The sequence below is a fragment of the Hoplias malabaricus genome, chromosome X2, assembly GCF_029633855.1.
Source record: "Hoplias malabaricus isolate fHopMal1 chromosome X2, fHopMal1.hap1, whole genome shotgun sequence".
Classification (NCBI taxonomy): domain Eukaryota; kingdom Metazoa; phylum Chordata; class Actinopteri; order Characiformes; family Erythrinidae; genus Hoplias; species Hoplias malabaricus.
This window is the reverse complement of record NC_089819.1, coordinates 36,185,722-36,313,685: the sequence shown is the minus strand read 5'-3', so window position 1 is coordinate 36,313,685 and position 127,964 is coordinate 36,185,722. Positions and strand designations below refer to the sequence as shown.

General features: G+C 38.1%; 2 protein-coding genes across 5 annotated transcripts; both read right to left on the bottom strand.

Moving 5' to 3' along the window:
- Nucleotides 1-33,668: 33,668 nt before the first annotated feature.
- Nucleotides 33,669-92,938, bottom strand: LOC136676603 (venom factor-like). 3 transcript variants are annotated; one of them, XM_066653710.1, is made up of 45 exons: nt 92,838-92,938; nt 92,618-92,641; nt 92,473-92,493; nt 92,056-92,085; nt 88,788-88,817; nt 87,153-87,345; nt 85,522-85,687; nt 82,968-83,038; nt 82,114-82,205; nt 79,624-79,706; nt 79,115-79,202; nt 77,962-78,064; nt 77,626-77,740; nt 75,718-75,833; nt 74,668-74,811; nt 73,964-74,179; nt 72,534-72,734; nt 71,408-71,572; nt 68,283-68,412; nt 67,272-67,340; nt 66,007-66,333; nt 64,483-64,717; nt 59,165-59,250; nt 57,641-57,780; nt 56,626-56,835; nt 56,415-56,478; nt 55,732-55,818; nt 54,716-54,919; nt 54,256-54,331; nt 52,955-53,114; nt 49,208-49,318; nt 48,149-48,293; nt 46,796-46,959; nt 46,456-46,611; nt 46,111-46,170; nt 43,965-44,055; nt 40,228-40,279; nt 40,065-40,152; nt 39,217-39,306; nt 38,079-38,184; nt 37,084-37,173; nt 36,649-36,732; nt 36,219-36,299; nt 34,767-34,914; nt 33,669-34,400 (listed from the first exon to the last, which is right to left on the bottom strand). In XM_066653710.1, exons 1-45 carry the CDS (start codon nt 92,906-92,908, stop codon nt 34,256-34,258), a joined length of 5,328 nt encoding a protein of 1,775 aa, XP_066509807.1. In that variant the 5' UTR covers nt 92,909-92,938; the 3' UTR covers nt 33,669-34,255. The 3 variants fall into 3 exon arrangements, with proteins under 3 accessions (XP_066509807.1, XP_066509805.1, XP_066509806.1); XM_066653708.1 differs by having other exon boundaries at nt 33,670-34,400; nt 64,483-64,786; XM_066653709.1 differs by lacking the exon at nt 88,788-88,817 and having other exon boundaries at nt 33,670-34,400; nt 64,483-64,786.
- Nucleotides 92,939-96,665: 3,727 nt separating this feature from the next.
- Nucleotides 96,666-105,302, bottom strand: LOC136676609 (probable splicing factor YJU2B). Of its 2 annotated transcripts, none has more exons than XM_066653717.1 (10): nt 105,171-105,302; nt 104,333-104,388; nt 104,187-104,240; nt 102,981-103,063; nt 102,432-102,487; nt 101,499-101,559; nt 100,873-101,015; nt 100,379-100,551; nt 97,724-97,862; nt 96,666-97,534 (listed from the first exon to the last, which is right to left on the bottom strand). In XM_066653717.1, exons 2-10 carry the CDS (start codon nt 104,333-104,335, stop codon nt 97,029-97,031), a joined length of 1,218 nt encoding a protein of 405 aa, XP_066509814.1. In that variant the 5' UTR covers nt 104,336-104,388; nt 105,171-105,302; the 3' UTR covers nt 96,666-97,028. The 2 variants fall into 2 exon arrangements, with proteins under 2 accessions (XP_066509814.1, XP_066509815.1); XM_066653718.1 differs by lacking the exon at nt 105,171-105,302 and adding an exon at nt 104,567-104,585.
- Nucleotides 105,303-127,964: the final 22,662 nt, after the last annotated feature.

Below are 127,964 nucleotides of genomic sequence, written 5' to 3'. Positions count from 1 at the left end.
GAACAGGGGACTGGACATGAGACCGGACAGAGGGTTTACGTGGTGACTGGACAGGGCTAACAGGGGACTGGACAGGACAAGGCAGGGGAACAGGTACCAAGACGTTTACAGGAATGGACATGAACACCGTGACAGGGACAGGAATCGAAACTAACGCAAACGAGGGTACAGGGACAAGCACAGAGACAGGAATCACGACAGGGACAGACAGCGGAACTAAAACAACATGGGGGTGCCCAGGGCTGGCAAATGTCTGTGGAAATGTCTGAGGGACCAGCCTGGGCACAGTTCTGGGGATCGGCCCCGAAGTCCTTGGGGCCGTCCCATAGACACGACCTTGAGCGGCCGTAGCCCCAGTCACGGGGGCAGAAACGGCCGTAGAAGCCGCCTTCTCTGGGGCTGGAGCGGCCGTGGAAACCTTGTTCAAGAGGACAGGAGCGGCCGTGGAAGCCGCGTTCACGAGAACAGGAGCGGCCGTGGAAGCCGCGTTCACGAGGACAGGAGCCTCTGGAGGCGCCGCGTTCACGAAGACAAGAGCGGCTGGAGGCGCCGCGTTCACGAAGACAGGAGCGGCTGGAGGCGCCGCGTTCACGAAGACAGGAGCGGCTGGAGGCGCCGCGTTCACGAAGACAGGAGCGGCTGGAGGCGCCGCTTTCACGAGGAGAGGAGCGGCTGTGGAAGCCGCGTTCACAGAGACCTCCAGACGCGCCATGAGGCTTGTAAGCTTCTCTTGGAGGTCAGGAGGGAGTGCAGAGAGGTGCTTGGGAGCTGAGACCCTTGCGACGACGTCTCTGGAAACAGGAGGCCCTGCAGCAACGCCGTCCACGGAGGCAGGGGACCCTGCAGCGACGCCATCCAAGGAGGCAGGGGACCCTGCAGCGACACCGTCCACGGAGGCAGGGGCTTGTGCTGCTCGCCGGGCTTGTGCTGGAGCTGTAGAGGGTTTAGGGGGCTTCATGGGCGCACTCATGAGATCCCCTAGAGGTGCGCCCTTGTTAGCCTCACCTCCGTAGCTCTGAGGTTGGAGGCTAACAGCCCCTACCCTTAACACCCCCCCAAAAATTTCCCCGGACCTGAGGGGGTAATCCACCAGCGAGGGGGAGACTCCAGCACGCCTCCTCCAGCGGCTCCTACGATTCCCGCTGGAGCAATCCGTCGATTCACGAATCGAGTCCTCTGTTAGGGGGGAAGGAACCGTGCCGGGCATGAGCTGGAGCCGTCAACTCCATTCCGAGGCCGCTTTTAAAGCCTCCTCCACGGGATCTTTGGGGCCTGTGTGAAATGGAGTCCGGCGAATTGCACACCTCTTAAAAGGGTAGTCCGTGCTAGCTGGGTCCTTTTTTGGGTCGTTCATTCTGTTAGGGGCGGAGGGGTGCGAACTGACGGAGGGCGGACGCAAACGCTAAGAACACAGACTTTATTTAACAAGACTTAATGAAACAAACACAACACGACTGGGGCATGAAACGAGCAAGGGAAACGAGCAAGAGAAACGAGCAAGACTACAAAGAATACAAAGAACAAAGCGAACATTACGAAGAACATCTAACATAGCAAACGAAACTAGGAACACGAAGAACAACACGGCTTGAACATGGCACACGAAACAAGGAACAATGAACGACTACAGGAAGTGAGGGAAGGGGACTTAAATAACACAACAAACAAGAAACACCTGAAACGGATAACAAGGGAAAAGACGAGGAGGCGGAACAAAGGCAGGGCATGAACATAAACAAAACAAAGCCATGTGCTGAGAACAGGAAAACAGACGAGACGAGGGCGTGACATATAGTTGTGGAATGTAATTCACTTATACAGAACAGAATTAAGTCAAGATCAAATGGGAGGATGAGTGTTTTCCTATCCATCTACAAAGTTTGAACAGTGCAGTTTCTGCAGTGCTGAATCTGATAACAACAACAGAGGCTCTTTTCTCCCTATTAGAGCTCAGTAAACAATTTTGATGATTTTTAACGTCTATTTGTAAGGTAAACATACAACCTAGTCTTAATTTATGTAGAAAATAGAACCAATACCTGAGATTGAAGATGTGAGGTATTTAAAAGGCATTTAAAGCAAATGTTGGACACACTAAATACTGAACAATTTACATTTACATTTTGTTGTTGGGGTTTCTATAAAGGTGCATGTGTGTGGTTGTGGGTGTGCATGCCTGTCTCTGGAGGTAAGTGAGGGTTGTCATTTCCTTCAGGCAAACAGCAGAGGCCTAATATGGCCATGTTTAATGAAGCAGTGCACTGCACTGGGCTCTATTTGAGCTAGTGCCAAATAACACGCCATTACTATCATAACACAAGTCTCCCCACACTGTGCAGGCAGAGGTGGAGATAAAAAAGAAGAAAACAGAGCCATGACTCAAATAAACTGGTGATAAAACCTTTGTTTTCCTTTCAAAATAATAAATAGTTTGGAAAAGAAACATTTATTTTCTGTATAACCATTTGATTAAGATGGAAACAAAGTCATTCAGCAAACATTTATTGGCCGACTGACTACTTCGGAGATGACTATTCTTTTAAGAAGGAGAAATCTCTCTACATGCACACACTCACACACATATGCATACATGCTGTATTGCAATCACCCCATGAGGACTGATCTCAGCAAACTGTCTCATTTTGAGGGAAGTTTGAGGGAATTCAATTGTTTGGACAGCCTGAGATCTTGTTTGGACAAATAACCATCTTATCACAACAAACTAAAACTAGACATTTAATTATGTTTTTGTGATCATACAAGTCTGGTGGCCAGGGGGTCCATCATTTTTAATGGAATAATTTTGCAATAAAACAAATGTCCATACTCTCTCACCCCAAATGTGAGCCAGGACATGGGTTTTTCCCACAGTTTAACTGGAGCTTCGAATTTAAAGTAGCTAGATAGGAATTAGCATATGCTGCATGCCAGAGGCAATTGCTCTAAGACTGCAAGGGAAGCTCAGCTTTTGTTCAGAATCAGCTTCTTATCACTGGTAAAGACGCGGCTTTCCTCTCAATCATTCCCTTCACGGTGCTTTAAACAGTTGCGAAGCAGCGAAGTGCAGCAAAACGAGACGAGTGATTGGATAAATGCTGGGCTTTGTCCCGCCCATCGGACGCTCAGCGTCTCTGGGGATCTATGGGGCAGTGGGCTGGCCTCGGCTGGCCCGGACGCTGAGCTTCTGCATGCTGATTGGATGATCTGTCTGAGGCTGAATCCCTTTTTGATTGACAGCGAAATGAGCGAATCAGCGATCCTTTGGTGTAAAGCTCCGTGGGAGCATTACATTTTCATTCTGTTCTGAGTTGAACCGGAGAATTTCTAAGTTCTCTTGGCGGCATTTTCTTTGTTAAAAACGACTAGCGACAAATCGAGCTTCTCTTTCTGGTGGTTTTTTTTGTAGCTGCTTGTGTTTGGAGACTGACTTCTATCACTCTTTCTGACTTCTATCGCAGTTTCTGTCCAGCGGGTGCCGCTGAGCCCCTCCACCGTCACAAAGCACTCACAGACGGACACACTTCACATGGGCCAAGGCCGTTTAAGCAGCCTAGCTCTGGTGGCCATTGAGAGGACACTAGTAAAGTCCCTGGAAAAGACTCCTTGTTGGTACGACAGGGTCACAGATTATTTTCTTGAAAAGGAATGGAGGGTAGAATTTACGTATAAATAAACCAACACATTTTATGATGTAGGCCGAAATTGAGCTTCCACTCCTTGAAAGACCAGCATCCGCCACTGCTGCATGCATAATTCATCACAGATTTGTATTAAACTGGCTCATACCCAGAGATGTTCCTAATTGAGCATGCAATGGAAATCTTATGTAACATACTGGTGGCTGTGGTATTGACCACTGTACTTCACCAACCATTTAACCAATAAGGACACATGCTTCACACAATAACAGCTACATTTGTTATAAATATCAAATATTGTGTTAACACACTCAAAAAAAAGAAGACAGGTAGGCAAAGACTTGTTTCCCACTGTGTTTCCTTATAACTACTACATTTTTTTTATAGTCTGAGAACCAAGGATACTTGGGGTTTTAATACAAGGGGGCTTTCACAAAACCTAGTGAGCAGTCTACATAGAGAGCAGTTTATAACATAGTGTGCATGCTCCTGACATGTAGGCTGCCCTAATTCTTAAATACCTTAATTATGTTGCCAATTGAGATATCTTGATTTGAATTTTAAGGCAGCATCAAACCAATCCTTATCCGCTAAGGCAATCCCATGATGCAACACAAGCACCATCTATTTCTTCTACAGGAGGAGCAGAATTCATTGTGCTGACATTGTGTGACATTGGCGACTCTAGCAGTTAAGTAAGCACCGGTTGTGTGAAGTGGGCAGGAACAAGCTGTAATGCAATTGCTCTTTAACTAGAGTGTATTAATAATCTCCCTCATGAGGAGAGACGTCCATTAGAATGCTGCCTACTTCAACAGTTGCCGACTTAGGCAGCTCACTAGGATTTGGGACAGACCCAAGATTTCAGCTGCTCAATAGTCCATAGTCGTCATTGTCAGTTTCATTACTTCATGATGCACCGTTTAAGCTGAAGACAGGCCAGTCAACCACACACTCTCATGACTATAGTCTTGCAGAAATTTTACCAATATCCCACCTTTTTTGGATATAGTTTTTATTTTTTTTTTTTGCATTTTTTTTCTGGAATGCACAGCTTGGGTAGAGATAGATAGACCACACATTCAGAGAGAGAGAGAGAGAGAGAGAGAGAGAGAGAGATTGTGTTAGCAATGCAAATATGAGATACCAGGGTGTGTGAGAGATAGTGTGATGACTGGTGTATGTGTTGGGGTCATGGGGACATGCCCAATCCTCGACAAAGCATTTGATAAAGATATTTCCCATTCATCTTCCTCCATGGACAATAATTCCAACCTCTCTCTCACTCTCTCTCGTTGACCCCTCTGAACTGAACAGCTTTAAAGCCTCCCTTGGCCACTGACCAAAGCCATTGTGCTTCACCGGCCCTTGGGTCTCAGCCAAGCAAATCCTTATCCCAGATTATATTCTGACATGGTTAAAAATGGCACAGTTTTCTCGTAGGTACGGAGATCACATCTCAAACACCATCTGCTCTGGGCTTGCTGTATGTGTGTGTGTGTGTGAGTGAGAGAGAGAGAGAGAGAGAGAGAGAGAGAGAGAGAGAGAGAGAGAGAGAGAGAGAGAAGGAGAGAGAGAGAGAGAGAGAAAGAGAGAGAGAGAGAGAGAGAGAGAGAGAAGGAAATTTATCACATCACAGACGATACACCTGTACTTCAGTAATGTGACAGAGGATCCAAGCTGTGTCTTCAATGGGGTCAACTGGCTTTTTGCATTTAATGAGATGCAACACACACACACACATACACACACACACACACACACACACACACACACACACACACACACACATTTATCTTTCTATCTATCCATCAACAAATCTATTCACCAATAAGTTAATCAATTTTTAATGTCAATTAATCTCTCTGTCTTGCTAACAACCTTCTGTCATTTATTCAGTCCTTTCCTTCTATCAATGAATCCTTCTCTCCATCCACTTTCCCACTGCCCATCAATTATTCCATCATTTATTCACCTATCCATCTAACCTTTCATCAATCCATTCATCTACTTGTTCTACTATCCTTCAGTTAATACATCTGCCTTCATTTGTATAATTTGTGCTGTAGTTCGAATGTTAGATCCTCTTTTGTAAGTCGCTTTGGATAAAAGCGTCTGCCAAATGTATAAATGTAAATGTAATGTAAATGTAAATATATCTGTTTATCCTCTGTCCCTCCATTTATGCCTCCATTGATAGATTTCAATGTCTTCCACAAACTGTGCATCAACAAATGAACTATGGGCCTCTGGAGCTATGAGGGAGGGATTTCTAATGAAATCCAGTCAGTTTACAATTTTCCATATTGGCATGGGTCATTTGGTCTCTGTAAATACTTGCACATACAGAGTCATTCCCTCATTTCTATATACTGTCGCACAGTCATTTCCCGTGGACCAGAGCCAGTGGTTGACCTAATGATCTGTCCCATGCTCTTTTGTCTAAAGCTGATGTCTGACTCATGACAGAGCTATTTCACCCCTCACAAAACTGGGCCCTTCAGGCCTCTCAATTAAAGCTCTAATCTAGCCTTTTTGAACAGAAACAAATATGTAAGAAGGGAACTGATTCTAATCCGTTCAATTTTAACTATATGTACAACCAAGGAACATCAGAGGTAAGATGCCCCTGCTCCGAGTGTGTGTTCACTGCCACAGATGGGTTAAATGCAAAAGACATATTTCATTTTACATTGTACAATGACAAATAATTGGACATTAATCTATATTCCCTGACTAAAGGTACTGAATATCTACCATTGAGGGTACCACAACAGTGACAGTTTTTCTGAGAGCGTATGGGTGAAACCCATTTCACCCCTTAGCCCTACTCCTCCATTTTGCCTAGAGTGAGGTATGTCTCAATACTTGTTGGAAAATATATGTATGGCAGAGGTGTGGGGCTAGAAAATGTGTATTTTTCAGTGGCACATTTATAAAACAAATGCAGACATTTGTGTCTTTCTTTGGGAGTTAGTGTCACCATTGTACCAGTTTATGAATGCCTTTCGAATCAGTGGCAAGATGGCGGCACAAGCGACTAAAGCCACAAATATCAATATTTCCTCCTTTAAATACTGTGATAACCACTGTATTATCTCTCTTTAATGTAGTTTCAATGCATTATGTCCTTTTACTTAATAACAAGCATAAAACATTGCTAGTAGTGTACCAGTGTCTTAGTTAGCTAGAACATTTCCAGTTCCACCTTAAATGCTGAAGCAATTACATTCTAGTGCCTGTGGCTACTGCAGCATTTAAGGATGAACTGGAAGTTTTAAAAAAGAAATCTGCAGATTAAGCAGCTGAATTCAGCTTCATATCACAGAGAGTTAGGAGTGGGTGATTATATATGATGGTGGAATGATTTTGACACCGCGATCCTGAAATGAACAAGCGGAAAAGAAGATGAGATGAGAATGATTTTGAAGGAATATCATGAGCTAAATGTAACTATAGTAAAGACCAGAATCTCAGATTTTGCTGCAGACAGACATCAAAGCACTGCATGTTCTGTTTTGGCAGGTTCTGATGATGTATCAGGCTCTTTAAGAGTTGTTCCCTATTGTAGGGTAAGATTTTAACCACTACACATTGTAACTCAGTTCCAAGAAATGGGATTCACCACCCCCATCTTCTTCTGTGGCATCAATTGTGGTTGGTGTAGTCTAGTGGGTAATATGGATAATCTCAACCTAGTAGATGGCCCATGACATTTGGCCCAAGTCTGACCCATATAACACAACACAGCTAGTGCTGTAACTCAGCTGTAAGTGCCTAAAGTGAGACAGATTTGGCCCAAAAGTTTCTGCTATCTGGAATACCTTGGATAAGACTCCTAATGCTACAATATGATTACAAATTATATACCTAGATAAGATATTCTGCCAAGTTCTATAAATATCAACTTAGGTTAATGTTTGATGTAGTAAAAATTATTCTTTTACATCTGTGGGGTAGTCTTCTACTTTTGATTATTTTTATCAGCTGTCTTGTGTTTTAATTCTGTTTATTGAATTTATATTTCTAGTCATAAAGTCTGATCTGGCTATAACACATTTGAACCAAAACTCCAAACACCATAGACACCAAGTTAATTAAAAAAGTACACTCCTATTTTAACCCTTTGAACCACATGTAGTTTCACATGGCTGAAGACAGATTTGTATTTTTATTGTATTTCCATTCCAGATTAAATGTTAAAGTTACAGTTACATGCAAGGAGTCCATGCAAGGCTGTAATGGAAATATTATTTAAGGGGGACTAGCAAATTTGGAAAAGATTGATTTTTTTTCATCATAGTCTTAAACAGGCTGAAACAGTATAAAGCCCAGGTATTAATTGGGAGTTTGTCCCCACTTTGCAGCAGTAACTGCCTCTACTCTTTAAGGAGGATTTTGCACTAGATATTTGCACTTGTATATGTACATAAACACACATACACACATATACATACATACACATACGTACATATAGACAATATAAAATGACGAAAGAAACTTTCAGTTAGTGTTAAAGCAGGTGCAAAAATCAATACATATCTCCTTAATTCATTCATTAATTCATTGTCTGAAACCACTTATGCCGCTCAGGGTGGCGGTGGGTCCAGAGCCTACCCAGAATCACTGGGAGCAAGTTGGGAACACACCCTTGAGGTGGCACCCGTCCTTAATGCGATTCTTAAAATTAGAAATTGAGATTAGAACATTTCTGTGATGATTTTATATCACTGAGCTACAAGAATATTAATGGAGTGAGGTATTGATGTCGAATCATAGTTCTGAATTATAAACATCGCACCAGCTCATCACATAAATTTTGGATGGAGCTCCTTAGAAAACACACAAATCTTTTGGCCATACATTGTAGGACAATTAAATAAATTGGTGAGGGCAATTTTGCTGGCTTATTGCTCCAGTCAGTCACCTGGAATATTAAGGATGCCCCAGTTTTGTGTTCAGAAATTTCCCCTATAAGGATTTGATAACTTTAAAACTGGACATGGAGTGTGCTGGTGGGACAAAAACTTTATTTTTATGGTGAAAAAATGATTTTCTTGAACCTATGCTTTGAAACAGGGACATGGTGGTCAGATAACAGTGTGTGCATATTTTTAATCTGATTACGATTCAATTATCATTATTTTGGAAATAATAAATACACCAAAAAATGATCCAATGCATCACTAAATATAAAATGATTAAGTTCAGTTGGACTTAATTTAGATTTGGAAACACTTTCACTTAGATTTTAGAAACATTTTCAAATAATACACTGAATACACAAACACAGTTACAATAAACATTTAAAAAATGCATCTAAAGTGTTATTTTGAGATGTATTTTTTATAATAGCCTGGCAGCTGGTTTGAGACCACGAAAATCGTTGTTTTAGTGAGGAATCGATATTAATGGATTATAACAGATTTTATATTAATAAAGCTAAATCAACTTAGATGCTCTTTACACCCCTGGTGTCTGTGCACAATTGTGCTGGTAATCAAGCCTGTAAGCTGTGTGTGAGTGTGGTACTCAACACAGGTGCCAGCTGTGACAGGAAATGGAAACGCTCGCTGTGTCTATATATAGGTTGTATAGAGTCTGTTCAACAGTGCCACAGGGTACCATAATGGTGTTCCTCTCTGCTTTCCTGTATATGTGTGTGTGTGTGTGTGTGTGTGTGTGTGTGTGTATGAATAAGCCTGAAAACTGCTGCCATTTTCAAATCAATCACAACTAAGCATATGAATTTAATGTCAGCTGAGATATTCATTATATTTTCCCTGTGGCACTAACTCTCCAAATTATTAGAAATACCTACTTTCACTCTCTCTGGGCAGTTAAGATGGCCCTACATTTCTCTATCACTCAGTGTGAGTCTGTTAGATGACATAACAGATCTGAACAATTAGTGTTCTCGTCTAAGCACATTGAACTGTTTAACGCCAGCAATTTACAGGTGAGGAAAAAATCTTTATTAAGTTTCGATGGAGGTCAGATTAAAAATATATTATTTCAAGTCATTTTGGAGCATTGCTATTGGTCCATTCATGCAATTTTCACACAATGTGAAGCACAATTATTGTGTTCAAATGATGAAATGAACTAAAAATCCACAAAAATGGGGATACATGTTTTTCAATGGACAGTGACAATGGACACTGTGTGATTAGAGTGGGGTGGTGGTGGTGGGGGGGGGGGGGGGGGGGGGGCTTAGCAATTATTAAACCATACTTATATAGTAAAGTATTAAATATAGTAAAGTTCTTCAAATATGAATAATATTTTTTATAAATTAGCTATAATATAAAGAGAGAATTCAGCTATTTTAAGGGTCTCTCAGTTGTGGAAATTGATATTCAGTGCACAAACATCTTCAAAGAATTCTGTTGGCAGTGGAATGAAACACTCAGCTGTTGCCTAAAGGTGCAGTTCAGGATTTTAGTCAATAGGCACTTTTTAATAAAATTCTAGACTTTAACGAAAGTGCTACAAAACTAAGTAAATCATTACAAAAGAGTTTACTCTGTAAAAGACAGAGCTTTTGAACCTAAACAAATGAGAGAACAGCGTTTTCTCACAATCATAGATGTTGCCCTCACCAATTTATTTAAGCAGTAAGTTCTGGAACACTAGAATTATGTTCTGTGGAGTGATGGAACATCATCTAACAAGGTATTCAATGAAAAAGTTTACAGCACAATGAAAAGATATTCTTAGCATTAAACTACTGCAGCAAAATTGAAACCTGGAAATTATTTAAAGGAATTTATATCTCTAAGTTGTAACAAAAAGCTTTGTCCATCATGGAGATTGCCACATCTACAAATTCTGGAGACAATGACATTCAAAGGCTCTTTTAAAGGGAGAATAGTTTAGTTTAATTTGCAAAGCACTCACGAGCTAGTTTCAGGACAGGGCCATTGTCTCTCTGTCATATCGCTTAGCCACAGGGTCATAGTGTCTTAGAAAGTGTGAGGCAGTGTGTGTAGGAATGAGACTGGGTTGATATAAGCCTCTTAGAAAGTGTGTATATGTGTCTTGGAATATTTCACCTTTTTGGAACCAAAACTTGTTCACAATCTCAAATGTGGGGACTTGCCTTTTTGTGTGGCACCTTAGCAGGTCTCCACAATGTAAATCATTACATTTAAGGTGAAGACATGCTTCAAGGTTGGGTTAATGTTAGGGTTAGGTTTAGAGTGGCTAGTAGTTCTTATGGAATAGTTAATTGTAATTCTCCACAAAAAGGAGAATATTTATAGTTATTTGTAATTCCACACAGTTCACAGATACAAGATTGTCTGTGTGTGTGTGTGTGTGTGTGTGTGTGTGTGTGTGTGTGTGTGTGTGTGCGCATTGTTCCTGAGTAAGTTTGAGGAGTGTGTGTGGTGGCCCAGATACACTCAGATGACTCAGATGACATCATGCCTGGTGTACAGAAAACCCCTCATTACTCCAGTGAATCACTTTGCTAGCTCAAAAACATGACACGGTGGCTCCCAGTAACACTACCCACCCTACCACCCACACCCCCACCCACACACACACACACACACACATACACACACACACACACACACAAAATGACCTCTTACTGACCCCTAGCAGACATACACACATGGATACACCTGCACAGGTGGACATAAAGCTCTCATTTTATGTTCACTCCAGTGGAAAGTCAATAATGGATCAAAAGATGACATTGGCCTTTACATGCTGGATAAAACACACACACACACACACACACACACACACACACACACACAGAGAGAGAGAGAGAGAGAGAGAGAGAGAGAGAGAGAGAGAGAGAGAGAGAGAGAGAGAGAGAGAGAGCTTGTGTATAGCATGTCTCTGCAGGTGTTGAGGGCTTTAAAGTATTAACCAGATGAGATGCACAAAGAAAAGGCCATGGGAGCGATTGAGTGTGTCTTCATTATCGCAAATCTCATTTGCTAAATAAAAAAAAAAAACCAATTAGATTCTTTTAAACATTTTGGCAAATCACAACCTCTTTGAAACTATAAGCTTGTCAAAATAAATAAACAAAATAAATAAATAAAATAAATAGACAAGAGTATTATGGAATATGGGCATACGATTCAAAAACTGTAAAGGACATGCAGTATGTGAGACCTATGGACTGTGTAGACAAGACCTATATAGGTACCTAAATCTCTGCAACTATTGTGCAGAGGAGATAAATGGTGCTGATTCCAGGCAAGTAATCCATTATTATTCAACTATTCACTGAAATGTGTAATTCTGGAAAGATTATTAAAGGTCTTAAGTAAGATATGTTATTGCATCATGTCAGTGAATAAGGATTCAACAGATTATGTGAAACAACGATGGGAAAAAGATTTTGACACTGAAATAACTGAGGATATGTGGCTGAAAGCCTGGGAAAATGCAATCGTCCACTACCAACTCTTTGTCCTGGAGAGATTTTTGCTTAAAATTATAGCAGCAGAATCATTGTGACCTGTAATATGGAGAATGGAGCTTCTTTCTTTGCAGTACAGAAACTGCGCTATGTAACATTTGGAGGAGAGTAGGAATGTTAATCTCCCTCCCTCCCCGTTCCCACTGATTTCAGTACAGTGCTGAAAAATGAATTGCACTAAGGGGAGCCTCAGGAACAAAATAATAATTATTATTTTTACCTTACCTAGTGTTCCTTTAAACATGATGCTTAAAAACTTTTTTTTTTATAAAATTCAGAAGACGTTTCTTCACTATTTGCTTACTCTACTCTCTGTTTGCATACTCGAAACCGGTCTAATGTGTTTTTACAAAGCCTCAGTAGGCTATGGATTCATCTCTTACTCTCTTCGCTCATGACAAAGCAAATGCATCTGGACAATGGAGAGAACTTCAAACGGTGAAAAACACAAACCGAGATGAGGATATTGCTCTATTCCTGCTCCATAGATGGTTAATAGTGATTATTTTTTGCTGTTTTGAATCACTTAAGGTGAAAATGTTTTTACCTTTATAAGTTTTTACCTTTCTAATTTACTTCTACATGAATAGTTCATCCATCCATCCATCCATTATCTGTAACCGCTTATCCAATTCAGAGTCATGGTGGGTCCAGAGCCTACCTGGAATCATTGGGCGCAAGGCAGGAATATACCCTGGAGGGGATGCCAGTCCTTCACAGGGCAACACACACTCACACGTTCACTTACTTGAATAGTTATTATTTTAAAAGTAACAGTACTTAAAATAATACTAAAAATAATTTAATAGAGTTTTTACTTGAGTGTAGCTCTACACATCACAGGAGGGGAGAACATTTCAATAAGAAGTCAATCCCAAATATGCAGCTAAAATAAATGCATAAAATCAACAGGGATGAGGAAATATGAAAAATGGGAAAAGAAGTATGATGATATAACAGAGTGTGTGTATGAGCATATGTTTTTGTGTGTGCAGGTGTATGTGGGTGCTGGCGAGCATAAGGAGAACACCTCCAAATATTTAGTGGAAAAAAAAAATAGGTGAGTTAGTTGAGTGGAAACTGCTTGCACACGCCCACACATATGCCCAGAGAGAAACACACACTCACACATACACACGTTTACATCTTGAAAACAAATACATATATTCCATATAAATCACACCCATAATACATCCTGTATGTACCCTACATCATTTTCAAAGCTGGATCTTTGAAAAGCCAGACCTGGTCTTGCACCAAAAGCTATTTCCATTACATAAACAGCACTTTAATTATTGAGAAACAGAAAAAAATCAAGCTCCACTCTTGCTTCAGACCTTAACAATTCCAGTCTGAAAGAATGTGGAGCTGTCAAGGATTCCTTATTCAGTAAAAAAATAGACATATTAATGTAAACTAATCAAATTAAACAAAGAAGACCCTAGTGTTCTCAGAACAATGGAAGTACCTCATCCAGAGACCAGACCTCAACATGTGTGATTGTGATTATGAGAATGTGATAATTGTGAGAACTGGAAAATGCAATTAACTTTTAAGGATGATCTCAACTGAAGATGTGGAAAATGTGGAAGTTGGAAAGTATCCTGAAAAAAGGCAAAGGGTAAACAGTTAGAAATGTAAAGAAAATTATTTTTTATATTATATTTAGCTCTGGAGGTTTCTGTTTAATTTTCTTTTAAAGAAGACATATTACACCCCTTTTCCATTTCCCTGGTGTCTTAATGAAATGACTATGATATGATGTTTTCAACATACCACAAAGATCAAGCACCACAGCAACTTTTTCCCCCTGTGTAAACAGCCCTTTTCAGAACTGCCAGTTTCAGTGCCAATTCCTGTAAATTATAATGTGTCACACACATCTCACCCCAGCCCTGAGCACACAGCAATGAGAATTGCTGCAAAGAAAGAAACTCTGCTGGGTTCTCTTATTCCTCTGATCTTGTTTTGCCATTTTGGCTTGGTTGGCTTAATGTTGTTAGTAGTGACTGAAAAAAGAAAATAAGAAAGAAAAAAGAACGACACATTTTATCAAATGTTTTCTGATTTTATTTCACAGTTTGTTGGTTGGTGGGCAATCTAGATACCAAAATAAATGTGAGTGTGCTACAAATGTGAGTTGTTCATAAGTTTACTTCTCTAAATATAAACTCCAGTTCCTGAAGAGCTGGGATTCTTTGTTAACTGCAAAAAACAAAAAACAAATCTGTGATGTATTTAATATTTATTTAACTAAAAAAAAGGTTTGGTCAGACAAACCATTGGTAACCTTTCTTTGTATATTTTCAGTATTTTCATTCAAGAAAAGGAATACCTCACTGATGTTTGTTTTTAATCACACTGGCGTAAACATGCCTCTGTTCCGGGTTTTTCTAAATTTGTTGAAAATATATTAATTCAGTAATTTTCTCTAACTTCTTATCCAGTTTAGGGTCTGGAGCCTACCCGTAATCACTGGGCACTAGGCGGGAACACACCCTGGACACCACATAGACAGTAAGAACATACTAAACACCTCGCATACAGTCACGTAAAGCAGAGCTCGAACCCACAACCCCAGGGCACTGGAGCTGTGTGAAATCCACCTGAGAATAAAAGTCGCTGAAATTTCAAAAGTGGAATATTGACCCTGTTTTGCTCAACAGTCCATGGTCACTGTTGTCATTTTTTTTTCATGATGTGCTAAAAAAGAGGCAAATGTGGACTTCAGGTAGACCTATGAAGAACATGCACTCTGTAAGAAGCTACTCCATTGTAGCATGTGCAGAACTTGGTTTGGCTGAAATAACCATGGATTTTCCAAAAGTTGTTGTCATTTTGATGGCAGCATATGTATCTAATATCCCAATATACACTCTCCAAAAAAAAGTTATTGTAAAGGTACAATATTGTCACTAAAGATACAAACAATGTTGTATTAAAGTTACATTACTTTCTCTTCTCCAGAATGAGAGGTGAATTTTTATAAGATATCATTATATGTATTATATGTAAAATAAAAAAAAACGTAGTATAAGTCCTGGAGATTAAGTGGAGCATATTAAATTAACTTTTTTTAAATCTACAATTTAAACATAATACCATACAATTAAATTTCCTAATTAAAGGAACAGAATATGTACCTTTGAAGTTATCAGCACAGTGACTGAGTGTACCCACAGCATGTTTCTGACCATCTGATCTTGGATCCATAGAACCCTCCAGCGTTTCTGCATCGAACTGATTTATAGCTTTCTCCTTACAAAGTACAGTTAAGAAAAGACTGTGCTAAGTACTCCCAAGCCCATATGGTTATATTTTTCACAGTGGCATGATGAATTCTCATGCACTGCCATTTGGGGGCTTAAAGGTCATGCACACTTAACTGTGGTTTCTGATCTTGCGCTACACACACTGGCATATCTCTGACTTTCCTGATTCTTACATAATACTATGTATAGTAGAGGGTAAAAGCCATTCAAACTATGCAATCTTGTGTTGAGAAATTTACATTTTGAACTGTTCTTTGCTTTATATGATCTGATCCCAATGATTCTGGGTAGGCTCCGGACCCACCGCAACCCTGAACTGGATAAGACAATGAAAAAGAAAATAAAGAGCAGTTTTACCCTGTCAGGGTTAGTGTCTGTTTTCCCTCCAAACACGTTGGACAACACACACACAAAGCTGCTTTGTACTTTTGACTTTGCCAATGTCATGCTTATCCATCCATGGCTTATCTTAAGTCATCTTTATCTTAACCAAAATAAAATGAACATATTTTAGATTTCCTTCAAAATTACAAGGCTTCACAGTGTTCAAAGTGTAATGAGAATGAAAGAGGCTCAGAGAGAGAGAGAGAGAGAAATATTCTACTTTCACCACATTGTGACTTGTTTGTTGGGCTTGGTTCTAATCTTCTCTAAGCCTCAGGCATTTGAAAGAAAGAAAAAATACATTTGAAAGAAAATGTCCATATGTGATATGTAGAAAGGTTTGTAGACACTTCTAATCATTCATAAATCTAGCTACTTTAAGGTGCCACAATTTTGGAAACATTTGTATAATCATATTAGAACATAAAATTACACAGGATGCTCTGGAACAGAATAAGAACAAGTGCATAATGCCTCCCTGAAATGGGCTGTGGAGCAGTGGAATTTTATTCTCTGGAGTGATAGAACTCATATGATGAGTTGAACAGCCAGAACTAATCATCCAGAACCAGTATCTTACATCATTAATATTCTTGTCAGGCAATATCATCAAATCCTCACCTATTCAAATATCTAGTGTAAAGAATAGAAGCTGTTACTGCAGCCAACAGGACAAACAACTTATTTATAACCTTCAGAAAAAATGTTGAATAAGCAGGTGTCCACAAAGATCTGGCAATGTAGTGTATCTCTTGCTTTTGTATCTTTTGTCTCTCTCCCTCTGTCCTTCAGAAGGATTCATGACCACATTGTTTTCCACTTCCTCTGCTTGTTTTGACTGGATATTAGGCTTTCAAGGTCTGTCCCTCTCCCTCTGTTTCTCTCTCTCTCTCTCTCTCTCTCTCTCTCTCTCTCTCTCTCATACACACACGTAATGTGTTCGTACGAAACACACTGTGTATGAGTGTATTAACATCCATCCATCCATTATCTGTAGCCGCTTATCCAATTCTAGGGTCGCGGGGGGTCCAGAGCCTACCTGGAATCATTGGGCGCAAGGCGGGAGTACACCCTGGAGGGGACGCCAGTCCTTCACAGGGCAACACAGACACACACACACATTCACACCTACGGACACTTTCGAGTCGCCACTCCACCTGCAACGTGTGTTTTTGGACTGTGGGAGGAAACCGGAGCACCCGGAGGAAACCCACGCGGACACGGGGAGAACACACCAACTCCTCACAGACAGTCACCCGGAGTGGGAATCGAACCCACAACCTCCAGGCCCCTGGAGCTGTGTGACTGCGACACTACCTGCTGCGCCACCGTGCCGCCCCGGGTGTATTAACATTACATTATAATTTTATTATAAAGCTATGTCTCGCTCCATTCGGTATGAAGTATGACGAAAGTATTCCATTGACACTGCTCCCTCCATATATATATATATATAATCAGTGGCGATTGCTCTAAGACTGCAAGGGAAGCTCAGCTTCCCCTAAAATGTAAAAAAATAAGTGATCAAATATATACTGTTGTGTTTACGTGTCATTGAATAAATATGCTCTACAACGCGCTCAACTTTTGTTCTGAATCTGCTTCTTATCACTAGTAAAGACGCGGCTTTCCTCTCAATCATTCCCTTCACAGTGCTTTAAACAGTGCGGACGCTGAGAGTACACAGAGTTTAATAGCGAAGCAGCGAAGTGCAGCGAATCGAGACGCGTGATTGAATAAATGCTGGGCTTTGTCCCTCCCATGGGACGCTCAGCGTCTCTGGGGGTCTATGGGACAGTGGGCTGGCCTCGGCTGGCTCGGACGCTCAGCTTCTGCATGATGATTGGATGATCTCTCTGAGGCTGAATCCCTTTTTGATTGACAGCGAAATGAGCGAATCAGCTAATCAAGTCCCTGGAAAAGACGCCTTGTTGGTACGACAGGGTCACAGATCATTTTCTTAAAAAGGAACGGAGGGTAGAATTTACGTATAAATTAACCGACACATTTTATGATGTAGGCCGAAATTGAGCTTCCCCTCCTTGAAAGACCAGCACCCGCCACTGATATATATATATATATAACGGAGAACGAGAAAAAATGCGAATATGTAACAGAGAGACAGAGAGAGAGAGAGAGAGAGAGAGAGAGAGAGAGAGAGAGAAATACAAGTCCAATTTTCAACGAAACGGCGCCATCTACTGGTGAAATGAATGAGTGCGACCTGAAAGGTACAGTTCGGTGAACAAAGCACGTGTAAATAGCTACCTAGCTTTTTAAAAACACCTTATTGCCTTCACCCACACGAAGATGTTAGATTGTTCAATTTTACCTTTACATCTAAAATGCTACAGGTGCGACACACAGGTTTCAGATGTGTTTTTTAGGCGCTTTGAACCTAACTCCGTCGGCTTTTAAGGTGGAACAGAACATTCAAATATGAAAACAGTTTTAAAATCTATGTGGATTGTTTATATTTTCTGCACAACAGAAGAAATGTATAAAACTCATCAAGACCTTAACATCTACCATAAGCTCAATATAATGTATGCATCATTTTAAGGTGGAAAGGAAATTTTGGACAAGAGCCTTAAAAAACTTGTGGCTGTAGTATTGAGGTATTAGTTGCTCAGTGAGGTGTAGTAGTGAGGTTTTTTTTTTTTTTTTTTTTTTAATCTTGTTTCACTTGACTAAAAGAGTGTTTACTTTGGACACTAACAAAGCCAAACTCCTATATAAAGGCATTTCACCACTTCTCCCCCTAAATTGTAGATGCTGTATTGTGGTCCCAGTATGAATGTATAAGATAGTAAAAAAGCCTAAGCAGCAGTGACTTTCAGTGACATTATTCCAATTTATTCAGAATTAATTAATACATGGTTCCTGTGGGAGATATTCTGCATAATATGAATTTAATCTTCAGGGCAAGCAAACCTTATTGGGTGGCCTACGCCTTTAATGTTAGTCTGGTACAAGCCTAAGTTTTATAGTAACCAATAGCATTGTGTGATTTTGCTCTGTAATAAACTATTGGTGACCCCTGACTACAGAGATTGTTGTAGTCAGGGCACATTAGCTGGTGTAATGGATTTATCATTAATGTACTGCATACATTGCAGTAAACAAAGCAAGACTCTATAAGGGTGGTAAAACTTCAGTTTACTGAAGCACGTGCCTGCACTCTGCTGGTTTCACATTATAACCTGAGGAAAAAGTTGACACACAACAGGGACCTGGAGGTTGTGGGTTCCATTCCCGCTCCGGGTGACTGTCTGTGAGGAGTTGATGTGTTCTCCCCATATCCGTGTGGGTTTCCTCCGGGTGTTCTGGTTTCCTCCCACAGTCCAAAAAGGTGACTCAAAAGTGTCCGTAGGTGTGAGTGTGTGACTGAATGTGTGAGTGTATGTGTTGCCCTGTGAAGGACTGGCGCCCCCTCCAGGGTGTATTCCTGCCTTGCGCCCAATGATTCCAGGCAGGCCCTGGACCCACCGCAACACTGAACTGGATAAGCGCTTACAGATAATGGATGGATGGATGGATGGATGGAAAAAGTTGACCCCCACCCCAGTTGTAACCCTATAATTCACACCCTGATTTTGACAACTGGTTTACACCTTTGTCTTGAGTATTAAAATTACAAGTGCTGGTCATAAAATTAGAATATCATAAAAAACTTTATTTATTTCAATAATTCCGTTCAAAAAAATAAACATGTATATTATACTCATCCATTGCACACAGACTGATATATTTCAAGTGTTTATTTCTTTTAATTTTATGATTATAACTGACAACTATTGAAAACCAAATTCAGTATCTCAGAATATTGTGAAAAGTTTTAATATTGAAGACAACTCGTGCCATACTCTAATCAGCTAATTAACTCAAAACACCTGCAAAGGCCTTTAAATGGTCTCTCAGTCTAGTTATGTAGGCTACACAATCATGGGGAAGACTGCTGACTTGACAGTTGACCATTGACAAAAGATGACCATTGACAACTTGCAGGGCAAGACACAAAAGGTTGCTAAACAGGCTGGCTGTTCATGGAGCTCTGTGTCCAAGCAAATTAACAGAGAAGGGAAGGGAAGTAAAAGATATGGTAGAAAAAAAGTGTACAAGAAATAGGAATAACCCCACCCTGGAGAAGATTGTGAAACAAAACCCATTCAAAAATGTGGGGGAGAGTCACAAAGATTTGGACTGGTAACAAGGCAAATATAGTTAATAAAATAGTGTAATAAAATTCTATTACCTAAAAATATATCTATAAATATGGTCAATCATATATCACACAGCAAAATAAATACATTAATTCTAGTACAATTTAAGATTTGCCATTATCCATATACATTCATAATGTAAACGCAGTAAGTAGACTTTATTTATGTTTAAAATGCATCTCATGCAGATTATGATAAATATTTTGATATGCTAAATATTTTGCTTTAAAAAATAACAATAATATGAATACTGGTTGAAGCTTACCCAATTAATACCCAAGCATGTAGGATAATGGAATGGATCTTGGATGGGACACATTGCCTGTGGTCCCTAGTCAAACAAACACAGAAGAGAGTGTTTTGATATAAACCACTCTGGACCATTTCCAGAATTGACCTGGATAATGTCAACACCTTGGAGGCGTGTAAACCCAGCCCTTTAATCTGTTTAATCACACCACAAGGAACGGGTGTGTGTTCCGAATCGAACTGAGATCTAATCGAATACTGCTACAATGCTGGTACAGACCTTAATCTAGGAGAGAGAGAGAGAGAGAGAGAGAGAGAGAGAGAGAGAGAGAGAAAGAAAGAGAGATAGAGAGAGAGAGATAGAGAGAGTTTCTAACCCTCTGGAGGCCTCAAGCATTCAGAAAATATGCCTTTAATGTACAATCCCATTTTTAAAATGTTGGAAATAAACAATACAAATAAAACAGTGCAATCGTGTGCAAAACATTTATGACAAATGTTGAGACTAAAAACTTTTTCCCCCTGAAAACATGCCCATTTTGAATTTGATTTCAGAAAAATATATATTTTAAAAAAGGTGTGTAGAGAGGCAACAAAAGACTTTTTGTTTTAGCATAGGGTAACTGAGCATCCCAGAGTCTTTAAAAAAAAGGTGGAGAAGGTTTCACCACTTTGTGAAAGAGCATGAATAATGTTTCCCAGTCTGAAATAGCAAAGAACTTGGGTATCTCATCATCTATGGCACAAAATATTATTAAAACTATTGTTCAGGCCCTCAGACAGTACTCAGTTACAAACAAAAGTTAAATCTCAGCCATGCACAAAAAAAAATTATATATAGAAATGCCACAGTTGAGCTCTGGGTCTCATTTAAGAATCACTGATGTGAAGTCTAAAAGTGTCCTGCGGTCCGAATTAAAAATGAAAAGATTTTGGATTAAAAGATTTTGGAAATCATGGATGCTATATCAGTGCACAAAGCCAGCATATGTGATGGTATGGGTGTGTGTAAGTTAACATGTCATGGGTGACTTGCAAATCTGTCAAGGCAACATTTATGCTTAACAATATAAAGAGGTTTTCAAGCAACATGTGCTGCCATTCAGAAGCTACCCAAAACTATAGCAATCACTATACTCAGTTCCTGAATGCTTAAAGTGTATATTACAGAATATCCCAACTTTATTTTTGTAACAGTGATGTTTGACACATTAAATAAGGCATTGTTTGATTCTGGCTGATTGATTTGAATTGCAGTTAAAGGTTTCCTCGGTGACAATGAAAAACAGTGTTAAACTTCATCCATTCATGTAATGTAAAGTGATACATAAAATGCTTGCAGCCTATAGAACTAGTGTCATTCTAGTAGTGTCATGTTTGGTACAGAAACTCTCATACACCTAGGCCAATAGGTGTTAGTGTATTGTTTTATTATGTGGAGAGAAAAAATCACTGGCAAAAGAAAAGATTTAAACTTAAGATGTAACAAATTTAAAATAGCAACATCAAGAAATGGTGGAGGAAATGGAGGTAAGGGCAACACAGCAGTGTTACAACACATTACTGGTATGTTTGTTAAGATTTACATTACCAGGAATAACAGCTCTGAGACACCAGAGTTAGGTTTTAAGTAGTGATGTTTGATACTACCAATTTCTTTCCAATCCAATGTTGAGTAAAATTCATACTAGTATCTGCGATATCGATCCGATACTTTGTGCAAATACACCTAATATGTCTGGTAAATCTAAAAAAAAAGTAGTGTGTTTCAAATCATAGCTTCATATGGAATACAAAACATCAGAGAAATGTATTTATTTTAAACTCTGAAGTATATTGAGGTAGTGGCTCATTATACAGAGTGTTGCTTCTCTTAGGGAATCATCTTCAAACTATATAAAATCACAGGGCAAAACAAATGATGGAGCTTAATCTTATTTAGATTCAATTATGTATGTAGTCTCTCCAAATAGACTACAATAAGGGGATACAAACACTTGCTGTTTTGTAATGCTTCATGACTAAAATCGAAATTTGCAGTAAAATATTTAATTAAATAAATAAATGCCACAATAACTGCTCAGGTTTGTCAATACATACATTTTAAAATATTCATATAACAGATAAATACATCTTTTCTTTCATATATCTTTCAAAGTTCACCATGGCTGTTTTATTGCATTGGCTCTGTATAATTTAATGACACCTAACATACAGGGGTTGGACAATGAAACTGAAACACCTGTCATTTTAATGTGGGAGGTTTCATGGCTAAATTGGACCAGCCTGGTGGACAATCTTGCACCAGTAAGAGCAAAGTGTCAAGGTTCAATTAGCAGGATAAGAGCACAATTTTGCTCAAAATATTGCAATGCAGACAGCATCATGGGTGACATACCAGAGTTCAAAAGAGGACAAATTGTTGGTGCACGTCTTGCTGGCACACCTGTGACCAAGACAGCAAGTCTTCGTGATGTATCAAGGGCCACAGTATCCAGGGTAATGTCAACATACCACCAAGAAGGACGAAAAACATCCAAAAAGATTAACTGTGGACGCAAGAGGAAGCTGTCTGAAAGGGATTTTCGGGTGCTAACACGGATTATATCCAAAAAACATAAAACCATGGCTGCCCGAATCACGGCAGAATTGTGCACCTCAACTCTCCTGTTTCCACCAGAACTGTCCATCAGGAGCTCCACAGGGTCAATATACACGGCTGCTATAGCCAAACCTTTGGTCACTCATGCCAATGCCAAACGTCGGTTTCAATGGTGCAAGGAGCAGAAATCTTGGGCTGTGGACAATGTGAAACATGTATTGTTCTCTGATGAGTCCATCTTTACTGTTTTCCCCACATCCAGGAGAGTTACGGTGTGGAGAAGCCCCAAAGAAGCGTGCCACCCAGACTGTTGCATGCCCAGAGTGAAGCATGGGGGTGGATCAGTGATGGTTTGGGCTGCCATATAATGGCATTCCCTTGGCCCAATACTTGTGCTAGATGGGCGCGTCATTGCCAAGGACTACCGAACCATTCTGGAGGACCATGTGCATCCAATGGTTTAAACATTGTAACATCACGTAGTGACCTGGCCACTATCCTGCAAGAAGAATGGCTTAAAATCCCTCTGACCACTGTGCAGGACTTGTATATGTCATTCCCAAGACGAATTGACGCTGTATTGGCCGCAAAAGGAGTTTCAGTTTCATTGTCCAACCCCTGTATGTAATCCAATTTAAATTATTTAGGAAACCTACCTGAATAAATCTAGGCTTTTTGTGAGATTATCTCAGTGATACACATATTATTACTCCAAACTCATGTAGCTATTTGTTGAAGCATATGTTTATTTCGTTAACTATTTCATAACCGTATTTATTAATTTGAACAATTTCAACAGTGCCGTCTTAAGCTCCACATGTTCTCCCTCTGTACCTGGATAATGCCTGCCTGCAGCACCAAAGGACTCCGCCAGAAACGTATGGAGAGAGATTAGTCTCAGAATATTTTGCAATTTGTAAATACAGTAAATACTGTAAATACAGTTACATTCATAAATACGTGTTTTTGGTTTTCATAGATATACCACAATTTTATGTGAAAATAAATACATTTGTTTAAATTTACATTGCAAATATTTGTAAATTTTATTTGCAAAGTCTTGAATTTAAAATGTATTTGTAAATTGTTAAATCTGCATTTGTGGATCAAGTCACTTACGTGTTTTCTATGACGTGCATTTGTTCATTTCCTTTCGCAGGTTTTTGGATTTCGAGACTTTCCCTTTGCATTTCACCCGATCCAAATACAAATGCAGCCTGATCCACAAATGTGGCCAGCAGGCGAACAAGCCACCGCTAGGTACTTTCCCCATTGTTTTAGGATTGACTTGTTGCTCTCAGGGCCACAGCGGGACTTTGATTCCATTGGCTGTTGCAGCAAATGATAGACAGCTAAATCTGACTGAATCTTTAAATTAAATTTCATGTAATTGAATATGGTTTGCCTGCCCATAGAGTTTTAATTATAGATAACGAACATGGGAATGTTTCTATTATCTGGCATTATAGTTCAACCACAGAAAAATAAATTATATTATATAGTTTATTTTTTAGATTATTATTTTTTTTAATATTGCTCCAGGCACATAAGCTTCATATTGCACAAGCAGGAAAAATGACAACAAAATAACTTAAAAACAAATGACCAAAATGAAATTAAATACAACTCTGATGATGTTACTTTTAATAAATGAGTCCTTTTCATGAACATAGTTATCAGCTCAACTAAAAGTTTATAATTCTACACAACGTTGGTTCCAGACTTGCATTCTTCACGTTCTTCACTTCATAAATTTCATACTCTATAAGGCAGATACAATATGAAGTCCCTGTAGTGTTCTCGTGCAGTGTGCCATAATCTGATTGGTCTAAGAAAGGTTTTTATGTTGCCTTGGTCAGTAGTCTTCACCTCAACCTTTCTTACATGTCCATACTTTCCAGGGAATGTGGCAGTGATTCCTAGTGGTTTGCTTATCCCTGAGCAGAACTATGTCACCGACTTGAAGATTCCAGCGTGGTGTTGTCCACCTTTGTCTGTGTTGCAAGGAAGGCAAATATTCACACCTCCAGCGAGCCCAGAACTGATTTGCAAGAGCTTGAACTTGTCTCCACTGCTTTGTGTACAGGTCCTTGTCCGAGAAATCTCCAGGAGGAGGAGGAACTCCGCTCTTCTGTGTAAGGAGCATTGACGGTGAGAGTATAGAAGGTTTCTCCGGGTCCACTGACACTGGTATTATTGGACGTGCATTCATGATGGCTGTGACTTCTGCCATTAACGTGCAAAGCACATCATGAGTCAAATGAACCTTCTGTTGAAGAAGCATTGCATCAAGAATTTTTCTGGCAATGCCAATCATGCGCTCCCAAGAGCCTCCCATATGAGAGGCATGTGGTGGGTTAAATTTCCAGCTACATCCCTGTTCACTGATGTATCTCTGAACAGTTTGGTTCATACCAAGCTCCTTGCAGGCTCCAACAAAGTTGGTCCCACAATCAGAATGGAGCTGCTTTGCATGGCCTCTGAGTGCAAAGAAGCGTCTAAGAGCATTTATACAGCTAGACGTGTCCAAAGAATCAATGACCTCAATATGCACAGCCCTTGAACTCATACAGCTGAACATGATAGCCCACCGCTTACTCTCTGCTTGTCATGCTCTGGTGCGTCTGGTTGTGACAGACCAGGGCCCAAATACATCAAGTCCTACATATGTAAAGGGAGGGCAGGTTTTGAGGCGCTCAGAGGGAAGATCCGCCATTCGCTGTTCTTCCAACTTTCTGCGTAATTTGCGACAAGTTACACATTTGTGGAGTATTGAATTAATTAAAGTCTTGCCTCCCATGATCCAGAATCCTGCTGCCCTAACAGCTCCTTCTGTTACGTGACGGCCTTGATGTCTCACCTGTTCATGATAATGCTGTGTGAGAAGCAGGGAGATGTGGTTGTCCTTGGGCAGAATTATGGGGTTCTTCTCGACAGCTGCAAGATCAGAGTGTTCCAGCCTGCCTCCAACACAGATAAGATCGTCCTCCAGGACTGGGCTGAGTTTCTGCAAGGGGCTGCCTTTGGGTATTGGTTTGTTGGCTCTTAGCGCTGACAGTTCTTTTTCAAAGGTTAGTTGTTGTGTCGCCTTAAGGATAACATTTCTCGCTTGAACCATCTCGTCTGTAGTACGAGGTGTGTTACAACTGTGCCAGCCTTTGCATTCACTCTTCTGGTTTGAGTGTTTATGAGATCTTGCAACGTGGACAAGTAACGCAACTCCTCTTACCAGGGAAGTAAAGGTGGAGAAGCGTTGGAAACGGCCAATGGTTAGTGTTGGTTCTTTGAGGATGGTGGCACAAGTTTGTATTTGTGGACGAATTTCTGGATCTTCCTCAGGATAAATGAGCTGAAATGTCTCATTTGTTTGCATTTCTTGTCCAGGTGGTTGATACAGGAAGGCTGGCCCGGTGAACCAAGAGGACTGCACCAAGCGGGATGTAGGTAAAGATCTTGACGCATGGTCAGCAGGATTTTCCTCTGTACGTACATAACGCCATTGTGCGGGCTTTGAGGACTGCCGGATACGGCGAACTCTATTGTGCACATACATATAAAATCGTTTGGACTCGTTGCTAATATAGCCAAGAACTACTTTGCTGTCTGTATAAAACGTGATGGCATCCAACTTCAGATCTAGCTCCTCCTGAATGAGGTCCGCCAATTCTACTGCCAAAACTGCAGCGCACAACTCCAGCCTTGGAATGGTAAGTCCACACTGAGGTGTTAACTTGGCCTTGCCCATAACGAATCCTACCTCAATTTGACCATGTTCCTTAATCACCTTCAGGTATGCAACAGCACCGATTGCCTTAGTTGATGCATCGGAGAACACACACAGTTCTGTGTGCACTGCCTGAGTGAATGAGGTTGTTACATACATTCTTGGGACGTGAAGGTGTTTTAGATCTTGAAGAGAATTTCTCCAAGCTTCCCATTTGGTTAACTTGTCCCTCGGGAGAGGTGAGTCCCAATCAGACAGCTCAGAAGTAAGTTCCCGGAGGAGAGCTCTCCCCTCAATAGTGATAGGTGCCAGCAGACCCAATGGGTCAAAAACACTATTGACTGTGGAGAGAATTCCACGACGGGTGAATGGTTTGTTGGTGCTTGACACGGAGTAGGTGAATGTGTCAGTCTTGACTTCCCAAAACAAACCTAAGCTCCGCTGAGCAGGTGCAATTTCTCCATTCAGATCTAGATCCTTGAACGTTGGAGCACAATCCTCAGGCGGGAAGGCCTCCATAACTGCCTGACAGTTTGACATGAACTTATGCAAACGAAGATTTGATTCTGCAAGTGAGGCCTGCGTACGTTGAAGCAGGTCAATTGCTGCAGTCTCTGACGATACAGATATCAAACCATCGTCAACGTAGAAATGCCTTTCGACAAACCTGTCAGTGTCAGCACCATGCTTCTGCCATTCTTCGCAGCCCATAGATGGCCACAGCAGGAGAAGGCCGATTACCAAACACATGGACCTTCATCCTATACTCAATAACTTCCTTAGTGACGTCATTATTCTTGTGCCATAAAAATCGGAGGAAGTTGCGGTGGTCTTCATCCACCAAGAAACAATGAAACATCTGCTGAATGTCGGCCATGATTGCAATCTTCTCTTTCCGAAAACGTAGCAGGACACCAAGGAGTGAGTTATTAAGATCAGGGCTCTTCAGGAGCACATCATTAAGGGAGACACCAAGATATTGAGCACTGGAATCGAAAACTACCCTTATCTGGTTGGGTTTTTGAGGATGGTAAACTCCGAATGTTGGGAGGTACCAGCATTCCTCACCTGCTTTTAGGGGCGGTGCAACCTCAGCATGTCCACTGGCAAATATTTTCTCCATGAATCCTACATACTGATCCTGCACTTCAGGTTTTCTTTTAAGAGTACGTTGGAGGGATGCAAACCGGGTAACCGCCTGTTCTTTATTATTTGGTAAAACCTGGCATGGTACTTTGAATGGTAATGGTGCCACCCAACTATTATTGCTATCTCTGTAAACATCAGTATCCATTATCTCTAAGAAAATGACATCTTCCCATGATGGAGCAGGTTTATTGTCAGCCTCTGTTTGGCTAAATACCGTCTGACCCAGCATTCTCTCAGTTCCTTTGCTAGACCTGTTAAAACTCTGTGGCATCTCCTTGATATGCATAAAGCTCGTACAGGGTTGAAAAATTGAATGACGGCCACTGCCCAACACATTGGTCTTGAACACATTTACAGTTGGTTTGTGTGCGCTGCCCAAACACACCTCTCCTATTACTACCCAGCCCAGGTCAAGCCGTTGAGCAAAAGGCGCATTGGGTGGTCCGTTAACTTGGTGCCTAACCTTATGTACCCTAAGGACATCTCTTCCTAGTAGCAGGAGTATTTCTGCTCCTGGGTCCAGTTCTGGTATAAGTTTGGCTAGGTGACGGAGGTGAGGCTGGTGTAGGACTGCATTTGGTGTTGGGATCTCAGATCTATTATTCAGGATTTCATGGCACTCAATGAGTGGTGGCAGAGAAATGAGAACCTTGCCATCCAATGACTCGATCTGGAATCCATCTGCCTTTCTGCCTGAAACTTCCACCATACCAGAACAAGTTCTGAGATGGTAAGAGAATGGTTTACTCTCCACATTGAATAGCTCAAAAAATTCTGGTTGGGCTAATGAGCGATTGCTCTGGTCATCTAGAATTACATAGGCTTTAATCGCTGTGTCCCTAGAACCCTTGGGGTATAGCCTTGCCAGGCTGATCTTTGAGCATGAGCGATTCCACTGTTCTGTGCCGCAAACTTCTGTGCAGCTTGTTCTAACAACAGCTGTGTTAGAAAATTCTCCCTCCCCGCCATCCTCTTGTGGTGGTGAAGGAGCTCTGATGGATTGAGACGGTGGACCTGGATGCATGGCCGCATCATGATGAGTGCTGTCACACTCCGAACACTTCACGGTGAACCTGCAATCTTTGGCTAGGTGGGAGACTGAAGAACAACATTTGAAACATATACCTTTCTCCTTGAGAAAGGCCTTTCTGTCTTCAAGAGTTTTGTTTCTGAATGTCCTGCATTTTTTGAGAGGGTGTGGTTTATTATGTAATGGACAGTTCCTATTAAGGTCATCATCAGCTAAAGCTACACTGGTTTTGTGCACTGAGACAGGTTGGTTAGCATTGAAATTCTTCACAATGGTTTTAACAGTTTTTATAGATGATGAAGTGATTCCTTCATGAATAAAGCTGGGGTCATTACGCTTCTTTGCTTCATGGCACACAAACTCGCAGAAATACTCAAAGGGGGGGAAGCGACCATGGTTCATTTCTTTGTATGCTGACCCTGAGGACACCCACTTCTCCTGGAACCAGAAAGGAAGTTTTTCTACAATTGGTCCAATTCCGCGGGAAGTGTCCAGATACGACAGGCCAGTAAGGTAACCATCTTCTTTGGCGCCTCATATCTCCATAAGCAAATCTCCCAGTTCACGTAATTTAGAATAATCTTTGGCTGAAATCCTTGGAAAGTTGTCCAACTTCTGAAACAATAACTTTTCAATGATTTCTGGTGCAGCATAGCACTCGCATAGCCTCTCCCTTGCTTTACGTAAAGCTAGATTGGCATTGGTGACATACACTGAACGTATGCGTCTCACATGTTCCCTAGATTCCTTTCCCAGCCATTTAGTCATGAGGTCTAATTCCTGAGTTGCTGTGAGTTGAACTTCGCTAACTGCATTTGTGAACGAGGAATACCACGCACGATAATTTTCAGGCTTATCATCAAAATGGTACAGACCTGAAATGACGAGGTCTCGTCGTGCCAAATACTGTAACACAGGCTCTGCTGGAGGTGGTATGCTGGCCACTGGAATATGCTGTGAAGTATATGACTGGTCGAGTACGTTCATGGTGATATCTGTTCCTCTGATGTCATATTTTGTCTCAACATTAGTTGCATTGTGTACGTTTGATGCAGGTAAATTCATTTCGTCAGCATTTTTGAACTTTAGCTTATTATCCACAGGCTTTAATTGTGCAACATCTCCCCCTTGTGGACGCCATGTTACTAAGCTGTCTTGCGATTTCACATGGAGTGAAGAAGCCTCAGGTAAGGATGTGGAGTGGAAATGATTCTGGAAGTCATTCTGGGATCTTACATATTCACTTGTGCGTTCAATTTTAATCTTTTCTGATTCTGACTTCCCTTCTTCGTCTACAATACACATTGCTTCAGCGTCCTCCAGCACTTGTGCCTGCAACATGGCCACGTCAGCATCTCGCTGCAGTGCCAGCACTTCCAACTCTGTTTCTATCCTTACTGTTTCTAGTTGAGTTTGTGCATCTCTTGTGATTTTCTCTGCTTCTTTAGCAGCCTTTTCGATTTTCAGCTTGGCCTCTTGGTTAGCATATGATGCTCTCACCTTAGCAGCTTCTGCTTTAGCCCTGGCAAGTGCCACACTTGACGAAGATGATGATGTCTTGCCACTCTTAGTACTGGATACAGAGGACTTGCTGCTCGTTGCCATCTTGACCACTTGTAAACATCAAATGCTGCTTTTTCACTGTAGTGTTCTCGTGCAGTGTGCCATAATCTGACTAAACACTAAGTTAAACCAGAGTCAATGAAGACTGAGCCATAGTAAGATTGACCATTTACTGTCACTCTTCCTCATTAACATTCAGGTGAAAACTGTAAAATATAAACAATACAAAATATTGAACGTCTACTCTCTTAATTATACACCACACTATACATAGTTGTAAACATAAAAGCATATATTATTTTCCTGCACCAACAATAGCAGCCAATAGGGCTGTTAGCCTATACACATGCAAATATACTGCTTTTATCCATTTGTTTTAACTTACGGTTCTTAACACTTTTTAACATAGGGTTTTTAACATATGAACATATTTATCACTAGCTGAACTTACAGCATTGCCTCTATGATGTTTCATTTCAAGTGGAACACATCCAGAGCATGAGGTGCACGTCTGACACGTTTATTTTCCCGGCTAATCCCCGCAGTAGAACCGGAAGTGACGTCATCACCAGCCGTGGGAGCCAAATTAAAGTGGTCAAACTAAAAGTTCTTATATGGTTATTATTTTAATATTGTTCTGGTCACTTTTAAACTAAACAACAAATAATCATTAATTTTAATAATGGGCAAAGAAGAAACTAAATAAGTGCCTCAAGGGCAACACAGTCCCATATGAAAGCTGGAACTATCCCCTTTCCATTGGAGCAGTATTATTATGTAAAATGTGGACAACTAAAGAAGAATCTGCTTCAAATATAAAACACAAAAATAAAAAGCAGAAATATGAAAGGGAATGCAAATTAATAATCTGTACAAAAATGAATGTCATCCAAAATATATAAGTCATTTATCAAATCAATGGGCTGGTTCTTGGAATTTTGAACTGACAAAGTACTATTCAGTCAAATGTTTAGATTTAAAATATATATATAATCCTTGATTTTGGGGAAAAACAAATCACATCTACTAAAATATATCTGCGGTTATCTGTGGATACAGCTTGTATGTTCTCATTTACTGTCTGTAGAATATTTTCAGAGAAGTAATTGTTTATAAGTTAGAAATGTATAATCACATTAGATAATTCCATTCACTGATACAAAGTATTCTAAGAGTGAAATACAAATATGAGAGCCTTAAAAATGTCTTTATAGTTGTAGTGGAGTATGGACCGAATAAGAGTTCTTCATAAAAACTCTTTCAATCCAACATTCCACAGGACTGTATATGTGTGCGCAGACCCGTTTTAAAACACACACACAAACTCACTTAAAGCCTGCATCAAAGAACGCCTGGTTATGGCCAGATAACAAACCCATTTTATTATGCTTTTAGGCAAAAAGGAACTTCAAACAAAGTGGGATAACTATGAGTTACAATCCCGTTTTTACGACGAGTGGCGCCTAAATGACGGAACGTTATCTCCTGACCAACTAACAGGTGGCCCCAAAAATTGACCTTGCACTGAATTCCTGGAAAGGACGAACAGCATGGATCAACAGCAATGTCCCAAGTGGACATTGGCGAAACTACGCCTTGCCCGAGGTCGCCTAAACAATAACGAAAATTAATCAAATTCTGATAAATATGTGCACGCGATATGTATGAATGTCACTCTTTGTGTCTCCAGATGAACATCTATCAACCAATGAAGTGATGTGTATTACTGTTTTCAATCATGAAAGAAAGTTCTGTCTCTAACTAAGAAAACGAATTAACATCTTCTAACATAATATTGTAAATGGGACGTAAGCACGACGTACCCAAATTAAATTTTATGTAGATGTTTGATATTAATAATCCAGGACACTCATTGTGATATGTCACTAACATGTATAGGAAATTTCAGTATACACGAATTTCTATCTTATTCTTTCTAGGATCTCTCTCTGATTCCTGCCTTCCCCCTTTCCTCTCTCGGGAAGCCAGTCACGTGAGCCTCGGACCCCGGATCCAATCAAAGGAAGGGCACCTCCCAATAAGGCGTGACCGCGCTACCTTTGAAAAGAGGGTGCCGACTCATTTTCTCTCTCTCGTTTCTCTCTTATGCTTCTCTCTTAACTTCCTATTCTGAAGCTCTTACGCTTCGCTCTTGTTTTCTTACTCTCTTAATTTCCGAATCGCTCTCTTACTTCACGCGCTACCACGCGCTCTATCTTAAGCTATTTCTTTAAGTTACAACCTCTCCAAGCGAGACGTTTGCTCTTCTCCACGCCGACGAACAAAGACTTTTAAAGGACCTCGTTCCGCTACCCAGGAGACGTCTTGAGTTAGCTAGAGTATGAAGTCTTTACTAATACGTCGAGTGATTTGAATACCTTCTTTCATTTTTAATTGTGTTTATGTTTTATCGCTCAATCTAAGTTTAATCTCACAAGTGATCAAAGCAGGTGAAACTTATTCGTGGCCAGAATAAGATATCACCTCTTTAGATTAGTTGAAAGCGGATATATTAGCATTATAAACCGACTTCTGAGGGCACAGTCTCTGGAGATTCGACTGACGAGCTAAACACTCTGAAGAAGCCACCCCACTCAGGGGAGAGACCAGCCAAGCCTGCAATTCTCCGAAAAAGGGAACTCCCGATCGACGTCGCCTGCCTAAGGCCGAGAGTGCCTTACTCAACCTGGAAGGAATCTCCTTCACAAGCGGGCCTATCTTCCACGACTCGGGAAGGACGAGAAACAACCCCTAGAGCACGGAGGTTAAACAGCGGGACTCGACGGCTCGGTGAAAAGCGGCAAAAGAGTAAGCAAGCTAAGATTCATTCACTCTCCAGAAGCTGGTGCCTAATTAAGTCCCTTGATAAATATACACCAAGTAAAACCTCAGTTAGCAATCTATTAGTTATAAGTCCTAGTGCCTAGCTTATCTTTAAAGTCGAATCGGCTTCACCTGCGTTGATGCCATGAGATTTCAAGATTATGCTATGTAAAGTAAATATCCTCCTTCTTTTTGTAAATAAATACCTTCATTATTTGAAATCACAGTGTGTGCAGTCTGTTCATTAAAAGTCTGAAGATCCTGAAGATCTCACTTGGCTAGCTTGGCTATCATTCATTCTCAAACTAATGATTAACGTTTTAATTGCTTAAGCCAATTATAAAACTTTAATTACTATCATTAGTCAAATATCAGTAATCATAAGAGTTTGAATAAGGTCAACGCTACAAACACAATATATAAATATATATCAAATATATATTCATATATTACGGTATATGCATCAACCATAGCATATTATTATTAGTATACTACATAGTAATATTAGAGTTTATTATTTTAGGTTAAATGTCATGCAAAGGAGATAAAAGGAGATGAATGATATATTGGAAGAAAGAACCAAAAGTAGTTTCCTCATCATTTAAACAGCAAAGTGTTAATGGGCTGTATAGTTTGATTATATTTGACTGCCACAACCTAAAATTATTTGCCGTGATAATCAGGAAATCGATGTGGGCTACAGTGAAACAACGTCAGATTCGTTCATTTACTTACTGTAATGTAATGACATTTACTGTATCTTTTAGGCTGATAAGATACAAGATATAGACAAGTTGGACAACCTAAAGGCATACACACAAGGGCAATTCAAAATGCTTTATAGAGTGAAAAGAAATATAATATGAAGTTCAAAGCAAGAGCAAGAATAAAAAAAAAATCAAAAGCATTTAACACTATTAAAATAGCACAATAAAAGAAAATTCATGATTAAAATTATTCAAACAATTACAAATAAAGGGAAAAACTGATGCTTTATTCCGAATATATATTAGAAAACAATTTATGTAAGAGGTGGATGTTTGAACAGCAATAAATGGACAATGTGTATGTGTGCATGTAGACTAATATGTTATGCGTGTGTGTGTGTGCGCGCGCATGTGTGTTTTTGTTTTTGTTTTGTTTTTGTTTTTTTCAGGTCGGGCACCCTTTTTTCAATAATTCATCTGCAAAACTGTCAAGGTCCTGGCATCTCTTGAAAATGGCAGTTTGAGTCAAACACTCAGCTGAAGAAGGCCAGCGCTCCAACCATGTGGTCTTCCCCAGAGTGTATGTGTACCTGCCAAAGGACACACTTTAACATACACTGTATGGCTTAACATTTTTTTAGACACCTGTGCATTAATAGAGAGTTTGCTGCACTTTTTTTTCTACAAGTGCTAGGGGGTGGCTTTATACACCTCTGGTATACTCTTGGTATTGAATATAATGAGTGTACATAACTCATCTGCAGATGCTCGAGAGTGTCTAATTTCTTTTCATGTTAATTACACCAGCAGTGTGTGCTCATTTAGACATCTAAATCCACAGTGGGTGACCTTAAAGCAGCTGAGGTCTCCACAATCATATAGCAGAAACCTTATGAGTCTTTAAAACAGAATTGGGACAATTTTTCTATAATAGATATATTTATATAATGTGTTACCCAGTGTAAGAGCTGCCTTCATGCCATATGTCTGAGGGCGGGCCGATGATGAGATAGTCCTGCCCCTCCTGCAGGTTTAGCCCTGCCTTGCAGCTAGAATGAGAGAGAAACACTCTGGTGTCCTGCAGCTTCAAGCCAACCTCGGAACCTGATAATAATAATAATAAAAATAATCTTTATTATTACTTAAGACATTGTACTAGGTGTACAAATAAATGTTGAAGTGTTTGTGTAACATATTATTGTAATTCAATATTCAGCCTTTCTCCCACTCCTTTGTTTTTTGTTGGTAACTGTTGCATAGTATTAAAAAAATAACAACTGGTATTACAAAAAATAATAATAATAATAAATAAAATATTTTATTATATGTATTTAATACATTACATGCACAATCGCCAACACAAAAACTCCAAACTACTGGACAGTATTACTCACAGCTCTGTATTAACCATGCTCTGCCAGATGGGTCGTACTGCCTCTGAGTATCACAGCACAATCAGCGTTCGGTTTTGTTCTGTTCAGTTCTGCCAACTTTTTGGTGATTTCAAGATGGTGGAATATCTGCCTTGCTCCTGTAATTAACTCACGATAAGGCTCTTCCCCCCCCACCCCTCAAGCTGCAGAGCTTCCAGTTCATTCTCTGGAGGGCTTGCCCCAATGTGCTTTCGTCATACACAATGTGAGGCATATTCCAAATGGCCCCCTTCTCTATTCCCACATTGCTTACTATGTAAGAAAATATGAAGACTGAAGATTAAAAATATATTGAGTGTTATATGAGTAATTATAAACCTGATCTCTTTTCAAAATATTTGTGAGGTAGGTCAAATGACAGTTTGTTTATGACCACAGTTCATTTTTCAGTCATTGTAGCGGCAAAGTAACTTTATTAAAGACCATTATAATGAACTCCTGAATATAGCTATCCATAAATACTCTACGGTATGTAAATAAAGAGATAGTTAAAACAAAGTTTTATGAATCTAGAAGTTATGGGTGGTATTTCTACATGAAGTACAACAGAAATAAAACTCTTCAATGTTGATGACATTGTCAAGTTAGTTTCCTGATTAATTTGTACAATGCAGTGTGCAAGTTGTCTAGATGTCTAAATTTACCCAATGATCAAGCCTTCATCGCAGCAACCATTGAATCCAAAGTCATTTTAAAGTTAAATCCAGAGACAGGCCAGCCGAGTCTTAAACAATTCAATATATAATCTTTACACTGCTGTCCTCTTTATGACTCAAATATGTGTATTGTGTAATAGTAATTATCCTTGGGCAAGACTCCAAACTCTGGATATAATTGTCAGTTGTAAAATGTAAAATGATGGTAACAGTAATGTTGTTGTTCAAAGTAGAATCTTTTTTTTTTCTTTTGTCTTCAATCGTGCAACTTGTGAGATATGTTTGAATTAGATTCCATCAGATATAGACAAACTCTTACCTTCCTTTATGACCTGAGTGATCTCCATCTCATATCTGTCATACTGACTGATGTTCACACTCAGCACCTTGACCTTGAACACTGGAGAAGAAACTTTACTCAGAAACACACTGGATGAGTAAAGATTTTCAGACACATGTTCCTTCAAAATTTCTTTCTGAGATGGAGGGTGTCAGCAAAGGGTTTGGTTCCATTTGCTGCTCTAACAGCATCTACTTTTTATGAAAATTTGGAAAATTACTTGAATGTAAGTGAGGTCAAGTTCTGATGTCAGATGATTAGTTTTGGTACTCCAAATTATCTCAAAGGTGACTAAAGCCGTGTCTACCTTAAAGTACCTTAATTCAGTTAAGGGGTGTCTACAAATTTCTACAAAATATTAACTTAAGTAAGCATAGGTTTAACATATTGTTGTTATTGTAACAGTTACCATGGTAAATTCCACCACATGCGATTTTCCTCCTGTCACTAACAGAGAAGGACTGATCATCTGTCTTCATCACACAGCAGTCACCTGTACAGAGTTAAGAGGTTGTTCTTCAGTAATTTTCTTGTAATTAAAGATGACTTGTCTGATTGCCCTTGCTCATTGGCTCCTGTTCATTTACAAAATAAAAATACGTGTGTAATTCTATTAAAGACAATGAGCATTTCTGTTCTTAAAATGCAATTCTCCGATCTGCATATGCATTAAATCTGTTTTATGTCATCATCTGTAGTCTCTCTCTAACTCGCCCTAAATAAAAATATAAGTAAAAACAAAAAATCTGAGAGAAACTATTTCACAGAAATGAAATCCAGCTATATATTCAGACCTAACTATAGTATGTAATGTGTGTATATCTGTGGATTTGTCTGTTCTTACCCTGAGTACATCTGCAAATGTTGTCCTTGCAGATTTGTCCAAGCTGCTCTTTGTCCTCTGGGGGAGTGTAGAATCTGGTGCAGCTTTTATCTGACCACACCCAAACACAGGTCATATTTTTAAAAATAATTCCTCAGCATGAAAACATTTTACATACAACATATACATGCATATTTAAACTGGCCACTCAATTAGAAACCCAACTACCTCAGCGGACCACTATACCAGCACATAATATAAAAAACTGAGTATAATGACTAAAATCATTGAATAAAATGGCCCTCCTTCTCCCCATAATTCACCAAATTGCTACCTAATTCAGGCATCTCTTAACTGACATCAGAAATGTGGAGGATAGCTCTCCAAGTTTTATCTTCCCAGTTTGGTAGCATTGTATGATTGGGGAGGCCTAGTTAGTGAAGTGAACTGGCAATGACCAAAACAAGGTAAAAGAAAAATGGTATATTAAAGGTTTTACAGGCTATTTTTAGGTCCTACCCTAGAAAGATGTCATAAGTTATTTTAGATATACACTGATCAACCATAACATTATGATCACCTCCTTGTTTCTACACACAAAGTCAGAGACAGTAGCTCATGTGATGCTGCGCAGTTTTTGTTTTGGTCGTCCTCTCATCCTTCATCAGTGGACGCATAATGCCACCCAAAGGACAATTTTGGCTGGTTATCTTGGTTGGTGGGCTGTTTTCAGTCCAGCAGTGACACTCCAGCTGACTGATACTGTCTGATCCACTCATACTAGCAGAGGACACACACTATCACCACCAAAACCACATCAATGTCGCTGCAGAGCTAAGAATAATTCATCACCCTGTAGTCACTCTGTGGTGGTCCTGACCAATGAAGAACAGGGTGAAAAAGGACAAACAATGTATGCAGAGCAACAGGTGGGCCTCAGAAAGTAGGTGTTTCAAATAAAGTGGCCAGTGATTGCATAATCAAAACCAAAAAGTGAAACAGAGCTGTGCCCGTACCTTTGTTGTAATACTGGTAAACAGTAACCGTAGAAGGCTGTAAAAGCCCTACTTTAAACTTCTGCTGCAGTCGGAATGTGATGAGGTCTGTCTCTCTGTGAGACACCTGTATAGATAGACACACATATGGATGCTTATATGATACCTTATCACTTCTAGGCGCACATATGTTGGATCAGAAATCACATCCTCACTCTCATAATGATACAAGATATATTGACACTGTCCAATTAAAAAACATTTATCTCATTTTTTGTGGAATTTTTACCCTGCCCTTCACATTTTATAATAAATGGACCAACAGAAATGCTCCAAAATAATGTGGAATTTTTAATTAATTTAAAATGTTTAAATTGTAATTTTAGAAGGATTTTCTTCTCCTGTAAAGTTATTATTTTGGGAGATACATGTTTTTCATTGGGCAGCACAGTGGCACAGCAGGTAGTGTCAAACCCACAACCACCAGGTCCCTGGAGCTGTGTGACTGCTCCGGGTGACTGTAAGTGAGGAGTTTGTTGTGTTCTCCCTGTGTCCGTGAGGGTTTCCTCTGGGAGCTCCGGTTTCCTTCCACAGTCCAAAAACACACGTTGGTAGGTGAATTGGCGACTCTAAAAGTGTCCGTAGGTGTGAGTGAATGTATGTGATGCCCTGTGAAGAATGTATTCCTGCCTTGCACACAATGATTTCGTGGTAGGCTCTGGACCCACTGCTACCCTGAACTGGATAAGCGGTTAAAAATAATGAATGAATGTTTTTCACTGGACAGCAATGATATATTACTTTAATAGTAAAGCCACAATTAAAACACTTTATCACACTTTCAAAAAATTGAACAGCACATTTTTTAACATGTAACAATATCTACCTATCCTCCGGGTGCTCCGGTTTCCTACCACAGTCCAAAAACAAAAGTGTGAGTGTGCGAGTGAATGTGTGTCTGTGTTGCCCTGTGAAGGACTGGTGCCCCCTCCAGGGTGTATTCTCGCCTGCGCCCAATGATTCCAGGTAGGCTCTGGACCCCCTGCGACCTTGAACTGGATAAGCGGTTACAGATAATGAATGAATGAATGAATGAATATCTACCTATTTTATTATCATGAATATGTTAGTGTATTTTATATTTGGTTTCTTGTATTACCTTGAACAAATGTATAATGAGAGACCCTCTGTCACTCAGATTGTCCACTACCTGGAAGAAGTTGATATAGCGATCAACTGAGTTAGTCATCTGCAAATGAAACATACACATACAAATGCACAGTTAATATATTGATTTGCACAAATTGATCTGAATTCTACATTTCATAATCATAACTGCCCTTAAAAAATATCTCTATATATTTATACACACACAAACAGATCAATCATAACATTATGATTACTTTTTGTTTTTACAATCCCTGTTCTTTCTCTCAGCCCCACTGACCATACAGGTGCAATTTGTAGTTCTACATTTACAGAACACAATCCATCTCTTGTTCTGCAACCTTTGTTAGTCTCCTATCATTCTTCTGTTCTTCAATGGTCAGGACTGTCACAAAACCAACACTGAGCAGGTATTATTTGTGTGCTGCATAATTCTCAGTGCTTCAATGACACTGACGTTGTGATTGGACATTGGTGTGTGTTGTGCTGGTGTAAGTGGATCAGTCACAGCTGAGAGAATGGACGGAGTGTTGAAACAAGTCCAAATCGCATAATGTTTTGGCTGATGTGTGTATGTGTGTGTGTGTATATATATATATATATATATATATATATATATATATATATATATATATATATATATATATATATATATATATATATATATATATATATATATATATATATATATATGTGCACATACTCTTGATCTGGCAACAAAACAGTCAGTGACTAGACTGTAACACAAATATATAAAAATCAAAACATTATTTCCATACACTGTCCATTTCACAGTTTATTACTAAACACAACTAAGGTCAGCTCTTTAAATTCTCTCACCAGCTCCAGGTCAGAGGTTTCTGGTTCAAAGCCAGTAGGCAGACTGATGTCCAAAATAACCATCCGCACCTGACGTGGCCCCAAAGCTCTATTTGGAATTTGGGATATCATGATTATTATTGTACTGTAATGCTCATAAAAATGTAATATGTCAATAACTCACCTCACACTAATGTTAAGATTGAATGATTTCTCTACATCTGGTGGGGGTTTCTCTATATACAAAAAAAAAAATTAAATTCAATCAACACTTTCTTATGGACATCTGCTCCTTTAAGGGTTTAGATCCAATGCTAAAGAACCTTATACCTTATATGTTTCAAGTAACAAATGCAACTAGTTATCAAAGTTGATTTCTTTCTATTTCTTGAAATTTTAACCAAGACTATTCACAATTGTTGGCAGTTTCCTATACAGTATCAAGGTCTCCCAAGTAGAATGATACCTTTGAGACTAGCATGCAAGACTGGGATTTAATATTAAATGAATAACTTCACTGACCATGGGTTGTGAAGAAAATTAGGTCAATTTTTATTTTAAGGTCATTTTTCCTAAAATGAATACTTTACTAGTGTTGAGTCAGGGGGTGACCAAATGAATCTTCGGCCACCTCCCAGGCACCCCCACCAATGCTTTGCCAGCAACATTTTTTGCAGAATCATTTCTGTTGGGATGCAATTTAACAGACAATCCTCAAACAAGTAGTTCTAAGAAGAAACAGATGGTGGCACTGTACTTAATGCCTGTATCAGTAAAGGAGTGAATGATCAGGAAACACTACTAGATCCACAGCAACTTCACATAGAAAAAAATAAGGTATCATTTTCTGTGCCACCCCTGTGTGAGTAATGGTCTCAGTCTGGCCACCCCTATGAAAATTGTCTGGCTCCACCACTGGTTGGATTATGTGCACTGGTTGGATTATGTGCATGTGACTCCTAACTCCCTTGTCACAGAAGCTGCAAGCTGCTGACAGATGGTGTGAAGGGTGTGCATAATGGCCAACCAGAGAAAGGAAGCCAATTTCTACATGTGATTTTTTCATTTTGTGGGACAGTCATACTGACACCTCCAAAAGAACTCTGGTTCTAGAACCAGTTCAAAATGATTTGTGCAATTATTTGCCATTGTACAGCATACAACAAATTGTATATTCCCCATTTAACCCAGCTGTGGCAGTGAACACACACTCTGTGCACTAGAGGCTGTGAACACAACACTATAGCCAGCACCCAGGGAGCAGTTGTGGGTTCAGTGCCTTGCTCAAGGGCATCTCAACTGTGGATTGACGGAGGAGTGCTGTTCCATCAACCCCCACTGCCCCCAATTTTCCTGCCAGTCATGGGTATCGAACCAACCTTGGTTCTGTCAAGTGAACCGGCCCATGTTGCCTGGTTCCAGGTTTGCTGTAGCTAAATTCAGTGGCAAAGCCAGAGATAAATGTATAGAGCCATGTTTATTCATCAACTGTGTAGTGGAGTATGGATCGAATGGAGAAATGAAAAACTCTCTACTCTAATAAGGATTGTGTTTGTAACAGAACCCACATTCCACAGGATTTTGTGTGTGCGTACAAACTCTCATCAAAGACTGAGCAGGACACTTTCCAGCGACACCCTCCCTCATCCCCTTAGGAGGAAAGATAACAAACCCATTTTATGATGCTGTTAGACCAAGAGAAAACCAGAGTTAAAAGGACTCTTTATGGCCGTGGCACCTAAATGACGAAAGGTTTTCTCGTGTGGGATTGACAGATGGTAAAACTGACTGAACTCGGGTTGACCTCCCAGTAACCATCCGCACAGGACGAACAACATGGACCATGTTGGAAAGTGGAAAGTGGACGTTTGCGAAATCACGTCTCGCCTGAGGTCGCCTAGATACATAACGGAAATAATCAAATTCTGATAAATATGTGTACGCGATATGTATGAATGTCACTCTTTGTGTCTTCAGATGAACAACCAATGAAGTGATGTGTATTACTCTTTTCAATCATGAAAGAAAGTTTCTGTCTCTAACTAAGAAAACGAATTAATATCTTCTAACATGATATTGTAGTGGGACGTAATCATAACGTACCCAAGATACTTATATACGTAGATGTTTGATATTAATAATCCAGGACACTCAAATGTGATATGTCACAAACATGTATAAGAAATTTTGGTATACACGAATTTTTCCTCTTCTTCTTTTTTGAATCTCTCTGATACCTCTCTCCCCCCGTTCTCTCTCTCTGAAACGTGAAGCAAGTCACGTGAGCCTCGGACCCCGGATCCAATCAAAGGAAGGACACCTCCCAATAGGGCGTGACCGCGCTACCTTTGAAAAGAGGGTGCCGACTCATTTTCGCTCTGCTGCTCTTCTCCTCTTCTTTTGAATCACTCTCTTGCACTCTTGATTTTCGAACTCTACTTTGCGTGCTCTTACATGCTCTCTCCATCTTACGCTCTCTCTCTAATTTTTAACCTCTCCAAGCGAGACGTTTTTCTCTTCTTTATGCAGATGAACAAAGACTTTAAAGGACCTCGCTCAGCTACCCAGGAGACGTCTTGAGCTAGCTAGAGTGTGAAAGAAAATTTACGAATAACGTCGAGTGACTTGAATACCTTCTTTTCTTTTCTGACCCAGCCTGAAACTTCCACGAAGAACTGCGGGAACTGAGCGGGACGCCATCACTTCCAGGACCTCAAAGAGCCTCTGTACCCGGCGAGTAGTTGAGAATTGACGAAAAAGTAAGCTAAACCTACGCACTTCCAGAGCTGAAAATTGAATTAAGTCTCTTGATAAATTTATACGTTAATTAAATCTCAGTTAGCAACACATTAGTCACAAGCCATATCGCCTAGCTTATCTTCCAATTCGAATTGGCTTCACCTGCGTTGATGACGTGAGATTTTGAGATTATGCTATGTTAAGAAAATATTCTTTTTGTTAATAAATATTTCCATTATTTGAAATCACATTGTGTGGAGTCTTGTTCATTAAAAGTCTGAAGATCCTGAAGAACTCACTTAGCTTGGCCATTATTCATTCTCAAACTAATTAGTAACGTTTTAATTACTTAAGCCAATTATCAAATTTTAATTACTATAATTAGTCAAATATCAGTAATCATAAGAGTTTGAATAAGGTCAACGCTACAAACACAATATATAAATATATATAAAATATATATTTATATATATATCACGGTGTATATACAACATACACTACAACTGTCTACAGCTAGTTCTGATACACGTGTGTAAACGATACCGAGTTCTGAGCCGTGGTACTGAGCCTGTGAACAGTGAGAAAAGAATCCAAGTATCCCAGAAACACACAGATGTGGCATATTCCTGCACAGCATCAAGGAAAATATAGCATGCTGGTAATGACCTGTCCAGCTCCACTACATGAAGGCACTTTACTTCAGGCTCTGTGGTCTTTCTGGAATTTCTTTACCTCAATACGTCCACAGACACCAGCATGGTTCATAATGAAGAACCAACTCTTATTGGTTCTAGCTGGGAATTAACTTTTTTGGTTAAGAAACCAATTTATGTTGGTGGAAATGTGCAAAAGTGTTCCTAAATAGATTCACGAATGGGAACCAAATCAGTTTCTTATTGGTGGCACAGACTTATTAATGGCCTGGGTGTGTCAGATAATCTGAAATAAACCTATTTTATACATGGCTGATGCCTTTCAGTTAACCCACTCTAACTGAAACATAGTGGCCTGGATGTATTAGAGATTATATACTAAACCTTTTTAAATATGGCTGCCCCAAAGTGGTGGAACCCTCTATAAAGATCCTAAATTGGTTTGTTCAAGGACTAAAAGGCTAAATTTATTGCACATTACTGGAAAAAGGAAAGCAGTTTTTTTTGTGAGAAAAAAAAACCCACTCACCGCTGCTCTCACTGATGGACACGTCCAGTTCAAAGCCATTACAGGTGCTCTTCTCATAGACATCAGGCAACTCGTTATATACTGTTACAACCTATGAGGGGGTGAGGAGAAAGAGAATATGAGACAGATAGAGAGGGAGATAAAAAGATTAGAAACAGAGACAATGGTGAACTTCATTGCCAGGCCAAAAAAAAGTTCCAGATTTAAAAAGAGAGAATAAAGTTATCTGTGCAAAAAATATTTAAAAACAAGACCTTCTCTCTGAGATGAGTTGAAGTGAACTGTGGCTCATCATTTAAACAAATGGGCCAAACTCGGCTGTTTTGAATAGGACAGTTTAGACAGAATGTTAATGGTGTGGTGAAACTTGATCCTTTTGGTACTTTGACCATTGTGGTACAGACGTTTTATTAAGACCCCAGGGAACTGTGTTAACTTGTGGAAAATGGGGTATAATATGTGCCTTTTAAATACTCTGTGAAGCCGTACTGTAATAATTGGCAGTAGAATGTGTGTTTAATAGTGAAAATAAGAGCCTGTCCATCTACAAAATGCAACAAAAAGAATTGGGACTAAAAATCTGTATGGTGGTGAGAAAAAAAAAATCCCTTCCTTGCTTCAATTGTCCAGGCTCAGCAAAATCATGTGGCAATAAAATGAAGTTAGCTGAGTACCTGAATGACTAGTTAATCCCTTGAATGTATTTGTTCTTCCTTGATGGAATACACATATTCCAAGTAAACAATGCCAAGATTTTTCAGGGTCAAACTGTGAAAGTATGGTTCTAGGAACATGAGGAATATTTTTCACACAGGAATTGATCACCACAGAATTCTGACCTTATCCCCAGTGAAAGCTATGGGATGGACTGGAGATCCCAAACACCTGTGGCTGAAGGAAACATTTAGGAACACAATTCACTGAATATAATAAAATATAATATAATATGGTCCGAAATATGTGGAGACTTGCTATTTTAATTTCCCACTTTGCTGCTATAACAGCTTCTACTGTTCTGGGAAGGCTTTATAACAGATGTTGAGGCATTTTTGTTTTAAAAATAAAATAAATTAATTACATTAAATAAATTAAAATAAAACTCTAAATTTGGGTTTTATGTGAAATGTTTAGCAAAGTTTAAATAAAAAACGCAAAACATATATATGATAAATCTCTTCTCATAAATTACCAGTAAATCCTCTCAATTTAAGGTGGGTAAAATGGGTAATGATTATGTCAGTATTACCCTGACAAATCACAAGGATACCATAGCCACGCCTCCTCTCTGAGTCAAAGACACTGGTGAGCTAAAGTTTATGAGCCATTAGTAAACAAGTTAGAAAACAAATAGCTATCCAACTATTCACCAAGCTATGGGGAGGAAGTGAAAGGCATAAGGCAGAGCAGAGTAACAGCAGGGAAGGCAGACCCACTCGGTCAGCAGTAGAGTGGAGTGGCAGCAGGGGAAAGCACCGATTTGAAAACACTCTAGAAGGTATCCAGTTCATACAATTATGCTAACATGTATATAATTATATGAATAATCACACGAAACCACACCACAGACACATAAAAGGACATACATAGGTTTATACATGAATGGTTGTATAATGCCAACTCTACAAACCAGTGACATTTAATTGTGTAATGTTATCTTGTGTGAAATGACAACTGCAGTTCAGAGTAAATACCCAGAAAAAAAAACCCAGCAACTGCTCTGTCTCGAGGCTGTGTGTTGCCATGGTGACGTTAACAGCATTCTGTTCTACAATGATAGAGAGCCGTGAGTTACAAACGGTCATTAGTTTATTGGACCACGCCCACACCATTCTCAGAGAGCTCAGAGCATATTTTAGTCATTTTTGAGGAGATATTCATCATATTTTATAGTTAATTAAATAATGCTCAATCCCTTCAAGGAACACAGTTCCACTGCTGTACAGTCCAATATAGGTTTTATACCTATCTAGCCAACGTTTGTCATTGAACATGATGACATCATGTGCAACTGCTCCAAAATGTTCCAATTAATTTTATGATTTTTCAAAAATATTACACAAAATGTGTGTTCCCAATGGGTGCACATTAATGTGCTAATTACACAAATTAAGAGGGCTATCTGCAAATTGTATGACTGTGGGTATACCTCCAATATTCCTTGGCCGGTTCCAGAGGCTACCACCATGAAGTCCTGGTCTAGAGGAACCTGCTCAGTTTAAAACATTATTCATGAAATACTCAAAAAAAGACACAATGACAATAATAAGAAAACCAAAAAACTAAAGAAAATCTGACAATTTTAAGGGAAAAAAACAAAACTGCAATAAATCTGCAGTGTTTGTAGTTTACAGATTTTTTAAAGTAGTATTTGTGAAGTGATTTTATTCCACTATGAATCTGTAGTTTTTTTAATGTGGCCATAGTTATTGTGCAGTAAAATTAATCTACAGCAGAAGCAGATGAGAGTGCAGAATAGTCAGTAGAGAATTACCCGTGATGAGCGAGCAACATGGGCAAGTCTTGGTGTGAAAGCCCAGCGCATGTCAGAACGTCCAGGAACTTGGAGCTCCACCTGAAGATTGAGTGCTGACCTAGGAGGAACTTTAACCAAATACTCCGATAGAGCCTGCAGTACTACAACTGTGGACTAAAAAGCGGAGGGAGAGAGAGAGAGAGAGAGAGAGAGAGAGAGAGAGAGAGAGAGAGAGAGAGAGAGAGAGAGAGAAAGAAAAACAGAGGGAGAGAGAGAGATTTTATTTCCACCACATTGTTCCACCACACTTGTTCGTTGTTTTATCCAGATTAAAGAAATAGTTGTGATATTTTATTACCTGTGTGGACCCAAACCCACCCCCAGGTCTCCGCTGCTCATTCAGCCAGTTGAATGGAGCTGCTGCCTCCACTAGATGGCCCCCTTTCAACAGAGCTAGCAGTGCATAGCCTGTAGACTCCAATGTAACAAAGGAGTTACCCGATTCACGCCAGTGAGTGCGATCTGAAATATACAAGAAAAGAATGAGTGACAAATACTGAGAAGATGAATCCTAATTTTGTTGCTGATGCTAAAAAGTCTGTAGCATGCCACTGAAGTAAAAAAATACAATGACACAAACTGTCCAAAAGGGAATTTTTTTTTACCCCATTGTATTTAAAGGAGACGTTTACTACTGTGATCAAAAAAATTCCTTATAAAATTCAGAAAATGTTTCCTCACCATTTACTAGCTCTCCAGTCTAGAAACAAATTTAATGTGTTTATGAAGCCCCAGTGAAATGTAAGTTTAAGATAGTCAATAATTAATTTCAAATATCATGAATTGGAGTTTCCATTTAACTCAATGGTAAATTTTACGTCATTATTTGTTTTGCTTCATTACATTTTGCTGAAAGACCTGACAGATGACATTCTTCTGGAATACATATTTTCTTCATTTTATATATTGTTTACTAGACATTCTGTATGTCTGCACAGAACAAAAAAGGAAGGTATGTTATGAATATAAAATATTTCAAACTTACTCTACCTTCAAAAACTAGGTACTAATGCACAAAATTGATGAGTTCAGCAAAAATAGCTGTGCTTAAAATGGCCCTTGACACTATTCCCATCACTATAGCTCCTGTGCAAAAATCACTACTCAAAATTCTGAAGGTAGATTTCATGGCAGATCAATTGGTTACCAGCCAAAAGGCATGGGCATACCTGATTGGTTATCACACATTGGGTGCACTGTAGCTCACAATATGGTGCACTATTAAAGGGAGCTGTATTTGGGATGGTAGTAAATGATTTCAGGCATTACATTTTAACACACAAAACAGTGTAATACGGGTATCTACAATGCACCAAGTAACATCGGTTGTATACTATACACTATAGTATATGGTTGTATACTGTATACACTATAGTTCGAATGTACTGAAAATTGTGCACTATGTTTTTGGACACGACTACAAAATGGCAGAACACCAAATTTAGTTCACTAGGTAGTGAATAAGACCATGCACAGAGCATATAATTAAGTCACATGGGGAATCATTAGAGTTTTGGTAGCATAACCTCCTCAAGTACACAACTCAAGAAACAAACCTGTCATATACATGACTTGACTGATTGTCTGCATTTTGAGTAATATGAAAATTCAGTTAAAGTGATTGTTCCGTTAAAGATGCTGTTATGAATACCTGGCGATGCGGCCTGGAGTAGTACACTCTTCATGCAGCCTTGACCACTTACAGCAAGAGCATAGCAGGCTATCGCCACAGAGTAGGGTCGACGCAGCTGACGGAAGCGCTCCTTTAGATAATTACCTGCTCTTCGGAAACTCTCCTGTAAAACATTCACTTTACTTAGAGCACAGGAATAAACTCCTCTCCCATGAATGCTTTTCTTCATTTAAAATGAAAGTGTACGTGCATAGAGACTTATGCAAAATATCGGTTGGTACAGCAAAGTTAATAAAATTGTTAACATGCTTTACAAAGAACACACAATAAATGCTCTTTTGTTGGATAAAATAAAAAAGGGCTATAAAATGTTCCAGTAAACTTGCCGAAATATTTTTGTCATTACTGGCATGTCGTACCAGTGAAAATGTAGGTACAGCATGGTATTTCCCTCACTTCAAGAAAGTGCATAATACCTTTTCCAGTTTCTCGCAATGAAAATTTGACCATGAACATAACCTCAATAATAACATTTCTCCAAATCATTACTGATTATAAATTACTGAATTGTTCAAACACAAGTAAACACAAATCTATATTGATGTTTGATGTTTAGAAAAACGGAGAACGACACATTTCCCTATTTTGAACAATATAAACATCATTAATTTAAGGAAAACAAGTAAGTTTTCCTAACATAAGTTTTCTACAACATAATTAAACTAAATATAACAAAATACAAAAAATGAATATGAACAAGTATAAATTAAAATAACGAGTTTTGTTGGTGTGGTATGGTTTCCTCCACGTGCTCTGTTCTCCTCCCACAGACCAAAATAAAAAAAAAACACACACACAAGTATGTGGATTGGCTACTCAAAAGTGTCCATAGACGTGAGAGTGTGAGTGAATGCATGTGTTTGTGTTGTCTGGATGAGCCACCAGTCAATCACAGGGCAACACCCTAACACATTTACACCTATGCACAATTTTTTATTGTCAATACACATATCAATGTGTTTTTTTTTTTTTTTTTGGATTGGGAGAGGTCCTGTTGTGTGTATATATGTTTGTTACTTGTGGGTTGATTGATCCATCACTGCAGGAAACAGCAGCCTGAGCCTCAGCCAAAGCAATCAACACAAACGCAGTAAGGGTTTCTTTGGACTCAGCCCCCCGAAGACCACCCTGTTAACATGCAGACACACCAGTACAATCAAACACAATGTGCATCCTTAGAAACATCTACCAGTGAACTAGACGTTTCCATGGAGTGACATGCACTATGGAACATACATTTTTCTTTCAGGGATGACAAATATAAATATATATTTAATATATTTCATAAATATATTCTAAAAAATTATATTCAAAATTCTTATTATATTATTTGCTACATTTTGGTTAAATAGACAGATTTCACCTTTAAATGAGCTGTCAATTTGTCCATAAAAATAAATACAGTAATAATAATAACAATGATAATCTTTTATAATGAATGATAAATCTTTTATATTGAATGACTTAAATTGATAAAATGCTATTTTAACGTGTACCCATTGGAGTCACAAGTGGGCAAGTGCACAAATACAGTATAATCTCCATGGAAAACAAGAAATGTTTTTCCCAGTGCTAAATGTGAAATATAGGGGTTAAAACCACTTAGAATGGAAATGCATTGTCTGTAGTGATATATATATATATATATATATATATATATACATATATATATAATGTGTATGTGTGTGTGTGTAATGTATATATGTGGGATTACATTTTTACAACAATTACAACAATTTTTGTGGTACTTAAGTATTCTTGTTGTATAGAGGTGAGTTATTTAATATGGTGGAGTGATTACTATTGGAAGAATGTATTATCGGTTTGCAGAACTGTACTCTATGATACTAGGTTTTTCCAATCAGTGGTAGTGGTAGAGATAGTAGTTGTTTATTTCCATTTCATGAGGATGGTTTTCTTGGCAATGGTTAAAGCTGTTAGAAAGACAGAGGTGTTTTTTTGTTGTTGTATTAATTACTGATGTAACTCCTAGTAAACAATTCAGGAGATAGGGGGATATTTATATTTAAGCATGATGTTAAGATATTGATAATTTCTTGCCAGAAGCTTTTTTGTGTGTTCTGTGGTGTTCTGGGTGCAGTGTGGACAGATTTCAGAATTGATAAATCCCATTTTAAACATCTTTTGCCCTTTGTAGTGTGTTCTGTGGATGACTTTATATTGTATGAGTTGTAGATTAGTGCTTGTGATCATATGGAAGTTATTTTTACATATTTGTGTCCAGTATTCAGCCCTGGCAGTAATAAATAGACCAATTTCGTCTTGTGTAGTTGGAAACCTTATTTTGGGGTGAGGTTTTGATATTAATTTGTGTAGTTTTTTTTAGAGGATACATTGATAAAATCTAAATCTACATCCTGCAATTTTTATGTTTTTCAGTTATTTTTAATTTTGGATGTAATGATTACTCCCAATGCCAGGGTGTTATTGTGGAATGGATGTGTGATGCATTTATCCCTCCATAACTTAAAGTTCAGTGGTTTTCTAGATATGAGTAGATCACGGTTGTTCCAGATGGGGTTATTCATGCTCAGTGAGAGGCTGGAGTTTGTGATTTTATGAAATTTCCACCAAGCTGTCAGAGCTGTTGCTACTGATGGATTTTTTAAAACGGTTATGTTTTTTGAGCATGTGGCTGATAAATGTCTGCTATTTTGATCAATCCATGTGCTGTCTGTCTGATTAGGGTTAAAAAATATTAGTATATGTTGCAACTGAGTTGTAAGGAATTAATTGTAAATGTTTGGGGCTTCTAACCCCCCTTTGTTTTTATATTCTGTAGAGCAGTATATTTTATTCTGGGAGGTTTATTTTTCCAGTAGAATTTGGAGATAGCTGTGTCTAAAACCTGAACCAGTTTGTAAGAGGTTTGACTGGGAGCATTGAAAATAAGTAATTGATTTTGGGCAATATCAACACTTTATTTATGGCTATTCTGACTGTCAGGGGGATGGGAAGATTTACCCAGGGTTGAAGATCTTTACATATAGTTTTCAGAAGGGGGGTAAAATTGATATTGAGTAACTGACAGCTGGGGAGAAATTTTAACACTGAGTTGGAGTGTTATATAGATCTGTGTTTACTTCAAGAACAGTGGATTTGGTCCAATTAATGGTATAATCTGAGATTTTAGAGTAATTTTCAATAGTTTGAATTGTTTCTTTTATTTAAGAAGATGGGTTTTGCAAGAAAAGAAAGATGTCATCTGCATATAAAGTAATTTTATATTGGATGTGTAATGTCTCTATTCCTTTTATTCCCTGCAGCTAACGGTTCTATGAAGATGTCAAAAGACCAAATTCACTCATGAACTGTATTATTGTTTCTGTACATTTCCAATTGCGAGTATTTTTGGATTTTTTAAATTCTGTCTAAGACTGCATTAAAATCACCACCAATAATAATTGGGGAGTCTGAAAGTTTTGGAAAAAGGTGTGGTTGTCAGCATTTGGGACACACACACACACACACACACACATATATATATATATATATATATGCAATGGTTATTGTGTTTTTGTTAATAGTGATATTTATAATAATGTATCTACCTTTTGGGTCAGTGATGATGGTGTTATGTATAAAAGAGATTTTTTGTTTATTAAAATGGCTATATCTCTTTGTTTAGAGTTATAATGAGTGGAAAACACATGGTTAAAATGGGGTGACTTCAGTTTGTATTGGTCTATTTTTGTTAAATGGGTTTCTAGTAAAAGTCCTATATCTGCATTTAATGTTTTGAGGTAGGTTTTTATCTTAAATTTTTTTACATGAGATCCAATACCACAATTGCTTCAAGTAATGAATTTTAGCTGTGACATGTTAAATTGCTCAGAATAATAGAGTGTATTATTATGTATTGTGATGTTAAGTTATATGTGTGTGCGTGTGTGTGTTTGTTTGTTTGTTTGTTTATGTGAACATGTTATTAAATTTAGTTGTTAGTAATGAGTTTGTGATGTGGAACACAAATACTGACAGATATATAGGAAAAAAACAAACAAACAGAAACAGAAAAAAAAGAAAAAATGTAACTGCTAAATAAACAAGGAGAGCAGAGTAATAATAATCGAGCTTAGCTTGAATAATAGAGACAATGTGCTTTTTCTACCAATATTTACCAGTTAAGAGGTGGCGTATATAGGGTAAAGAGTATTATGGTGTGTGTGTGTGTGAGAGAGAGAGAGAGAAAGATCTATTGGATATATAGATAGATAGATAGATAGATAGATAGATAGATAGATAGATAGATAGATAGATAGATAGATAGATAGATAGATAGGTAGAATAGATAAATAGGATAAACAGACAGTTAGACAGACAGATAGACAAGACAGACAGACAGACAGGCATTTAGTGTCAGTCAAGAATTCACTTAGTTAGTCAGTTTTTTTCTTTTTTCTTTAGTATTAGTATAGCCAGTGGGTAACATTTATTTCTCTTTACAACTGTCCATCTACATAGAGTTTATTCACAGATACTACTGTTCTTTATCCAAAATTAATCCAAAATCAGTACCAGACCATGTGTATGAATGAAATCCTCTAAAAGAGAGTAAACCCTTCCTAGAAAAGTAGAGGCAGAACATATGAAACCCATTAAATGTTACCTCTTATATACCTGTTACTGAATTATGAATCACTGCAAACATCAACTGATATGTAGTTAAAGGAAACAAGCACCCTCTTAATAATTTCCATTTCAGAGAAAATGTTAGAGTGTGTTTATGTTTAATTCTCTAACCGTAATGAAGGTGTCAGAGGCAGGGTTGTCCTCTTTAAAGGCTCCAGAATTCAGCTGCTTGTGTTTAAGCAGGTGAATCAATGGCCCACAGATATGCTGCTCATCCACACCAATATAGGGCTTAGCCATGGCAAAAACCTTCACCACAAAGGCGGTGATCCTGAGAAACAGAGGAGGAGAATGAAGGAAACAACATATTAAGTGAAAATATCTTAAGGTGCAATGAGTCATTTTTACAACCAAATAAATAGAAAAATAACCAAATAAATTAAAAAATTTAATTGCTTTGAAGTCAGAGTGAACACGTTTATGCTCCATAGGGGCCCCTAACACAGCTTGGGTGAATGCAGGCCACTAGCTCTTTCACACTGTGAAGAAAAATCATTGAAGAAAATAAATGACTGTTTACTCTTCTCCCATAAAACTGGAAAGTGCTTCATAAAATGTTGCTGTGATATGACTCAGTGGGCCATTGTACAGCAGTGACACTGAAGGGTTTGAAAACTCCAGTAGCACTGCCGTGTCTGATCTACTCTTACCAGCACAACACACAAACACACCACAACCACATCAGTGTCACTGAGGATGATCCACCATACAAATAATTCCTGCGCTATGGTGGTCCTGACCACTAAAAACAAAATGAAAAGGGCTAACAAATATGCAGAGAAACAAATGGAACACAGCGTGTGGAATCAGTGTGCTCCTGTATGTTCTGTGAAGTTGATAAATTGAAAAATTAGTTTAGATACAAAGTAGGTGTACCTAATAATATGGGTGGTTACGTTCATGATCTTTGAAAGATGCTGTCTTACACTGTAAATTTATAGTTTAGTTAAGTTAAAATGGCAGTCTCAAGTAGCGTTAGGAGTCTTGCCCAAGGAATTTCATGGGAATAGCATGTTTTGCCTACCTAAGCAGGGAATAAAAACACCAGTTTTCTAGGTAGAAGAAAGAAAAAACACTTTTTATAAAATTCTGAAGATATTTCCTCACCATTAGCTAGCTCTCCAGTCTGTTCAAATGCTGGAAGCCTTTCTAATGTTTTTACGAAGCCCCGGCTTCAGGAAACAATTAAAAAAAAAACAACCCCAAACAAAACCCCTAATATTATCAATAATAAAATGCACACACTTATGGGTAAGATATATTATTTTAAATATTAATCATAGTTCTGGTGCCTAAGACTAGTCTAGTACTGTAGTTTGAATCTCAAATAACCAAGCAATCCTTTGCAAGATATTCCCAAAACCAACCCCCCAAAAAATCTAATGTGACTAATGTGTAAACTGTGTGAATACCATGTGCTGGTTCCTTCATTTCGGTAGGGTGGGTACGATTCATCATTTTTGCGATAATGAAGCTGCTTCTCATAACCTAGGAGACAGAACGAAACAGAACAAATCAAACCAACTGCTTTTTACCTATCTGTCACTGCCTTTTGCAAAAGTTTTTAAGATGCCTATTCATCCAACATTTCTTCCAAAATAAAAGATAATAATAAAATATTTGCTGAAGTAACTGCTTCTACTCTTCTGGGAAGGCTTACACTAATGTTGGAACATTTCTGTCAGGATTTAACTGAATTCAGCCATTTGAATTCAGGTACTGAGGTTAGATGATGAGTTCTGGCACACCAGCTCATCCCAAAAAAGTATGTAAAGGACCTCCATCATTCCAAACAATGCAGTTCCACTACTCCATAGTTTACAGCCCCTCATCTGATCATTTCCTGTATGTCCACCAAACCATATTTCTCACCTTTCTGAATGTATCCTATAGCTTCCTCTCTGCGTTTTAGTCCAACAAGTTCCCACTGGTCACTGCGGTCCAGATAGTATGTTGCTATAATAGGCAAAGCAACTCTGGCAAGGTTCTGCTCCACACAGCCACCTGGCATCTGGATCAGCGCAGCCAGAGAGTCCTTATTAATGGAATTATCAATACTGTCTGCCAGCACATTACCTAGACACAGAAACATGTGTGTAAAAAACCCAGAAATGACCAAATGTTTATTATGCTTATAAAAAATAAAAATCATTAGGCTTTATGTAACCATGAAATTAAATATATGTAACTTTCTGCCCATCTATCTTCCCAACAAATTTTCATCAATCCATCCATTTACCCATTCAGCTAGATATAAAACAATCCTTTAAACCATGTATACACCCATCAATCAATTGTTAATCTATTCATACATCATCCATATGTCCATCATCGTCCATTAATCTATCCATCCATACAACATTCAATCCATCTGTCAATCCATCCATCCATCCATCCAGACATTTGAAAATGAAGTCGTAAGTGGGAAAAGGCTTTCCCAAATTCTTATGTGTATGTATTGTTTTGTTGTTTTTGTTTTTTCAGATTTTATTAGAGACATCTTGGAAATGTTACTGTGCTTTCTGTTGCAGGTTTCAAGATCTTAATTTCTGTTCTGTTGTATGTGTGATGGGCGGCACGGTGGCACAGCAGGTAGTGTCGCAGTCACACAGCTCCAGGGGCCTGGAGGTTGGGGGTTTGATTCCCGCTCCGGGTAACTGTCTGTGAGGAGTTGGTGTCCATGTTTGTAGGTGGATTGGCAACTCAAAAAGTGTCCGTAGGTGTGAATGTGTGTGTCTGTGTTGCCCTGTGAAGGACTGGCGCCCCCTCCAGGGTGTATTCCTGCCTTGCGCCCAATGATTCCAGGTAGGCTCTGGACCCACTGCGCCCCTGAACTGGATAAGAGGTTACAGATAATGAATGAATGTATGTGTGATGAAAATGATCACCTCTGACGTTGACAAACGTTTCTGGAATTGAGTTAGGAACCACAGAGAGTAGTTTTGCTTTTTCTACGTGAATCTGCTGCTTCCCATCTGAGGACAGAGAGACAGAGACAGAGACAGAGAGACAGACAGACACACACAGAGAGAGAGAGAGAGAGAGAGAGAGAGAGAGAGAGAGAGACAGAGAGAGAGAGAGAGAGAGAGGTTATAACCAGCCTCTTTATCTACAAAACAAAACATTAGGGTGAACTGATCATTGGTATTTCTAAGAGATAAAACATTTCTGCTGGACTACATATGTCCATTTTTTTCAGACACCTCTGGATCATTCAATGTTTCTGAAATCAATCCCTCTTCACTAGACGTTGGAATATTTCTATAAGGATTTGTTGCCATTCTGCCACAAACATTTGTGAGATCAGATAATTATGTTGGATGACTATGTGTAGTTCCAGGGGGCTTTATGCATTTAGCATTGGGCATGATGACCTTTGGGTCATGTTCAGCGGAATATGCATTCTACTGCCAATGTTTTTTTAAGCAGATTTAAATCAGCAGTTGATGCCCCAGAAAGAATTCAAAAGCTGCAAGAGGTGTTTGGAAACTTCTGGACAATGAAGCATCCCACTGACCCAAACTCCACTGATTAGTAGGTGACAACAAATCATGAGAAAACATAATCTCACCATGGCCTTCTCCAAGAGGTCTCAACACATAACTCTTTACATCCATTCTCTGTATCCCCTCCACCTACAACAACACACATAAGATAACAATAACTGAGACCCTCAAATGACCAAATCACCAGTTGTTTTTAATGCATTTTACAAAACAATGCCAAATTTTCTATACACTATTATACCATAAAAAAACAAACATAATTTTTTTTCAGTATACCACCACATGGAGCGTCTTCTTGATGGCATCCTGTCCTGAAAAGAAGCGTGCGGTGGCAGTGATCTGCAGTGGGAATTCTCCTGCTTTCAGAGGAATCACAGTGTAGGGCAGAAGAACAGAGGAACGTGCTCCTACAGAGACCTGTTTCTTATAATCTCCTGTGAATGCCACACTGCACATGTCCTGTGTCTTCTCCAAGATCACAAGTACCTACACACACACACATACAAATACAAAACAAAGTGTCACACCCCCGTTTTTTTTTTAGAACCTCAGTGATACAACCTGATAACAACTGACCAAAAAAGTCCCCTATAAATGAAATGTGTGTAAAATGTAAAAATAATTTGAATGATTTAACATGACTAATCATCTGGATTAAGTGAATATTGTCTATTTTAGCTTATGATCTTTAAATTTCATTTAAATATACTTTTATTTATATGTTTCAAATTAAAATGTTCAGAACTATCTCAGCTCTCTCTGCAGAGACCCCATTTAAACTAGACCACTGTGAAAAGAATTTATAAGGCCTTAAGGCTGAAAAATTGTATTTCAACTTTAGAAACTCTTTATATCTCTCCTGGAAACAATACACAAGTTTTACACAAGTATCCATTTGCCAAGTTCACATAAATGTAGCTATAGATAATGTGCATCTTGTACACCTCAACACGTCTTCATAACTCCAAAAATGCATCACACAATCTTGTTAGTATGAAGGAAATATATTTACACAACTCTACAGAGTCAGGAAACATTTGAAAGTTATTTCTCTGCAATATTATCACAAAGATATTACTAAAACATAGATAAACGTTGTATTTGATGTGCAGCCTGGTTAGCAGACCCCAGGGGATTTAGACTCATTTTGAAATGTGCTAACAGCATAAAGATTGAAATGCATTTCTCAGTACATCTCAATGTTTTATATTTAGGGCTACCTGCCAACAACCTATGGTCATATGTGAGTTATACATTGAAGCCATGAGGTCACACTGTGTGTGGAATTGACCTGTAGATCCTCATTCATGTAGTTGTGCAGCACAGCCTTGACCTCAACATGTTCGTGTCTGGCAACAGTGCGTGGAAGACGCAGATCAATGTAGAATGGTTTCCATACTCGAATGTTAAAAGGCTCTGCCACACAAAAACCTGCAAGAGCACACAGCTTTCTGTGAGTGGCAGAAATCATAGGCAACAGGAGAAGGAAAACTGAAGATTGGGTATATAATAGTTCACACCATGTATAACTTATTTATTTTACATTTTTATTAAAATGTTTACCCAATTTTCTGTCAACATATTGAGCTTTTCTACTGCATGGTATCTACTTGACTCAGATCTTTTTCCTGTTCCATTAGGTAAATTTGGTATGTGATACACGGAACCGCAGACTTATTACATTAATCCCTGTTCACTCACTTGCGCTAACTGGCAGATTGGCCTGAGAGACTTGTCTACACAATGACATGCACAGCCTCAACACAAACTAGCCATCTGTAAAACCTCCAAGCTACAGTAGGGATCACTTATGTTTATAAGCACATTAAATTATGCTGTGGTGTTTTGAAGGATTTTAAATGCTCCTTGGCTTGGTGGTGGATGAAAGAAACCAATGAGAGCCAGACAGAGCAACAAGGAACGGTAAAACTCCACTAATCTCTCTGAACTTGGACATGGAATTTTGTTAAATCCCAAAACCAACCACAGGCAAATACAAAACAAGTAAACAGAAATTAATAGTACCGCTGCTATTGTTGTGGTTTCTAAAGTCCCATTAGAGATTTTTTTTTTTTTACTTCGATGGCTACACCTTGGAGCAGGGGGATTTATAGTGGAAAACCAGATACAGATACAGAGTGAGTAGAGCTGATTACAGCAGGCAGTGAAAAGGCCATTAGTTGCCATAAACTCCAACAGCTAATACACCCCAGGCACACACAATGCCACAAATTTAAATGCCACACATGTATTGTACACAACCTAAACAACATATTTGGTAAATTAGTTAGGGAACATTATTCATGGTTTAAATCCACAGCGTCTAAGGTATACCTGGGTAATTTTTTTTAAATGACTCTAGCAGTAGTTGTATACCATTGTCCAATTAAAAACATGTATCTCCATTTTTTATCAGTTTTTAGTTTACTGCATCATTTGAACACAGCAGCTGTCCACATTGTGTAAACATTTTATTGGTGAACGGAAAAATACAAAAGCTCAATTTTTCCACTGAAATACACTGAAGTTTTTTTCCTTCTCTTGTAAACATTTTCATTGGACAACAACAACAACAACAACAACAACGTGTTAGCCATAACTCATAACTGGAGGAGCTTTGCCATGGCAGATTGTGTGAAAAGGGCTGGAAGTTTAGATAAACTAAATTGGCAGATATAAAAACAATTAAAAGTAAAAATTAAAAGAAAGTAAAAATTAATCTCATCTCTTTACTTAAAATCTGAACACTAGGAACTCGAACCACAAATAACTCAGATAGACAGATGACAGAAAGCTAGACATAAGGAAGGGTTACCTGTATCAGCTGAGGCGCTAATACCCAGAATCCCCCACTGAGTGATGCTGTCTGGGAGAGGGGAATACACCGGTACAGCAACCAAGCTGAACACATTTATTTCAAGTGTTAAAATCAGTTAAAAAAGATTCTTTTAAAGTGTTAAAATCAAGCAAATGTTCACAATATAGAAACCTAATCATCACTTCCCCCAAAATGAAGAAAATCAACAGGGAATTTGTTCCCTTTTGTTGCAGTAAAATCTTACATTCTTCTCAGAAATGTACACTAGATAGTGAAACATTTCAGTGAGGATTTGATGGCATTCTGTCACATTAGTAAACTCAGAAACTGATATTGAATGATCAATTCTGAATCACAAAAGTCACTCCAAATCTCTTGGCAAATCAGTTACATTTGCAATAAGAGGGAATACTCTTTCATATGTTTTTTTAATTATTATTTGTTTATCTACATTTTCCATTTTTCCATCATCCTGTGATGTTTAAGGGTATTTAACTATATACTAAGAAATCAAAAGAAATGTATTTGTCCCATTGCTAACTTTTCATCTTTTGTGAAAACTACTGTCAATCAAAACTAGACATAGACTAAACACTAGAGTATTTACTAAATGCATTTCATGGAATAAAATAAACTGAATTAAAATGTACTGTATTATTATTGAACATTATGTAATAATTTAATAAATTTTAAAAACAATTCAGTAACAAAAAAAAAGATTTAAAATTCATATTTATCATTCAGCAAAATATTAGAAACAGTAAACTGCAAATCAAGGGGCGAATTCAGAGAGTGTATGGTGCGTATATGTGTTAGATGGTAAAGGCTGAACTCTTTTTTGTGTATGGTAAAACTAGGCTCATTCTGACCTAGCAGGGTGTGGTGAATGCATGCAGTAGGCAGGGCTATCTCCAGCAGCCAATTGCTGACTACATCCTGCCACCCCTTCAAACCGGGACCAGTATGTCAAGCCGTTTTAACATTTTTAACATTTAATATGAATTGCAGATATCTGTAATGTAAATCCAGTCACACAATTTAATGTTAAAAAAGCTTGCTTTAGCCTGTGTGCTGCCACGATTGCCAGGTGTGTTAAATTTAACCAATTTTGGGGTTATTTTTCTGTAAAGTCGCTTACAAACATTTGTTGCAAGTTGCTTTTGCCCTGATTTTGGTGTTCTGTGTCCAGTCCCTCTGCTGCAAACCTCTGCTTCTTCCTGCCTCAAGTTAGCTCTACTGAACTGTCAGTCACTCACAGACAAAGCCATACTCCTTAATGACATTAGGTGTCAATTGTGGCTCTTCTGCTTGGTTCAGCGAATTTGATAATGTTATTGATATATCGTCCTCCAAAACTCTCCACCTCTGATTTCCCATCTGAATTTAGCGAATTGCATACCTGCTCCATGTCTCTGTTTGTTCTTGGTGACTTTAACATACACCTGAACTTTGCCTCCTCTTTATCTGTTGACATTTTATCACTGCTCAACTGTATTAGTTTAACGCAACATGTTGATTTTCCAACCCATAATATTGACTATATTCTTGATTTAGTTTGCTCTGCTGGTTGTACTGTTAACAGATTTCTGGTCTCTGCACTGGCATCTCAGATCTTACTTCATCTCACAAACTTATTAATGCTGTTTTCCGAACTCCAAATCACACTCTAAGACTTTACATTCCTTCCGTAACCTTGCTACTGTAGATTTTATGGACTTTGTTTCCTCCTTTTCTATGATCTGTAAATTTACCTCCTTTGATGATGCTGTCTCTCTGTGTAATAATAATGATACTATCTTTGCTATTCTTGACTCTCATGTGCCTCTGAAGACCAGGGGCCTCATTTATAAAGGGTGTGTATACACAAACACGGGTCTGAAACATGCATATGTAATATCTCACATAGAAATTGTGATTAGTAAAGAAATACTTTACGCACCAATGAGCACATATATAAGCAAGGTTTGACACATGAGTGGGCAGCCCGGTGGCGCAGCACACAGCTCCAGGGACCTGGAAGTTGTGGGTTCGAGTCCCGCTCCGGGTGATTGTCTGTGAAGAGTTTGGTGTGTTCTCCCCATGTCTGTGTGGGTTTCCTTCGGGTGCTCCAGTTTCCTCCCACGGTCCAAAAACACACGTTGGTAGGTGGATTGGTGACTCAAAAGTGTCCGTAGGTGTGAGTGAGTGTGTGAGTGAATGTGTGAGTGAATGTGTGAGTGTGTGTGTTGCCCTGTGAAGGACTGGCGCCCCCTACCGGGTGTATTCCTGCCATGCGCCCAATGATTCCAGGTAAGCTCTGGACCCACCGTGACCCTGAATTGGCCATAAGACTTTGTGGAGAGAATGTAAATTGGTGACATCATGTGGTAGTATAGAGAATTGCAAGTAAATATGCAAACCATCCTCACACACATCTGTCTATAACGCATAAAGATTAAAAAACGAAGATAAAAGTACAATTAAGATTAACACCCACTTGTTTAAAATAACTTTAAAAATGCGGAATAACGTGACATACAGAATGAAAATACATCAAGCAATGTAACTTTAATACTTTTTTATATTCATTTTTAAATTTTATTTTAAACATGTGGGTGTTAATCTTCCTAATTCTTTTGTATTCTTCTTTTTTAATATTTATGCTTTATAGAACACATGATGTCACCAAATTGTACTCTCTCTGCAAAGCCTTATGGCTTTGCATGGGCCAAACCTTGCTTAAATATAAGCTCATTCGTAAGCAAAGTATTTCTTTATAAATCAGTTTTTGCCTGAGATGTTACGTACGCACGTTTCAGACCAGTTTTTGTGTGTACTCACCCTTTATAAATAAGGCCCCAGAACTGTGCCCTCCCCCTGTGGAGAGAGATTAGTCTCAAAATACTTTACAAATGTGTAAATGTTAATCCACAAATAAAACACAAGTCACAAATATGTTTCACTATTCACAAATGAACACATCACAATCTGTGTCTCACAGTCTGCAATTTGTACAAATAGTTACATTCATAAATACATGTTTTTGGTTTTCATAGATATATCACAATTTTATGCGAAAATAAATACATTTGTTTAAATTTACATTGAATATATTTGTAAAGTTGAAGTTTCGAATTTAAAATTTATTTGTAAATTGTTAAATCTGCATTTGTGGATCAAGTCACGTGTTTTCCGTGACGTGCATTTATTCATTTCCTCTCGCGGGTTTTTGGATTTGGAGACTTTCCTTTCGCATTTCACCCGGTCCAAATACAAATGCAGCCTGATCCACAAATGTGGCCAGCAGGCGAACAAGCCACCGCTAGGTGGCACTGTTGTTTTAGGACGTGGGGGCCAAATTAAACGGAGACGCATTTGCGCAGCATTTACTGTGGAAGTTCGAACAAAATGCCGCTGAATTCAGCGTCATATCACAGACAGTTAGGAGGGGGATCACTGTGGAACGCTTTTGAAGGTGCCCTAAACTTAACGACGTTAAAGTCCAGCGGAACTTCCCTAATTTCGGTGCAGACTAGGGTTATCAAATAAAATACGTTAAAATCATCCCGTGTTTGGACTAAAACCGTGTTGCTTTTTGGACTGATATGTTTCGTAATTTTGAGATTGGATTGTTAAACGTGTGAATTGTTTCAGACATGCTCTCCACCCAGCGGTGGCTTGTTCGCCTGCTGGCCAAATTTGTGGATCAGGCTGCATTTGTATTTGGATCGGGTGAAATGCGAAAGGAAAGTCTCAAAATCCAAAAACCCGCGAGAGCAAATGAACAAATGCGCGGAAAACACGTAAGTGACTTGATCCACAAATGCAGATTCTACATTTTACAAATAAATTTAAAATCGAGACTTCGATGTTACAAATATACTCAATGTAAATTTAAACAAATGTATTCATTTTCCCCTAAAATTGTGGTTTATCTATGAAAAACAAAAACATGTATTTATGAATGTAACTGTATATGTACAAATTGCAGTCTGTGAGACACAGATTGGGATGTATTCATTTGTGAACAGTGAAACATATTTGTGACTTATGTTTAATTTGTGGATTAACATTTACGCATTTGTAAAGTATATTTAGACTAATCTCTCTCCATAAGCGCTTAGGCTGTTCCTTTTCAAAACGAGTAATCATCATGTTTGTGTAAAGAGTACTTGCAAAAGGTTTACAAAACGTACACAAAATAAAAAAAAAGAACAATTTCAATATGATCCCCGTGTAGCAAGTCTTTAGGCAAATCAGTAGCCAAGTTATGGCGATGCGCAACCAAGGAGGAAGGACAAACACAGACCATTACTTCAGGAGGGCGCATTGGGTTTCAGCGCCTAACGGACCCACGCAGCGTGAGATACAACTCAAACGATTTTCTTTGGCAGCCACAAGCTCAACAAACTACAGATAAAAGCTTAGATTCCTTTCACTAGCTGCCTTTCGTCCACTGAGGCTATTTAAATACAGGAGTCTGAGGGAGGTTTCTTCGCTCTACAGTCAATCAGATTGTAGCTCCCACTTACCCACACATCTGGCATTTAAATGTGTAGAATACTGGGTGTGAAACATCAGTAAACAAAACCGAAAAAAAAGAATTATAACCTAAATTGCAACTTTTATTCTGTAAAAAGACTTACATAAAACATTTATGTTGACATGCATTCATTTCATTGGTTTATTTTTTGTTGTGGTATAGAAATTGGTATCGAGAATCGTGGAATTTTAGTGAGATTTGTACTGACTTATTTCTGGTATCATGGCATCCCTACTCTGATCATATGCTCACAAATAAAGCTGCGCTGAACTCAGCCCGTTCTTTCTACAACTCCAACTTAATTAATGGCCAAAGCCATGATCCCAATTGACAGTTTTCTACTGTTAGCACGCTTTTTCAGTCTTCCCTTCAAGCACTGACATCCTATTCTGAACAGTGTACTGCATTTCTCCACTTTTTCCATGATAAAATTATCTCCATTTACAAAGACCCAGGTTCAAACTCTCCACAATGAGTGGGAGATTTTTAATGTTGCTGCCCCCACCCTCTGGAACTCTCTGCCCTCATTTATTCATTCTTCCACTCTTTCCGTTTTCAAAACTCAATTAAAAACATACTTTATTTCTGAATACTTCCACACTGTCTAAAATATTTATTTAGTTTTGCCCCCTAGCTCCCATAACATTGTAAAGCGACCTTGGGTTTGTGAAAGGTGCTAAATAAGTGTAACATTATTATTATTATTATTATTAAATATATGAAAAGGGTTTGATTCATGGGTTTAACTGAGAATTTAATGTGGCAGTAAATGGATGGTGAACATCACTCCTACCCATCCTTGGCACTCAGGTCAGTGACTTCCGGGAGTTTGATGTCTGTCCACAGCCAGGACTCGAAAAACTTGGTGCGAACATAAATATCGTCAGCAGACTCATATTCATGTTCATCAATTTCTTCTTCAGGCATCTGAGACATGGTAGGAATTTCCCTGGCTAATACAGAACCTTGAAGTCCAGGCCGTCCAAGAGGCCCAGGAACTCCAGGCGGTCCATGGCGACCAGGAATTCCTGCAGAAGCAGGATGTTCAGGAATTCTAGCATATTCAGGATATCCAGGAGGACCAGGAATTCCAACATCTGCAATCAATTGTTTTTTCCAATGATTGTTTTGACCAAATGAAACAGCATTTAAATGAGCAACCAGTGTCCTGAATTTAAACAATATTCTGTATTAAATCTCTTTTAAATGTCCCCATCAGAGGACCTGTTGTATGGAACCTAAACTGATTTTCAAGGACGTTCTATTAACAATCTTGTGTTAAAATCAGAAAAGTGTTGATAGAAAAATGCATATTACACAATTATATATCTACAGTAATTAAATTACCAATTATACCTGTTTTGTTGTTACAAAAATCAAGACAAACTTTGTGTAAATACACCTAAAAACTGATGATACTATAAATAGCTTTAAAAAACTGTTTTATAATTCATTCGTAACCATGTATACTGAGATTACATTGTTGTACATATATTGCTAACAGGCGGCACGGTTGCGCAGCAGGTAGTGTCGCAGTCACACAGCTCCAGGGACCTGGAGGTTGTGGGTTCGATTCCCGCTCCGGGTGACTGTCTGTGAGGAGTTGGTGTGTTCTCCCTGTGTCCGCGTGGATTTCCTCCAGGTGCTCCGGTTTCCTCCCACAGTCCAAAAACACACGTTGGTAGGTAGATTGGTGACTCCAAAGTGTCCGTAGGTGTGAATGTGTGTCTGTGTTGCCCTGTGAAGGACTGGCGCCCCCTCCAGGGTGTATTCCTGCCTTGCGCCCAATGATTCCAGGTAGGCTCTGGGCATGAATGAATGAATATTGCTAACACATAACTATACTGAACGAACACCAGTTTAGGAACACCTACTTTATATCTACACTCATTGTACATTTTATTAGCTACACTGACCATACAGGAGCTCTTTGTAGCTCTACAATTACAGAAGGTCAACCACCTGTTTCTCTGCAAACTTTCTTATCACCATTTCATCCTGCTGTTCAATGGTCAGGACCCCCACTGGACCACCACAGATCAGGTATTATTTGGGTGGTGGATCATTTTTAGCGTGGACCAGACACAGCTGTGCCGCTCAAGTTTTTAAAGCCCTCAGATTTACTGCTGGACTAAGAATAGTCACCAACTGGGGTGAGGTAGGGCCCCCCGATGCAGTCGGACAGATCAAGGCCAGTTGTACACTGTTAATGTGCCAGATTCTAGGGCATTACTGGGGATCAAACTAGTGATGTCTCCACCATTATACTTTTTTGTTAAAAAATTTACACAGTCCGTTTAAGAAAGAGGACACTTACCTCTTTCGATTTGGGCAATCTCCCTCTCCATGGTAAACCTGTGAAGATCAATGCGAGAAGGAGAATGAAACAAAGGGATCATAAATTCTCCGGAAACTATAAGGAGAGTAGGAGATGGAGTAGGTGGCTCAGCTGTGGTTGTTGGCGGTGGGGTGATGACCCCAAGTGGCTCCCCCCAATACTGTGAACAACACTGGAGGAATGCCACCACACAGCTCCAGTCCTCTGTGATGTAGAAAGAACGCCGGCGACAAGAATAGGGCATGCGTATCTCCTTTATGCCATCCATGCAGCAGCGGTGCTCAAGGTCTGTAGAGAACTTTTTCTCTGATCACACACAGAGGAAACACATCAACAGTATACAATATTTAAAAGTGTAATTAAAAAAATTCTTCTGAGATTCTTCTTCAGTTTATTATTCAGCCCAAACACATGATGGTGTTTCTGTAATAAACATGGCCTGTTGGGAATCAGTTGATTCAGAGGCTGCAAAGCAAATGAATAGTTCTTTAGGGGAAAATATATAATAGAAAAAAGTAATAATTTTCATAAATATTTTTGACTGATTGCTACTTGGACTGTTTTTCTTCTATCAGGAAGATAATATTTATAGTCGAAATAGTTGAAGTATTTAATGTGGATTTTGACAGTAAAGGCTTGTAAATGCAGGGACATGGTGGCCACTCGGTCACTTTCTTGCATAGATAGCTAGATGTTTTAGTGAAATGATGAACACTTTTCTGTGTAAATATGTTGATTATGACATATTATTTTTATCTATTATGGTCAGTCCATATCTCTTAAACTCTCCTGCTTATTCAGTTTTCCTCAAACTGGCAACCTGCTCGAGCTTCCCATCTGTGCGAGGAGGCAGACGGCTCTCTTCATTATTTTGAAAATGTATTACAGTTCCAATTTTAAACACTTGGTATGAATATTACAGATTGCTCTTTTAAGGATTGGCAGATCTTGTTCAATATTAAACTAATCAAATATATATTGCTGATTCTAAATCAGAGTACAATTTGAAAAACGTCTTACAGTTACATTTATTCATTTGTTATTTATCAAAAATGTGAAAATATGCATGCTATTTTTATACTGGTATCACATTTTCATTTGTTGGGTACAATTCCTATATTTTTGTTTAGTAAACATTATGATTTGAAAAATGTTCAAATTACTAACATATTAGTAACTATTTATTACAAATCTATCGAATTCATATGTTTACTTTTATTTTTAAGTTCTAGGCAAAAACTCACCCAGCTCAGTTCTGATTCTCATTTGTTCTGCAGAGCGCCTTTTTCTGGGATTGTCTCTGCACAGTGGTTCTAAATAAGGAACATGAGATTAATACAATTCTAATATAATAATAATGTTACAATAACAATATATCAAGCAATATATCAAGCAATAATAATATATCAATACAGTAATTATATAAAACAGTGAGCTCCTTACATAATACAATATGTAACATCCTGATATGTGCAACAACCCCAACCCATATGCTACTATGGTATTTCATATCATAATTAGGTGAGGCTTTCATTTTGAAGAGGGCTAAAATTGTTGGCTATTGTTTTCTTCATAGAGAGTATTGTGGACATTTTACCTTAGAGTATGTACCTGTTTCTCTATTCCTCCAAAGGAAATATGATTAAATAGCAATAAAACATGCAAGAGTAGAATTTGTTGTATAAAGGTGATGGTGGGAGCCGAGAAGGTTAGACTCTGATTCAAACTGAGTATATTTATCAATGTAATGGATATTTTATTTTTAATTATGGCATTTGCCACATGTCATTGTTTAAACACATCTTAATGCGCATTACATTTCAGTTAGATGTTTATGTTTAAAGGTGAGGAAATACAGCTGTGTGACAGAAATTCAGCATTTTGTTTTAAAAATGCCCATTCGTGTTTTTGTTCTGTAAAATGTCAAGCAATGTGAAAAAGATCAAATTTTTTTTGTTTTTATTTTGACAAGTATCCTGCATGTTACTATGGAAAAGTTAGTAGCATTTCACGGTTTTCCTAAGAAGTTCAATTTGGCACAAGTTCTGGCTCCACTCTACAGTCCCACCTATTACATAATGCTTTCTATGCCTGTAATTGATGCTTGTGATGACTATAGCCTTATATGGCTAAACAAATGGAAAGATCTTGTACTTAACGGTCATTCTGACTGCAAATTGAATGAACAAACAGGTGGTGGAGAGGTCTGTCTGGTGTATGAGTGCGTGAGTATGTGTGTGTGTGTGTGTGTTTACCAAAGCTGCTGGTTGTTACTGTTGCATAGTTAGACCTAAAACTTAGACCAGCTTCTTCGAACATCAGCATACTGGTCCTGCCTCCCCCAGAAGAGCAGCCCTTATCTGAGCGGCCCACAGTTTCCCAGATCTACAGCAGACATGGGCAAGGAATAATCAGTCCACAACAGTCCACACTCTGAATTTCTGAATACTTGTCAATCATACATTTCCTCATAGAAGGCTTTTCCCTACATGTTAGAACATTTGTCTGAATCTGAGTTACAGTCTGAAGTCTTGATCTGAGGTCAAGCCTCAAGTGAATGTCTGTGACTGAGGAGACTTGGACTCTTGTCCTAAGACTCTGTCTCAGGCTAATTCATGTATTATGTCTCTGTTTGAGTCTGATGTAGGTCTCAAGTCTCTGTCTGAGTGAGACATGCACACAATTGGAGATTGAGTTAATTAAAACATTTTATTACAATATGGGCAGACACCACTACGAATTTCATAACAGGCACAAGAAGAGGCTGAACGGATGAACAACTGGTTACCCTGTAATGAGCGAGTTTGCATATCTGTCCCAAACGGCAGCTGAATTTGGGTCTGACTAACCAGAGACTCAAGAATCAATGATTGTGGCTAAAATCTTATCAGGTTACAATCCTCATGGAAAGTGACTACACTAAGGTTGCGGGGTATAATGGTAATCCCATATACCACAGTGTTTAAAAACGTGGAATGTATCTCAAAATGTGGGCAGTATAATGACATGTGTGGTGTGTCAAATCTGTGTATAACGTAGGTACAAGGCCAAAGAGTTCATTTGCATTTAAGCCACTAGCTTAAATGCATTAGCACAAATTTTGGGTTCAGTAAGTGAGGAAGGAAGCTGAAAACAGACAAATATTCAGAAGACCCTTCACTGAACTTTGTGTTCACAGATACGAGAGACGTTATCCTCTAAATATGTGAGATTTGAACTCAGGTTACTGAAAAAACATCTCTACCGTGGTGTAAAAAATTGTCTAACTTTTCTGTTCCTCCAGCACCTTTGGTGGAGATGTGGTCTCTCAGAAACAGGCTTTTATTATTGGTGTGCACTGTGCACTGTTTTGAACATGACAGCACAAACACTCCCAAAACCCTTCACTTTACTTTGTGCTCACAGATATGATGCTCAACAGTTCGACAGTGCACCCCCACACCCACACCTTGGTAATACCGTATTATTTAGAGACGGAATGACAGTATGAAAAATGATACCACCAATCCCTAGAATACAGCTTAAAAATAATCAGTAATATGTACAACAAAATACTGCCAGCTGTGCTTTTTTTTGTAACCGTAAATGTTATATGCAATAACGGTTTTGGTAACAATACATTACTATTGCACTACTGGGGAAAATGTATACATGTACACTGTAAAAAGAAAATAGTTGACCAACTTAATTGAATTGCTTCAATTGGCAACAAGTAATTCAATTAAGTTTATCCAACTTAATTATTTAAGGTTTTTTAAGGTTAACCTTGGATAAATTTAATTGAATTACTTGTTACCAATTGAAGCAATTCAATTAAGTTGGATCAACTATTTTCTTTTTACAGTTTAAAAAAGAATTTACAGAAAAAAAATACATGATTTTGCTAAGACTTATATAGATATATATACAGTGAAGAAATGCAAAGATGGTGCTTGAGACATACTGCAAATAAGTGAACTTTATACAGCTCTTAAGAGAGTATAGTGCAGAAAGGAGCAAAGAAACAGGCAGTATTCAGACGTGCCACACTCCAGCATTCAAACACAGACTGACAGTGACTTCCCCAGACCAACACACATCCTGTCACACATTAACACCATATGCACAAGAACACAAACACAAATATGTAAAAAGCCCTGAACAAAATGAAAACATAGAATAAACATTGAAAAACAAAGAGCATTTTTTAAAAGCGTATGTGTAAATGGGGTCTAAGTCTGTCAGGGACTCCATATCCCAAATGTCTGCCTGAGTCAAGTTTTAAATTTCTTTAAATCTGAGGCATCTGTAGTCTCATGTCTTTCTCTGTCATAAGTCTCAATCTCTGTCTAACTCTGAGACTAATCTCTCATGTCTCTGTGGTGCTGTGAGTCACATGGTGGAAAAGAGCAGAGATCTAAGTGAAGTTGATGAATCACATTAATACGCTTCAATGCATGAAATCCAGCATCAGCTTTCGACTGTTTCATTTAGATATAATTTTCATATAAAATTATATAAATTACATACGACAAATGGACAAAAAGGCCTGGAGGTTGTGGGTTCGATTCCTGCTCCGGGAGACTGTCTGTGAGGAGTTGGTGTGTTCTCCCCGTGTCCGCGTGGGTTTCCTCCGGGTGCTCCGGTTTCCTCCCACAGTCCAAAAACACACGTTGGTAGGTGGATTGGCGACTCAAAAAGTGTGCATGTGTGAGTGTGTGTCTGTGTTGCCCTGTGAAGGACTGGCGCCCAGGTAGGCTCTGGACCCACTACGACCCTGAATTGGATAAGCGGTTACAGATAATGAATGAAATGGACAAAAAACAAAAATGTGAAATGTTCATTTGATTTCTTTAAAATGGGGGAATGATGTGATTGTAAAGCATGATTATTTTCCCAAAATCATATATCTATACATATATGTTTTATTGCTGTATAATATATGCTATTACTGCACTAGGTTTATTGATTATATTTTTTGGACTGTAAAATAAAAGCTTAGATTAATATGTCTCTTAATTTAGTGTGGACTGGGTGCAGTGATTATTTTTATTAGTGTACATGTAAAAAAATGACAAATTTTGTAGTGGATTGCCATGTGCACAAATTATTGGCATTGTTATTTTCTGTTATTAAAGACAATATTTTAAATATTTGATTCAGTAAAGCGTTAATTAATGTTGTTAATTTTTATGCTCAAATTCACAAGCACTAGTACCAGATTTATTTGATTCCACAGATATGCCACAGATGAATGAGATAAATATGAAAATGGTCTGTGCAATTTGTGTGCTAATTTTAGAATCAGATTTGAATGCAAACAATGGTAATAAACAAGGCCACTTTCATATTGAAGATCTTCATTTACTTCTCTATGAATTTAGGCATCCATGTCAGTTACCTTTGTCTGTGTTAGCCGCCCCTTGCTCAACAGGAAAATAGCATTGTCCACAGCGACCAGGCTAACCTTCGAGCCTGGATCTCCTCTAACCTGGAAGCGGAAGCTTGTGCCTGGTGAGTACGAGTCTGACATTGACTCCTCTCCACTTACTGGACCAACTGTGAGCTAAAACAAGCACTTAGTTATATTCAGACAGTACATTATTGCTAACAACATTTCCTGGTTTATTATGAAATGTACATATATACATTATGAGAATATTTGTGCTAGCCTTTTATCAATGATCAGTTTCTGATCATAGATCCACTTAAGTTTCCAAAACTTGACTCATAATGTTGTAATGACTCCTTACTGACTCCTAATGTTGAAATTTCACCTTCTGTTGTTAGTTCAGCCATATTTCACATGGTGGCACTAATACACTGTCTGTTGTTAGTTCGGCCATATTTTCACATAGCTGGTGTTATATATTATGAACAAAACTCTGTGCTCCTTTTTTCATTTCTGCATTTAGTAGTCCTGCCCTCTATATTTTCTGTACAACACAATCACATAATAAAAACCACATGTAAACAAAGACATTGATATGAAGCACCAAAGCTTCTCCAGACCTTCCAGTGACAGGGGTATTTAGTTTGGGCTTTCCTGTTTTTTAAATGCCAGAAACACCTCTGTGACAATGGCTATATGGCTAATGGCAGCCTGGCTAAACTAGGTATGCCTAGTTTCTGTTTGCTCTTTACCTAGGTTTTATTTTATTGTATTTATTTGTAATGAAATCGTTATTGTTCTATTAATTGTTTTGCCATTTATCTTGATTGATGAAAATGTATTTATGTAGTTATATATTATTTCAATTTACTGTGATTAAATTCCATTGTAATTATTTTTCAGTCCTTTCACATGGTTAAATTCTTGGCTGCACTGAAAATGATGGTCACCCTAAATGTATTTCCTAGTAAAAATAAAGGTTGATTGATTAGTTGATGGTCACAGGGCAGGTCTAAGGCAGAAACAAGACCAAAAACAAAAGCTAAAAATCTAAAAACTCAAGACCTATTGTGCAAAACATTCATAGCATTGTAATAACTAGCTGAGACTGTGATTTAAAATAAAAGAGACTTACTGATCCTACACATTGGCCCTTAACATCCACCAGCAAAGAGTCCGCAACCACCTCTGCTCCTGTCTGCCACGGCAACACATAATATGCCAGAAAGCGGAATGAAGGCATGAGATCCGGTGTGATGAGCAGAGCAAAGTTAGTGATGTCTTGACCCACTACATGTATCTTTCCAGCATGGCTTATCTTCCCTTTATTCATAATCTACAGAAAGCAGGGTATGAATGAGTGAATAGTTCTGGTTCACAAACGTCACTCCAACTTATCACAAAGGTGTTGAGCCTTGCTATTTGTGCATCCAATATTCTTCATAAATTCTAATTAATAGGTTTTTTAGGCAGTGCCTACCATTCTACAAGACTAATCGCAGTCCTCTATCCAATTACTGCCACCCCAGATAAAGTTGAGTGAAAACTGTCATGAAAATTTCACATCCTGTTGACTTGGATCAATCTCACACTGAAAAGATATGTAGTCCAACCTTGTATTTAAATAAATGTATTCTTAGATTAATAATAGATAGGTAATAGAAATAACTACACTTAGAAATATCACGGTCAGGGAGACGTGAAGGGCGGACTGACGGAGGCGGATGCACACGTTAAAACACAACAAACTTTATTTACAAAAGAATAACAAAACAGATAGACTTAGAAAGAAAGGAAACACGATGACTGGAAAACAAATCATGATAGAGGAAACGAAACGAGGAACAGCAGAGACAGACTAGACTTGGAAACGAAACGAAACGACAATGTGGAAAACAATGACGGAGAAATAGTGGAGACAGACAGACTGGATAACATGACATGGACTGAAACAGTACAAATGACCGACAAACGGGAAAGACACAAGAAAACACAGACAAGATACACCTGGAACAGGTAATAAGAGGGCAGGGTAACAAATGAGACACAGACGAGGAGGCGGAACAAAGACATGACTAGGGCGGAGACATGGACAACAACAAACAGAGCATGTGCAAAGAGAGCACATGGCGGGGAAAACAGACATGACAGGACGAGTGCGTGACAATCACATGTACCAAAATTATTGGCAGCCCTTAAAAAATTGGGATCAAACTCTCTAGAACCTTCCAACAATACACAGCTTCCTGCTTCACTGGAGTACACTTATATTACAATACTTATGGCATATGTGGTTTTATTAAAATTATTATTTCTTGAGGAGGAAAATAATTGTATACAATTTTTAAATTATTTAAAAATAATAATCTTACTTGTATAGCTAAACAGATTAATTTAGTTTAGATTTTCATGTTTTCAGTGTGAGATTACCAAAACATAAATAGCGTATAACCCTTTTCATACCAATTTTTCCTTAAAATAATACAAGATTATTACTGCAATATTGACAAAAATATTAAATGTTATTAAAACTGTGTCATAGAAGAGTTCTGTAGATAGACTCACAATGTAGGAAAGGTGCTTAATGAAGCTGCGCTCTATCTCCGAGAACAGACTGATATAAAGTTTCATATTTAGGACGTCCCCCACCTTCATGGAGGAGGAGCTCACAGAGATGTATAGATAGTTTTGACGCCTTGGGTTATAAGGCTGGTATGGATACACAGTTAACATTTTTCTCGCCTGTTGATCATCCTTCAGACCTGGCATTCGTGTCTCCGCCTAAAAAGACAATAAGAAGATTAAAACAGTATTGTTTAGTGCAAAAATATTTGCCCAATTTAAAACAACCAGCAGCTAGAATGTTTTAGTAATTCTGTACCCATTTTAAGTATGTTCACTTCTGAAGGTTATCTGAAGAGAGTATGTACCCATTTTAATGCAGAAAATCAACAAAACATGGCATTTCATCAGGGTTCTTCAAAATTTCTATAAGTGACATGGTCTTTATACTTGAGTAGTGATTGTTACAGCATAGTGGTTAACATCACTGCCTTTAGGATCTCAAATTAATATTCGAGGTCTGTCACAAAACCTTGTTTGCTGCCTAAGTAGGCACTGAATATATAGACAGCTTTTGGTATGACAGTGTCTGTGAATTACCATAAATGTAAATGTATAAGAAACAATGTTTGTGTGTGTGTGTTTGTGTGTGTGTGTGTGTGTGTGTGTGTGTGTAACTTAGTTTTCTGAGGTTATGTCTAACTTACTATTATCAGCTGAGACTGAAGGAGAGAGGGCATGTTTAATGACACTTTGATGGTGTCGCTGTTTGTGGTGACTGGAGAAGCCAGTAAGTTTAATTTAACAGGGACGTTCAGAGCTGGAGACCCATCATGATGGCTCACCGCTAGCTATGAGCAGAAAATATAGAAACACAGAAAAATGCAGACAAGACATGGGCATTGTGGAATAATCATAAATGCAATAATTATTAATTAGTATAAATCAGATATATGTATTATATTAGTATAAATCATTATTAGTATAAATATGTACAGTGAATCCTTGAAATACCAGTAAATCAACGTGCACATTTTCAGAGATACGAGCCGTCGCTTGGTTGATTTTTTGCTTTATGATGTGAGCCGAGATCTGAGTTACGAATGATCGAGCTTACACCACCCACCACTAGGTGGCCCAGCAAGCGTTCAGTTTCCTTGGTTATCTTGCCATGCATCTCTGTCGAATCGCTTTTTTTGTATCTATGCTAGCATTGTAGCATTAAGTGTGTAGCGAGTAAGTAAAATGATACTTCACCTGGTCTTCAAGGTAAATATGTTGAAGAGAACCAGTTTATTTCTTTAGATTCTCTTTTATTATGTATTATTATTTTTATACACTATTTGTTATTTATAAAGTAAATTCTTAGTTAAAAACACATGACAAAAATGGTGTAGTTTTGGGGGGCTGGAACAGATTAATAGCATTTCAATTTATTTTAATTGTGAAATTTAATTTGATATACAAGCAAATTTAGTTACATGCTCAGTCACAGAAAGAATTAAAGTCAAGGTATTACTTTATAAGTATAAACCAGTTTTCCACTCAGACAGTATGTTGCAATTAGCATAATAAACTAGAATAATAGAAACCAAACAAATACAATGCAATCATTCCATTTGGCAAGTGGGCAGCAAATCTACCAAACCTACGTTCCTGAGCCTACACAAATACACTTAATAAGTCAAAGAGCCAAATATAGGTTAGAAACAAACCAAATTATTGATTTCATATATATGAAAGAGGACACTACTTACTGTCACATCAAAAGGTAGACCTGGTTTAAAAAATTTGGATGTGCCTTTGAAGGAGAGTTCGAATGCTGTCTTGATTATTTTAATACCAGATTTCTCTGCCTCCACCAGATCACTTCCTGATGATGAGAGAATTTAGCTACTAAAGTGTACTCATTGTGGACAAAGAATTTCAAATTTGAAAACACAGATTCTAAGCTCACAGGACAAAACAAATTAGTCACCTCTGGCTGAAACATACCTAATAGTACGTAATAACTCAGTAAACACGAATTACAGTTGCACTTCAATGTGGCATGGACTGGACAAGTTTCTGGATGAAGGCTACATCATTGTTCAGCCACATGTGCATCAATTAATTGTGCAGTTTGGACAGATTTTGTGGTTTGCCTTCCCTAGTGTTTTACTCCCAATTCTAGGCTTTCCACATATTTTCAAGAGGATTCATATCTGGGATAATGCAGGCCAGTGTAGATGTGTAAATGCTCCCGAATGTTCATCATGCCAACCAATCACATTTTATGTCATTTTGGAATACAAGTGTAGGAATGTTATGTCCCTCTGTAACATGATGAGCAAATGGCAAAACCTGGCTGTCTAACAGCTCAGTGTAGGCAATGTGTGAAATTTATTGTCATCTCAACCAAAGGATCATATTCCATATAGTTAAAACACCCCAAGAGCATTACAGCGCCTCCTCCAGCTTGAACCACACCTTGTACGCAGTCGTCATTGAAAGCTTCATGAGGTCTACACCATGCCCAGGATTTATCTGACCAGTGTAAGCCAGTGTAATCAGGCAAGTTGCAAACAGAAGTGAGAAATTGTCTCTAATTTTATTTTCGGGGGGGAGCTTACAATCTCCACAAAAGCATGAAATGAAGTGAGACACTCTGGAGCAGGCGCACATAGGTCTGTGTTCACCATCACCATCATCATCTTCTTTGCCGCTTACTCCATTTCAGGGTCATGGTGGCTACAGGGTGAGAAGAGAAGCCCAGACATCTCTATCCCATGCAACTTCCACCAGCTCCTCCTGGGGGATCCCCAGGTGTTCTCAGGCCAGCTGGGAGATATAATCCATCCAGCGTGTCCTGGGTCTACCCCGGGGCCTCCTTCCAGTTGGACATGCCTGATATACCTCCAGTGGCAGGCGTCCAAGATGCAACCTTATTAAATGCCAGAAACACATCAGCTGACTCCTCTCAACGGGAAGGAGCAGCGACTCTACTCAGAGCTCCTCCCTATTAATTATTGAGCTTCTCACCCAATCACAGAGAGTATGCCCAGCAACCCGTTTGAGAAAACTAATTACGACTGCTTGTATCCACGATCTTGTTCTTTCGGTCATTACCCAGAGCTCATGAACATAGGTGAGAGTGGGTATGTAGACCGACCAGTAAATTGAGAGCTTTGCTTTATAGCTTAGCTCTCTCTTCACCACAAGAGTGATCACATTACTGCAGCCGCTGCACCTAACCTACGGTCAATCTCACGATCCCTCTTCCCATCACTCGTGAACAAGATCCAGAGATACTTGATACTTGAACACTTGGGGTAGGTCCTCACCCCCTACCCGAAGAGAGCATGCCACCTGTTTCCGGGAGATAACCATGGCCTCAGACTTGCAGGTGCTGATCCGCATACCGACTGCTTCACACTGCAGACTGCTCAAGTGAATGCTGGAGACCTCAGTGCTGAATTCCATAAAATCCTTTTACAATGTGTTTTATCATCTAGGCTAAAGAATTCTCAAAAGAGTAGCAGCTTTTTATGGCAACAAAGAAGAACAAACTCCATATAAGCATCTTTGATTTCAGAGGAAATGTAGAGTGAGGAGATGTACACTGTTGACCCTATAGAATATATTGAGAAAATTACAGAAATACAAATAGAAAAAATGCCTCTTACCTGTTTTGGTCATTACTGAAGCCTTGACATATAAAAATGAGCCCACTAACACCTTAATGTCTGGATAAACCTTTTTAAGCTCCTCCATAGTCAGAGTGGCTTTCCCTTCTTTCAGCTGGAATAAATCAGTAAAAACTGAGTTGTATAAATAGGTTTTAAAAGTAACCTATGGTACATTTGTAGAATTTAGAGAACATTTGTAGAACAAGAATTTAGAGAATTCTAAGATGATCCTTCTTATATAAATTATGTATGTTTTTAGTGGGTCAAATACATTTGGGGAGAATGGCCTACATTATGTTTTTAACTGTGTCATCTATAGTTTATTTAGCTTACATCTTTCACTTGTTTCATGTAAGGCAATCTTATTTTATTTCCATTTGTCTCCACACCAAACACAACATATGCGACTCCTTCAACTTGTTCACCATACAAATACCTGAAAAAAAGTAATCATTCATGTTAATCTGAGATTCTGGGTCTTATTGTCATGCCCATATAAGTAATAGATTTCTCTCTAACAGAGATTGTTTATAAACAAAATACAAAGAACAGATTTTTTGAGGTTCTAACTTACATAATTGTAATTTGTTTTCTAACTAAAGGCTGATTTATACTTCCAAGTTGATTCAATGCCTATTGTATGCCGTTGTGAGCGTTAATGCTTCTGCGTTGGTGTCTGCGTCGCTCTGCAATTACCCTACCACACCACTAGGGTTGAATCTCATACATTTTCCTCTACACTACAGTAGCTGTCAACGCCTACAGGTCAATTGAAATATTGGAAATCTTATATTTTTTTCAGATGTTTACAGGTTTTTTTCTTTAAAAATCACAGATTTCATTATATTATAAATGCTTCATTTTTTCTGGAAACAATGCTTGTAAAGGCATGCTACAAGTGGACAAACACTTCTGTGCACTTAAATAACGTAGCACACTTCTGACTCAAAACAGAACTGACTTCTTAATTAGCGCATAAATCACAGAACAAGTAGCTTACCACAAGACACGTGGGCATAGATATTATGACATATAAACATATATTATTAAGATTCTGATTATATTTGCCATATGAAATTTAAATATAAATGATCTAGAATTCATGATGCCACAACTAGAATTAAACCATGACTTCTGTGTTTTATAGGAAATAGAAAATACAGGAAATAAGATGAAAAATTTGGTTAATACTTATTGGCTAGTACAGACCACACTGGTGAAGGCTGAAATGGGGGAGGATAATGTTTTTAGAAGTAGTTTTTAGAATGGATAGGTGAACACAAGATATGTTAAGAGTGAAGTCGGTGCAGAGATGGGAGCGAATTTGTCCGTTGTGGAAATGATGTGAGTTTGGAGGTATAGTGCTGAGTGGAGGAGTTCCAACATGGTCCTACTCCCAAACTGTGTTATTAAACTTACAGGTGTCATTATAAATATAAATATTATTTTGAAATAGTTAATGTAAACTTATCTGGTTGAGACTGACCTGGCAGACACTTTCACTGAAAACTCTTCGTATTCCACATCCAAGTGGTATTTCACTGGTGTGAGAGTGACATTGAATGCTGGGAGAACTGCGAATCAGAAGACAAAGAGTAAGCCATATCCAGCTGCTGCATTGTTTTGAAATATTTGATATTTGGTTTAATGCATAGAAATTGCTATAATAATCAGTAAAATATCACAGGTTTTGAAAGATAATTTTAGTAGATCAATGTTTTTTTAGTATTTGAAACGCCATAAAAAAACATAATGACATTCTGCAATATTTCCCTAATAGTCTCAGGACTCACTGTGACTCTGAACTGGGTAAGTGGTTACAGACAATGAATGAATGCATTATGTATGTAATATATGTTACCAAAATAATTTTCTAACATTTTTATTATCTTTTTTGTCCATTTTTTATTTATTTATTTATTTTTACCGATTTTACAATATTTCTATTTTTATATTTTTTTTTTTTTTGTGGGAAAATACATTCTGAATACCTACCATACTTTTTAACCTCAAATTCAGCACTGAATGTGTTTTCCTTCCAGTGGTCAAACTTAGCAATGATCTTCCATTTGCCTTCCCTGTGAAACAAAAATACGGTGAGTTAAAAGGTTTACATGACCTTACTGTTTCTACACACATTGTCCAATATACTAGCACCATGTATACAACAGGAGCACTTTGTAGTGCTAAAATTACAGAATATATTTCCTGTTGCTCTGTATATGTTGTTAGAGCCCTTTCATACTGTTTTTCAGTGGTCAGGACCACCACAGAACAGGTATTATTTGGGTGGTGAATACTTCTTTGCAATAATTTGACACTTGCACTGTGGTTCTGTGTTAGTGTGGGTTGTGTTTGTAAAAGTGTTTCAAACACAACAGTGCTGCTGGAGATTTTAAATATTTTCACACCAAAAAATTGTGTCTACTAATGAAGGATTGAAGGAAAACCAAAACAAACTGTGCAGCAACAGAAGCGCTTCTGTCTCTGACTTTACATCTACATGGTGGCACTACTTTCTGAAAGTGTGGACAGTAAATGGGCATAGTTTTTTTTTTTTTTTTTTTTTAAATCAGTAATCCCAGGATGCTGCCCACAAGATGCTGTTGGATGGATAATGCTGGCCCGATCCACTCATAAATGTGCAAAAGATCCTAACACTCCACCATCATGTCAATGTCTCTGCAGTGCTGGGAATGATCAACCACCCAAATAATGCCAGCTCTGTGGTGGTCTAGGGAGGGTCCAAGCCACTGAATTCCAAGCAACATAAGCATTACAGTCCTTAAATGTAGAATTACAAATTACACCTAAATATGTGGAGCTGAAAAATGGACAATGAATATAGACATAAAGAGTTAATGTTCTTGTTATGGAAGATTGCATTATACAGTGGGAAAATAAATATTTGATACCCTGCCAATTTTGCAATTTGGCCACTTGTCTTGTCACATAGCACATGGCTCTTTGTTTGTCATTGTTGTTGTCTCTGCCCTAGTCCCACCTTAGTTCCTCCTCATCATCAGTGTAATTTGTAATCCTGCCCTCTTGTTATCTATTCCAGATGTCCCTTGTCAGTGTCGTCTATTTAAGCTCCTTTGTGTTACTTCCTGGTTGTCGGACATTCCACTGTTGTTTTGCTTACTCCAGTCTGTCTGTTGCTTGATCCCGTTCCTCGTTTTGTCTCGTTTGTTCCTTGCTCCATTTTCACTGGTTGGTTTGTCTCGTATGTTCCTCATTCTCTTCCCTTTCAAGTCAGTTTGTGTCTCTCTCATCGGTTTCCCTTTCTGTGCTCTGTTTGCCCTGTTTAGCTCGCTCTGTCTGTTTAGCTCCCTCTGTCTAGGTTTCTGTTTCGTTCTATCTGTACTATTCTGTCTAGGCCTTTCTTTATCCAAGTCTGTCTGTTTTGTTATCTTTTGTTATAAATAAAAGTCTGTGTCTTAGCTTGTGCGTCCGCCTCCGTCCACTCTGTAGTTTCACTGCCTGTGTGTTTTGGGTCATTGTCATGCTGGAAGACCCAGCCATGACCCATCTTCAGGGCTCTTACTGAGGGAAGGAGGTTGTTGGCCAAAATCTCACAATACAGGACCCCACCCATCCTCCCTTAAGTACGGTGCAGTCGTTCTGTCCCTTTTGCAGAAAAGCACCCCACATTGTATGATGTTTCCACCCCACAATGCTTCACGGTTGGGATGGTGTTCTTGGATTTGTACTCATCCATCTTCTTCCAAACACGGCAAGTGGAGTTGATACCAAAAAGCTTTATTTTGGTCTCATTTGACCACATGTCCTTCTCCCATGCCCCTTCTGGATCATCCAGATGGTCACTGGCAAACTTCAAACGGGCCTGGATGCAGGGGGACCTTGTGTGCCCTGCAGGATTTTAATCCATGATGGCGTAGTGTTTTACTAACAGTCATCTTTGAGACTGTGGTCCCAGCTCTCTTCAGGTTATTGATCAGGTCCTCCTTTGTTCTGGGCTGATTCCTGACCTTTCTCAGAATCATCCTTACCCCACAAGGTGAAATCTTTCATGGACCCTCAGACTGAGGAAGATTGACAGTCATCTTGTGTTTCTTCCAGTTTCTAATAATTGCACCAATTGCGTTCTCACTAATCTGCTTGCCTATGGTCCTGTAGCCCATCCCAGCCTTATGCAGGTCTACAATTTTGTCCTTGGTGTCCTTAGACAGCTCTTTGATCTTGGCCAGGGTGGAGAGGATGGAGTGTGATTGTGTGGACAGGTGTCTTTTATACAGGTAACAAGTTCAAACAGGTGCAATTAATACAAGTAATTAGTTCAGAATAGGAGGGCTTCTTAAAGAAAAACTAACAGGTCTGTGAGAGCCAGAATTCTTGCTGGTTGGTAAGTGTTCCAATACTTATTTCATGGAATAAAATGCAAATTAATTATTTAAAAATCATACAATGTGATTTTCTGGATTTTGTTTTAGACTCCCCACTGTATATGACATCTCTACATACTTGGCCATGTCTGACAGCGTGTAAGTATGGGAGAAAATGCCATTCTCAGCTCTAGTCTTGCCTTCGGCATAGACTGTAATTTCATCCGAATTCTGAAACAGAATACAATATAAAACATGCCAAAAAATGGAGGTCAGAAAATGTCTGTTGACATTACATTTTAGCTTAAATGTTGACTTTTGAAAACATACTACAACCCCAATTCCAATGAAGTTGGGACATTGTGTAAAACAAAAATAAAAACAGAATACCATGATTTGCTAACGCTTTTCAACCTATATTTAATTTAATACACTACACTATCTTCAAAGTTGTAATACTTTGTTTACTTTACTGGATCAAGTTGTGATCAAACTCTGTGTATGTGTTGGGAGGACAAAGCATAGTGAGGTGTGCAGTGATTTATGTATTTGTTACATATGTGCAAAGAAAGAAAGGCAATGTTAATAAACAGCTAACAGCATAAATCCTGATGAAGGCATAATTGCCTTAGATTTTAAGGAAAAAAAAGTGTGTCTAAATATTTTGAAAGAAAATACTATAGAAAAAATATCTATTACTACCGTGTTAGGTCTTACCAAAGTAAGGACTGTTTCATACTGTGTTTGTGTGCATTTTGTCTGAAATCTCTTATGTGCAATTTAATAGCAAGACAAATGCAACTGGAATACAGTATGACTGCTTAGCAGTTTTATAAATCTATTGCAGATTAGCAGATTAATCTTTTGATGCTATATAGATTTCAACATTCTCTAAAGTGCTAAGTTAAATATAGAACACTTATATTGACTGCATACACCCCTATCTGGGGATAACCAATAAAATAAATGAACTATACATCAGAACAAGCCTACCTGAATTTCTACAGAGATGGTGCTGTTGAAAGCTTGGAATTCAACATTAGAAACAAATGCCCGATATCGTACTGCAAGAGAGCAGAGAAATAAATGAAGATTCACACCTCTGGCTAAGTAAAAGTTAAATGTATTGAGGGCTAGTTAGCATGTTCTCATTGGCTTTCAGTCTATGAAAATCTATGATTGTGGCTAGGACCACTTCTCTCTGGTTGTTTACGTTCTGAGGCTACGTGTCTTTTAATTTGTTTGAGGTGAAAAAGCTGATTGTTTGTAGGGGGACAAAGTTTTTATTCACCATTTGAATTACCACAGAAGTTCATTTGTAACTCGAGGTGTTTACTTTTATACAGTGGTGGACAGTAATGAACTACTTTTTCATGTATCTGAGGTAGTGTTGCTGTCGCACAGCTCCAGGGACCTGGAGATTGCGGGTTCAAGTGTTCGCTTAAAACCAAGTAATTAGAAAGACAGACTTTTTATTTTAACTGTTGTGCATATTTGAGACTGTAAGTAATCGCTTGTTTCAACTCTTAGAACTGTTATGTATTAACAAAATGATTTGAACCATTTAGTCAGATTCAGCAGTAACTACTATTCATTCATAAATTGCATCGATAGATGGATAGATGGATGGATAGATGTGATTAAGTGAAGTCACAATCTACATCATGTAGATTGTCAAACATGTAGAATCACCTTTACGCCGATCTATTTATACTCCTTCACTTCATCCCCTTGTTGAACAACATAGCACCTACTGCCACCCAGTCTCCTCCCTTTTCTTTGACCACTCAAGCCTAAGGTTGGGGGTCACAGCATTATGAACACACATCTGAGCCACCCCGAACTCCAACCCAAAACCTCCTGAGTTTGCCCCTTCCCCATCGCGTATCCGGGCATGGTCTATGCTAGTAAATCACTCCTCAAAATAATTGTGATACTTCACTGTGCTATAACAGGGAGAATAGATTCACTGTCAATTCTAATCTTGGCTCAGCACTGCAGAAACTGCATTTTTGGAGGAGGGCAAATTTTTCCTTGCGTTGAGTTTTTTTTTTTTTTTTTTTTGAATTTCATGGCGTCTGCATTCTCTGTAGTGTGGAAGACTTCATATTGTTGAACTTCCCCAGTTCAATTTGATCCTTGTTCGTATGACTGCAGACCAATCACAGTCATTGCGGTCTGCATCGATGAGACGCATAGTCAGTTAATATCTAGGCATAGGGTTTGGTTCGATATGTGCCCTATGGCGTAGGTTTGACGCAGACTCATAAATTGGGCTTAATACTCAAGAGAAAGCAACCTCTGTTCACCTCTGTTTGGGAACACCTTGGGTGTATGTGGCAGTTGATATGATTCATTGTATTTAACGTTTTGCTTCTGTTGTGTTCATCAGTGTCCCGCTAATTAATGATATTCTTTTAAAAGACTAGGCATGACTCTTGTTATAAAAATTATAATAGGACATCAGAACCATAATAAATCATGGTAATTAAAATTTTTATACTGAAGTACATTTGAAAGTAAATATTTTTGTGTTACAATGAGGACTTCTAATTTTACTGGAGTAATATTTTACATTGAGTATCTGTACTTTAACTCAAATACATGGTTTGTGTACTTTGCCCACCACTGGTTTTGTAGCATTATCTATAATGCACTTAGCTGAATTTGGAGACATTTTCACCTTAAGTGATCCAAAACAGCAAAAATATATCTACATTACCCACCTATGGAGCAGTCATTAGCAATATCCTCATTTTGGTTAATTGTTTCATTGTTTAGTGTTCTCTCATTTGTATAAAAATATTTCAGATGCCTCTGCCATGAGTAGAGACAGAGAATGACTAGCATACCGGACCAAGCTAGTCTGTCTTTTCACTCATTTACAGACACCGGGGCTTCATAAACACATCAGGTTTCCAGCATGAAAATAGGCTGTAGAGCTAGCAAATGGTGAGGAAAGTTCTGAATTTTATGTATGCCTTTACAGTCTTAATCTTTTCCAAATAATTAATTTTTTTCCAAATAATATATGAACCATTATATTTGTATAAAATCTATTTCAAAAGGTAGAAATTTTAAGATATATTTAATATAATTACTTTAATCAAAAAACAAGCAAGCAATAAAATTATTAAGAGTAGCCAACAGAACATCTAAGAATTTGTTGACTAATATGGAACAAAACATCTTTTTTATAAATGGGGGTTTATGCAAACTTTTGCATATTTTGCACAATAAGTGCAAATTGGTGGCACAGTGGTGCAGCAGGTAGTGATGCAGTCACACAGCTCCAGGGACCTGGAGGTTGTGGGTTTGATTCCCGACTTGGATCTTTGTCCCGAGTACAATGACAAATATTTAATTTAATTTTATTATATACTTGATCAGTCAGTCATTTTTACTTCAAAAGTAGTCTACAATAATTATGAAAAATGTCATCATTTTTAAAATTTTTCTATAAAGAAAAAATTACTCCTCAGGTTTTGTATGTGTAGCTGTAGAGGTAACCAGTAACAAAGCTCTATTCAGTGCAGTGTAAGGTCACCTGTGTCTCCTGGGTTATATATAGGTTTGTCTGTCTGGATGAAGATGTAGCCAGAGAGAAAGGACACCTTAAGAGTCTGCTCAATTTTATGAGCAAGTCCGAACTGAGTGACTAGATGCACAGACTTGGCAAATTTCTCTTCTGGGCGCAGGAGGCTTGGATTAATCTATTGAAGAGTTTAGAAACAGCATATCCTTGATTAATGGGCAAAATCATTATCAAAGGAGGACTCAGTCATTTTTACCACCAAAATTAGCAAGTAGCATGTATTACCTTTTCAAATGTGGCAATTAAAATGTAATATATATTTTTAAAAACTGTGAATAGTACATTTTGGAATATCAACACACATTTTATGGTTATTTTATATTTTATGGCTGCCTCCATGTGGTGACCTGTTCGGTGAAGCATAAACTGGTTCATTTATGGGCTATAAAAGAAATTTGATTTCTCTTTACATGCTTTATTTTATGGGAATAAAAATAAATTGCAAATAAACACATTCTTGAAAATGTTTTGCCACATTTCGGTAGTAAAACTGACTTGAACATTTTTTTCCTTGTTAGAAGCTGGACCATGTACACAGATTAGCCAAAGCATTATGACCACCTGCTTGTTTCTACACTCACTGTCCATTCTCTCAACTCCACTGCTCCACTGTCGATTCTCTCAACTCCACTTCCTCTGCTTACATTATTTGCCCAAATTCACCCTGTTCTTCAATGGTCAGGGCCCCACAGGACCCCCACAGAGCAGGTATGATTTGGGTGGTGTATCTTTCACAGCCTTGCAGTGACACTGACGTGCTGGTGGTGTGTTAGTCTGTGTTCTTCTGGTACAAGGAGACACACAGCAGTGCTGCTACAGTTTTTAAACAATCACTCACTGTTCACTTACACACACTTAGCTAATTGGTCCACCTTGTAGATGTAAAGGCTGAGACAGTAGATAATTTTTGCTGCACTCTTTGTGATGGTCATCATCTAGTCCTTCATCAGTAGCTGATGAACGCTGCCCACAGGACACTGCTAGGTGAATAATTTTGGTTGGTTAACTGTTCTTGAGGGTGTCACAGTGGTGCAGCAGGTAGTGTCGCTGTCACACAACTCCAGAGTCCTGGGGTTGTGGGTTCGAGCCCTGCTCCGGGTGACTGTTTGTAAGGAATTTGGTGTGTTTTCACCGTGGCCATGAGAGTTACCTCGGGGTGCTCCTGTTTTCTCCCATATTCCAGAAACCCATGTTTGTAGGTGAATTGGCTACACTAAAATTGTCCATAAGTATGAGTGTGTAAGTGAATTGGGAGTGTGTGTTGCCCTGCAAAGGACCAAGGTGTGTTTCCTCCTTGTGTGTTCTATCACCCAGTAATTCCAGGTAGGCTTGGAATATGTCTGATCCATTCACACCATCACAACACACGTCATGTCAGTGTCAGGTCCAAGAATACACTACCCAAATCATACCTGCTCTGTGGTCCTCCTGACCATTAAAGTATAGGGTGAAAGTTAGAAAACAAAGGGAATACACTCTGTAATTCTGGACTGTGAGTGCAGAAACAAGCCGGTGGACATAATGTTTTGGCTGACTGATGTACATGCTACAGGACACTCTGAACTTCAAAACAGTGAACTCACCTCTACACCTCTTAAGGCACTGTAGCCGTTGGTCACACTGAGAGTGACTATGCCTTGCCAGAGCTGGATGGCTTTGGCTGGATAATCATAAATTGTTAAGGAGACCTTGGTGGGCTCAGGGAGATTAAAGGCTTCAACCAGAATGTTCTCTTTACTCCCAACTCTTAGTGGCTCAGGAGCCACCACAGTAAACCTTCAACAAAACATCACATGACAAGCATTTACTTTCATATTTTCATACAATGTTCAACAATTATTATTAAAATCATCTTCAATATCACCAGAAATGTCAAATTAACAATAACAATTGTTCTTCTATGATCATGACACCCACAGAACCACAACAGAGCAAGATATTTATTTTGGTGTTAATTAGTGAATGAAAATGATCTAATTACAAATTTAGATCATACTCCTTGTCGTTAATTCCTCTTCTGTTTACTGTTATTATCTTGTTATTATGATGTTTTATTATCACTGATTCTTTACTTTCACTCTGGAATAAATAATTTTCTCTCTGCACATCTGTCATTATTTTTATTGCAAAAAAATATATGCATTAATATTACAATGTGGGCGGCGTTGTGGCACAGCAGGTAATGTCGCTGTTACACAGCTTCAGGGCCCTAGGGCTGGGGTTGTGGGTTCAAGCCCCACTCCGGGTGACTGTTTAAGAGGAGTTCTGTGTGTTCTCCCTGCGTCCGTGTGGGTTTCCTCCGGGTGCACCGGTTTCTTCCCACCATCCAAAAGCACAAATTGGTGGATTGCCGACTCAAACGTGTCCCTAAGTGTGAGCGTGTGTAAAATAATTGACATTCTACAGTTACAGGCTGTAGTACATCTGTTTCTCTGCATACTTTCTTAGGCCCCTTTTACCCTATTTAATAGACCCCCAAAGTACAACAGAGCAGGTACTATTTGTGCAGTGGATCCTTCTCATCGCTTCAGTGACTCAGACATGATGATGGCATGTTAGTGTGTGTTGTGTGAGTATGACTGGATCAAAGTAGTGCTGCTGGACATTTTAAGCACCTCTGTGTAACTGCTGAGCTGAGAATAGTCCTCTAACCAAAACAATTCGAACAAACAGCATCCTCTGACCTTTAATGACAGACTAGAGGATGAAGAACACAAACTTTGCAGTAATAGATGAGCTACACTCTGACTTTTCATCTACAATGTAGACCACAGGTGGGTGTGTCATAAAACAGTGGCCAGTGAGTGGACACAGTGTTTAAAAAACTTGAGCAGCACTGGTGTGTCTTATCCCATCATGCCAGCAAAACACACACTAACACCCCATCAGTGTCACAGCACTTCAGCCCAAATAGTACCTTTTCTGTGGTGGTCCTGAGAAGGTTAAAGCAGGCTAAGAAAGTATGCAGAACAATAGGTGGACTTACCTGATCAAAACAGGCAAGTGAAGCAGATCAAATAAAGTGTTGATACAAGGAGGTCAGTTAAATATTATGGTAGAGAAGTGTACACATATAGACATTTATGTTTTTATGGTTGATAAATATAATGAGTGTATTATAAACAATATAACCGTGCTGTGTTATTTGTGTGTGTGTGTGTGTGTGTGTGTGTGTGTGTGTGTGTGTATTGTTGATTTTGAAAAATATATGCTCTTACTTTGGTGACGGTTCTAAGTTTGGTCTCGGTCTGAAAACAAAAATAACAACAAATATCAATTAAAATATATTTAAAGTACTGCCACCAAAAATGCTATTCCTTGTAATATTTAACAACCTCATATAATGTCTTTCAAAATATGAAACATCTTCAAAATAAATTTTTATTATTTTATATGAAATAAAAATTATCCTTCCTGAACAAAAATTTTAATTATTTTTTTCATTCAAGGTTTACAGCATTTAAGGATTTAGGTTCTATTTTTGTCTACAGGTGTTGGTCATAAAATTTGAATATCATGACAAAGTTGATTTATTTCAGTAGTTCCAGTTGGCTGTTCACAGAGCTCTGTGTCCATGCACATTAATAGAGAGGCGAAAGGAAGAAAACAATGTGGCAGAAAAAAGTGTACAAGCAATAGGGATAACCGCACCCTGGAGAGGATTGTGAAACAAAACCCATTCAAAATTGTGGGCTAGATTTACAAAGACTGGACTGCAGCTGGAGTCAGTGCTTCAACAACCACCACGCACAGATGTATGCAAGACATGCGTTTCAGCTGTCGCATTCCTTGTGTCAAGCCACTCTTCAACAAGAGACAGGGTCATAAGTGTCCCTCCTTGGCTAAAGACTTAAAGGACTGGACTGCTGCTGAGTGGTCCAAAGTTATGTTCTCTAATATAAGTAAATTTTGCATTTCCTTTGGAAAGGTAGAGGAGGTGAGGCACAGAATACACGTTGCTTGAGGTCCAGTGTAAAGTTTCTAGTCAGTGATGGTTTGGGGTGCCATGTCATCTGCTGGTGTTGGTCCACTGTGTTTTCTGAGCTCCAAGGTCAACGCAACCGTCTACCAGGAAGTTTTAGAGCACTTCCTGCAGCTTCCTGCTGCTGACCAACTTTATGGAGATGCAGATTTCATTTTCCAACAGGATTTGGCACCTGCACACAGTTCCAAAGCTACCAGTACCTGGTTTAAGGACCATGGTATCCCTGTTCTTAATTGGCCAGCTAACTCATCTGACCTTAACCCCATAGAAAATCTGTGGGTTATTGTGAAGGGGAAGATGCAATACACCAGAACCAACTATGCAGAAGAGCTGAAGGCCACTATCAGAGCAACCTGGGCTCTCATATAACACCTGAGCAGTGCCACAGACTGATTGACTCCATGCCGAGCCGCATTGCTACAGTAATTCGGGCAAAAGGAGCCCCAACTAAGTATTGGGTGCTGTACATGCTCATACTTTTCAGTTGGCCAGCATTTCTAAAAATCCTTTTATTGTATTGGTCTTAAGTAATATTCTAATTTTCTGAGAAACTGAATTTGGGGTTTTCATTAGTTGTCAGTTATAATCATCAAATTAAAAGAAATAAACACTTGAAATATCAGTTTGTGTATAATGAATGTGTATAATATACAAGTTTCACATTTTGAATGGAATTACTGAAATAAATCAACGTTTTTATGATATTTTAATTTTATCCCCAGCACCTGTATTTATCTAATGTTTGAGCTTCACTGTTGAGGTATTATGAAATTCTGATATAGATTTTTATAATTATCATATGTTTGCTATTCTGGACTTATCCATCCATCCATTATCTGTAGCCGCTTATCCAATTTAGGGTCGCGGGGGGTCCAGAGCCTACCTGGAATCATCGGGCGCAAGGCGGGAATACACCCTGCAGGGGACGCCAGTCCTTTACAGGGCAACACAGACACACACACATTCCCTCACACCTACGGACACTTTCGAGTCGCCACTCCACCTGCAACGTGTGTTTTTGGACTGTGGGAGGAAACCGGAGCACCCAGAGGAAACCCACGCGGACAACACACCAACTCCTCACAGACAGTCACCCGGAGCTGGAATCGAACCCACAATCTCCAGGCCCCTGGAGCTGTGTGACTGCGACACTACCTGCTGCGCCACCGTGCCGCCCTATTCTGGACTTATCTAATGTTTAATTATTTATTTATACTTACAAATATTTGAATCCTGTTAATTATTTAAAAGATAAATTAACACAGATAGATGAGCTGATAGTATCCCATTTATGTTAACAAAACTCTTACACGATTTAGTCAAATCTAGGTCAATGGATCTTTCCATTCTGGAAGGTTTTTATGCTGAAATAAAACAGAGTAAGCCTCATTAATCTATATCCTCCAATTTTATGTGTGCCTGCTCTAATCAGCTATAACATTAAAATGAGTTCTTTGCTTATTTATCAGCTCAGCTTAACATGTAGGTGCACTTTATGGTTATACAACTACAGACTGTAGGCCATCGGTTGCTCTTCATACTTTCTACTATCTACCAAGATAAGGACCACCACAGAGCAAGGTCCCAAGTTTCGTGCAAATTAGTGTTTTATGAAAATAATCTCATTAAAAATTTAGATCATTTTATTTGTATTTTTATTTCTCTTCAGTTTTATTATGTTTTTGTTATTTATTTTCAAATATGTCATTGTCATTATGTCAATATGTATAGTGTTCTTGATGTGTTTTGTGTTATTAGAAACAAGATTATTTCATTCTGGAATAAATCACTGCAAAATATTTTATTTAGTATATATAAAAATTGAGTTACACAGTTACAGACTGTTGTCATCTGTACTTTGTTAGTCCTTTTTCACCATGTTCTTCAGTGGTCAGGGCCCCCTAGGGACCACCACAGAACAGTTTGATCATTTGTGGATCAGAACAGCAGTGCATTCTGCGTCACTGCTTAACTGAGAATAGTTCACCAACCAGAACTATTCAGCTAACAGCATCCAGTGAACACAGAGAAGTACTAGAGGATGAGCAACACAAATTTTGCAGTAACAGATGAGCTGCTGTCTCTGACTTTAGGTGGGTGTATCATACAACAGTGAGTGAACACTGTGCTTACACACTTCAGCAGCACTGCGGTTTCTGACCCACTCATACCATCAAACATACACTAACACACCACCACGCCATTAGTGTCAAAGCACCATGGCCCATATCTTACCTGCTCTGGGGTGGTCCTTTGAGGACCCTAAAGAACAAGGTTAAAGGGGGCTAACAAAGTATGTTGAGCAATCAGTTTGCAAAATATGGTAAATGAAGCTAATAAAATTAACAGAGTATAGAAACAAGAAGGCCAGTTTAATTTTATGGCAGAGAAATGTACATTATTACATCATTTATACTGATATGTTTTATAGTTTATATATAAAGAATTATATATGTTAAAATGATTTTTTGTTTGTAGACTTTGGAAATATTTGCTCTTACGTTGGTGGCAGGGCAAAGTCTGGTGTCAGACTGCAAACAAAGATAACAAATGATTAAACAACTACAGCAAATAAAAATGTTATTGTTTCTTTCAATGTTTAAAAAAACATAATTATTGATTTACATTATATTTTGTGTAATTATCTACCCTAAAATATGATCTTCTGTGTTGAAATTTGAAATACTCATATTGATATAATAACAACATTTTAAATTGTTTGTTATTCTGGCCCAATATAATATTTCTTTATTCCTGTTTACACCTTTTTCATATGCCATTAATAATTTAAAATGTAAATTTACATATTACACTCATTTATGTACTTGTATGAAACTGCTTCCCAACTACAAAATTCTTACACTAATTTTTAAAAAAAAATTAAATGCATTTTTAAAAATAAATTAGAGTTTACTTACAAAGGATAGGGATGACGGTAGCTGTGGAATAAATAAAAATATAATTTAGGGAGGTATATTGTAATATTTTCTACAAATTTCTATTTCAAAGCAAGTCAAATTTTAAACTCATCAAGAAATGGCATCAAGTTGTTAAAATACATACTGAATTTGTGGTTCCCACCAGGGCCTGCAATCAATAATATGTTAATTATATACAGTTCATAAATGTACATAATTATTCTCAACACTTACAGTTAGTTTCCCATAATGTATCTTATTCAAAGGTAAACATTTACCGTAGACATAACAGTTTACCCTGCAGTAAAATTTAAACTAAGCCTAAATGTGGTCTCTAAAGAAACTGCTTTTAAATGCCAACTCACCTGTAAGGATACTGCGCATTTAAGTAATCACAGATAGACAACAGCAACAAAACGACTCTTAAAGAGAACATCTTTTAGATGCTTCTGACAGTAAGCTAACATCTCAATGAAAATGGATAAACAAAAACCTGGTGGGATCCCACTTATGCTTACAAAGCTCTTACACAAGATTCAGTCAATCGTTGCTCAATAGGTGAGTTATGGACCTTACACCATAGGTTAGCACAAAGCTAAAGCTTATAACAGGTCTTGTAATAATAGCTTCTAATAAGGTTTTACATTAAATACTACAACTTTCTAGGTCGGTAAAGTTTGTTTGAGTATTTGATGCCATTGTTGGCACGTATAAACATCAGAATAATCAGGTAATAAATTATAGATTACAAACCCATTTCCAAAACATGGTTTTGAATCGTCTTTATATGCCTATACAAACACAAAAAAATGGTTGTTTTTCAGTCAAAAATGTAGGTTTCCCTACAGAGATGCAGAGGGCATTTATGCATTTTTGAGCATTTCTAGGCATAAATTGCTAAATCTAGTGATTTTCTACATTTTAACCTAATATGACAGCAGAGATAATAGTGCTGTCTCAGTTTTTACTGGAAAAATCTTAAATTCAAGATGTAGTAATATAGTTTTTAGAAATAAGCTTCAATATTTGTTTTAAGTTTTGTAATAATATAGATTTGTAAATGAGAATATTTTTGTACACACACATTTAAAATAATGTACTATAAAATATTCTTTGAACAATGCCATAGAAGAACCACTTTTGGTTCCAGAAAGAAAGCTTTTTGGTTAATATATTTAAAAAAGAAAAGAAATTTAAAATTGAATAATGGATTTTTAAACCTTTAAAAGTTTCAAACTTCTTCACACTGGCATCTTTTAAATGGTTCTTTATGGAATCAAAAATGGGCATTGCTTTAAAAAATTGAGTCAAATCACTTTTATTACAAGGAACATGCATTAATTTGCCTAGCTGAAGTTGACATAAAACATAATATAATTGCTTGGAAATTAAGTGTTTTTCAGAACACCCAAAAATGTTATCTGCTTTTGCTGAATAAAATGTGACATTACATTAATACAGGAAAGCCATTTAAGGTGCTCAACCTGAAGTAAAAATGGGTCTGTCATATTTATATCATTTAAAGTTAAGCGATCTTACTAACTTTAATTTGTTATAATTAAACTAATTTGGGGGGGGGGGGGTCGTATATTTTTTTTAATTTTTCAAAAATAATTCTTCACTGATAATACAAGTTGTTTGAAAGGAGAAATATACATCTAATTATTTGAGGAGATCCTAGCATATTTATGGATGAATGTATTGCCAGACCTCTCCATAATAGAATATACCCATGAGTTTGCAGTTATATAATACTCAGACACATGGCATGTCTTACCTTACTGAACGAGAGTATACCATTTTTTCACCATTGTATGTAATTCTGAAGAATTTTTATATATTTATTTATTTATTTTTATCAAAGTTTCTGATTAAATATATTTCTTGTTTCAAAATGAATACTAAACACCTCTGACCATGCTTCTGTGTCTATTGGGTTATCCTAGTTTTTTGAAAACAGTGCCAAAAATAAAAAATAAAAATAAATTGAGGAATGCATGCCATTAGCAGGCTGACTTCTAGACATTAGTTTGGTAACTTAACTTTGTTTTGCTTTAACTTTAATTAAAAATTAAGAATAATTGTTTCCTCATATATTCCCACAAACTTATGCAGTCTGAAAAACAATCACATTTATACACGTCCAGGCTCCAGCCAAAATAAGCAAAACTTGCAAAACATCAGACACATACAGCTATAATTCAGAAACACTTTTCATAAATGTTACAAAAAGTCACCAACTTGTTCCTTATGGAGATCAGAGGAGCAACTCAGAAATGACCAATTGACATGAAAATGGGCAGACAGGTACTGATGGATATCCCGAATCAAATTCTTATATGATATTATTGAATATAAAAAAAGCATGCAGCATTCAGTAGGTTTTTGAAAGACTTAACATTGCCTGAACATAATGAAACCTGAATGCAATGCCCATGGACACACTTCATAAAAGCCTCTGAAAACTTTCTCTTGCTCCTTCTATAGTAGAGAACTACCGACCAGCCTCTCTCCTCCCCTTCCTGTCTAAAATCATTGAAAGAGCTGTCTTTAAGCAGGCAACAAAATTCCTCTCCCAACATAACCTTCTTGACTCGAACCAATCCGGCTTCAAGAGCGGCCACTCGACGGAAACTGCACTTCTGTCAGTAATGGAAGCTCTTAAAGATGCCAAAGCAACAGGTCAGTCCTCAGTTCTCATTCTGCTTGACCTATCAGCAGCATTTGATACGGTCAACCACCACATCTTATTAAACAAACTCACTGACATGGGCTTCAAGAACAATGCACTCTCCTGGTTTGAGTCTTATCTCACTGGACGATCCTTCAGTGTGTCATGGCTTGGACAAACATCAGCGCGACACCACTTCACCACAGGTGTGCCCCAAGGCTCAGTGCTGGGACCCCTCCTCTTTGCCTTGTACTCCACCTCTCTAGGCCCAATCATACATTTGCACGGCTTCTCCTATCATTGCTATGCAGATTACACACAGCTCTATTTATCCTTTCCTCCAGGAGACACTTCAGTGGCAACTCGAATCTCTGACTGTCTCTCTGACATATCTACATGGATGAAGGAACATCACCTCCAATTGAATTTATCCAAAACTGAACTACTGGTCCTCCCAGCCAAGCAAGCTATTTTCCACAACATCAGCATCAAGCTAGAGTTCCTATCAGTGGCTCCCACCAAGTTTGTAAGAAACCTAGGTGTCATGGTTGATGACCAGCTGATATTCGCAGATCACGTTACCGCTGTAGCTCAATTGTGCCGCTTCTCCCTATTCAACATAAGGAAGATTAGGCCATACCTAACTCAACATACAACACAGCTCCTCGTTCAGACATTAATCTCCCGTCTAGACTATTGTAACACCCTCCTAACAGGTCTTCCGGCCTGTGCTGTGAGACCGCTACAGATAATCCAGAATGCTGCAGCACGCCTGGTCTTCAACCAACCAAAAAGAGCACATGTCACGCCCCTATTAGTTGAGCTGCATTGGCTACCCTTAGCTGCTCGCATCAAATTTAAATCACTAATGATGGCCTTCAGAGTATTCACTGGTTCTGCTCCCATCTACCTCAATAGACTCTTAAAACCATACGTTAGCGCCCGCCCTCTCCGTTCCTTAAAGGAGCGCCAACTAACACGACCAACCCCTCCGTACAGGTCAGTTGAGGCTATTCTCATCTCTGGTACCATGCTGGTGGAACGAACTTCCAAGCAGAGCAGAGCAACAGAAACCCTCTCTGCATTCAAGAAATCATTGAAAACCCAGCTCTTCCGAGAGTATCTTTTGCACTGAATGTCTTTCTTTAATGCACTTATCACTTCCTGCATATTGCACATAATGTAAGGTATTTTGTATAATTTGTGCTGTAGTTCGAATGTTAGATCCTCTTTTGTAAGTTGCTTTGGATAAAAGAGTCTGCCAAATGCATAAATGTAAATGTAAATGTAAATATCATTATAATAGCCCCTAAGAGGAGCAATTCATGTTCCACAACTGGGAAATTACACTTCACACAGAATCTGACTCACCTCAGACTCTTCAAAACTTCTCTCACACACACACACAAAATACATACATTACACACACCCATGTGTAAGTATTCACAAACATACAAACAGGTTCAAGATTCCGAATCAATAATCATAACATATGGACACATTCAAGCTCACATTTGTTTGTCTCATTTATTCGAAAGAGGTTCATCACTGTGGTATTGGGCTTCATGATATGTATATCGAAGGGTTCAACTTTGAGATGCAAACAAGAGTACAAATACAATTGTCAGAACTGCATGCAGAGTGTTGGATATATTTGATAGAGGAAAGGATTCTGAGACATGTGTATAGATTTATCTGGACATTTAGCAGTTTTTGTAAACAATGCCTGCTTAGAAACATAAAGCCAAAAATAAAATCAAAATCATGTGGCAAAGTACTCTCCAATTACATATGATATAAAGTTCACAAGCTGAATTATTTTTAATAGGTTTGTTTTCAAATGATCATGTTTGATAAAGAGTCCAAATAAAATCTCAAAACGTCCTCATTGTCCTGGATCAGAGTCAGAGTCACTGTAGTCAGCTACTAGAGACCTCCCAGTGCAGAGATTGGTGTTCTTGTCCACCATAAGGGTTTGCTCTTTTAAATGTTCTGAGGTGGTTAATGTACAAATGTCCTGTCTCTCCTCTGATGGCTGTGTTACAGAGGAGTAGCTGTGTTTGTCTGTGTTCTCTAGATCATCTCTGTCTGAAGTGATTTTGTTCGTGCTTGAAGCAGAATGGCTTTCAAAGTCGTTAAAGCTGGAGGTAGAAGATGGGGTCTGGCTGGGGCTGCTGGATGCTGTGCTGCACCCATCTGACTTCCTGCGAACCAGGTATATAGGGCTAGGTGGGATGCAGCTCAGGGCTTTCACAGCAGCTGCATCTCTGCCCTGCTGACCAAGCTTCTGCAGCAGACTTCCAACAGCTCCCCCAGATGAAGTGGATGAAGAGCTGAACCAGGATCGAGATGAGATCTGTTGCCTCTTGGACTGCTGCTTGTCCTCATACGCTGAGAGACAAAAGGTGGAAAGAGAGTAAAATAAGAGATTCTGTTGTAAACCCACTCACAAGAATCAGCTTGGTTGACTAAATGTGAAGTAAATAGACTTTCAAAATTAAACATTCCTGAGGAAGTTTCTCTTGATCTAATTAGACACTGATCCAATCAATGAACACACAAAAATTCCTAGTCACTCACAATCAGGACTCCGAAAGGTCAGCAGGGAGGCAAGCCTTTTGTCCTCATCTTTTTCTGGCAGCAGCGGGATGGACAGACCCAATCTCTTTCGCACTGCGTTGTCTCTCTCCTCCTCTTCAGATATTGCTTTCTTTTCTTCCTGTTGGTAGTATATAATAGTATAAAAAGGCCTGCTTTAGGCTAAGAAAATGTTCCTACTGGTCAAGTAACTGTAAATTGTTTCTTCTACACTCTCATATATCTTGGTTTGTATGTGAGTGCGTGTGTGTGAGAGAGAGAGAGAGAGAGAGAGAGAGAGAGAGAGAGAGAGAGAGAGAGAAACGAGTTAGATTACAAAAAATTTGAGAGAAAAACCTAAACCAGTGTAAAGTTGACAGAACATCATCACTTCCTGTTTGTACAAAAATTACTAATAGGTTCATATTTGGTGTATTGACATTCCAGTCCCATAATATTAAAATTAGTATATAACAGAGGCGATTGCTCTAAGACTGCAAGGGAAGCTCAGCTTCCCCTAAAATGTCAAAAAAATAAGTGATCAAATATATACTGTTGTGTGTACATGTCATTGAATAAATATGCACTACAACGTGCTCAACTTTTGTTCAGAATCAGCTCTTTATCGCTGGTAAAGACGCGGCTTTCATCTCAATCATTCCCGCAGTGCTTTAAACAGAGTTCAATAGCGAAGTGCAGCGAAACGAGACGAGTCACTGGATAAATGCTGGACTTTGACCCGCCCATCGGATGCTCAGCGTCTCTGGGGGTCTATGGGGCAGTGGGCTGGCCTCGGCTGGCCCGGACGCTCAGCTTCTGCATGATGATTGGATGATCTGGCTGAGGCTGAATCCCTTTTTGATTGACAGCTAAATGAGCGAATCAGCGATCCTTTGGTGTAGAGATCCGTGGGAGCATTACATTTTCATTCTGTTCTGAGTTGAACCGGAGACTTTCTTAAACCTCTTAGCGGCATTTTCTTTGTTAAAAACGACTAGCGACAAATAGAGCTTCTATTTCTGGTGGGTTTTTTGTAGCTGCTTGTGTTTGGAGACTGACTTCTATCACTCTTTCTGACTTCTATCGCAGTTTCTGTCCAACGGGTGCTGCTAAGCCCTTCCACCGTCACAAAGCACTCACAGGCGGACACACTTCACGTGGGCCAAGGCTGTATAAGCAGCCTAGCTCTGATGGCCATTGAGAGGACACTAGTCAAGTCCCTGGAAAAGACGCCTTGTAGGTACGACATGGGTCAAAGAGCATTTTCTTGAAAAGGAACGGAGGGTAGAATTTACGTATAAATAAACCGACACATTTTATGATGTAGGCTGAAATTGAGCTTCCCCTCCTTGAAAGACCAGCATCCGCCACTGGTATATAGTATAGTCTACATATGCTTTGTGTATCTCATGAACAGATGTCACATTTTACAGTTTTTAAAACCATGTTTGGGTGCATTACAACCATATATTTTTTGTTTAAATAAAATAAATCACTAAAACTAAATTGTGGTGCACGTCTTCAATATCTCATTGCTGATTTGGGTTGATTTGGCAGAAAACTTTAATGGATGAATAATATATTCTGTTACAATACATAAAACAGTAATATATTAAAAATAAGTTTAGAATACACTCATAACTCATCTTGATGAGACACATTGGGAAAACTATACAGTTGTAATTACATTCACAGTGTTGCAGGTTGGCACTTCTTGTTATGTAATTATTCGGTTAATATCTAAAATTCTAATATTCTTGCAGAAACACGAGCAGGGCTTTTGATTATACATTTACATTTATTACAGCGCTAATACACTGCCTGTTTTTTCCATAGGCAAGGCTCATATGGGCTTGCATTATGAGGTTGAGGCATGAGAGAATTTTGTGTGCATGCCTTCAAGCTTCAGATTCAAGGGTGCCATCACTAGGAATCGGTTACCAGGTTTTGAATCTGTGACGTATTTCCTGTTAAAACCGAGAAACGATCAGATTTTTGAGAAGCAAGCTCAAATTTTTGAAGCGAGGAAAACTGAGAAGCGAGCAGATTTTTGAGAAGCGAGAACGAGCTCAAATTTTTGAAGTGAGGAAAAAACGGGAGCGTGCACTGAAAACAGTGAAACGAGAGCACGGAGCTACATCGCTGTCGCTGTTTTCACTCGGTTTTCATGATTCTGTTGAGTCTGACTTGCTCGATTTAGTGTCGTTTTGGCGCTCTTGCATAAAAGACAGTGATTTCACTCCATGTGGACTCCTTCAGTCACTACAAGAGAGCAGAATAGCCTGACACTCCCATAATATTCAGGTTTACATTTCTTTATTAATAGTCATTGTTTCCAAATTATAAGCCTAAAGATTATGCTATGTATTAAATCAGAGCTGGTATTGGATCAGAACCTGTGTCATCTACACTCACATTACAGGCAAAGAAGTTTGTGAATCTTTCCTATTCTAACACATCAGGTTGAATGAAGAATATTAATATGTAGGTTTTACTGCGACTCCAACTAAAGAAAAGTTCTTTATTAAAAGGGGTTTACTGCCTGCCTTTTTTACTCTGTCAAAGCATGAAAAATGATTCAAAATACATTTTTGTTTCATTTCAACAGATCCCATGGTTTAATTAAAAAGGGCTATATGACGGTTAATTGCAATTTACCCTGAACCTCCTGCGGAGGGCGCTGTTGAGCTCAAAGTCATCCTTCCATCCAGCCTGGTGTTCCTGTAGCTCTGAGAGGGAAGGAATTGCTGCACGGAGCTTCTCTTTGTCTTTTCCCCCATGATCCAGCTTATACATGGCATCTGTCTCAAGCTTCTCCTTCTCACTATGCTCTAAAGAAGGAATGCAAAAAAAAAAAAAAAACAATGTTACAGAAGAACGACAAAGAGGAATAAAACTTTTTATATCACTGTGGTATCATTTAAGTCCCCTGAACTCAAAAGTTTTTCAGTAGTTACCTCCTGTTTAAGGTTTATGGATATTTCTATTCCATGTTTAGCTATTTTTAAACCCTTCCATATATACAAACTAATATTTAGCTATTTGAGAGTCAACACATTTTTATTTAAATTATTACTTGGTTTATGTCATGACTTTAGATGTTTGCATAAAATGAGTATGTATGTTTATATGTATTTGGGGTAAGAATTTACCAGTGGTAAGAATTTGTTCATTTTCAGCCATGTTCCACCTCTCCTCTTTTCGACTTGCTCCACTGACAATGACATAGTCGCATGTGGCTGGATCTGTCTGCATCTCTATGTAGTTAACACACAGGTGGCACTTCATTCTAAACCTAGGATCACATACACGCACAAGTTAACTCACTTGCACAAGTATAAAATCATATTGTCATTATGTATTCAATGTCATGCCCATACAAGGAATATCTGGTCTAAAAAATATGTTTGGAAAACTGTGCTATATCCCATAAAGCTTTCGCATTTCTCAAGAGTTGTTTCTGAAGTTGCATGTCCATGTTTTTATAGGAGAAAGCTGGGTAGCTGTGAGAGAGGCACTATTCTCCCCATTACAGGTCGGAGGAGCCTCACAATATTTTAGTTAAAAATACTACAGTGTTCCTTTAAAGCACTTGGTGTGAACAGGGCCACATATATGAAAATTGCTTCTGTCTAGGACCCTTTTGTCTATCCTTTGCCCAGATTGTTCTAAAAAGTGTTAAAACATCGAATAAAGCAAAGTGTAGGTCAGTAGACTTTGTAAAGTAATACTATTCAGCTTAATATAACATAATTAATATCTGTGGAAATTGTTTTACCTGTATATTGGTGTAGTGTAGTAATTTCCCACTTTCTTCTTTTCAGCATTATATCTCACCCCTAGAAGTGAAAGCATGTATAATACATACAAACTAGTGGTGTCAATTAGGGGTGGGAGATATGACAATACACTGAAAAACATTTTTATTAATTTCCAGAACACACTATTGCAACAAAATATATGTTATATGAATATTAATTATATGAAATATAATATACATTATATATATTATTATATTTAATATATATTAATAATTTTAAATGGTTTTATTTGTAAAAAAGTTATTTTACTACAAATGTAACAGTTTTGAACATTCAGAAGAAACAACAAAAAAGATCTTTAAACATTTGCTTATTTTGTAAACAACAGTAACTTACAAAGATTCTGATTTTTGTATAAAAAATAATAATAATTCTACTACACAACTAAAGCGCAGAATATTTAGTGTGTGCATATAAATAGCAAACTTAAACCATTATAGAAAACGTGACCTTAAATCTTCACAGTAAATAACAAAATAAATACATTCCTCCACCTCAGAGACACTTTCCACCGTATTTCACTGTGTGATTGCAACACTACCTACTGTGCCACCGTGCTGCCCGATACTTGAATTAGAATTTTTTAATTTGTTGAGGAATCGTTTCAAGACGATAGGTCAACAAAAACACAATGAAGCTTGGACAAAAGCTTTATTTGAGGATCTTTCAGCATTCAGCTCAAGTGTAGCGACTCTGTGTTTGCATCGCCTAATAAAATCACTAACACATCACTAGGCTCTGAGTGAATGCTGGGAGGAAGTTTGAACAAAGTTGGTAAAATGATTAATTTGCGTACAAAAAAAAGTATTCATTAAATTTTCCAGATTAGTGACACACTGTAACACATTAACAGCACTAAAAACATGAGGTGTAAACCCATGAATGCTTACCCATGCCTATGTGATTCTTGCAGCCATCACACCATATGTTATAGGGCATCTCAAACCTGGAGGTAAAAAACAGACATGGACCTCAGTGACATCTGCAAGGATGTCATATTTGGAGTAAGTGGCCCACAGTGAGATTTCAGATAATATGGGCCACTTTTGACCATGTAGCTTTAATTACTGTCAATACATTGGAAAGTGTGACCCAGTGCAACACCTTGGAAAATATTAGGGGAGCTCATAAGGGCTGGTCCAATACAGTGAAATAGATCAACATCCAGATTATACCCAACAAAGCAATTTTTTTTCTGTGATACTTTATATTTAGTTTAATACTTGAGTTTTTGAATTGGTTTCACAGGTGTAAATCTATATTTTGTACATGATTTCAGTCAGCAACAATATTTAATTAATAATTAAATTTTTATCAAATAATCATTCATTCATCCTAGTAAAACACTATTTAAGAGTTGCACTTGTGATGGAAAATAATCCCAAACGTCTGCATTAAAAGCTCAAAGAGCCTTGAGCGTGTGCTCTTGTGCCTGTTACCTGATAATAAGGATGCCCTGTGAAAGCTTCCTGGCTCTCTCTCGCAGTGGGTGAGTGTTCCAGTAACCATTGATGGAGCGATGCTGTAAAACAATAAACAAGCAGCAAAAAAAAATTGTAGGAGCAGTCATTTTCTCCATAGATTCTTCTTTACTTTATGAAAGATGTTATACTGACACCTTGTGCCCTGAATATATCACAAACTCTGTGCTAAATATGGCCACCCCATTTGGGAGACACACTCTATGGAGTATAAACAGATTAATTTGGGACTGTAAGGCAATTTGATTAAACACATTTTTCACTTGCACATTTACAATTTTAGGAAATTTTTCCTTTTGAGTATTCCTCTTCATGTTCTTTTACACTTTATGGTATCATGTTATATGTAGGGCTGTGCCATATATCATGTGCTATAATACTGCAAAATTATTTTTAAAATGATAAAAAAAAACAACAATATCACGATTATATACGATATTTTGACTTGTTTACATAATGCATCATTGCAATTACATGTAATATGGCAAACATTCATTACATCATTTAGGCATAGAAACGGGTAAGGTGGAAATTTGCTCTGCATTCAAAAATTTGCTCCAAAAGACGAGTGACTTCAGTCATATGTAGGTGGTTTGGAAATAAATTATCAATATCTGAATTGTTTACAAAATTAGCAAATGTTTAAACATTTATTTGTTGTTTCTTCTGAAAATTTGAAATTGTTAGATTTGTACTAAAATAAAATATAATTAAATATAACTTAAGTAAGAAATTAAGTATTTTATTATTCATTAATCATTCATTCATTGTCTGTAACCCTTATCCAGTTCAGGGTGGCAGTAGGTCCAGAGCCTACCCTGAATCACTGGGTGCAAGGCAGGATTACACCCAGGAGGGGGCAAATATATTATTAATTTAATATTAATATAACATTTATTTTGTTACAACAGTGTGTTCTTGAAATGAATACAAATTTTTTCTGTGTTTTTTCATATTGACAAGAATATTGTTATAGCAAAACACCCTGAAATATGATATTATTTTACGGTCATATCGCCCACCTCTACTTACATGTTTTATAAACCTAATAATCAATGATAAATAATCATGAATATTGTTTATTACTTTTTTGGAGGCAAAAATTATTAATGGCTCCTTTAAATTCATATGCTGAATAAAGATTTTTACAGAGCCCAACCTCACCTTGGCAGGGTCAAAATCTGGGGGGTAGTACTTGTTGACTCCTTTTCTCTCTCCCTAAAGAAAACAAAGTGATAAAGCAAATTAAGAAATGCATATATTAAATCATGTAAAATACAGTCCAAACTACAGCAAGAATAAATACACACCATGTTGGCAGTTAATGTTCAGGTTTTTCTCTCAGGAAGATGCCAAGACGATCCACCTGTGAACGAGGGAACAAATAAGAATAGATATCAAAGGAAAAGAAATAATAATAAAGTAATAATAATAATAATAATAATAATAATAATAATAGCAATTAAATATGTAAGCACAGAGATATAAATTGTGTGGTTTTAGTGTGTTTAGCTTTGAATGTTAATGCCTTGTTATATACCTACAAACATAGGCTGGTGTTGCAAATGCCATTAAGTTTTTAAACCCAACTCAGTGTCGTATGAAACATGTTGAAGAAATGTGATTACACTCATAGTTGTTAGTAGTTTTAATTAATGTGGACCTGCTGTTTCAAATTATAAACATCAGTAAAGCAGTGACACGTTTCATATCATAGAAATAAGTCTTCAAGGATATTCTACCGCATTTGTTGTCCCATTACAACGTATACAATTCATTCGTACTGTTTTTGTAATGCTAGAATATTTCATAGGGAACTGCTTGGGTATAAACTGTGTAAATATAACCTCCGTTACAAGGTTCAACTGGGCACCATGAGAAATGGTACAATTTTGTATCTTTTCAACTCAATAAAACCCAAATTAATGTGAAATTAGAAACATATCCCTTCTAGTTTCATCTTTTCCTGACTGCTGCGTTACTGCAACGTTGAGTGGCGGATACTGGTAAATAAGAACGAACAACAGCTTTTCTTTTTTGTGTTGATTCAGAAATAATATTATGGCCATTAGTATGTGCTTAATTGGGTGTTACGTAATTGAGCGCAATAAAATATTAGAATTATTCCTGAAATGTCCCAGAACTTACCAAAATGCAAGGGGACGTTAGCCTCGAATGCTAACAGACTGTGTTCGTTTTTCTTCGGCGCAGTGCGTGTCAGTCATTAACACAGCGCCTCCAAGGGAGCGGAGCATGGGCGAGCACACAGCCACGCAGACGTTGAGAGAGTAATTAAACTTTGAGAGGAATCGTTGAAGATTAAGAGCCGACACGCATTGAAGAGAATATTAAAAATAAATAAATAAATAAATAAATAACATCTGAAATACACATAGTCCACATAGCCCAAATCTTTCATTCATTCATTCATTGTCTGTAAACGCTTATCCAGTTCAGGGTAACAGTGCGTCAGGAGCCTACCCCGAATCATTGGGCGCAAGACAGAAACACACCCTGGAGGGGGTGCCAGTCCTTCACAGGGCGACACACACTCACACACGCAAACCTATGGACATTTGTGAGTCGCCAATCCACCTACAAACGTGTATTTTTGGACTGTGGGAGGAAACCGAAGCACCTGGAGGAAACCCACAAGGACAGACAGTCACCCAAAGAGGGATTTGAAACCATGACCTCCAGATCCCTGGAGATGTGTGACTGCAACAGTACCTGCTGTGTCACCGTGCTTCCCTACGCAAAATCAAACTCAAGAATATACTCACAATGTTTTATTTGTTAAATTTTAAATTTAAATTTTATTTTATTTAAATGTTAAATATTTATTTATTTATTTTTTTTAATGAAAATAACGCCATGACAAAATGAAGAACAAAACATAATACACTAAAGAAAACATAGTTCACTTGGAATCAAAGAGTCGACACCAAGGAGATACCAAGGAGTCAGTCACGTGCTTAATTTAGTGTTGGAATTATCACCTGCATGTCTGAAACCGCGTCCTATTCACTACATGGGGCACTATTTTTGGGTTCCTATTCCATTTTGTATACATTCATTCATTCATTTTCTGTAACCTCTTATCCTGTTCAAGGTTGCGGTGGGTCTGGAGCCCACCCAGAATCATTGTGTGTAAGACAGTAACACATCCTGGAGGGGGCGCCAGTACTTCACAGGGCGACCCACACACACACACACACACACACACACACACACACACATTCACACCTATGGACACTTTTGAGTCGGCAATCCACCTACCAACATGTGTTTTTGGACCGTGGGAGGAAACTGGAGCACCTGGAGGAAACCAATGCGGACAAAGGAGCACTTATAAAATCCCACAATGCACTGCAATAGTTAGGGTACAACCCATGTTGCCACTAGTGAATAGCAGATACTCATAATGCATTGTGGTGTTTGGTTAAAAACCTGCATGAGTTAGTGTCCGAAATCATTCACTACCCTCCTGAATTCAGTTCCTTATAATAGTGCACTATATAATGAGTAATATAGTAATATTGAGTATTAATATAATGAGTAATCGTGAATAGGGAGCCATTTTGGACACAGTGCACATATTGTACTTTTTGAGTAAAGAACGCAAAACATCATCACTTTCATAAGACATTGACTCATCATCAAGACACACATCCTTTAAAGTCTACTCCCCATCATTAGACAAGAGATGCCATATTAGATTGTTTTAGATTTGTGCTTTAGTAAGTCCTTATTTTTTTCAGGTTATAACTGTAGGTTTACGAAATGTATATACACAACCACAGCCTGCTATTGCCATTCTAGGTTTCAAATGGTGATTTAATTAATAAAACTTACTTTTAGCTGTAAATAAAACAACAAGCAGTTATTGATTGTATTTTAAACATTTAGTTTTTTTTTTTTTTGTCTCCAATCTCCAAAATGGCACAGGTTTTGTTTTTGTGAATCTAGGACAGTTACATTTTAATATTAGCTGATTGCTGTTTCCAAACTTGTTTTATTTGTTTATTTGTTTGTTCATGTTAGTGCTGCAAACTGGTTTTGGCACCCCGAAAGGTCCAACTGAGGAAAAGATGGAAATATTTTGCCTATGACAACATGATACTCAATGTTGCATCATTTTGAACACATTTTATATAAGAATAGTCACAGAAAATTTGTAGCATTTTTAAAAATATTATTATTGAATGAGTAACAAACTTTTAGTGATTAAATTTAGATACACTCATCATTGTAAGTTAATGAGTGTTCAAACCTGCTCCGCAACTACCTAACTAACTTTTTTTTTTGATAATGGTTAAGCTCTAAATCTGCATTATTTTGTTAGAGATGGTAATAGAATGATGCAGTCCACAAAATATTATGTTCTGGATTTGGGGAATCCCAGATGTTGGATGAAATGGTCATGTTCAAATTGAAATGTTATATGCACTTTGTATATTTAACTTTTAAATTGTCTCTTTCTATTAGAGCTGATGTTGTAGGGGAAGCCTTCTAAGAAGAAGAATCACCATTTGGCAAAAAAAAACTTATGCACTCCAAAAAGTTGTGCCATGTTGACCAGTTGGAGTATTACAGTTAGAGCCAGGCATTTTCCTTTTGCCCATCATTTTCTGATGAATCATCTCTGAAATTTATCTCCTGAGAGTATTTCCAAGTTGTTAGGAAATCTGGATTCCAGAGGGTTTTTTGGAAAATTAATGGAATATTTGGAAAAGTTAATAAATAAAATAATTTTTCTAACAGAGATGTGATTAAAAATATACAATATGAAGTAATTATATCACACATGTGTATGTGATAAAAAATCAGCAACAACATCAAAATTAAACAAAATGAAACAAATATAATGGTGATTAAACATGCAGAAAAAAGTAAACAAGATGATCTACATGAACAGCATATTCTTGGAGTAACACTGCTCTAGCCCTAGCATCATCTCAAACTTGAATTGCTTAGTTAAGTCTGGCCACAAAGATGGGGCAGTACACAACAAGCTTTTAGTTACTTCAAAAGGAGCCTGACATTCAACTGACCACACACAAAAAAGGGAAGAGTTATGGAGAATGTTTGTAAGGGGCAGGGCAGCATCTGAAATGCTTCTACCGAAACATTTTTAATGACTTGCCTTCCCAAGAAAACTCAAAAACTGTTTTTGTGACAGAAGAGACATTAATAGCCTGAACTGCAGCATTCAACAGAAAAAGACAACACACATTTATAGGGCATAGGATAAGACAAGTTTTTTGAATATATATAAAAACAAGTCCTGTGCGAAGATAACCTTGCCAGTCTAAATCTATTCCGTTGTCATAGGTATGCTTCAGATTTATCCACATTCACCCGCACCCTATTCCTTAAATGCTGAAATGTTACAAGTGTGTTTCTCAAACCAAAACCCATAAGAGATAATTAGAGAACAGTGTTTGTGGTAGCAAAAACTGAAACAGAAGTAAGTTCAGTAAGGAGGACCTGCCAGAAGCCCTTCTACAGATTAATGTATTTCCTTTCTGTCTATAGTTTTCCATCAGGCTTAGTAAGAAACAAGTCATTAAGACACTGAGCTGCCTCATGCCAAAATGGCAGCTGCAATAAAGTACATTGGTACTAGGTAATGGAGTGAACAATATCCCTGGCACTTAAGGGCCACTGTGTTTTTCTAATATTAGAAAATATAACAAGATAAATCAGAGATATAATACAGGTGAAAGTAAAATATAAATTATAACTAAATCAATAACAATAAATAACAATCAGAAACTGTGCTGGCTCATGCTGGCTGTGTAGATCTTACTGCCATCAACACAATTACCTGCAATGTGCAGTTTTGAGATTTTTATTTTATTTTATGGAGAAACAGGCTATGAGAAACCCCAAAGCTCTATCTGAACCTGTGGAAAGCCAGGCAAATATATGTGAAAGTATGAAATGAAATGATGCTCATGAAAGCCAGGCAGATAAAATAATATTATCTGAGACACATGTGGATTTACATTATATATCGTGTACAAATTAAGCCTATGCTAGGGCTTTGACATAATATATTTTGAAATGAATGTGAATGAATTAAACCTTGTTTTTCTACCCATGTGATTTTCTGATTAAATTCAAAGAATAGAATGCATGTGTAGAGAAAAAATGTAAATTTTGCAATGAGGGTATGCACAAATATCAAAGGCAGTAATGGTTTAGGATGAAATGATGGAGGAAAAGACAGAGATAGTAATAAGCAATAAGGAAATTTAGAAGTAGTGGGCCAATAGAAGCTGAACCCTTGCTCATAACGGTATGCACTGTGAGCTATTAGACAAATCGGAATGTGGAACTGAGATTTGGGATTGTCCTTATCCAAAAGTCCAATCGAGCCTTTGGATACAAGTGATGCTCAATGGAGTGATGGGAGACAGAGAGACAAAACCAGCTGGTGGAGGAGGCTGGGTGCTGTCCTTCGCCTTAGGTGTGCCAGATCAAATTTATAGAGTAAACAGCAGTCAAGCGGCGAGTTTGAGATTCTGCACTAATTCCCAGAAAATGCTTTTTATTACACCCCCTGCATTCCTGCCCAACACAGACAAACCCTATATGGACCCAAAAAAGAAACCTGCACCCTCCGGAATTCTCTGCCAACCACCTGAAACTCAGCAACACATCCATGCATTTCTGTTCTCTATGACATAGTAGGTTCATCAGCATCAGGCCTGAAGACCCATAAGGAACAAGTTTTTCCTTACATGGAATATTAACCCTTTAAAACCTGACACATGAAATAATAGTACAATAAAACAAATTTATTTGAAAATCACACATTACATGACCCTTTAACTAAAAATCCTAATGTAGTTATTTTTTTAATTTTGGATCATATACATTTTGTAAGCATCATATTTAGGCATTTAACAATATATATTTTTGTTTAATTGGTCTTTGAATTTAGCTCACTTCATCAGTTAAAACTGTTCTTTAGATTTCTTTACAACTTTTTCTTAATTTCGATTCATATCAATTAAACAATGAATAGCAAATGATTGTCTCCGTTCATTCCGTTAACACTGAGCCGATGAGAAACACTGCTCCAGAGGTCCTTGACTTATGAGTACTCTCTATTCTCTTTTGTTCTCTCTGACCTTTCATATATTGGTGGTAATAAAAACATCAAAACCACAAAGGATCTTTTTTGTTGGTCTCACAACAAAATATATATACAACTAGAATTCTTTCTTTGACTGTCTGAACTGGCTTGAGGTATGAAATCATTCAGCAGACCTCCCACACTCACCTGTATCATCATCATCTTCCTTTGAATCTGTCTCACAAAATCTATGTTGACAACTGAGCCAATACATTTTGCACATAAAGACTTTTGGAAAACTAAAACTAAAAAAACTGAAGTTTTGTTTCTTAAAAATACTTGGTAAAATTGTCTAAATGTGTTTTGCTGCTGTAATGAACAGTTTGAATTTTCTGAATATTTAACATAATTAATGAGCATTTGACAGGGACAATACACTACATCTATGAAATGGAACAAAAATGCTTAGTTTTACTACAAGTAACATCATAAAAATCATACCTGGAATTGCTTCAGTTTGGCAAAACGTAGTCTTGTAATTTTCTCCTGTGTTTTCATGATGATAACAACAATGTTGTAATGGTTTGGTAAATGCATGGAAATGCTTCCACTTCATTCACAGTTCAGTAGAGAACTCAGAACACTTGCCCCAAAAGGATGAAAGTTTGTTTCTGTATTTCTTTTCATTAGATGATGAAAGAGTCATCTCCAAAGATCATGTATAATATTTGATACATTTGGCTTTAAAGGGTTAATACGATTAAACTGTGGGGATTATAATGTATCTGACATCTAGGACAGAAATGCATAGCATTGCTGGTGATTAATCCTAAGAATGCCAGGTTATATCCAACTCATTCTTGCCAAAGCAAAACACTGTTCACTCAATAATAATCAGAAGTCTTAAATTGGTTTAATTAAATGTTGCTGATTTGTCCAGACAAAAGCTTACCTATTCCCAGTATTTGGAACTTAGTGGATAGTGCCTTAAAAGCAAGGTTTAACAGTCTTTGTGTGCTTGAAAATCTAAGATATTTTTACAAAGCCTCTGTCAGTAAATGGGTTAAAAAAAAAAAACTGTCTCAGTCCAGTATGCTAGGCTCTCCCTCAAGGCAGAGGAATGGTTAACAGCCCTGGTCAGAGTTAAGGGGAAACTTTTTTAATCCAAATGCAAGCCCCACACCACAAAAGCTACGGGTACTCATCTAATTATTGTAAAAACCATGTGCCACACTTGAGAGTCAGGGCACAATGTCTTAACAACACCTGAAAGTGGATAATCCATCTTTTCTTTGTGCGACAGGATTAATTGTCCTTAAAAGTGTGGGAACATTAAACTCTCTACTGCCATGGCCCTACAACAACATACAGCATATGAAGACAGTGGCGGACTCAGACGTTTTAAAGGGCAAGGGCGAAGAATTTAAAAGGGCACCTAGTGCACAACTTTGGGCCCCACAAGCTCATTTTTGCCACTTTAGAGGGTACTTTAGCGATGTTTTCAGAACTTTTAGATAGGGAACATAATTGTACCATGTTCAATAAGTTTCTAGATTTTTAAGTTGTGTTGATTTCATTCGACTCATTTCCAGGACCTATGTTGTTTTATTTTACAGTGTTCTATATTAAAAGTTTACAAATATTCACCTCTCCTTCTGGAGAATTTAATGTACATCGAGGGAACAAAACCGGACTTTAAAACCACTGTAGTACTTTTAAATGTACATTTACACTATTTGTACCTATAGGAACAATAATGTACCTGTAGAAGTTAGGTGTAGGATTGAATAAATAAATTACATAAATGTTCAATGATAAATGACAGGGTGGTACGGTGCCACAGCAGTTAGTGTCGTAGTCACACAGCTCCAGGTACCTGGAGTGTGTGAGTGTGTGTATGTGTGTTGCCCTGTGAAGGGCTGGTGCCCCCTCCAGGGTGTGATTCCACCTTGCGACCAGTGATTCTGGCTAGGCTACGGACCCACCGCGACCCTGAACTGCACAAGCGGTTACAGATAATGAATTAATGAATGAAAGATTGATGACTACAGGGATGATGTGTTTGCAAGTAGGAAGAGAGTGGGGTGGGCCCTATTTGAATCTCTAATGGATTGGCATAGGATATTTTACTTCTTAAATTGTGTATAATTACCAGTGGAGACACAGAAACCATCTCTGTGTCAAGCCCCTACCAACAGCATTTCAGGTACAACTGAATATAATTGAATGCTGATAGAAAGTCAAATCCCACACAAGAAAATACTTTTCCCTTTAGATGTTAGTTAAATATTAAGAACTATTAAGACATGAAAGCCTCCATGCCTCAGTGCACGTCCACAGTCAAGTGGTGGATGGACTGACCATGGAAAGATGTACAGAAAGAAGAGGAAAGAGATGGAACAGTAATTTATCACTGCTAAATATTGCACTAGAGGGGGCAGGGGAAGAGGGGAGGAACACATTCCTTCCGTGAGTTCCTGCATGTAGAGAGGGATGAGACGGAAGAGTACAGTGGAAGATACAGCAATCCCTCTGGCATGCTCTTACACAGACCCTGTGGAATCTGGGTCTGTCTGAAAGCAGAATGGCAGGCATCTAATATTAGTGTCACACAATGGAAAAACCACTCTCAGCCTCACACTATAAAACACATGGCTAACAGGCTAGGGAGGGGAGGGCTTACTAACTAGCAGACAGATTAGAATAGTTTGTCTGGAGTTCTTCCTCTTATCTGACTTTATGATACAGGAATTGGACGTTTGTTGTCTGACACACTCCAAAAGGTTTTTGGTCCACCTTGGGTCATTTAAGGCCAGTTATTCACAAGTTTTCCCTGGTTGGTTGGATTTTAATCTCTGAATTGGATACAATTCCAGAAATAGCCTAATTTCTATATCTAATGTCTATGTAAGTGTTCTTGTGTTCTGTGTTTTTCCAGCAGGTCTCAGGTAGGCTGCAGAAACCCTCTAGAAGACAGATTGGGATAAAAAAAGGGATAACAATATCTCATATCTATAATGGAGGCGTGTGGCAGCAGATCAGTATATTAATCTCTTTTTGTTGGGATTGGAAAGGGTCCATTCTCCTGGATCAAATCAACTTGCAGGCTGTAGGCCAAAAGATCTGCCACGCATCAGCAGATATACACAAAACCAAAGCTTTTAAATCCAGTTAACTATGCTGTGAAAACACTGATAGGTATGAAAAATAATACAGGTGCTCTGACTTGATATGAGGCTGATGGAAGTTCCTATGGAACACACTCCAGAAGGCAGAGAAGTGCAGTCACATTATCTTTTAGTTGTATCAAGGATTTTACCTGAGACTGGAATAAATTATATCAGATTGAGGTTAAGGATGGCAAGCCTCTTGCATCTGGAATTTATGATCTGATATTGCTTTATGTCAAATATGTATTCATTAATAAGCATTTGACACCTAGGGTTTGCCAGCACAATTTTTCTACAAATGTTCCTCTTATACTTGATCCCTTAACAAACATTTGAATGGGATTTGATCTGGAGCCACTATACTGATTTGGGTTCCACAGGTTTATGCACATTTTGTACAATGGTTCTCCATGCTTGTTGGTTGTGGGCTTTGTGTCTGGCATGAAGAAGGTTTATTCATTGATTTTTAAGGTCATCTTCTTTCTGTTTTATCCAAGTTTTCTTTCATGTCATTCATTGAACTTTCCATTCTATAGGGCATTGTCACAAGAGTAGGCAATAAGGTAGGCATTATTTGTTTATACTACATACATGGCCGGACCTTAGACACCATCCCTGTGGATACGGATATTTTTAAAATGAAGGTTTTTGGTCTCTCATCTAAACGAAAACTGAGGTTTTTGAAAACCTCCTCCACGGTGTAAACTTTTGAAATGTCACTGTTCTCGTGTGGACAAGGAAAACTGAGCTTTTCTGAAAAGCTGATGTCACACAGTGTGCCTGTCTCTAGCTGAAATTCTAATCTGCTTCTCATTCCCTATAAAGTGAATTACACAAGTCACAAAAGTACACTGTATACATGCAGATAGTATCAGTCATGTACACTCTGCCCACAAGTTGAAAGAGTGTGATACTTTCAGTGCGCAAACCTGGCCTCCCGCTCAGGATTCTGCCAGTTGCATTCTGGTTGGCTCTCTTCACATTTGCGTATACACACTTCTGTGAATCATGGCTCTTACTGGGCCATCATGAATCATGAAGACTGCCACCTTCTACACGTCAAAATAACAGACTTGTGATTGGTGTCAGACTTGTGATTTGCATGTCAGTCATATTTCTTTTCCTGCAGTAGTAGGAGGTTCTTGGTCACTTTAAGAGACTCTCCATAGAGAGTCTGGCAATGTGGGACTAACATTCAGATAAAACTAGATTTCATATTTCCACATATGAATAAATATAAATTATGCTGTATTAGAAATATATAATACACTGTTTGGTAGGATTGATTAGGATTGGTATGTGTACAGTAAATGCAAATTTTTTTTCACCATGAGACCCTGTTACATCTACAATCACCACAAGGGAAATGGAGGGTTTACCAATATTATGATGCACTTCTGCTGTAGCTGCCACTTTCCTTGTCAGTACTAATGAGATATTTAACGATGGATAGTTACCTGGTTTTACAGTTCTTTGACAGGGAACCTGGGCTAGGGACTGGCAAACCACAAAGACAGGACTTGCTTCAGTTTATCCTTTTGCTACATTTTACCCTTTTCCAACAGGCACTATTATTTTCCTCTCTTTCCTTTATACTAAGTGTGTGTTCAGACTTTTCAGCTTTGGTTTCTTTAAAATGAACCCTGCTGCAATTTCTCTGTTAGCATGGTTTGTGAGAGTAAGGGTAGAAATATACTTGCTGTTTGGCCATGCCTTGGTATAGACAACCGCCTGCATCGCCAAAGTAACTGTTCACATAATTGCCTATGTCCTATGGAGGGCAGACCAGAGAAAGATTTGAATAATTGAGTATTTGGCTCTGACACAGCAGGCCCCCAGGATTTGCCTTCCAAAGCGTGCCACAGGAAGGGAGAGCTACGGGAGGACCATTCGAGAGTAACTCTCCATCCACTTTCATTCATTTCAGGGTGTCTTTCAACCAATAATAAAGCTATCCCTGAGCCATTTCTGATTATGACACTGTGCTCTAATATTTAAAGAAGAACCTCAGTATAATCCAGAAGCACAGACATGACAAATAAGCGAGTCACTCTGAGCTCAGTGTGCTTTGTCTGGTGTTGTTTCTGCCACTGGTGAGATATCACATACTGCTTCAATTAAAAGCTAGAAAATCCTACATAGTTCATATACAGTTAAATCTCAAGAGACTCAGTCCTACAGGAGAGAAACTTGGTTGAGTTTGTGTTTTTTGACAAATAAAATTCTTTTCCAGACATATTTTTAATCTTTGAAGTTTTCTTAAAAATATTTTAAAATCCCATCTCATGAACCCAATGTTGTGTCTCGTCTCATCTTGTACGATGAGTGTCTGGTCACACCCCTAAATCCCAGTGGTTCAGATATTGACTGAGATCTATTTTAAATAACGTATAGTTAAACAATACGTTGATATTCTGGCAGATCAGTCACGTCACATTAATCCTCTGTGAGGAGTAAGGCTGTGAACTGAGTTTCAGCTGTGCTTATTGACAAGATGTGAATTTGCATAATGCTGGGGAAATGCTGATTTAATTCTGACTGGCTTCATTCAGACAAATATAAGGCATGGACAAGACAAGGACACAGGACGTGCAAAATGTGCTCTGTGTAGTAAAACCTAATATGGGCAAGGCACTGCTAAATAGCCATGCTAAATGAACTAAGCACCAGGCATCTGCTGTTGCACACAAATCAGCTCTCAAACCCATGGCCGGCTTTTTCACCCCAGTTAACATCGTGATACACTCTTCCACCTGTAGTGCGACCCTCTCATTCACCATCAAACGGGACCATTTCAAGTGCTGTGTCCAGAAACAAAGCCTTAACTTCAGGGGGTACTATGGGTGCTAAATGTGGCTAATTCTCACTATTTCTTTAAGTCATGTGAAGACAAGCCGGCTTTTTTGGGTCATGATCCCTGACAGCCAGATAGCTGCCAGATTTGCATGTGGTGAACGCAAGTGCTTGTAAATATGTTCATTTAGGTTGGTGTCATATTTTATTTAAGAATTTGACTTTGTCCAGAAGCAAGCAAAGTATGTTATGTTATATGATGAAAGCATGAACCGCTATTTACAGGCTAAACAGTTAGACATGAATGTCAGGTTATGGCACAGCTCACAGGTAAAAACTAAATACAAGGTAAATTGGAAAGTTCAGAAGCAAGTACAGATTGATGTGTGAAAATCACTAATCAACATTGGTTCGTGTGTGTTGCACATACTGCACAGTGCTTTCAGAGATGGGTATAAATCCTCTGGATGGGAAGTTGAACACAGACTCTCTAGCCTTTTATGGCTTTTCCATGACTGCCCTGCTCATCACGCTGATTTAATAACAGCAACTGGATGCAGTGTTCCAATGCTGAAGTTTTGCAAGCACCGGTGGATTGAGAATGGCTGTTTCTCAATACAAAGTATATCAAGAACCTTGAGATTTTTTGGCATGTGGTGAAGATTATGCTTGTCTTCATCACAAAATCCAACAGTTTCCATCAGACTGCAAAAGAAAAGAAAGCATCTCAACTCAAAATTGAAAAGCACATTAATGAGAAGCTTGCAGAAGTTAAAAAATAAAGTGTGTCAGGGGGATTCAAACAGGGAGGTTGTTAATGGCCAGTTAGATTAATGGTAAAGAAGTGGCATAGTTCATTTAAAATTGTGTTGATTATGAAATTTTGTGTTCCAAAACAGTCTCTAATAATACTGACTGCTGAAATTAATGTTAAGTGAAATTAATGGACACTTTTATTTACTAAATACTTTTTCAACTTGTCTCCCAGTTATTTATGCTAATTACTTATGTTAATGGACTTCTCAGGGTTTCACACATTTAATTCTGCAAAACACTGCATCAGTGTGACTCCAATAAATGTTTATTTTTTTAACCAAACCATATTTGGCTTGTCATTAATGTTCATTAATATATATATTATATTACACAAATATCTTTTTAATCTCAATTTGTCTACACAGATGTTTCAGAGAATGTATGGTCAGGAAAATTTGCCTCAAAGGCATGGAAAATCATGGAAATTTGTTGGTTAAAGATGTGTATGAACCCTGTATATTACAGGGTACTTAAGGGTATGTTACAGGAAAGTGCCTGGTACAAAGCTACATTTAATTTACAGCCTGCACTTCCTATTTTGCAGGGTACTTAATGGTAAGTTACAGGAAGGTACTGGATATTAAGCTCTACTTATATAACACTTAAGGTTAAGTCTGGAGAGTGCGCATTTACTTTATTGTCTGGGTTGTTCAAAAGATGTTAAATATATAAAAGAAATATATAAAATATATAAAAGGACAATAACCAAAAGATAAGTCTGCTGAGTTGAGGAAGCCGGAAAGTCTGGAAACCAGCACAGATGCATATTCCCTGCCGTACCCATGTGAGCAGAAGAAAAACACCCATTTCATCTTTAGTCAGCTATGTACATATAATGACTCAATACAGTGTAGAATATCTCCAGAGTATGTGATGATGATTATTGTAGTAAATCACATGTCCTGAACCTGTAATGAGTTCAAAGTACCATGAAATTCTGCTAGTGCCTGTAATGAAAGTAGCTGACAACGTCCTTCTCTGTATGTGCACTTTAAATCATTTTATAGGATGTATAATTAAATTCAGAACTACAGTGAATTCAAAATATTAGCTGCATTCCTTATTTATAATAATGACAATAATAGTCACTTGCATAAACTGTCATATTTTATTCAGTTTTATAATCTATAATTATGCTTAGAAGTACAACGTGTTCAGTAAATAGTTCAGTACCTTATTTGTAAATAAAAGTACTTATTATATTATTGAGTACTTATTTTATCTTATAGCTTACTTAACAGGTACTTACTCTGTACTTATCCAGTAATTAGCAAGCTGTAATTTAAAGTGTTACCTTTTACTTTTCTTTACTTCCTTTGGTTCGATTGTAAAAGTGACTGTAGTGTGAACTTGAACCAAAAAAGGACAAAATGTAACAATGTTTTATATTCTTGTTTAGTCAGGACCACTGAACTACAAGTCTCAACACACACTTACCACATGCCATATTCAACTACAATACTGTCCTTATTCACAAATAATACTTTTCTGTTTTCAGTTATAATAAACTTTCAAGATTTGCAGAAATAAAAAGAACTTCAGAACTAACACCCTCATTAAAAATGTCTAAATGTCACAGTACTTTTGGAGAATCATTCTGTGAACTCCAACCTAATCAACAACAGAATATAAAGCCAGCATGAGTCTAGCAGCAATGGAAAGAGCTATGATTCTAATCCTGCAGGTGATGGATTGCTTCTGAGTGGGAAAAACAGACAGATGTTGAATTGTGTATGGAAGTTTCCCTGTAAAGCATGTGGTATTACTGGCCCCCTCAGACTTAAGCCATATGCCAAATTGTTCAGATACCTTTTCCATTGATCCTGGGTTATTTTAATGTGGATGATGTATATCCATGGTAAAAATTTAAAGCTTGTTTAATCCAGAGCCTATCTATAGCTAAATTATTTTCACACAGCCCAGTCTGCATCTGCATAAAAAAACCAGAGGCATGGTTGAATTTTATGTGTGAAGGTACCATTGTTGCTGAGGTGTATACCTTAGATTTTAGAGAGCTATTGAGGTGATGTCTTTTTAAAGTAAGTCCATATATTTCAGCAAAACAATGCCACATGATCTAAATCTGTCTCCTATTGAAAAAGTAGGATAGGGTACCAAGTGAGTAAAGTCAAGTAGAGCAGGGATTATGCAGTGGAAAAGCACTAATAGTGATTTATGTCCCAATGTTTGTGTTACAGGCATCTAATCCTAAATGTGTATGCACACTATATGGCCAGGAGTTCAGTGAATTCCAGCATGGTACTGTGATAGGTTGCCACCTGTGCCATAAGCCTAGTCCTGAAATTTCCTCGCTACTAAACACTGGTGGCCCATGGCTGAAAAAGCTTTGCTAAAGTGGCCTCTAGAGTGGCATAACAAGACAAAGTGCCTTATTAACTGCCCTTTATATGGCAAATAAATAAGAGTGCAGTTGTTAGGTGCAGTTTTTTGCAATAAATTATGATGGTGTGCCCTCTAGAGCAAGAACATTTGATTAGGCCTCTTAAAAGGTGCCCTTATATGGTTGCTTTCAGTAAAAAATAATGTATTATTAAGTGTCCTCTATTGTGCCCCTCCTTGAGAGTGCCCTTTCCAGTAGCAAAAATGTAATGCAAAGGGTGTATCTACATGGAAATATGGGTAAATATTCTAATGGAAGCCTGTGGAGAAACTGTTAAATAGTGTCCTATAGGTGTTTCCACAATGGGATAAATTCCACATCCCCGTAATAAAAAAACTTGTGAAGTGCCCTCTCATATGCTCTTCCAAGTGAGAAAACATGATGCAATGTTCTTGTAATACCTCTCCTGGCTTTCCCAAAGTTGATGACCTGACAGTCTATATTTGCAATGTGTAATCAAATTCTAATAATGTAATGTTAAATAAAAAAAATAAAGGATCAAATCTTTTTAACATACATGGTGCATCACAGGATTTTGGCACGTGGGTGGGGCCCTGTGTCGTGCACTAGGTGCCTTTTTATATTTTCGCCCTTCAAACAGTCTGAGTCCACCACTGCTACAAAATATTCCACAGTCAACTGCCAGTGGTATTATAATAAAGTTGAAGAAATTGGGAATGACAGAAACTCACATGTTGTAGGCCATGAAAAATGACGGCACAGGTTCAGCGGAAGCTGAGGGCTATAATGCGCAGAGATTGCCAACTTTCTGCATAATCAATTACTACAGACCTCCAAACTTTATGTGGCCTTCGATGAATGAGTTTGGTGTGGAAGAACTCAAATGGCCTGACCTCAGCCTGACAGAAAACCTTTGGTATGAATTAGAATGGAGACTGCAAGCCAGGCATTTTTGTCCAACATCAGTGTCTGACCTCACAAATGCGCTTCTGAAAGAATGTTAAAAAGGTCCCATAAACACATTCCTAAACCTTGTGGAAAACCTGTACAGAAGATTTGAAGCTGTTATAGCTGCAAAAGGAAAGGCCAATATGATATTAAACCTTGTGGATAAAGAATGGGATGTCACTCAAGCTGTGGAGGCTGATGATCGAATACTTTTGGTATTTAAAACCCCAAATCAGAAAATGTTGGAAAGGTAATAATTCCAAAACTATGTATGAACAATTAATATGAAAATATGAAGATTTTACCTGTTTTGTCTGGTAAGCTTTATGTCTCTTGTAAACCTACTTCCTTTGCTGCCATTAAAGCCCAAAAGCAGAATCCAAGAAAGGCTTTTTGAAAGCTAAAATGACAAGAGGTTCACCCCCTTTGCCTACAAACATGTAAGAAAAATAGTTTAGTTTGCTATGTTCTTCAAATAAAGATAGAGAGGAATTTGATTTCACTGCCTACAATGCATAATGTAATTTTAAAAATTCAAAGGAATCTTTGTCAGAAAGGCAAGAGCACACACCAAACCTGAATAACTGTGATCTCCAGTCCTTCAAACAGCACTGCATCAAGAACAATACTTCATTTAATTTCAGTATAACCACATGAGCTCAGGATTACTTTGGGAAACATTTATCAAGCACTACAGTATGTCGTTCAGAAGTCTGTTAATATTTTATGAGAAGGAAGGCTTAAGCTAACTGTCTAGAAGTGCCATTGATTTCTCTGAGCTTAGAGGCATCTTGGCTGGACTTCTGCACTGTGCAAACATTTACTATGTTAGTATAAGACAAATCATTATCATAAGTCTTTTTGGGGTTTTTTTCTTGATGTACACGGTGTTATTTAACCAACACAGAAACAGAAGCTGATTTTATTGACAATATTTTTGAGCAACATGATTTCATCCCTAAAATGTAAATTAACCACTAAAAGTTCATACCTACTAAAACGTTGTCAAATGTTACTTTATCACAAACTGTAGATATTGTATGTTCACTAAGTGAGCACACATCAACTGGTGGCGTTGTTTCAATGCATAAACTCAAACTCTCATTTATTTACTCAAAGAAGAGCTGAAATAAACTGTATCACTGAAATCACTGCTTCTATCTTTCTAGACTCTGCAATTAAATCTTCAAGTTAAGATTAGGGTTAGGTTTATGATTAGATTTTGGCTTACAGTCAGGCTTAGACAAAGTTTCAAGTCTGCTTTTTCACTCAGGGTTGGCAGATTCATATCTCTTCATACACACATTTATGAATACTTGGAATAGGCTAATAAAATATGTATGTTTTCAACATATCAGGATGGGTTTAAGGATATTGTAAATGGCTTAATACATATAATCCATTACAATTATAAGTGTGATAGAAGTATATAACTAGTAAAAAAATACCTACATTCTAATATACTTTTAGTATCTTAGATTTAATCTAGTTGTGTACTAAAACTCTTACACATGATATATTCTTAAAATATACTTCTATAAACTAAAACATGGGCCAATACTTACAAGTATATTCCTAGTATTCTGATATTAGTATCCTTTTTTTGGTGAAGGGTCATCAGTGGTGCAATTTGAAATGCAAAATGTAGCAAAACGAGACCCTGTTGCACAATTTAATAACAGTTTGAATAGGACAAAATTAAATGAAAAGCTTCATCACTTGATGTTTTTCAGCCCTTGAATGTCTTTAGTTTAATGAAAAGGTATGACAACATTACAAAGTGATAAATGCCTTACTGTTCGAACATAAATTAGAGTACATTATCAAATATTAGAATTTTATCCTCATGTTTTCCCTTTCTAAAAAATGTTCAAACCATAATGGACCTACAGACATAATTTGTAAAAAATACACTGTAAAACATTCATTCATTATCTGTAACTGCTTATCCAGTTCAGGGATGCGGTGGGTCCAGAGACCACCTGGAATCACTGGGCGCAAGGTGGAAGCACACCCCGGAGGGGGCACCAGTCCTTCACAGGGCAACACACACACATTCACTCACACATACGGACACTTTTGAGTCGCCAATCCACCTACCAACGTGTGTTTTTGGACTGTGGGAGGAAACCGGAGCACCCAGAGGAAACCCACGTAGACACGGGGATAACACACCAATTCCTCACAGACAGTCACCAGGAGTGGGACTTGAACCCACAACCTCCAGGTCCCTAGAGCTGTGTGATTGCCACACTACCTGCTGCGCCACCATGCCACCCCACTGTAAAACATTATTAATTAATTTGAATTTATATAGGGCGGCACAGTGGCGCAGCAGATATAGTGTCGCTGTCACACAGTTCCAGGGTCATGGAGTTGTGAGCTCAAGTGCCGCTCTGGGTGAATGTCTGTGAGAAGTTTGGTGAGCTTTCCCTTGTCCGCAGGATATGTTCCCACAAGTAGGCTCTGGACCCACCACAACCCTGAATTGGATAAGCGGTTATAGACAACGAATGATGAAGTAACATACGTTTAGAAATCTAGGTTAGAGCACAGCTGTAGTTTCCGAATATTATGGAACAACCAGACCTCTCACTGGCTTCTGCTTCCACTGGTAATTCAAGACAATATACTGTGTGTGACAACTGAATTAAAATTAATGTACACAAATTATTAATATATATAAACCATATCATATTTGAAGATCTTGATTAATATCCTCTTTCAGTCCCTAAAAGGGCACGTGTCATTAAATCCAGATCTTATACTACATGTACATTTGTCGATAATAGATACCCTGCAGTTGTGTTGGTTCTGACAGCATGTGGTCAGTCTACAGTCTACCCTCATAAATATTTACTGTGAAAATGGCATTAATACTTACTAATAGAAAGAAAGAAAAAAAAAGATTAAAATCAAATAAATGCCCATGTACACGCCTTTCAGGGCTCTTCCCCTGAGCATAACCATATAAAGCACAGGGAAACGTATGACTGTGCTCTTATCCTACTGCCAGCCAGAAACATTCCATTATTCCTCCAGCATTAGCTATTTAAGGAATGTTGGTAAAAAAAAAATACTGATAAAATCCCCAAAATTTATGCTTGGATTTCAGAAAACAGTCATCATTCTTGGAGTATCAGAAACATGTCTGCCATGGTCTATGTTGTTCTTTTTTTATGACTCGTCCATCTGTACATCCCACTTTCATGGTTTTAACAATGTTAAAATTTCCGGGCCATGTCGCATATGCATGAGAGGACCTTCATAGCCCCAAGATATTAAGCCTTGCATCCAAAGCCTTTCAGATAAACATGAATGTTTTGCCCAGCTCTACATGATTTACCACCATCTCCCATAAGCTCAAGGCCCTGCATTGGAAAACACCTGTGACTGTCAAAAAATTAATAAATAAAATATTTTGTGCCATTTTAATGTACATTTTTTGGAGATCAAACCGGCCTTTGGCTCTAGAATTGATCACCTGCCCTGGCCACAGGTGAGAGGGATGGTGGGGGAGGGAGGGGCAAAAACAAAACCCCTTCCCTGTGCCTCCTCAGATGAGTATATATATGAAAGTCTCCAGAATGCCTCAGCATCATCGACGGACTCGCCCCTATTCGCCATACAAGGAGCAGAATATAGAAAAAAACAAAAGATGAGATCCCTTCTGAAGTTCATAATGCTATTCTTCTGTGTTCAACTAGGAGAGGGACACTGGCTACAGACACTACTGGGTAAGCCAAGAGGTCATGAACTTTGAATTCAGATGAGATGAATTTAATAAGTGTCCTTGCTTTAGAACAGACACTGGTAATCTTTATCACTGGCCTGAATGTGCATGATCCCAGATATGTCATACTGTGATTCTGTCAGTACTAAGTCCTGATTTGTAGTTTATGTTTTTGTAGATAATAAACTGAGTATGGCCATGTAATGCTTAATAATCAAACTGAACTGTATTTTATTTTTTAACAATCACCTGCAATGTTATTAATGGTACGACACAAAGGGATAATGTCCCTTATATATATAACCTATTATATATTCTTACAATGTTACACTTAAAGGAACATTAGTATTTTTACCTTGAAAGTACAACTTCAGTATCTGTGTGATGTTTCACTGACCTTTAATATGAAAACAGAGTCTGTCATTGCTACTCTGGGCCCAGTGTTGCAGAAACTGCACTATGTAACTTGTAGAAGGGTGTAGGAAACCACACCCACCCTCCTCTGAATTTAGTACATTGCTATAAAAATAATTTACACTAGAGGGAAACCCCAAGGAGCAAAAAAATTCAACCTTCCTAGTGTTCCTTTAAGGTACAATCCATCCATTTTAAATGCAATGGATTAAAAACAATGATTTACATACCGTTATAATGTATACAATTCAGCTTAGTTACCAATATTTCATGGAACATTGAACATCATTTATATCTGTGGCCTTAGAAATTTTATTTTGACCTGACCTGTCTGTTTCAGCCTTGAGGGACCAAGGAACCCAGCACCCTGTGGAGCTAAGAGAAGGAAGTGGAGAAGAGCAGGGACATCAGGAGGGTGTGGTTCGGTCACGCCGCAGTGCCGATGCACCATGTGGCCTGCGCTCCATCCTGCTGCAGGTGCGAGACCTGGGCCTGGGATACGACTCTGATGAGATGGTGCTGTTCAAATACTGTGTGGGTGCCTGCCCCCGCCTGCCGTCAAACCACGACCTCACACTGGCAAACCTTCAGCAGAGTGGCACACTGCCACACACTAATACAGTGGGGTACCAAACAACCTGCTGCCGCCCCACTCGCCATGAGGACATGGCCTTCCTTGACAATGCCCACCGCTGGCACAAAGTGGAGAAGCTCTCAGCCTCTGCTTGCAGCTGCATGGGCTAATTGGCTGGGGAGGGTCTGTGATTTGTTGACAAAAATCTCCTCAAACCCTTCCTGAATGGGAGACCAAGAGATGATATATTTCACAGACTGGCTCAGACCGTACATAATTTCAGGTTCCAGAGCAAAAGGTTTGTGTATATGCTTGTTGATTGTATTTGATGAAATTATACATGGGTCATAGTTTTGATAAGGCATGCAGTTTGGTCGCTAATAGGAAAATATTTAGCTCCATTGTAAATCTACATTTTCAGAGAAAACTGCCTTTTTGACCAAAACAGCTTTGACTCTGACTTGTTCTCTTTTGCTAGTTTTGCTTTTGAGGACATCAAAACAATCTTAAGCTTGATCACTGTTCTGTGTTGTGATGGCTATACAAATTGTACATTTAATAGGATTGTGCCAGAAACCTTGACCAGTCTTCAGCAAACAAAATTTGCATTTCAGACTCACTCAGGCTGTACATAACATACAGAAATACATTCCATGTTAATAAGCAACATGTATAATGAAACACTGCAGTTGTATTTTCTGATCTGGTTTACTTTGCTAGAATTGTATTTGGTGAGCTAAAGCATTTTGTAAGAATTAAGACAGCCCTAGAAGTAATAATGTATTTATGTACACTAAATTATTTATTTATCTTTTAAAGATTTTTTTATTTATTGTTAAATATTTCATTTCTCTATGCTGTATATTTGTGTACAGATATTATTAAAACCAGAAATCTTTTACATGCTCAAATCGTTGTTGTGATGAATGGGATTATTAATTCCTCAATACTAGGAAACTTGTCATGTGACAAAACATTTGTTTATATAAGTGATGCTTCAAAACTGTGTCCCCAAACGATAAAACTTACAGTAAATTATTTTATGAGGACCACCTGAAAGCTTTTAAAAGCCTGTTTAAACATGTTTATTCAGTCAGTGTAATACAAAGAGTATAACAATATGTGCATTACTGCAAAAATAAATTTACACAAGTTCTTAGGGTAATGAGTCCAGCTCATCTAATGACACTGACTAGTCATTGGTCAGCCATGATATTTTGCTCCTCTGTGTTCTCTGGCTCTGTCCCCCAAACCTGCACACGCCCCTCCATGGAGGTCAACAGCTGGGGCTCTGTCGGATGGAAGGACAAAGACTGGACAACGGCCTTTCCAACAGGCAGCTTCAGAGTGAGTGATCCCTGGAAGCAGAAAGTGCAATATGACTGATTATTTATATTTAACAGTTGCTAAATGTGTCAGGAAAGAAATTATTGAATATGAGTATAAGTCATTTTCTAATTAAAACAGCATACTAACCACAACATTAAAGTATACACTGTAACTGGGAATTGTTTCAAAATTTTTCAAAAAAATAAGTCTTTTTAACTTTTTAAATGTCTTTTACACAGATCTTACTTTACACATTGCACACTGCTATGTGCAATTACATTATTGTTTACTTGTTGAATTTGACACATTAAGGAAAATAACTGTGAAAAGTTATTGCATGTTGTATTTGTATTCTAACTCTGATTTAACAAAGAAAAAATCTGCAGTATAATTTGCAGAAATATTCCTAATTTATGTTTTCCTTGTAGAGGATGTATTAAATGGTGCTGTGTACATTTACTATCCAATATACTTTTAGTAATATTCAGCAAAATTTCCTCAAGGTGCTGGAAAAATATCAGGTGTTCATACTGAGACCCAGCACTGCAAACAGGAGACAAAGTGGTTTGGGCCAAGAAATACAACACAAAACTCTAAACTAGCATCAAATAGGAGGGAATATTTTGGCAAGTAGTTTAGGTTCTATTGCATCACATGTATCAGTAATACTAACGCACCTCCACCAGGTCCCAGCAGTAGACATGGCCATCCTCTGAGCAGCTCAGCACATGAGTGTCTTTGTTGGATAAACAGCAGTCTAATTTATAGTCTTTATTCTTATGCCCAGTGTACCTGCACAGGAGTAGCAAGCATACACAAAGCTAATAAAATTAGCAATCTAATTATACTAAACCTAAATACTAATGAATTTCCTACGGTAATTCTGGTAAACAGTGAATTAAAACTTAGAGACAATGTAAACTCCAGCCACATACACACAACAGTTGTTTTTCTCCTCAAACATACTGTCCCACTTTAAAAAGACACAGAGCTTCTGAATGTAAACAAAGCAGAGAGACATGCAGTTCCCCACAATTGTAGACATTGCCTTTCAGAGTGTGTAGGCATCATCAATATTGACTGGTTAAGGTGGTAAGTAAGTAAGTAAAATTTATTTATACAGCACTTATCACAGACAACAGTCACAAAGTGCTTTACAAACTAGGTAATCCTACATAATCTAAAATGACCAAACATAAGTCTCCACTGAATCAGCAACTCTTAAAAAGTTTGGTAGCGTATTCCATAATTTAGGAGCAACAACCTCAAATGCTCGATCCCCACTGGTCTTCAGTTGGGAACGCAGACAGAGAACAGATTCGAGTTACTTGACCTAAGGGAGCGCACTGATACGTGTGGATGAAGTAGATTGGCTATATAAAAGGGAGCACCATGTAAAGTTCTATAAGAAAGGGTAAGAATTTTAAACTAAATCCTTTGCTCGAAAGGAAGTCAATGCAGAGATATTAATAATGGTGTTATATGAGATCATCTATTTGGCTTAGTAGGCAAACTAGCTGCACCATTCTGTATTGCCTGCAAGCAGTTACGAGCAGACATGCTAAGTAAGGAGAAGGGTGCATTACAATAATCAATGTGAGATTAAATAAAAGCAGGAATAATCATCTCTAGCTCTGCGTTTGAAACTACAGATCTTAACTTACTAATATTTCTCAGATGAGAGAAACAGAACCTTGTCAGCTGTTTAACGTGTGT

Excerpts from the sequence above, each read along its gene's own strand:
- LOC136676609 (XM_066653717.1), bottom strand. Across the intron at positions 102,488-102,980 it reads CAGGGCATCCTTATTATCAG|GTTTGAGATGCCCTATAACA; the intron begins GTAACAGGCACA and ends TTTTACCTCCAG. Across the intron at positions 101,016-101,498 it reads TACACTACACCAATATACAG|GTTTAGAATGAAGTGCCACC; the intron begins GTAAAACAATTT and ends ATGTGATCCTAG.
- LOC136676603 (XM_066653708.1), bottom strand. The coding sequence starts at position 92,908 with ATGTTCTCTTTAAGAGTCGTTTTGTTGCTGTTGTCTATCTGTGATTAC. Across the intron at positions 92,642-92,837 it reads AATGCGCAGTATCCTTACAG|GCCCTGGTGGGAACCACAAA; the intron begins GTGAGTTGGCAT and ends TATTGATTGCAG. Across the intron at positions 38,185-39,216 it reads TCATTATACATTTGTTCAAG|GTGTCTCACAGAGAGACAGA; the intron begins GTAATACAAGAA and ends CTATCTATACAG.